Consider the following 115,573-nt stretch of genomic DNA (forward strand, 5'->3'; position numbering starts at 1 on the left):
ATTTGTTGTATCTCTAGCTTCACTCCTTGTATAAAGCATTTAAAGTTTTACAGCAAAACATAAAAGAAGTGATATGGAAAGTAATTGACAGAGTATAACTGCATAAGTCAAACAAAATTAGGCTCATCATGTAAAGATGGAAGATGGAAATGGATGGTTTTTTTCTTCCCATAATTTGGTTCCACAGAACATTTAACAATGATGAAGTTGAACCAGCAATGTAACTCACATGGACAGCTTCAGACTAATTAACTCACATGGCAAATACTGTGGAAAGAACAAGAGAGTTATTTGACCCATCAAAATCACTCAAATCAAATTTCATTGGCAGCCCAATAAAGACAAGGAGAAATCCATGCAAATACCATGTGTGAAAAGAACCATGAATGCACTGGTTTTGATCAATTTGGCTCATCTTGAAGAGGATCAAAACAAGAATAAGAAGAACAAAGGTAGAGGAACTATGAAACCTTAATATTGCAAAGGGTTTACACAAAGAAATGGCTCTAATAACTAAATGGTGAAAAGGGATTTGTGTGGCCAGCGCAAAGTAGTTGGGACAAAAGCCTTGTGAAATAGAGTTCATAGACACTGGAAATCAGTTCTTATTATAAGTATTCTTGTATATAAAATTGTAAACTACAGCACATCAATCTTCTTTTTGAAGCAAAACAAGATATAGGAGACTATGACTAGCCAATGCATTTGTTCTATATAATTAGGAGCATGTAAAATGTGCAAGTCACTAAGAACACTATGTAGATCATGGGACAAGGACATAGATAAGCATACATTTGATATGCCACCGGTGAAGAGTGCAAAGGAGATGTCTGATCTCTGCTTAATCAAGTGAAACTTCATTGACCCTTTTCCTGTTTTTGTGTAGTTAGGGATGGTGTAATTTGCATATTTATACTGCAAAATAAAAAAGTATAACATTAAATTTTTGCTCTTTTTTCACTTCATATAAAAGCATGCCATGAGCTACAAAGAAATAAACATTGCAAAGAAGTGTGACATGAACATTGCAAAGAAGTGTGACATGAACCTTGAGAGGTGCAGTACACAACAATGGAGGTAGCACATATGGGTTGCCTTTGGGGCATGTGGCAGCCCTGCAAATTGAGGAAAAAGAAATGTATTGGGATTTAGGTTTGTGTGGGCAAATTCCATGTGCCAAAACATGTGTTAACGAGGATTATAAGCATTGCAATTTAATTAGGTGAAGTTTTCAGAAAAGAGCTGCTTGAAGATCTCAAAGTTCAGAAAGCTAGCTTGAGCGAACTCAGGCCTCACTCAAGCAGATCATTAAAACCAAGAAGAGACTTCACTTGAGTGAGATAATAGATTTTGCAATCCTAATTCTACTTGAAGACTGATTTAACCTAAAATTTGAACTACCTATTAATACCCTTCGATGGACGACTTTCAAGGTTGAGGCTGATGTACCAAGAGCATTCTAAGAAAACCCTCTTTGCTTGAGCCTAAATAGAAAATATATGTCCTACATTTTTTTCACCTCGTACGCCTAAATTGATTTCCATCCAAACCACAGAAGTTGTTAATCCTTGTTAGTTAGTTCAATAATAAACCAAACTTCTGGATTGATGTGGATGAGTTTGTTCATGAAGGAAGTTCTATAGAAGGACTCCAGAGTTCTGGAACCACTGCAGTGGGAGGCCAATAGGTTGATTGCTAAGGTTAAGTAGAGTTTAGTCTAAAGGTTTTGTGAGCATCAACTATTTGTAACTGTTTCTTCTATAGTGGAAAGTTGTCTACTTCATCAGTAAAATCCTTGAATTCATTTTATTGTTTTTATTTTTGCTTTGGACTGCAGTGATGACTATTGTAATTGTGTTAACTGTAAACCTATTAATATTGAGCATACACGGTTATTAATCCATTAATTAGAATATTGGGATCAATCTTAGAATTTTCAAAATGCTTCCAACTTAATGATCAATGCCACTAATTTGAACAAATGAATGAAGAAAGATATCAAAAGAAAATCATTCTAGAGGTTCCTGATAGTATGCAAAAGCCATATATAAGTTCTGATATGATGAAGAAATTTATATTTACCTGAAATTGGCAGGAGAAAACACTGCAATCCAATCATCATTAGATGGGGTTGGAGAACTAAAGTCCACTGTCACCCAGACTGTAGTTTCCCCCTAAAATAGTGAAAATCTAGCATCAGTCCCAATTAAAACACAAACTTGAGGCTGTTTCGTCCCAATTTAAAACAAATTAGGATGATAGGTGTCAACAGGACATTCCATCTTTCAAAATATATAATAGAGAAACTTGTTCCCATCATAAGTTGATGCCTCGATGGTAAGGAATGAGAGAAAAGAGACTAAATTTTTTTTTAAAAAAAGTTATTATTGAAACTTATATACCTTTGCTCCAAGAACAGTAGGAGTGACATTAACATAGGCGCGGTCATCAAAAGCATATGTTGTCTTGTGAGTAGCAATTTTGGAGAGTGGGTGAACTCCATGTGACATTGCCTCTTGAAGGCTTGCAAGACCCAACAGAACAAATGCCAAGGTGCACATTTTCAATACTCTCTTCCCACCCATCTTCTGAAACAAAAATCAATATTTGATAAAATTCTATGCCAACCCAAGCAATTACTTGCAGGAAATGCTAAAGCTATTTCAACAACATAATGAATAAATGGATAAAACTTAGGTACAGTTCCATCTTAGATTCTCCAATTAAATTTAACCATGTGATTGCATTGACAAATAAATCACATGATTGAATTTTATTGTCATTTGAAATTCTTTTTACTGTATAGATCAATTCAATCATGTGGTTGATTTCAATTGAGGAACCTAAATTCCAGCATAGCACCTAATGAACTGTACATAAGTTTTGCCTTAAATAAATGCTTGAATTACTTTTTATTATTATTTATGATTGGTGTCCCATCAATTTATAAGACTTATCTGGCAAATTTCATACTACCCTTAGCATCACTCTCAGTTGCAACTCCAAAAGAGCAACTAAACCCCACTTACACACAAAAATGTCTACTTTTCTTCTTATACTAATTGATTATTTGGATCTTCTAAAAAAAGGGGTCACAGAAAATACTAAAACAAGCAACTGGGTATCCAATTCTAGCCCCAATTTTTTTTTTTTTTTGGAAAAAGCAAAAGAGAGCTAACTGGGTAATTAAAGGAACTGAAGGAAGTTTTGAAGAAAAGGGAATAGAGGGAAAAAAAGTGATCACCTGTAGAAGATGCTATAGTAGAGCTCTCACTTTCAGAACAAGATGGTGCTCATTATTTTGCAGCGAGCTAAGTAAAAGAACTGTACTGCATCTTCTACGGATGAACTGGAATGTGGATTTAATGTGATGGCCTAAGGAATAAAAACTGTTCTGCGTGGTGAAAAATGGTGGGCCATTCTAAATAACCCAGTTTCCTTTCTTTTTTCTTTTTTATTTATTTATTTTATTTTTTTGCAAAACAAAGGTCTGGCCTTTGTGTAATGACAAGTATTTTTCTAAAAAAAATGATAAGTGGCATGTTTGAGCCTGAAAATTAGCCTCTCAAAATAAATTTTTTAAAAAATGGAGTAAGGCTAACTTAAGGCAAAATTTAATTCCACTGTTTTAAGGCCCCAATTATAAAAACAAAAGGTGTTCAAAATCGTACAAAATTATCCCAAAAATTGTAATGATAATTGATTTTTTTTTAAGGTGAGTTTTATATTATTTCCCCCACCTCCAAGAAGTCCCTCAAAATATTGAGCCAATAGAAATTCAACTAAATTAAAAACATAAATAGTTTTGCTAAAAAAAATTGTTTTCAGTGCACTTAATAATCATTGACAATCAATTTTGATAACAACTTGAGGCTCTTTTTCTGATTTTTTTTTTTATAGATAAAACACATGAGATTTTAATTTTTGTAAATCAAATTACGCACCACACATGGTGTTCCGATCAAAAGTAAGTATATCAGCAGGGGATCTCACATGGGCTCCTACTTTTGGACCCCATTTTACAAAAGGCTCAGCTTCAGCAATTCCATATCCACTTATCCACGTTACAGTCATCTGAAGATCATGTGAACATCATACATTATTTCCTTGAGATGTTGTAAGCCACGCCCCACGCCCCACTCCCCACTCCCCACTAAAAAATATTAATTTAAAGACATAGTGTAACAGTTTGTGAACAAATGAATAGCTATGCAATAACTATGACATAACGAAAAATGTTTCTCAAAAAAAAAAAAAAAAAAAACTATGACATAACGAAAAATGTTCATAATGACTTAATGATTGAGCTCATCCATAAAAAATTTACGTCATTGACCATGTTATAACTTATAAGGGTGAGATAATTAGATAATTCAAGTTTGAAATCCATCATTCTTTCTCAAAAAAAAAAAAAGTTTGAAATCCATCACTCTAATCCTCTCAAGTCATTGTTTTGAATTCCTTAAAATTACACTGACAGACAATGTAACAAAAGGAATGTTGGGAACCATAAAAGTGATGTTGGGAACCATCTTAAGACACTAACCCACTTAAAAGTGATGTTATTTATAGCCATACGGCTATATTTTAAATGCGTCCACTGTCTTATCACTCATGTGAAGGTATCCAATGGACATTACTGCAATTTTGACAATCGAAGCCTCTTTGGAAAGAACGTTCATCAAAACTAAGTGTGCATTTGCGTAGCAAACGCGGCAGGCGTTTTGCGTTTTTTTCTGGGTCTCACGTACTATTTATAGGACCCACAAATACGAAAAATATAGCAAGAGTCAATAAATTTGGGTCTTATGGGCACTATTTATAGTTTAAAAATTATTTTGCTACAGTATTTTTAGTAATAAACAGTATTCAAATAGACCCTAAATCTTAATTTCTCACACCTGCTAATCTGCTATACACATTTCCCTTTCTAAAAATAATAATTTGCCAACAAATGGATTTTAATCCAAGAAAAGAATTCTAGAACTTTAATGAAGGATAGATATTAATATACCCAATCCATCAGATGCAAAAAATAAAATAAAAAAGGGTAAATTGCAAAACACACTTCTAAAGTTTAGTAGTGTTTGAATTTTACACCCTAACGTTTTAGAAATTGGATTTTACACCTTGAAATTACATTCCGTTTGCATTAACAACCCCTCCCATTAGTTTTTGCTGACATGTCTGATAAGTGCCACATAAACTTATGAAGTGTACTAATAATTCAATTGAAAGACAACACCTGGATTTAATTTTACATCTCAGATAAATAACCTAAAAAGCTTTAAATTATTTCTACCAAACTATTAAATAATTTAATTCTATCTTTTACCTCAAAAAATACAATAATTTAATTAATTTTTTTTTTTACCTAATAGGATGAACAGACAAAAAAAAAAAGGACGAACACTAGCGAACAACCCAGAAAAATAAAAAACGAAGAACACGATGAACAAACCAGAAAAATCAAACACAAAAATTCAAACCAGCAAAAAAACAAATTACCATTGAATTAAAATTGAAATAGATGTAATGAACAAGAATGTTGGGAAAAAAAAAAAACCAAACGAGCATTTTCCTTTTGATCTCAATTGATGAGATCTAAGAGCACTTCGCCGAATAACCCAATCCATAGCCATCAGGGCACAAAAACCCATTTAGCCACTAACTGTCGTGACCCATCAAAGCAAAGCCAAAATGCCCATCACCCACTCTTCTCTAGTGTTGGCCAAGCCACCGATGAGAGACCATGATTCCAGATATGGGCTCTCCAATCTCAATGTCAATCTCCTAGCCACCAATCTTTGAAATGACCACCCAATTGAGATGAGTAGCGATAGCGAGGCCGGAGAGAGCAAGGAAGAAGTTGAAGAACTTGGGGATGAAATGAAAGGCCTCTCTCTCTCTCTCTCGGCCTCACCGATTTGTGGAGCAATTGTGATTTTTGTTTTAGTTTAGTTCTTTTATTAGTTTGATAGTTTCTATCGCCTATGTGGGAATTAATTGAGATTGTACTGGGTTGGATTTGATGTTAGGAACTTTTGGGATGCCCAGGAAATGTTAAAGAAAAAATATTTGAATTATTTTATTTTTTGTTTTAAGTTTATGTGACTTTGAATTTTAAAGAATTTAATTTTAATTATTTAAAGTGTTTTTGGTTATTTATTTGAGATGGAATAATTAAAATAGGTAAGTCCATGTGTCATGTTTCAATTGGATCATCAGTACACATCATAATCTTATGTGGCACTTAATAGACATGTCAACAAAAACTAACAGGAGGGCCTGCTAATGCAAACATAATAAAACATTAGGGTGTAAAATCCATCATTTGAAACGTTGGGATGTAAAATCCAAACACCCCCCAAACTTTAGGGCTGTATTTTGCAATTTACCCAATAAAAAATAAAAAAAGGTTTCAGCACCATAAAAGGAATATTTTGTGCTATAGCCAATTAACCACACAACATGCCAAAATCGCATAACGATAATAAAACTCAATTCCACTTGTTAAAACAATGCATGCCATTGAGTTGAAAGTTACATTTTTAACAGGTAAACTAGGATCTCTTCAAAACCTCACTGTTTGGTGAGAACACGGTTGTGTTCTGTGTTGCTTCAGCAAACAAGTTTCTGTTCTACACCGACAAAAAAAATCTCTCCTCTTGGTGGCCACGCTCCATGCTAAAAATTGTATCTTCTCCTGAACTTGTTGAAGATGTAGCCCAAAAAGATTTTGTTCAAATGAGGAGGTCCGTGGTTGAATTTCTCAAGCCCGAAGCTCTTCAACATTTCATACCCATCATGGACTCCATGGCAAAGGAACATTTGGAGACAGAGTGGTCTCCTTACAGAAAAGTTAAAAGTTTTTCCACTCTCCATGAAGCAAATAATGACTCAATCATTAAGTCATTATTTTTTCGTTGAACTTTTCCTTGTGCTGGGCGTGGATAGACTGGAGCATTTGGATTTACGAAAGCTACTTTGTTTGACACTGCCACCAGCTTTGGCTGTTATGAAAAATTGATAAACAAATAATTAAATTGTTAATACAAGCAAATGCAGAGGTCTTGGATAAGGAAAATGCTAAAGTTACTACCAATTTTATTACAAAAGTCTTACAAAATGATGTGGCAATCAATGTGATTAATTCCACTTCAACAACATTATAAATAAATGTTTGAATTACTATTTGTGATTGGTGACTCATCTTGTAAGACTTATGTTGGAAAATTTGTTGTATCTCTAGTGTCACTCCTCATATAAAGCATTTAAAGTTTTATAGCAAAACATATAAGAAGTGATATGGAAAGTAATTGACATATTATAATTGCATAAGTCAAACAAAATTAGGCCTATCATGTAAACCATTTGAATTGTGAGCCATTTCAACTAGATCAAAGAGTTGCATTTATTTTAGAACCTGAGACCTAAGACCTCATATCTTATTTAAGAACCAAGGCTTATATTATAACCAACACACCTAAGATTTTTGGAACAACTATGAAGTATTATTATATTTATTTTTAGATTTACGTGATTTATAATTTTTCAATGTATCCTATTACCCCTCTCTCTCTCTCTCTCTCCCCCCATATACCCAAAACCCACAAACTGAACTGGCGAACACAAATCTCTAAAATCTTCTTAGGCAAAGCTATACCCAAATCCCATCTACCTAAACCAAAGCCACCAGATTTCCATATACCCAAAACCCACAAACAAACCCACTTGTTTTAACAAACCCAAAACCCAATCACAAAATCAAATCCACAAATAACTAAACAAACAAAGGAAACACACATTATTAGGTTTGGGCCAGGTCAACCCGACCCGTTTAGGAAGCCCAATCTGCTCTATTTGAATTTAGGCCTGATTTTCATCAGTTACTTAGGACCTACCAATCCAAAACACACTTCCGTAAGCCCAAGTCTCACTCATTATAGTAGGCGGCCCACACCTCACTAAGCCCATCAACTGCAGGCAAAGATTGACTCAAGAGAAAAAGTGTGCACCTTAGCGTTTTTAGGGGAGAAAATGCTGGTATTTTTCAGGAATCAACTGAGATTTAAGAGTAACTTTTGAAATGCAGACAGGACCCCTTCAACAATCAACTGAGATTTAAGAGTAATTTTTTATTGGTGTGTTTTGACGAGGCTGACTTTTATCTAATGCTAACAAATACAGGTTTAGTGTGGACATGTACGGGTTGCTTCATCACAGGGTTGTCAATTTGTCATTCTTTTATTGCAGGTTCATGCTACTTTACCTTATGTGTCATTTCTTGAAATGTAAAGCTTGTTGTGATCAGGACCTTCAATAGTGGAAGAAGTTCACTTCTGTTATTGGTGGTTGTAGGTAATATACTCGTAACGTAATTTTACCGTGGAGACATGCTTTGGTTGCTTTATTTTGGTACCACTTAATTACCGCTACAAGATAACCACATCACTTAATTACCGCTACAAGATAACCACATCACTTCATAAAGCAAGTGAAAGTAATTAAATCAATTAACAGTTTAACACCCACAATTTTCCTATTCTGCCATAAACAGAATCCACAACTCCTTTATTTATTTTTTATTTGTTTTTGTAAATACTCACAATTCCCACATTAACATATTCGGCATGTTAAGGCATTCTGATATTTTATTAGAGGTTCATGACACAATACTAATAGACATATGGACTACAAACACACTTTCTATTGTACTGGACCAAAAAAAAAATTAAAAAAAATAAAAAAAAATCCCTCTTCTGAAATTTAAAAGTTGAGGAAGTTTTCTAGCAGAATCAAACCTAGAGCTTGTTAACTACTTAAAACATTATTAATGTTCAAAAAAGGGGATATTTCAAGAACCAGGATTGAACTTGTTAAACGGTTAGAAAAAAGGAGCTTTCTCATGACATTTGACAATAAATATAGCATCTTGTGCTGTTTTTCTCGTTGAACACTTTATGTCTCATGCTGAACATTTGCTAATGTTTTTAGGTATATTTTGGATCATTTGGACTAGGACTTGCAAGAAAAACAAGGCTCATAATGTCAGAGGCCAGTTATCGCGCATAAACTTCTGGAAAAGTATATAATACAATGAAGGAATAGCAATAAATAGATCGATAACAAAAGGCTTAGACACAATCACCTTGCTAATCTTAAACAATATTTGCCCACACTCAAATGATACTAAAGGATTGCTGCAAATCTGTTCCCAAACACAACTAAGCTTAGAATTCTTCAAGTAGTATTACCGAGAGTATTCTTGTGAATTTTTATGAAAAATGATAAAAGAAGGTAGTTACAAAAAATGAATATAGATCACTATTTATAGCTGAAGGATTATGCCCCTTCAAAAACAGTCACTTTGATTGACTATAATATTCACAGAGTATTAGCCGTTTGACAAACCAGAAGATCCCCATCTAGAAAACTACAGAAAAACAGTTTTTACGATTGATCGAGTATTCCTTCGTCATCAAGCCAGGAATTGAACAAAGAACAGGGTTCTAATATTATACAGCCTTCGACTTATTGAGCCATATCTCGATTGATCAAAACGAGTTCAACCGATCAAATAGGAGTTGAGCTCTTCAAACCAAGGTTCAGCAGCACTTTCAATGGCATTTTGAAATCTCTCCTCTTTAATCTTAAATATATAACAACCTACATTGTATATAACTTTATATACAAAAGAACTCTGAACACTTCAATGCGAACATCAAAAATTAGTCCACTAAACCATGGGTTCAAATTCAATTATAGTTTGCTATTCTAGATACTTCTAATAAGCATGAAGGGTTCAGCCGAAACCTTGTGTCTTTTGTAAACTAGTTTAGTTCTTGGATTGTGTCATATGTTTTTAACTTCTTAAAGGAATGGAGCTCAGCAGGTGATGCATCTTTCTCTCTCCACTGTCCAGTGCAAATTTTTTAGTCCAGTTTATTGCCTAATGCAAACTTTTCACTCCACTTTTTTTTATTTAATTATTTATTTATTCAGGGACCTTGTTTATATTCTCAAATCTCAAGCATATCAGGATTGACAGTTCTATTTGTGTCAAAGCTAGTACCAAGAGACTAAGGGGCAAATACTTGAAGAAATGCAGACAGGTATGAACCCTTTTCCAGCAAGGTAAGCCAGGTTTCTTGCACACTAGTTCTATAGTAAAGCATTTGAATTTAGGCTTTCTTCTATGGTTTATTTGATTGCTGATTAATTGGGAATAATAAAGAGAGTCTGGAACATTAAAAGTATTTGGGACTAGTATTTCTTTTAAACTAATGGATATGATAGCATGTTTAAATAGAGGATTATTGAAGTTTGTAACTAAAAGATAGCATTAAGTAGATATGCTAGGATTTTTGTGTTCTCGTATTCAAATTGATTCACTCAACTTAAAGGCTCCACTTTTCTTGCTAACTGAAATTACAAGGAATAGAGTTAATTTTTCAGACAAATAAAAATCAGGAACATTGTCTAGGAATCATTAAAACCTGAAAAAATAAAATACCAGTTGAAATATAGCTCATGGACACAAAGTGTTAGACATGGAAACTTCAGAAATTTTATGGATAAATCTACAAAATTCCATTTAGGGGTCAACCAATTGCAAAATCTATCAAAATCCCTCTTTGTTTATTTTATTTTTTATTAAAAAAAAAAAAGTGTAGTTCCTATTTCATAAGTCTAAAAGTCAAAAAAGAAAAGAATGAAGGTCCTTTTTTGAATGCAGACCAACAAAACAGGGTGTGGTCAAGATTCTAAGAGGGGCATCTAAAGCACAAAATAAGCAAGTCAAGCAAGAGCATGGAAATTGTAATTCAACAACCATTAACGGATTCAATAGTCAAACTTTAAACCACACACTTCTTGTTTATTTTAAGTAATTTAGGGATTTTACCTTCTAATGAGCAATTTATATGAGCTACAAAAAGGTCTAGACCCATCAAACCATATTCTGTGCAAGTGCAAGTGGCATACCATGTTTCCTCTCTTTTCTACATTCTACAAACTATTTTCCAGAATTTAGGAAAGTTAGATACAAGTAATCTAATTAACTTCTTTAACAGTGACGCAAGAGAAATTGCAGAATTTGCCTACATATGCTTGTGGTGGGTTCAGGTTTATAGCGATTTGTGAATATAGGGTTTAGATTTGTAGAAGAAAGTTTTACAATGCAAAATTGGCTTTAGTTTGGTAAGTTTTTTATGCCTATTTGACAGAATAAGTATGTAAAGTTTAAGGGTTTCCAAAGATGAGGAAGGATTTGACTTTGGCTTGTAAGGATGAAGGGACGGAAATTTATAGAGTTCAATTAACACTATTTGTGAAAAGTACCTCGAGAAGTAGAGGAAAAAAAGAGATAAGAGAAATGGAGAAAAAAGAACAATAATGCCAACATGTTTCCATCTTTATTTTTATAGGTCATGTCTCAATCCCAAACACACCCAATATTTTTAGTAATCAATCTGTATACTCTTCAAGTACAATCTGTACAAACCTATCTAGGTGTAAGGAAAATGTCTACCCCAGGTATTGGAAGACAAAAGAAGACACACTCAGCAGGGTTTGATGCCCCTAAATGCAGATCTGCAGAATAGTTGCTTGCTTGTGGATTCTTTGGTGCAAGAAATATATGCAAAACCAAAGGACCTCAACAATACTTCACTGCAACCCAACCCAATAAGTTGTGATCATGTTTCAAAGAATTATCATGTCAGTTTGGATTCAAAATAATGATCCAACATGTTCAGGTTGGCTCATGGGTTAGAGAGGCACAGCTAATTCAAGAATTAGGGTTTTTTAAACTAGTTTCATAATTCTAAACCATTGGATGCTTCCAACGTTAATCTTACATTACTCAAGGTGATACATTCCATTTGAACTGAATTTTCCAGCCATTTTGGAGATTCAGGAATAATAATAAACCTATAAGCTGTGAAAGACATGGAATAGTTCCTGCAAATGAAATTAATTAAAATCTAATTGATAGAGCAATTATATTCAGTTTTATACAATAGGAAAAGTGAACTGAAGATATCTATCAGAGCCAAGGTGCGCCAGTTGACAACAGTTCCAACAAAATATGTAACTACTAACCCAAAAAGAAATCATGAACTGAACAATAATCAATAGTTATGCACATGAATCATAAAGATACTCAACGTACAATTTCTTAGTGGTCTTGCCATAACTGATGCACAGTAGTAGATCCTCCTCGAAGATTTTTGGGGGTTATTTATGCTATATATACAGGTACCTATTTTTTTTAAAGAAGAGATGTCTTTAGCTAACATAATTGAAGAAGAAGAACTGATGAGTTGAAGAAAATAATGCGCCTAAAATCTTTACATATACCTAGAGACATGTAAAGGGAATTAGCAAAACTTACTCCTCTGCGTCCTAGGATGTCTGCTATTCTTCCACTCAGCACTGCACCTAACATTGCTCCAATTGTCATAATTGACCCAAATACTGAGTACTGCAAATCAGGTCATACAAAAGAATATTGGAATTTAAAGCAAGAAATTGTTGATCATATTTGGAGTACTACTAATTGTGTTCTTGGAGGTAATCTATGTTCAAGGTGTTGCTTGGCACGACTTCTTGCCTTTAGATGCTCATCAGTATCCTTAGTTGTCACTACTCACTATAAATGGATGGCAGGGATTGATAATTATCTTTTCAAGTGTCACAGTATGACTCAATATGTACTTTGCAATCTCCATATCAACCCCACACCCAACAAAGCCAATTAATTCAACCACTTTCAGGCATTTATGTTGACTTCTAGACTTTTTTATCTCCATTTTATTTTTCGTATGCTTCTCCAAGTCATAGAACTGCACAAGAAAAAAGGTTAGCATCCCTAATTGCAGAACTAAACAAATCTTGTGTATACCTAATTGCAAAACTAAACCGATCAACAAAATTCAACTTATCAATCTTTAAACCTCTTAAGGATTTGGCTCAAACCAATGGTTAACATAAACTGGCGTATGATGATGGAATTATGACCTTCAAGACAGTATGCAAATGTTAAAGGCAATTGCACCATGAACATAGATTGGGAGCTGTAATGGATAGCTAAAATCAGTTATAAAAATGCACAAATTTATGCAAGAACCTACAAACTTGATAATGTTTCAGAAATATTCATTCCATGGAGGGAAATATGCCCATGCAATACACAGAATGATTAAAATTCTATAAATTGGGATGCCTACTTCCCACCTAATTATTATTGTTATATATTTCTCATCTTTTTTTGCTTTTGTTTTTGGTACTAAGCAGTGAAGAATAGCAAGAACCCAAAAAATAAAATAAAACAAGACAGTTCATTTACTTGCCCAATTGTTTACACAAGACCATAATAGGTTCATAGAACCATATGAAGCTAACTTTGCAAGTGCTTTTGTTTCTGATAGCAGGGTTCCTGGAACTGCTATAACACAAAAAGATAGTTCTTCTATTACTAGAGAGACCTGCCATGGAGGTATTGTTATTCCTTTCCATATGTCTTCCATCATGCTTCATACCAAAAATATCAAGCTTTTCAAATCTAGATCTTGGGCTTTCAAAAATACCAAAAATATAACTAGCAGGCAGCGTATATTGATTTCTTGAGTTTTTACTAGTGAAGCATGACAGGGCAGCATTTACAACAGCTTCTGTCTATGAAAAGTTGTTACATTTTATAGGATAGCTTAAAGAGAAGTATCATATGATAACAATGGTGCAAAGACTATAAAATAAGACTCAGAAGGTCAATTTGAAATGAGGATTAGCTGCCTACCTCAGGGGCTCCAAAACCCACGTGTTTTGCATGGTCATTGGTTGTATGCTGTGCAATCCCTAAAGCATCTTCCAGGCTGACAGAGTTGGGATCATCAGATCTCTTTCCAGCCAAATATTAAGTTGTCCTGCTGCATTCTTTTTACTAAAGAAAATTTGCTTCATTTATGTTTATAACCCAAATAAAAGATGACAATACTCCACCCTATTGATGATCAGAAAATGTCATCCTCTCTCTGCATGGAACACATTTTTGTGTTCCTTGCAGAATTTTTGGAATATAAAGTGGACAACTTTTGTGATCAAATAGCAAGAATATATAACCAGCACTTTCTAGGATGGCAACATGAGATGGTAGGTTGTTTGCATCTAGCAAATCAAGTGTAGAGGAATAGAGGAAATAGTTATTCCCTATCTATTCTTATTCAACATAAACACCAAGGCAGAGCGACACTGATGTCATACCAAATAATATCCACTTAGAACTCGGACATATTGCTTCAAGGCTAGCTGGGTGACTAGAGAAAAAGCCAGTCCAATAAGCATTTGCTCTATCTGCATACCTTCTAGCAAGCATTGGACAAGCATGAGCCTTGATTATTAATGGCAGTAAATTTCAATAAATTTTGCATAGCCAGCTAAAGGTAGAGGGAAAAACAGTAATACTTATGGGAAATAATCATCAGTTTTTAGTTGCTATGATTCCTTTGCTGCTTTTTTTCCTTAGTATAGATAGATGGTGTAGATTACAATGCATTAACTGGATCGTCTTGAGAAAATTAAACACATTTGTAAATGCATTACTAAAACTAAGTGAAACATATTGAATTGATGATAAAGAGAAAGGTAGAAAAACAAGAATGTCCTAAAGCTCCATTCCCATTTTGAAATTAGTTACATTACATACCAAGAAATGATAAATAACAATTTAACAATAAGAATAGAACTAAAGAAGCAAAAGAAGAAGCGAATACCTCTAAACAAGTACATTATATAGTGGCTAACTGAGAGTATCAAACAAAGAGTAAAAATAATCAAAACTAATTTAGAAGATGTACCACATTCAAAAGATATAGTCTACAGGGATTAGGATAGGAAATCATAATATCTAGTAATGGACCTGATATCAAGAGTCATTATTTGTAAATATAGTGCAATATTTGAGTTTTGAAAATTTGCTTTTAATGCTGCATTAAAGCTGGCCGCCTTCCTGTTGAAGCATGATATGTTAAAACATCCAACAAAGAGTTGTCTTCCTTCTGTAGACTATGCAACAAAAGCATGCCACTCCATTTGGTATCTCTCTTTCAAATTCCATCTGGGATTAAAATAATTTGTCAATCCTTGATGGGCCTGTCTTTTGTTATGAAGTCTGAGTTTATTCTATTAACTTGTTACTGCTGATCCTCTGCATAAGCTTGTTGATACAAGCAAACCAAAGCCTTAGACATTAGGAGAACATTATAGGCATTAGCACTTGATTTCTGTTAAGCCATATGACCCAGAGAGTGGTATACAGAGTTTGGGAAACAAAGTTAAAGGTTTCTTTGTCAAACCTGTTGGACGAGCCATTTTAAAAGTGCCCATTTTAGTGAATTAGGCTGAAACTCTGCTGTCTTTATCAATAAATCTGACCCAAACCAGATAGCTCTAGAAAAGGTGTAGAACACAAATAGGCGATCCATTATTTCAGTTTCTCTGAGACAAAGGTTACAAGCAACATCACAGCTAAGCTTTCTATCTAATAAGATTGCCTTAAGCTGATATCCACAGGAGATATTCCAACAACTACTAACGATAATTACAAATATGACGCATCTCAAGTAAATTACAAATGGAAACCTGTCCTTAAGCTGATATCCACTTATGGGATCTAAGAAATGGAAAATTCTGAAGAGTTTTGAAAGAATAAACCTTAGCTATATTTAACAAATCCTTTGTATTTCAATTCTATATTTTGTTCTTTCAGGCCAAACTTAGTTAACATTTTTTGTGTTCTTATTACACCAATTAAACACAAAATTCCTGACTAGTAAGCCCAACCATGTTCACATCTAATCTCTAAGCATACCTTCAGAAGTTCACTCAATGCATTGGTCCATTTTCATTAACACTTGTTCTTGTGATTCCTCTTTTCTCTCAAATGTAGAAGCAGCAAAACTGTCATGAATGAGCTGCATAAACTCATAAGCTTTATTTTTATGTGCTACCCACTTTCAACCAAACAATTCTAGACCATATAACATATCTCAAAATGAATTATCACACTGGTACTACTCACAGAAAAATGTTTCAAGCACTCATAGACAATAACATGTCTCGTTTTGGTTGTCTACTTGGTTGTCACAAGAATTTTCTGTTCTTATCAATATGCATCTACGGTCTTTCATATTCCAACAGGAAACTAGAGGAAACAATATCATTATGGGCAAAAAATAATAATAATAGTAATATCCAATGGTAACATAGTCACAATGAAAAAAACTAAAGGCTCAACCCAAATGAAAAATATACAAATAAAAATTAAAACAACATTGGTCTTTCTATAAACAATTATTGTGAATGTTGAAATTACACTAGGCACATTGATAGATCACTTTTAACATTGTCATTGGTCTTTATTTCTTCAATGAAAGTACATTGTGTGTGGGTCAAAGTCAAATTACTGTGTAGCACCTCCCAACAAGTGGCCATTATATGTGTTACTTGACATTTGGATTTTCCCCAAGAATACAGTCACGATGAGCAGGAAAGCTGCACTCTGCACAGTAGTAGAACCATTGCTTGGGATCTCATTCTTCTTCACAGATATCACAGTAATATTCACCGGAGCCATCTTCAGGAGTATAATGGAGGTTGAAGGGATGTTCATGTTGGCTGTACCATGTGGTTTGTGGTAGTGTAGCACATTTTAAGTCTAGAACAAATTCACAAGTGGAACAGCGAAATACACGATAGTTTTCATAATTACAACTACTACACTTTTGTTGAGAGTTTGTCCAGGAGAGGTAAAGACGATGCTCATGACAGGCAAGAGTGAGGGTGTTTGATAATAAAATACATTGAACATTGTAATTATACTTGCATTTTTTACAGTTGTATTTTAAGCCGTTGCACCACTGGGCACAGACATTACAGAAAAAAGAAGCTTGCTGATAACTGAGGGTGAGAGGGTGATTATGAATTGGGTATCGTTTTATTTTGGGTAATTTAGAACAAGATTTATGAAGAAAGAAGCTACACGGTGTACAACTGTAAAATGGAGAGAGAATGGATTGTACGCACCCGTTGCATAGACGAAGTTGTACTAACAAATCGAGTCTGTAATTACAAAGCATTGGAGGCGTAAGAGTGTATGATCTGTTTGTGGAAGCCCATGTACATGTGACTATCAAATGACGCCTTTTAACTCTCTTTTGAAAAGTGAAGTTTATCCAGCTATCAATATCACTTTTAAAATAATGACCATACACGGAAAACTCAAGGCTGAATTCATTTACATGTGAACCCTTATGTAAATTCAATACTTGATTGACCCAATCAACAAATCTCCTCCTTTTAACAAGAAATGGTGGGTATGTAGGTTCTAAGGGTGTACACATATCAAAGGGAGTGGGAGAGGGTGATCGACATTGAGAAAACAATAGATAGTTTACGCTAAGATCATCAAACTCTAAATGAGTAATGGAAATCCACAAATGCCGCCATCTATGGGCGACGACACTAGTTCTAATTGCTTGTTTCATAGGTAAGAGAGACAAAATGGAAACAAGTATTTCATCTGGCAATTTACTAATACCAATCCAATCCTCCAGGTCATTTTGAGTCTTGTGACACTAAAATTTTTTGAAGAAAAGACAATTTGACACATGTTAGCAACAAGCACATAAAAATAAAAATTGTGCAACCTTTGAAGATAATATTTTGAAGTAGCAATAGTATTATAGATTAAATGCATAGAAATTAGAAACAAAATGTGAAAGTGTCACCTTGAGCAGAGGAAACTCTGAATCAGGCTTCCTTATTTTCCTTCTCTTACTTGAGAACCCCGCCATGGTGTTGGAATTTTCTTTTCACTTTAGCTTCAAAATATTACACTCTACAAGGCAAACAGGCAAAAACCAAAATTTTGAGCACAAATTCAAATAAAAAATTAAAACAATCTGAAATTTTTTTAAAAAAAAAAAAAAACCCTTTTCCTCTTTTATCTCCGAGAATCAGATATTATAAGTGTGACAAACCTTTTTAATCTAATACATTGGATTTATTATACATGAGCTAGAAGATGTATCAAAACAACAACATTATACATACAGATGATGAAGGTTGGCAACAGAAACAGAAAACCGAAATTGGGTCCCCGGCGAAAGAGAGAGATAGAGAGAGAATACCTGGGCTGAATGAGGAGAGAGAGAGAACGCTGTTTAGACTTCTAGGCGTTTAAATAGTGTTAAGAGTTAAGACTTTTAGATGAGGTCTTGTCGATCTGAGCCTTTTCGGACTTTCGCCGGTGCACGGAATGAATAAATCAGAGGAGAAAAGAACAATACATTTTTTTTTTTTTTTAATTTGAAGAAATTAAGACTCCCCTTTTGTTTATATTAATATTGAATGATCTAAATTTTTTTAAGTATCTCTTTAAAAAATATTTAATCATTGTTAGTAAAAAAATAATTGATAAATTTAGAATAAAATATGAAATTTATCAATTACCAAAAAACACTTGCAACGGAAAATCTTTTCATAATCTGTAAAAACAAAAAAAAAAAAAAAGCAAAATTCGCAATTAATATTTTAAAATACACTTTAATTAAAAATTTAAAACAATAAATTTTAATCATGAATAAAGATAATTTTGGAAGCATACCTTTAGATAGCAAAGGGCAGGTTAATAAATTTTTTTTTTTAAATATTTCTAATTTTCTACAACAACAACAGCAACAAAATTTGATACCGTATTAATTTAACAAAGTTTGGTTAATTGGATGTTGGGGTTGGGGGGGGGGGGGGTTCATACAGGTTTGTGGTAAAGTGTCATTTTCTCAAAACTCAAAAGAGGGGGAGTGTAATTACCTTTTATATTATTAAAATTTTAATTGTCTAAGTAACTTGTAGTTTAATCGGCACTCACCAACTATCAAATAAAAAATAATAATTAATGTAAATTAGGAATATATATCTATATTATCTATAAAATGATTCCCTTATTTGAACTGGACTTTTATGTAGTTTAGAAATATCTTTAGACTTTAGGTTTAATCGGAAAAAACTTAAGGATAACCTGATAAAAATATATCTCTAACTCTACTTAAAATACTTACAAAATAAGATACTCTCCTACTAATTCATGTTTTCAAAACAAACTTATTTAAAAAAATGAAAATTATAACACTAGACAAAAAAAAAAAAAAAAAAAAAAAAAAAGTCTCATCATAAGCATAAAACTTGTGTGACGAGCCTAGTACTAATATAGTTTAGTTTAGATGAAGAAAAGAGTATTTGGGTTATTAGAGACTGTAGGGACTGAGTTCGAGCACTTCTCCTGTTGGATGAATGGTCTCAAACCCAACTAGCCCAATACAATAAATTTGTAGATAATGGATTTAAGAACTAGGTCTTAGTTTGGATTATAACAACTAGACACAGTTACAAACGAGCTGAGTAACAAGGATATGGATTAAAGCATGAAGTTTGGTTCTCAGGCGTTTCATCCGAGGAACTTAGTATCCTTCTTTTTCCTTCAGTACTAGGTTACAGGGGTTTCCAAGACCACGCAGGCTATTGCCGTCTCCTCCTTTTTCTCTCTTCCTCTCTTTTTTCCCGATCCCCCATTCTTGGAGGGTCTCTCACATTATATACTTCTTTCCAGTCGATCTTGACCCTCCACCTGTTGATCATGTAGGTCATTACTCAAGTGCTCGTCCCATCAGCCACCTTCCCAAACCCTCTGTGAGTTGTGGCAACCAAGGCCGCACTGTTCAGGGGTCATTTCCCTCATTAATGTGGCCAAAACGTTAGTTGGGTGCATTCAATGCGGAGGTGACAATTTCTCCTTGGATTGCTCCTGCATCATACGTCTATGGGTATCCTACTGTACTTGTCCTTCTCTTGGGGGTGCTTTAGGAGGCTGCCTTTTGCCAGCGTGCTGTTCTTTCCTCTTGAGATTTGGGATGTCGAGAGCAAGATCGTCCTCAGTAACGTTTCTAGGCCATTTGGGCTTTCTTTGTCCGTCCTTGGCAATTTCTCCCTTCTCGGCGCGGGTCTTAGGCCCAGTATAAAGTGGGTCATGGTTGTCAAATTCTTTAGCCCCACAGAGACTTTTTGTATCTTGTTATTTAGAAATTTTTAAATAAATGAATAAAGATAATAGTGAGGTGGCAAATTGTTGAGTTTTCAAAATTTATGTGGCTTATGAAGTCAATAAAATCTCTCTCTCTCTCTCTCTCTCTATATATATATATATATATATATTACTCCCGGCAACTCCACATAAATAAATAAGTAATAATTATCATATTATCATTATCCTTATTATTATAAACATTAGAATGATTATAGTTTACATTCCACTAATTACAACTTATTTTGTAATCTTTTCACTTTTTTTATTAAAAAAAAAAATTGAAGTTAAAAATAAAAAAGACATTCACAACCATAATTAGTAAAGCATTAAATAGAACACAAAAAATGGTACAAATTATTTGTATTAAAAGTATAATAACACATATCAGGCTAGCTCTTATACTTAATTGAAACATCTAGAGGCCATATCTACTAACTATATAAAAAGAGCCAATGGCTCTAACTACAGTGCTTTTGGTTTATTCAAACCTTTGTCTTTTGTAACAAGCCAAAATTGAGTTTGGGTGAGATAGAAAAATTTTTAATATTAAAAATGTTATATCCACAACATTTTCACAATAAATCTTAAGTGGCAAGTTATTATTGCTAATATTAGTGGGAAAAATAAATTTCAATAGTGGGTTCAAAAAAGACTGGTAATTGATATTCAGTTAAATTGAAACCAGCAGCCACACATCCTTAAGTGGGCAAATGTATAAATGAATAGTCCTTTACGCAATGTGACATTTGTAAATGTTAACAGAAGTAAAATATAGTTTTGAATTTTAGAGGTTAAGGAAGGGAGATTAAATAGTATGTCAGACAATTTCATTAATCTATTTACATGTCCCTACATACACAACAAAATGCTACACTTAATAACCACTGCAACAACGTGCATACATCAGATGGTATTGAAGTCCCTAGTCATTATAAATGGGGAAATGGGCTTTATTTATACGCACATCCAGTCTTCCAAGAGAGTTCACACCTTTCCGATTCTTAAAAAAAAAAGAAAAAGAAAAAGAGTTCACACCTTTCCCATGTCTCCAAATATGATCACATGTTGCAAAGAATTTTGACCAGGATAAGGAGACGCTCTAAATCGGTATTCTTGACTCCAAATACATGCACCATTAAACAACGTATGCCCCAGCTTGTATGTATACCTGAATAATCAATAAGAAGAATCGGAAGTTAAAGTAGCATGCAAATCAAACAGAAGAGGGCTAAAATTTTAGCACTTGCAAGTCCAATAATTCAAGGTTCATTCTATTACAATTGAATCCATGTAGTTAAAATTGTTAACATTTGGGATCAAAATACTTTGTAAGAGACCATATATAAAACTCATTGGGCTAATTCACAATGGAAAGATAGAAAGATACAAAGTTCAGTTCTTATTAGCCTATTAAAAATTTCACTTTATGGTTGTTTTTCCCGCCTCCTACCTTTCGCGGTGCTTCCAACAAAGTAACCAGAAACGACATAATATGAGCAAATAAATTATAACATACCCTTTGTTAGGCCACAACTCCTTCAAAAAACTAGTGTGTATGTATCCAGGGTCACGCCATCCTACTGTCCTTGCTGGTGCAGCTGAATGGATAAATGGCTAAGATAAATTCATTTTCCAAAAATAACCAGGAGGAAAACTCTGGGAGATTTTAACATATGAAAAAAAAAAAGAGTAATATTACAAGAGATCCATAACAGAAATTTCCTTGCAGGAATTAAATTTACTTCTACTTTAATTTTCCTTTCTTTCTTTTTATGACAAAATGTGTGATGTATCAGACTCCAGTGTACAATTCCATATCCACTTGTCCATGTTACAGTCATCTGAAGATCATGTGAACATCATACATTATTTCCTTGAGATGTTGTAAGCCACGCCCCACTCCCCACTAAAAAATATTAATATAAAGACATAGTGTAACAGTTTGTGAACAAATGAATAGCTATGCAATAGAAAGAAATACAGGTATAACAATAAAATTTTGCTGCGTTGTAGTTCCATACACAGACAAATGGAGGACCCTGTCATTCAGATTATAGAAAGTAAAAGCTTTGAGATAAAAATCAATACAGATATTGAACTACTTCATTCCAAACTTTTCCTTGTGCTAGGCGTGGATAGACTGGAGAATTTGGATTTACGAAAGCTACTTTGTTTGACACTGCCACTAGCTTTGGCTGTAATGAAAAATTGATAAACAAATAAATAAATTGTTAATACAATCAAATGCAGAGGAATTGGATAAGGAAAATGCTAAAGTTACTACCAATCAATCAATCAATATCAATATATTACTAAAAGTTGAAGCGTAGCATTTAATGTTACTACGCTCCCATTAATCCATGTTAGTAGCCATGTCATTATCAATTTTTTTCCAATTTTTTAATACAATTTTTTAACATTTAAAGTGAATTAAAAACTCTATTATATTACAATCAAAATATCATATTTAATTTATCTTATTTTTAATTATTCTTATTTATTATTAAATTTTCAATTCCATTTTAACTTTTCATATCTCCACTACTCTCTACCTTAACTTTCTTCAACCTTTCTCATTCCATTTCAACTTTTCATATCCCCACTACTCTCAATATTAATATTATCCTATCTTTTTATCTTCCTTTATTTTTTACTCTTCTTATTCTTATCCTCATGCTATAAAATTGTCATTCTCCCTGTTATTCCATGCATAATTTCTATTTTTCCACACACAAAAGCCCCTCTCTCTCTCTCTTTATATATATATATATATATATATATATATATTCCTTCAATTTTTGGTATATATATATATTTTTTAATTTTAGTGTAACAGGTTGACCATCAAAACATACTGATGCAGTATTGAAAGCTCCACCAAATGCATTGCAGAAATCAGTTTTAGACTACTAGAAGTCCGTTAGTTTGCTAAAATTGGAATTGACAGGTAATCGAGCTTGATACGATTTAGTTTTATATTTTATGTTGTTATCTTTTTTTATTCTCATTGGTTGTTAAATGTTATATTATTGCATTATAAAGATAGTATATAAAAATATAATATTATTTTATTACCTAGCATAACTAAAATAACATGGTGTTTATTGCTATACATTTCATTTTTATTATTTTATTCTCATCTTATTTTATTCAACATTTAAATTTAGCAACATCCTCCATATAATAATTATTTATATTTTGTCTCATTTTTTTTAAAAAAATAATATTTTATTCAATAAATAAAAATTGTTCTTATAAAGTCTTCCCATGAAATGTTAAAATGCATCAATGGAAAAATGAAATACAAAACAAATATCAATTTAGAAACACAATTTAAAAAAAAAAAAAAAAGAATAAACAATTTTCTTATAAAGTATTCCCATAAAACGTTACAATGCATTAATAGAAAAAGAGAATACAAAACACATGCTATTTTAGAAACACTAAATTTATAATAATAATATCAAACCAAACATATCATAAAATAATAAACTAATAGTTATGGATGTACTAACTTCATGGCAGCAAAATGGAGTAAAATAAAAATAAAAATAAACATTACAATATGCATATTTAGTACATTAGAATTATCGTCAAATTTGGGAAAAAAATAGGATGTTAACAAAGAGGGAGAGAAAGAGATTAGTAAAAGAAATCAAAGGTCAATTAAATAAATTAATTAGTAACCGTTAATTGGAAAACAAAGAGACCAATGGCTAAAGGAGTAAAAAATTAATTAAAGATGACCCTACGAATGTTATTATAAACTTTACAATGCAAATAAATAAATCGTTAAATTCACTTAATTAAATCATATAATCAACAATTAAATAAAATCATACAAAATTTAAACTTGAAACTAATCAAACTTTAATCTAGAAAATCATATTTATTATCAAAACTAAAAGGAAAACGTTCTTCAGTAATAATAGAAATATATAAGAAATAAAGATGATAATTTTCAAAATCATTTTTGTAAGGACACGATTCCTTTGCGGCCCATTGATGTTTTCGGGCTCGCACATGAAAGGCCCCTCACAATATGATTTGTAGAGAGTGGGCTTGAAAAGCTTGGGTTTGGTCGCGGGGCGATGTTCCGACCCAGATTTTAGATGAGTTCCTATAGAAAAAGGAGTTGGGTTTGGATGTTTAAGCCCTATGGCGTTGCGTCCACTGGGATTGGGCTCCTCGGAATTTGTTCGAGAACCATTGAGGTCTCGCCTCGTTCCCCAACGGCGGGTTTCTTTTATGACTTGCAAGTGCTATTAGGATGTTTCCACCCCTGGAGCTCTCTTTTTTCCCGGTGGGATCCGCCCCCCACTAGATTCACTTACTTCTTCTTTTATACTAGCCTGCATTCGCTATCCTTCGTCCACGTGTAGGGTCAATCTTTACAAGACTGACATTTATCCCATCAGTCCAATCCCGGAATTGTTGGGAATGGTTGGTAAAGCTGAAGAGTACGGCTCTGTCAGGGGTAGCGCATTGAACGGCAATGAGAGTAGCTTTTCCAGATATTCTTAGATTCTCTTTTAAGTTTGGCCCTATACCGGGTTTACCCTTCTTCTTTTGGTGAGGTTTTGGATCTGCCGAGGACTGAGTTGTCCTCGGCTGCATCACAAAAACTGTTTGGTGCTCTGCATTGTAGAGCTTGGGCCGTGGTTTTCCTCGGCTCGGACCTTTGAACTCTCTAAGGGCAAATGGGCCTGGTCCATGAATTATTGGGCCCCACAATTTTTTTTGACATTTCATTTAACATTATTTAAAAATAATAAAATATAAAAAAAAAGTCCTTAAATGCTTATATTCTTCACACACCATGACTTTTAAAATCTAATGAAAGGTTCGAAGAATTTAACTCTCATTTATTGCCTCTATTATGAAAATCAACAACCAATAAAATATGATAATAGTAAGAAACGTTATAAATGAGAGCATGAAAAAACTAATTAGCCACTATTATTATGGAATAGATGTCTTTTTTTTATGCATCTAAGAAAATGAAATGTATAAGGTTTACTTATTAAGGTATATGTAAAGATTCACATTAAAAAAATATGTAAAGGTTTTTTGAAAAAAAAAAAGTAGATGTAAGGTTTTTATTAACTTAAAAGACAATGAAAAACCAATTTTTAATTACTACAACTGTTGCTGCTCTATAAATCACACACAACACTATATTCAATATCCTAAATAACATAGTTAGACTCTTTTGGATATACACCACCATATTCAACCTATAAATTACAACCCAAATCAATCATACAATTACACAATCAAAGCATGAACATGTAACATGTATTACCTTCTGAATTATTGCTTGGAATTTTCACAATTATTGAAAGAGAATCTCCAAATTTAACTTTTAGAAAACATCAAGACAAGGTGAATTTTATTCTTTTTAACTTCTATAGAAAAAAATTATTACACACATTATTTCAACCCTTATGGAAAAGAAGGTTTACATGTAGCATGCAAAACGTGTTTAATTGACTTAGAGATGTAAAAATTAGTCAACCAACTATGGTAGAATTAAGGTTTCAAATTTTAAATAAAACAATTCTACAATAATAAAAAATTATTTTGTGATAAATATGATTATGAAATGCATTACTTTTCATTAAATTAGTTCAAATTACAAAATAATAATGATATCACCATAAAAAATAATCACGCGCACGCGGGTTTGTGACTAGTTTTATTACAAAAGTCTGACAAAATGATGTGGCAATCAATGTGATTAATTCCACGTCAACAATATTATAAATAAATGTTTGAATTACTATTTGTGATTGGTGACTCATTTTGTAAGAATTATGTGGTAAAATTTGTTGTATCTCTAGTATCACTTCTCGTATAAAGCATTTAAAGTTTTATAGCAAAACATATAAGAAGTGATATGGAAAGTAATTGATAGATTATAGTTGCATAAGTCAAACAAAATTAGGCTCACCATGTAAACCATTTGAATTGTGAGCCATTTCAACTAGGTCAAAGAGTTGCATTTATTTTAGAACCTGAGACCTAAGACCTCATATCTTATTTAAGAACCAAGGCTTGTATTATAACCAACTCACCACTTAGGTTCCTTCGAACATCTATTAAGTATTATTATATTTATTTTTAGATTTACGTGATTTATAATTTTTCAATGTATTCCATTACCCTCTCTCTCTCTCTCTCTCTCTCTCTCCAAAACCCACAAACTGGTGAACACAAATCTCCAAAATCTTCTTGGGCAAAGCTATACCCAAATCCCATCTACCAAAACTAAAGCCACCAGATTTCCATATACCCAAAACCCACAAACAAACCCACTTGTTTTAACAAACCCGAAACCCAATCACAAAATCAAATCCACAAATAACTAAACAAACAAAGGAAACACACGTTATTAGGTTTGGGCCAGGTTAACCCGACCAGTTTAGGAAGCCCAATCTGCTCTATTTGAATTTAGGCCTGATTTTCATCAGTTACTTAAGACCTACCAATCCGAAACACACTTCCGTAAGCCCAAGTCTTACTCGTTACAGTAGGCCCACACCTCACTAAGCCCATCAGCTGCAGGCAAAGATTGACTCAAGAGAAAGTGTGCACCTTAGCGTTTTTAGGGGAGAAGATGCTGATATTTTTCAGGAATCAACTGAGATTGAAGAGTAACTTTTGAAATGCAGACAGAACCCCTTCAACAATCAACTAAGATTTAAGAGTAATTTTTTATCAGTGTGTTTTGACGAGGCTGACTTTTATCTAATGCTAACAAATACAGGTTTAGTGTGGACATGTACGAGTTGCTTCATCACAGGGTTGTCAATTTGTCATTCTTATTGCAGGTTCATTCTAGAATATGTTCAGCCTCCATGCTTTTGAATACTGTTTGCTACTTTCCCTTATGTGTCATTTCCAGAAATGTAAAGCTTGTTGTGATCAGGACCTTCAATAGTGGAAGAAGTTCACTTCTGTTATTGGTGGTCGAAGGTAATATACTAGTAACGTAATTTTGCCGTGGGGACATGCTTTGGTTGCTTTATTTTGGTACCACTTAAGTACCGCTACAAGATAACCACATCACTTCATAAAGCAAGTGAAAGTAATTAAATCAATTAACAGTTTAACACCCACAATTTTCCTATTCTGCCATAAACAGAATCCACAACTCCTTTATTTTTTATTTTTTATTTTTTGTAAATACTCACAATTCCCACATTAACATATTCGGCATGTTAAGCCATTCTGATATTTTATTAGAGGTTCATGACACAATACTAATAGACATATGGACTATGAACGCACTTTCTATTGTACTGGACCAAAAAAAAAAAAAAAAAAAAACCTCCCTCTTCTGAAATTTAAAAGTTGAGGAAGTTTTCTGGCAGAATCAAACCTAGAGCTTGTTAACTACTTAAAACATTATTAATGTTCAGAAAAGGGGATATTTCAAGAACCAGGATTGAACTTATTATACGGTTAGAAAAAGGGAGCTTTCTCATGACATTTGACAATAAATATAGCATCTTGTGCTGTTTTTCTCGTTGAAAACTTTATGTCACATGCTGAACATTTGCAAATGTTTTTAGGTATATTTTGAATCATTTGGACTAGGACTCGCAGGAAAAACAAGGCTCATAATGTCAGAGGTCAGTTATCGCACAAAAACTTCTGGAAAAGTATATAATACAATGAAGGAATAGAAATAAATAGATAGATAACAAAAGGCTTAGACACAATCACCTTGCTAATCTCAAACAATATTTGCCCACACTCAAATGATACTAAAGGATTACTGCAAATTTGTTCCCAAACACAACTAAGCTTAGAATTCTTCAAGTAATATTACCGAGAGAATTCTTGTGAATTTTTATGAAAAATGGTAAAAGAAGGTAGTTACAAAAAATGAATATAGATCACTATTTATAGCTGATGGGTTATGCCCCTTCAAAAACAGTCACTTTGATTGACTATAATATTCACAGAGTATTAGCAGTTTGACAAACCAGAAAATCGCCATCTAGAAAACTACAGAAAAACAGTTTTTACGATCGATTGAGTATTCCTTCGTCATCAAGCCAGGAATTGAACAAAGAACAGGGTTCTAATATTATACAGCCTTCGACTTATTGAGCCATATCTCGATTGATCAAAACGAGTTCAACCGATCAAATAGGAGTTGAGCTCTTCAAACCAAGGTTCAGCAGCACTTTCAAAGGCATTTTGAAATCTCTCCTCTTTAATCTTAAATATATAACAACCTACATTGTATATAACTTTATATACTAAAGAACTCTGAACACTTCAATGCAAACATCAAAAATTAGTCCACTAAACCATGGGTTCAAATTCAATTATAGTTTGCTATTCTAGATATTTCTGATAAACATGAAGGGTTCAGCGGAAACCTTGTGTCTTTTGTAAACTAGTTTAGTTCTTGGATTGTGTCATATGTTTTTAATTTCTTAAAGGAATGGAGCTCAGCAGGTGATGCATCTTTCTCTCTCCACTGTCCAGTGCAAATTTTTTAGTCCAGTCTATTGCCTAATGCAAACTTTTCACTCCACTTTTTTTTATTTAATTATTTATTTATTCAGGGACCTTGTTTATATTCTCAAATCTCAAGCATATCAGGATTGACAGTTCTATTTGTATCAAAGCTAGTACCAAGAGACTAAGGGGCAAATACTTGAAGAAATGCAGACAGGTATGAACCCTTTTCCAGCAAGGTAAGCCAGGTTTCTTGCACACTAATCCTATAGTAAAGCATTTGAATTTAGGCTTTCTTCTACGGTTTATTTGATTGCTGATTAATTGGGAATAATAAAGAGAATCTGGAACATTAAAAGTATTTGGGACTAGTATTTCTTTTAAACTAATGGATATGATAGCATGTTTAAATAGACGATTATTGAAGTTTGTAACTAAAAGATAGCATTAAGTAGATATGCTAGGATTTTTGTGTTCTTGTATTCAAATTGATTCACTCAACTTAAAGGCTCCACCTTTCTTGCTAACTGAAATTACAAGGAATAGAGTTAATTTTTCAGACAAATAAAAATCAGGGACATTGTGTAGGAATCATTAAAACCTGAAAAAATAAAATACCAGTTGAAATATAGCTCATGGACACAAAGTGTTAGACATGGAAACTTCAGAAATTTTATGGATAAATCTACAAAATTCCATTCAGGGGTCAACCAATTGCAAAATCTATCAAAATCCCTCTTTGTTTATTTTATTTTTTATTAAAAAAAAAAAAAGTGTAGTTCCTATTTCATAAGTCTAAAAGTCAAAAAAGAAAAGCATGAAGGTCCTTTTTTGAATGCAGACCAACAAAACAGGGTGTGGTCAAGATTCTAAGAGGGGCATCTAAAGCACAAAATAAGCAAGTCCAGCAAGAGCATGGAAACTGTAATTCAACAACTATTAACGGATTCAATAGTCAAACTTTAAACCACACACTTCTTGTTTATTTTAAGTAATTTAGAGATTTTACCTTCTAATGAGCAATTTATACGAGCTATAAAAAGGTCTACACCCATCAAACCATATTCTGTGCAAGTGCAAGTGGCATACCATGTTTCCTCTCTTTTCTACATTCTATAAACTATTTTCCAGAATTTAGGAAAGTTAGATACAAGTAATCTAATTAACTTCTTTAACAGTGACGTAAGAGAAATTGCAGAATTTGCCTACATATGCTTGTGGTGGGTTCAGGTTTATAGCAATTTGTGAATATAGGGTTTAGATTTGTAGAAGAAAGTTTTACAATGCAAAATTGGCTTTAGTTTGGTAAGTTTTTTATGCCTATTTGATAGAATAAGTATGTAAAGTTTAAGGGTTTCCAAAGATGAGGAAGGATTTGACTTTGGCTTGTAAGGATGAAGGGACGGAAATTTATAGAGTTCTATTAACACTATCTGTGAAAAGTACCTCAAGAAGTAGAGGAAAAAAAGAGATAAGAGAAATGGAGAAAAAAGAACAATAATGCCAACATGTTTCCATCTTTATTTTTATAGGCCATGTCTCAATCCCAAACACACCCAATATTTTTAGTAATCAATCTGTATACTCTTCAAGTACAATCTGTACAAACCTATCTAGGTGTAAGGAAAATGTCTACCCCAGGTATTGGAAGACAAAAGAAGACACACTCAGCAGGGTTTGATGCCCCTCAATGCAGATCTGCAGAATAGTTGCTTGCTTGTGGATTCTTTGGTGCAAGAAATATATGCAAAACCAAAGGACCTCAACAATACTTCACTGCAACCCAACCCAATAAGTTGTGATCATGTTTCAGAGAATCATCATGTCAGTTTGGATTCAAAATAATGATCCAACATGTTCAGGTTGGGTCATGGGTTAGAGAGGCACAGCTAATTCAAGAATTAGGGTTTTTTAAACTAGTTTCATAATTCTAAACCATTGGATGCTTCAAACGTTAATCTTACATTACTCAAGGTGATACATTCCATTTGAACTGAATTTTCCAGCCATTTTGGAGATTCAGGAATAATAATAAACCTATAAGCTGTGCAAGACATGGAATAGTTCCTGCAAATGAAATTAATTAAAATCTAGTTGATAGAGCAATTATATTCAGTTTTATACAATAGGAAAAGTGAACTGAAGATACCTATCAGAGCCAAGGTGCGCCAGTTGACAACAGTTCCAACAAAATATGTAACTACTAACCCAAAAAGAAATCATGAACTGAACAATAATCAATAGTTATGCACAAGAATCATAAAGATACTCACTCAACTTACAATTTCTTAGTGGTCTTGCCATAACTGATGCACAGTAGTAGATCCTCCTCGAAGATTTTTGGGGGTTATTTATGCTATATATACAGGTACCTATTTTTTTTTAAAGAAGAGATGTCTTTAGCTAACATAATTGAAGAAGAAGAACTGATGAGTTGAAGAACATAATGCGCCTAAAATCTTTACATATACCTAGAGACATGTAAAGGGAATTAGCAAAACTTACTCCTCTGCGTCCTAGGATGTCTGCTATTCTTCCACTCAGCACTGCACCTAACATTGCTCCAATTGTCATAATTGACCCAAATACTGAGTACTGCAAATCAGGTCATACAAAAGAATATTGGAATTTAAAGCAAGAAATTGTTGATCATATTTAGAGTACTAATAATTGTGTTCCTGGAGGTAATCTATGTTCAAGGTGTTGCTTGGCACGACTTCTTGCCTTTAGATGTTCATCAGTATCCTTAGTTGTCACTACTCACTATAAATGGATGGCAGGGATTGATAATTATCTTTTCAAGTGTCACAGTATGACTCAATATGTACTTTGCAATCTCCATATCAACTCCACACCCAACAAAGCCAATTAATTCAACCACCTTGAGGCATTTATGTTGACTTTTAGACTTTTTTATCTCCATTTTATTTTTCGTATGCTTCTCCAAGTCATAGAACTGCACAAGAAAAAAGGTTAGCATCCCTAATTGCAGAACTAAACAAATCTTGTGTATATCTAATTGCAAAACTAAACCGATCAACAAAATTCAACTTATCAATCTTTAAACCTCTTAAGGATTTGGCTCAAACCAATGGTTAACATAAACTGGTGTATGATGATGGAATTATGACCTTCAAGACAGTATGCAAATGTTAAAGGCAATTGCACCATGAACATAGATTGGGAGCTGTAATGGATAGCTAAAATCAGTTATAAAAATGCACAAATTTATGCGAGAACCTACAAACTTGATAGTGTTTCAGAAATATTCATTCCATGGAGGGAAATATTTGTTCTTTCAAAGGGGAAATATGCCCATGCAATACACAGAATGATTAAAATTCTATAAATTGGGATGCCTACTTCCCACCTAATTATTATTGTTATATATTTCTCATCTTTTTTTGCTTTTGTTTTTGGTACTAAGCAGTGAAGAATAGCAAGAACCCAAAAAATAAAATAAAAGAAGACAGTTCATTTACTTGCCCAATTGTTTACACAAGACCATAATAGGTTCATAGAACCATATGAAGTTAACTTTGCAAGTGCTTTTGTTTCTGATAGCATGGTTCCTGGAACTGCTATAACACAAAAAGATAGTTCTTCTATTACTAGAGAGACCTGCCATGGAGGCATTGTTATTCCTTTCCATATGTCTTCCATCATGCTTCATACCAAAAATATCAAGCTTTTCAAATCTTAGATCTTGGGCTTTCAAAAATACCAAAAATATAACTAGCAGGCAGCGTATATTGATTTCTTGAGTTTTTAATAGTGAAGCATGACAGGGCAGCATTTACAACAGCTTCTGTCTATGAAAAGTTGTTACATTTTATAGGATAGCTTAAAGAGAAGTATCATATGATAACAATGGTGCAAAGACTATAAAATAAGACTCAGAAGGTCAATTTGAAATGAGGATTAGCTGCCTACCTCAGGGGCTCCAAAGCCCACGTGTTTTGCATAGTCATTGGTTGTATGCTGTGCAATCCCTAAAGCATCTTCCAGGCTGACAGAGTTGGGATCATCAGATCTCTTTCCAGCCAAATATTAAGTTGTCCTGCTGCATTCTTTTTACTAAAGAAAATTTGCTTCATTTATGTTTATAACCCAAATAAATGATGACAATACTCCACCCTATTGATGATCAGAAAATGTCACCCTCTCTCTGCATGGAACACATTTTTGTGTTCCTTGCAGAATTTTTGGAATATAAAGTGGACAACTTTTGTGATCAAATAGCAAGAATATATAACCAGCACTTTCTAGGATGGCAACATGAGATGGTAGGTTGTTTGCATCTTGCAAATCAAGTGTAGAGGAATAGAGGAAATAGTTATTCCCTATCTATTCTTATTCAACATAAACACCAAGGCAGAGCGACACTGATGTCATACCAAATAATATCCACTTAGAACTCAGACATAGTGCTTCAAGGCTAGCTGGGTGACTAGAGAAAAAGCCAGTCCAATAAGCATTTGCGCTATCTGCATACCTTCTAGCAAGCATTGGACAATCATGAGCCTTGATTATTAATGGCAGTAAATTTCAATAAATTTTGCATAGCCAACTAAAGGTAGAGGGAAAAACAGTAATACTTATGGGAAATAATCATCAGTTTTCAGTTGCTATGATTCCTTTGCTGCTTTTTTTCCTTAGTATAGATAGATGATGTAGATTACAATGCATTAACTATATCGTCTTGAGAAAATTAAACACATTTTTAAATGCATTACTAAAACTAAGTGAAACATATTGAATTGATGATAAAAGAGAAAGGTAGAAAAACAAGAATGTCCTAAAGCTCCATTCCCATTTTGAAATTAGTTACATTACATACCAAGAAATGAAAAATAACAATTTAACAATAAGAATAGAACTAAAGAAGCAAAAGAAGAAGCGAATACCTCTAAACAAGTACATTATATAGTGGCTAACTGAGAGTATCAAACAAAGAGTAAAAATAATCAAAACTAATTTAGAAGATGTACCACATTCAAAAGATACAGTCTACAGGGATTAGGATAGGAAATCATAATATCTAGTAATGGACCTGATATCAAGAGTCATTATTTGTAAATATAGTGCAATATTTGAGTTTTAAAAATTTGCTTTTCATGCTGCATTAAAGCTGGCCGCCTTCCTGTTGAAGCATGATATGTTAAAACATCCAACAAAGAGTTGTCTTCCTTCTGTAGACTATGCAGCAAAAGCATGCCACTCCATTTGGTATCTCTCTTTCAAATTCCATCTGGGATTAAAATAATTTGTCAATCCTTGATGGGCCTGCCTTTTTTTATGAAGTCTGAGTTTATTCTATTAACTTGTTCCTGCTGATCGTCTGCATAAGCTTGTTGATACAAGCAAACCAAAGCCTTAGACATTAGGAGAACATTATAGGCATTAGCACTTGATTTCTGTTAAGCCATATGACCCAGAGAGTGGTATACAGAGTTTGGGAAACAAAGTTAAAGGTTTCTATGTCAAACCTATTGGACGAGCCATTTTAAAAGTGCCCATTTTAGTGAATTAGGCTGAAACTCTGCTGTCTTTATCAATAAATCTGACCCAAACCAGATAGCTCTAGAAAAGGTGTAGAACACAAATAGGTGATCCATTATTTCAGTTTCTCTGAGACAAAGGTTACAAGCAACATCACAGCTAAGCTTTCTATCTAATAAGATTGCCTTAAGCTGATATCCACAGGAGATATACCAACAACTACTAACGATAATTACAAATATGACGCATCTCAAGTAAATTACAAATGGAAACCTGTCCTTAAGCTGATATCCACTTATGGGATCTAAGAAATGGAAAATTCCGAAGAGTTTTGAAAGAATAAACCTTAGCTATATTTAACAAATCCTTTGTATTTCAATTCTATATTTTGTTCTTTCAGGCCAAACTTAGTTAACATTTTTTGTGTTCTTATTACACCAATTAAACACAAAATTCCTGACTAGTAAGCCCAACCATGTTCACATCTAATCTCTAAGCATACCTTCAGAAGTTCACTCAATGCATTGGTCCATTTTCATTAACACTTGTTCTTGTGATTTCTCTTTTCTCTCAAATGTAGAAGCAGCAAAACTGTCATGAATGAGCTGCATAAACTCATAAGCTTTATTTTTACGTGCTACCCACTTTCAACCAAACAATTCTAGACCATATAACATATCTCAAAATGAATTATCACACTGGTACTACTCACTGAAAAATGTTTCAAGCACTCATAGACAATAACATGTCTCGTTTTGGTTGTCTACTTGGTTGTCACAAGAATTTTCTGTTCTTATCAATATGCATCTACGGTCTTTCATATTCCAACAACAAACTAGAGGAAACAATATCATTATGGGCAAAAAATTAATAATAATAGTAATATCCAATGGTAACATAGTCACAATAAAAAAAACTAAATGCTCAACCCAAATGAAAAATATACAAATAAAAATTAAAACAACATTGGTCTTTCTATAAACAATTATTTTGAATGTTGAAATTACACTAGGCACATTGATAGATCACTTTTAACATTGTCATTGGTCTTTATTTCTTCAATGAAAGTACATTGTGTGTGGGTCAAAGTCAAATTACTGTGTAGCACCTCCCAACTAGTGGCCATTATTTAATTCAAACATTTATTTATAATATTGTTGACGTGGAATTAATCACATTGATTGCCACATCACTTTGTCAGACTTTTGTAATAAAACTAGTCACAAACCCACGTGCGCGTGATTATTTTTTATGGTGATATCATTATTATTTTGTAATTTGAACTAATTTAATGAAAAGTAATGCATTTCATAATCATATTTGTCATTGGTCTTTATTTCTTCAATGAAAGTACATTGTGTGTGGGTCAAAGTCAAATTACTGTGTAGCACCTCCCAACTAGTGGCCATTATATGTGTTACTTGACATTTGGATTTTTCCCAAGAATACAGTCACGATGAGCAGGAAAGCTGCACTCTACACAGTAGTAGAACCATTGCTTGGGATCTCGTTCTTCTTCACAGATATCACAGTAATATTCACCGGAGTCATCTTCAGGAGTATAACGGAGGTTGAAGGGATGTTCATGTTGGTTGTACCATGTGGTTTGTGGTAATGTAGCACATTTTAAGTCTAGAGCAAATTCACAAGTGGAACAACGGAAGACACAATATTTTTCAAAATTACAACTACTACACTTTTGTAGAGAGTTTGTCCAGGAGAGGTAAAGACGATGCTCATGACAGGTAAGAGTGAGGGTGTCTGATAATAAAATACATTGAACATTGTAATTAAACTTGCATATTTGACAGTTGTAATTTAAGCCGTTGCACCTTTGCCAACAAGCATCACAGAAAAAAGAAGCTTGCTGATAACTGAGGGTGAGAGGGTGTCTATCAAGTGGGTGTTGTTTTATTTTGGGTAATTCAGCACAAGATTTATGAAGAAAGAAGCTACATGAGGTACAACTGTAAAATGGAGAGAGAATGGATTGTACGCACCCGTTGCATTTTGTGTTATTCGGAATCTCATCAGTAAGCTTCAAATCATGCTCGTGACTGAAGTGTTTGATTTCTGTGGCTATTTCAGTTCCGTCCTCCCCCACAGTGGTTTTTTTGACTTTGCAAATTTCTGAGTCAAAGGATTGATGGAGCTCTGGATCTTCAGATTTTGACTCGGTGGGCTGCTCCTCTTTAAGTTCCTGCAAATTTATGTACTCTCTGTTTTGGGGAAGCATAGCACAATAGAGGTGGGCAGCAAAATCGCATATTGAGCAATAGTAAAGGCAGAGTGTATCCACTTTTCGAACACAGAGTAGGCAAATTGGAGAGTCGGATTGATGGACTTCAAGAGAAGGGGTGAGGTGGAGAGGGTGGTTGTGACGGAAAACTTTCAGTCTGCGTGGGCAAGCAGCACAACGTGAATGTATACCGAAATCGCATTGGGCACAAAGGTAGGGCAGATTGCCTTCTTTGCCACAGAAGTCGCAAGTGAACTTCAACAGCTTCCAAGTGCGGGTCAATTGGTGGTCATGGACTTCAGTTTGGATGGTGAGTGGTAAAGAAGAACATCTGATGTGAATGTTGAAGTTGCAACGGTAACAACAATAACTGTATTCATCACTCTTTTCTCCGCAGACATCGCATTTGCTAAATCTGTCAAATTCTTCTTTGTTGTCATCAAGATATGTAAATGGATCGAAGAGAATAAGAGGATGATTTGGGTGTGAGGGATGGTGCAACCCAAGGGGTAGTTCAGCACATGATTTATGATGAACGAACCCTGCTCTGCATTCTTTACTGAGAACCGACAATTTATGATGAACGAACCAGGACCAAATACTGGTTCCCTGCACCCATAACAAGGATCTCCACTTCTCTCGTCTTCATTAAAGACCAACGGATGCTGCAAATGCCCCCAATGTTGAAGCTCCATCGTCTGGACAACATCAAATTTGGTTAGAAAATAATGACAGTGCAAAACAAACTGAGAAAGAGAGAGATGCACATGAGATGTTTGATTGAAGGCTGGTAGCATTTGTTTTCTGACTAATTATCATCAAGTCACATGGAACAATTAGTAAAGTTTTGTATAAAGAGTAAAGATCAATACCAAATAGACAATCTCGCACTTCTCCACTAAGCTTAGACGCTAATGCTCTCGCTGGCTGGGCTTGCTCAAATTTGATTTGGAAATCCAATTTTTAATGTCAGCTTGTGAGATTAGAGGTGAGGATTCTGGGATTTTAAGAAAGATAGGAGACATTTGGGCTCATTCGGAGGTGGACGCTCTCAGCATTTGGGTTCAAGTGAGTGTTGCACTTGCACGCACATAAGACGTTTGATTTGGGTCTTGTAAAAGTAAAAGTAAAGTGGTTGGTTTATAAAAAAAATTAATTACAAATAAAAGGCTGTTAATAAATATTAAATAAAGCTTGTGATTTAGTTTCCCTAAAGTAATGCTTACTGGTCTTTCTCAAAAAAAAAAAAAGTAATGCTTACTGGTTTTTTTTTTTTCAATGTAAAATGTGGAAAACAATGTTGAAAAGTTATAAATATTGAGATAGATAATAATTTTTTAAAATGAGTATTGAAAAAATATTATGAATTTTCAATGAATATTTGGTAGGCAGTAGGCAAAATGTATAAGTTGTTCTTTACGTTACAAATGGAATTAGATTTTATTAGTGTCCTTTTGTCAAATATTTGACTGTAAGAACATTCTTTTTTGAAGTTTTGGAGGCATGAGTCAAGTGAGTGTTGCACTCACACGTTATCTCCCAAAAATAATCATAATAGTTTATGACTCATCATTTTATACAGAAAATTATTTTTTTGGGACAAGTGGAACAGTTTTTTTAAAAATATATATATAAATAGAAAATAGAAGTTACCAACAAATAAAAATAAAATGCTTACTTACAATCTAAGGGTTTTTTTTTTTTTAATAATTAAAAGATAGAAAACTAAGGGTATTAGTATAAGTGTAAAACATGAATATTTCCATTAAAAAAAAATAAAAGTATAACATGAATATTTGATAGACATAATGGGTTTAAGTAACCCTTTACAAAAGAATTTGGATTTGATTTGGGTCTCCATCTAAAAGTGCTGAATCAAATATCCCCTAATTTTTTTGGTCTCACACTCCAATATAAAATTATGGAATTAAGGAAAAGGTGCCTAAAGGGTAGGGATAAATAATAAGACATTAAGTCTAAGAAAAAAAATAGAGAAATTATTCCTGCACAATACAAGTTCCAATCATGTCTTTAATTGATATCACAATTATTATTATTATGTTAGAGAAGTGGAATTTGTTTTAGTTTCTTTTGTTTATGTCAATAAATATTCATTATAATTAAAAAAAAGTTAGACTTTGTGTAATTTTACAAAAGTTGTTCTACTAAATAACTTTATTTTATGATAATAGTTTTCTAAGCCTAAGTAAATATAATAGAGGGTATTACTATTTAAATTCATGTTAGGAACCCACCATTTTTTAGGGAAATGATTATTGCTCCAAAAGTATTCAATATTTTTCATCAAATCTAATGTTAAAATAAATTTCTTTGCATAAGTTAGATGGGAGGCATTTGGAGGTGGATTCTCAGAATTCGGGCATGGTTGGAGTTTTGTAAAAATAAAGTTGTTGAGTTTGGAAGAAGTGATTAATTAAAAATAAAACTCATGATTTGTCAAATTGGGGGTGGACCAGGAGGGGGTGTATTTTCACTATTTTGTCATTTGTTAATAAATATTAAATAGAGCTAGTGATTTAGTTCCTAAAGTAAATATTTATTGTTTTTTTTTTAAATGTAAAATGTGGAAGACAATGTTGAAAAGTTTTAAATATTGAGATAGATAAAAGTTCTTTAAAATGAGTATTAAAAAAATTATGAATTTTCAACTAAGATTATTAATAAAAGATAAAATGAATATTTAATAGGCACTATGTACAAGTTATTCTTTACATTATAAAGGGAATGAGATTTTATTAGGGTTCTCATGTCAAATTCTTTACACTAAGCAGTGGATCGCAACTGATTGTTGCAAATTCTTGCATGTGATTAACCTATAATAGATATTTAATAAGAATGTGAATTCAAGAAAATAGTAATTTAAAAAAAGTAACTAATTGATGTAATTTTTATGAAAGCAAAGTCAAATGTAGCATGAACCAAAACCATTTAGCAATAATATATATCTCACAAAAATATAATGTTAATTCAAGTACTAAATAAGCCAAAAATTTTACTTTATTTTACATCTATACAACAAAATTTAAGCAATCAAATCATCTATACAACAAAATTTAAGCAATCAAATCAACATATTATTTATATAAAGTAATTAGAAAAACACACATGCATATAAATAAATTTGCAAAAGCAACCATCATTACTTACTATAAGAATAATCCAATATTGACTTCAAAATGCACCAAGGAAAGCTTCCAAGTTAGTCTCAATATCAATTTCATCAAATATGTGTTCATGTGGAGGTCATCCATACTTCTTCTATATATAGGCTTCTTATGCCTTTGGCACATAAAAACATTCACCAACACAAAAGAAAGAACATTAGAAGAAATTGGGCAAAGAATTTGATGCTTACTTGTTCAAATGTTTATACTTATCTTTCTCATTTTCTCTTAACATTCACCAACACAAAAAAAAGAACATGAGAAGAAATTGGGTAAGGAATTTGATGCTTTCTTGTTCAAATATTTATACTTATCTTTCTCATTTTCTCTTATTATTATTATTATTATTATTATTATTATTATATCTAGACTTCATACTAACATTTCCTCTCTTTTTTTTTCTTTTTTTTTGTAAACATGTCCATACAATCAATTTATTTCTCATTCATTTATTATATTTCTTTATACATCTCTATCTAGGTTATACACGCATGCATGAAACTCCATCTTTTTGTCCTTAGATATATTCTATGAAAACATCAAGATGTGCTAGTTGGGATGCACACCTTTTGGCGATAAAATAGTAATTTGATGATGATAGATCAATCCTAATTATGTAATGTATTCAACACCCAAAAGAAGCATCATATATTGTATTATATTTTATTAATTATATGTGTAACTATATTAAATCATAGATGATAATATATTAGTGGTTCTAATTTGAGCCATCAAAGATGTCATTTTTTTTACCAACTATTAACAATTTGCCACCTGTTGTGAATATATTGCGTCCCTAGCTTTATTCATACGACTTAACTAATTGAATTTATTTTGTTATCATTTATATTAACTAGCATGTAACTCCATACAAACGCATGGATGCATTTAAAATTAAACAAAATCTTTATTATAAAAATACAAAAATTAGTCAAATAAAATTAAAAAAAAAAAACATGTAACACATGCATTCTTGCATACGTATAGATACATTTAAAATTAAAAGCAATTTTTATCATAAAATATAGATAATTAGTCAAATTATTTTTTTAAAGTTAATATTATTAGTCACATATAAAAATTCTTACCTAAATTTAATATTACTTATGATCATTTTTTTTTTAATTTTTAATAAGATAGAATGTGTGGTGATTTTTATTTTACTTATTTTTTAAGAAACATGTGGTGATTTTTATTGAATATATGTAATTTTTTTAAAAAAAAATTTATAGTAAATTAATATTAGATTCTTAGTATTTTACACTCATTAACTCACTTGATACAAATATTTAAAAACTTAAGCAGACACATGGCACACGCTTAAGTGGATAATTATGGTATGATCTCCACATAAATTTAAACATGTGCAAAATTGGATTATAATTTCAAATTCTAATTCAACTTTCTCTAAGTTTTACCTATTAATATTAATATATATATATAGATGACTTATAAATTTGAATTTTTTTTAGTTATATGATTATGTTTTTTATGGTTTATTATATTGGACTCCTCACTTTTCTACACTAAATTAATTAATTTAACACAAAAATTTAAAAATTTAGATTAGATGAGACACGTAGGGAAAAATTAAATTCTAATTGAAATTCAATTTTTACACTAAATTAACTCACTTGACACAAAATTCTAAAATTTAGATTAGATGAGATACGTGACGCAAATTAGACTCTAATTGAATTTCAATTAGAAATTTAATTGGATTTTCTCTCTGTTTTACCTATTATTATATATATAGATTAATGTATAATTGATTTCTTTTAGATAAGTAGATTAGTAGCTGTAATAAATGTGTAACTTGGGTTCTAGTACATTTAACACTTTTGCTTCAAAAATTTAACAGATTGTTTTCCTTTTTGTGTGTGTGTTTCCTCTTTCCATTTTCTTTGTTTTTGAAAAACATAAACATTGAGGTCAAAAAAAGAAAAACACAAACATTAGTTTGACGTAAAAGTGAAAAGGAAAGAAGATTGAAAAAAGAAAAAGAAATTATGGTCTATAAGAATTCTTACCATCTCTTCATATATTCTTTCCTAATAAAGAAAATAAGAAAATATATAAAGACAAAGACACTTTAAAGCAATGAACTCCTTTATCTTTGCTTTGATTCTACTCAATCACTTTAAAAAATTAATTATTCGAAACTTGAATGATATATCTTGTGTAACTTTCACTTCTTTATCTTTGCAAAAATTCTACTCAATCTTTTTAAAAAATTGATGATTCCAAACTTGAATGTTATCTTTAGTGTGACTTAATCATGTCAAACGTTGCCATTAATATCTGGTACCTCTAATAAGCATAAAATATCAGTTAGTCCATTATATTCTAGTTTATCAACACCTAATATAACTCTAAACAATGTTATACAACTTAAGCTCCGTTTGAGATCCACTTATTTTGCTGATAGTACTGTAAATAAAGGTAAAAGTTAGTTGAAATAGTACAATAAGACCCAAGAATAATACCAAAAAATGTAGTAGGACCCATAAGTACTTAAATAAATTTGCAAAAACAACCATCATTACTTACTGTAAGAATAATCCAATATTGACTTCAAAATGCACCTAGGAAAGCTTCTAAGTTAGTCTCAATATCAATTTCGTCAAATATATGTTCATGTGGAGGTCATCCATAACTTCTTTTATATATAGGCTTCTTATGCCTTTGGCACATAAAAACATTCACCAACACAAAAGAAAGAACATGAGAAGAAATTGGACAAGGAATTTGATGCTTACTTGTTCAAATATTTATACTTATCTTTCTCATTTTCTCTTATCCTTTTATTATTATTATTATTATTATTATTATTATTATTATTATTATTATCATATATAGACTTCATACAAACATTTCCTTTTTTTCTTTTTTCTTTTTTGTAAACATGTCCATACAATCAATTTATTTCTCATTCATTTATTATATTTCTTTATGCATCTCTATCTAGGTTATACACGCAGGCATGAAACTCCATCTTTTTGTTCCTTAGATATATTCTTTAAAAACATCAAGATGTGCTAGTTGGGATGCACACCTTTTGATGATAAAATAGTAATTTGATGATGATAGATCAATCTTAATTATGTAATATATTAAACACCCAAAAGAAGCATCATATATTGTATTATATTTTATTAATTATATGTGTAACTATATTAAAACATAGATGATAATCTGTTAGTGGTTCTAATCTAAGCCATCAAAGATATCATTTTTTTTTTTACCAACTATTAACAGTTTACCACCTGTTTTGAATATATTGTGTTCCTAGCTTTATTCATACGGCTTAACTAATTGAATTTATTTTTTTTATCTTTTATATTAATGAATGTATAACTGATTTCTTTTAGATAAGTAGATTGGTAGCTGTAACTTGGGTTCTAGTACATTTAATGCTTTTGCTTCAAAAGGTTAACTGATTGTTTTCCTCTTTGTGTGTGTTTCCTCTTTCCATTTTCTTTGTTTTTGAAAAACATAAACATTGAGGTCAAAAAAAGAAAAACACAAACATTAGATTGAGTTAAAAGAGAAAAGGAAAGAAGATTGAAAAAAGAAAAATAAATTATGGTCTATAAGAATTCTTACCATCTCTTCATATATTCTTTCCTAATAATCAAGAAAATAAGAAAATATATAAAGATAAAAATACTTTAAGGAAATGAACTCTTTGATTCTACTCAATCATTTTAAAAAATTAATTATTCAAAACATGAATGCTATATCTTGCGTAACTTTCACTTCTTTACCTTTGCATAAATTCTACTCAATTATTTTAAAAAATTGATGATTCCAAACTTGAATGTTCTCTTTAGTGTGACTGAATCATATCAAACGTTGCCATTAATATCTAGTACCTCTAACAAGCATAAAATATCAGTTAGTCCATTATATTCTAGTTTCTCTCCAAGTGCAATGCAGAGTTTCAAGCTAAGGTTATCAATCCCATAACAGTTTTAAAAAATAATTCTTGGATGATAGCTTCAAAGATATCTTGACTTTTGAAAAAAACCTTGCTTATTGTGACAACCATTTACCAATTAGTCTAGCACTCAGTACCACAATTTTATGGAGCTGATGTTTTAGAATTTATTTTACTTATTTGAACACGGATTGGTGCTATCATACAGGCATGCGAAATTCATTTTTTTGCTAAAAATGGATTCAATGATGCTTGAATTTCTTTAAGTGTTCGCCCCTTGGTCTCTGGTACCAACTTTGCTACGAACAAAAGAGTCAAGCCACATATGCTTGAGAATGTGAAGAATGTTCCTGAAAAAAGGTAAACATAAATTAAAAACTAAAGTGATCATATTGTAGTTTGCATCCAATATAACATCAATATTCAAAGATAAGACTAGCTTAGCATTACTTGTTGAGCTCCAATCCATTCAAAAGTTAAAAGCATATGATACAATCCAAGAACCTAACCAACTAACCAATGTAACAAGGCTTCCAGCTGAGCCCTTCATGTTTATGGGAAATATCTGAGACAAATTCAACTCTATTTCAGCCAACAACAGGCCTTCATGGCAATTATTTTGATAATAAAAGATGGTGTTTCAAGTATGATAAGGAAAATCTACCTTTGACATTATAACCCAAGGAATTCCTCCCATGCCTAATGAGAAAGATCCTGTGTACACCTGATTGCAGAACCAAACAGACAAATTCAACTTAACCAATCTTTAAACCACTAAGAATCAGGCTCAAACCAACAGTTAACATCAACTGGTCTACAATGTTGGAATTGTGACCCTCCAGCCAGTTGCACCATGAATATAGATTGAGAGCTGTAATAGATGACTAAAATCAGATCATAAAAATCCACAACTTTATGCAAGACCTCCTGAAATACTCATGCTTTCAAAGCAACAAAAACTATTTCCAGATTGCTACTAATTGGTTAAATGCAACCAATGGTAATGGTATTAAACAACATTCATTTTATGAGCTTTTAAACTTAATAGCATTTCCACACTCAAAAGTACTCAAAGACCATGGATAAAATGACGAAAGTTGGAGATAAAAGCAAAATAACATTTGTCACAGGCTGTTCTTTCTTTGGATGTTTTATAAGAAAAACAAAACTGTCCTCGGGATAATTGCAATACCAGTACACCTACAAGTGCTAAAATTGGCGATGTCTTGATCCATGTTTGAAGATCTTGCATAATTGAATCTTTATTCTATTAAGAAATATTCAACAAAACCAATGAAACTAGTTTTCAAGAAAAATAGATTCTTCTGTAGAAAATACCTGCAAGAAGAATGACAACCCCACAAGCAAGCAACCTAAGCAAGTTCCTGCTGCAGAAACCTGTGAATATAGTGGGATTCAAAATTATTTTCATTCAACTCCATTACATAGTAGAGATTTCTTAACCTTCTTACCAATGGAAGTGGCCACCTTTCAGATTTAACCATCAAAATTACCCCTAATGCTATCATTGGAATCTTTACAAAATCAGTAAATCACTTAAAAAGCATTAAGAAGAAGCAAATGTTGGAATTTCGCAAAGAGAGTCAGGAACTTGAACAATGACCATTGCTATGGCCCCAATACTACCCGAAAGCCTTGTCATTGACAAAGTATTCCTCTATTCAACTTCAATTTCTTGTTAACTATAAGTAGTATTAAATAAGGGGAAAAGAAAAATAAGAAAAAGAAAAAAGACAATCCTTTTTCTACCATCTGATATGAATATAGCACTTGCATAAAATGCAATTCCATTGACTCCTCCAAATTGTTGTAGTACCATCATGCCAACTCCAACCTAACCCGCTTTTATGTTAGACAAAAAGATCAAACTTGTCTAAAAAATTTTAAAAAAATGTGCTACAAAGATTATGATACAAAAGCTTACAATAAGTGAGTAAGCATATTTCCATTGAAATAAGTCAAGAATACTAGCTTCAGAAAGTAGTTGAAGGGTTTCTGTGTACTCCTGTAAAATGATTCAAAAACCATGTCAATACTTGTTTCTAAGCAAAATTGTTGGAAAATATTTAAGATTGTGTCGAAGTATGTAATTTTTCTAGTTAAAGAGGAAACAAAGAGTTATTTTCTCACTGACATCTGAAGTCCAAAAGTTACTCTAATCTCAGTAGCTTCTGGAGTGATATTAGCATTCTGCCCCCTAAGGTGCTGTAGAGCAGCTTCACACTCTTCCTTTCGACCAATTTTTGCCTAAAAAAAAATCATATGAGCATGTCAATCAATGCTTGAATTTTTTTTTCCACTTTATAGCATTTAGATATCTTTGTCAAATCACATGTACTTGGCTAAAAAGAAGAATAATGGAAAAAGAAATGATTAGCAAAACTTTAACTCTTTGTTTTTTTTCTAGTTTTCCAATGCATTATCCAAAGAGCACCTTTTGTTAGAATATTTACATGTGAGTGGTGTGGTTAGTTGTAAGTTGTTTAGTTATAAGTAGTGAAGTCCCACATTGGATAATAATGACAAAAATGAGTAATTAAATATAACATAATTGAGCCGAAACCCATTGCCTCAAGCTTTTGGGTTAAGTGATGTTGCAATATGTTATATTAACTCCTCAATTGGAGTCTTCCCAATGTGTTATCTCCCCAAAACCGTCCAAAAAAATCTTCTAATAAAATTTTGAATAACTCACCAGCCATCTTGGAGATTCTGGAATGAAGAGTAGACCAAGAAGTTGTACTAGACATGGTATAGTTCCTGAATTAAAGAAAAAAAATAAGTCTTACTATGAAACTACCTCCAAATGACAAGAATACAGGACAAGAGCAGGGAAGCTTACCAATCAGAGCTAAAGTTCGCTAGTTCACAAAAGCTCCAGTTTGATATGTTAACGATATGCCACAACAAATCATTAACTGTACAAGTGGCATTTAGTAGGTGAACAGGGATGTCAGGGCAATGACTTACACGGTTTCCATATTCATGAGACTTTTGCCTTACCTGATGAACAGTTGTAAACCCTACCAGAAGATTCTTAGGTGTTATTTCTGCTAAAATATATAGGTACCTGATTGATATCGGGAACACAATTAATTTTACTGTTTACATGAAAGATAAATCATTGAAATTGCAATCTAACAACTTACCACATAGGAAAGGAGTCCCATCCCACAACCTACCAACAGTCTCCCAAGGTCCAGTCTCCCAAGGTCAAGCCACCAAGCACCCTTTCAACAAGCACCAACATGTGACATTATGAAGTAGCTAGGATAACATATCTACTTACTACCAATCAATTCCTGAAATAATTTTTTGACATGGTTGTTTCTGATTATGTATGATCATCTAAACTTTAGTTTTATGTAAGAGCAACTACAAAATTATGATGCTGCCTCAATGCTTTCCATTATCCTTATGTAAACATCTTTTCAGATAAAATGTAGGGGTTGTCATGCATGTGACATTAACATTGATGTTTGGAACTGCATAAAACAGAGAGATGGGGTTCAAAGCCTTTGAGAATGCTATGGCTAGCCACCCTGCCAGGCAGAATATCTCTGAAAAGCCCATTGTCTTCATTGCAAAACAACCAACAAATTGAAAAACTGGTGAGCTGTGGAGTTTGAACCTTAATAATACCACCAGCAATGATTCCAGGGTGAAGTACTTACACCCCTTCTGCCTATGTAATCTGCTATTTGGGCACTCACTATTGCACCTATCATTGCTCCAATTGTCAATATTGAACCAAAAAGTGAGTACGGCAGTATAACCAAAAGATGTTGAGAAAATCATATACAAAAACGTATAAGGCAAGCAAAAGATAGTTTACGAAGCAATGCAACAAAAATGAATTTTGCATAAAGCAATACGATACAACATTTCACTTCATTTTGAAAGCTGAAACAGTGACTTCTATATGAAGATCAGATTAGTATCTCCAACTCATATAGTCCTTACTACCAACTAAAATTATTCTCTGCATTCAAACTTTGAAATGTCATTAATCCTAAATGTTGTATGCCTTTTAATTGTATTTAATATTTCTCTAAATCATAGTTGAACTTTATTCAAATTCTCCGATCAGAAAAACACAAGCTAGGTGATGAATTGTGTCTGTGATCTTGCCATGCGGACATGATTTTCCAAACACAACCTTTCTTCGTTTTCCCTGTAGTAGAGCTCAAATATTGGTATCTTCACATGAAAATTTGTTGTCACAAATCACCATAATCCTAGAAAATAGAAGCATAAATACTGAAATTTACACAAAATTTCAATGAAATTAATATTGAAATGGAAAAATGGCTATAATAATACAAATGTTATATTCATAGCAGAAGATGTTTCCAGAGCAAGATAGTTCAAGTGCTTAAAAGTGTTCTAATGTGATAATATCATTTGCCAAAAGTAAAAATGCACTTTATAGTTTTACACCCACCTCTGCCACAGTAAGACCCAGGTCATCCATGATTCCAAACTGAGCAGGTGATGAATATCCCACCTACAAAATCAATTACACACCATTTTCAGTTCAGTAGTCAGCATATCAAACGTCTAGGCATCCCACATAGAGATACCCATCCCATTTATTGTCTTATTCAGTTATTCTCTCCAATGTTACAAAAACACTCCCTGCAATCCATTGACAAATCTATACCTCAATCATTTAGATGCATTTGTATGTAAAATCCCTACAAAAATTTGACGTTCAACTAATATATTTTCTATCATGGCCTAGTAGCATAGAAAACATTGTGACTCTTCAAACTATAGTGAAGATTCGGAAATTAATAATTTTTCATAGAATTTGAGTTCTCTACAGATTTGAAAATTTTGGCACTCATCATAAACACATCAAAATCTTTGCAGACAATATCCCTGGACCAAGGACCATGTGGACTAAAGAGAGTGTGGACCATTCTATGCTAAAGTAAAATTTCACTTACAGCTGTGCCAAAAACATAGGAACCAGAGACAGCAACCAAAGTGCTAAGCACGACCACACCTGTGGCTGAGGAAGATCCACTCTGACTATCACCACCATCATCACAACCAGAACTATTGGCACCACCAAGATGGTCACCACAGCCATATAGTTGATGGTAAAGAAATGGTATGTAAAATATGAATTAAAACTTCAATTTGTTTTTCAAACACAAAGAGAGGAAGAGACGAAGAAGTGTGGAATTTATGAGTTTGACGGATAGAGATATTGAGTTAGAGAGAGTGGAGATGAAGTGTTTAGAGGGGACCCATGTGGAGTTCATCATTGGACACTTTTGTCGGTATTTATTTAATTTTATTCTTGGATGTGATGCTATCTTTGTCCTTATCCTCCTTATTACAGATTTAGATAAAGTGCCCGTATTTTCATCATGTGTAGGTGCCTGAATAAAAAAAAAATTAAAAAATAAATTGAAGGATTATCTTTTTTTTTTTTAATTTATTTCTACAAACCTCTTGTCTGATTGGAAAGCCCATTGAATGCCCAATAAGGCCGTAAATGTACAAAATCGTTTATAAATAATTCGGGTTTAGTCCAATGAAAAGTTCGTTCATATTTATTTATTTATAAATAAATCAAACTTAAAACTTTAATTTTAGGCATAAATAAATAAAAAGTGATTAAATTCACTTTTTTTAATTACTTTTGACTTAGAGTTGCTTCATAAGATGTGGTTTCTAACCAATTGTTTTATCCCTTGAAGTTATCAACCTTTTAAAATTACAATTTTGAAATCAAGTTTTTGGGATAAATGATAATTTATGAAAAACTTATTACACTATTTCCAGTTTATAAATTCAATAAAAAGCCACCAAGTTATATTACAAAATTAGCAATTTGCTACACTATGGTGGTTTTTTGTGATATTCTTAGATTTTAGATGGTTAGCCTTTCTTCTAAGTGGTGTTCTGAAGCAAATAACTTTAGAATGGCAACTTAACTATTGTCAATGTGCTTGAAAAATTGTGTTCCCTGAATTATCAATTGCATCTTTTTTTCTTTTTAAAAATTCATAAGCTATAAAACCATTGAATTAGTTGGTGAAAATATATAATTTGATATCATGCATCATGAAAATAACATAAACAAAACTTGATGATAATAGGATGTTTACAATAACCTTGATAAAGGTCTGCATAAATTTCACAATACTTGATGAGGAAAAGATGATCTTCCCCACCAAATAAATAAGCTGATTTCTCCCAAAATGTTTCCAATAACATTTTTCTTTGCCATGAAAAATTGTTAAGTGGTTTATTGGGTAGAATAAGTAATTGGACTGAGGATCGTGATGCATGAGATAACCCCACAACTGAACATACTTAAACAGTATATATTCACAAGTGGAAGTTTGTTTTATAGGGTTTTTAGATTTCAGTTGAACTAAGATGAACAAATTTCCTTATGTCTTAAGGGTTTGAGTTTTTATGCTGAGGATTGGTAAATGATGCATGAATTTCTTCCAGTGTTTGCCCCTTGGTCTTTGGTACCAGCTTTACAATAAATACAACAGCTAAACCACAAATGACTGAGAATATGAAAAATGTTCTTGAAGTATCATAGCAAAAATAATCATGATTAGTTACCATAGAGAAACCATGAAATTGGAAAGTAAAAGTGAAGATGTGTGGTGGCTGGGGTGCTACTTATGAGTTACCTGCTAAACTCCATGCTATCATAAACTTGAAGACATATACAATAATCCAAGTGAAGGACCAGTGTGCCGAAGTCACTAGGCTTCCAGCTGTACCCTTGATGTCTATAGGATATATCTGAAATGAAATCATCCTTCAAAATCAAAGTTCAATCTTATCTATAATCTTGCTTGTCCTATGAAACTCTTACACTTCTATACTTATATACTATCATGAAAAGGGAATTACAAATTCCCCCCCCCCCCTCCCCCCACCCTTCTTTTGTGTCATCTTTCTAAATGGCCTTAAGTACCCAATTTATAGTTACATCTTGTGTGGTTTAGTACTACAAAAAAGAAAAAGGATAGAAGGAATCAAACTGTGATTGAGTTCTATAAGTTTATAATCCTTGCAAATTCTTTCTTACCTAACATGTTATTGAAGCATTGGATGACAATAAGAGTTGTGTTCATAATCCACTTCAAGGAATGTTGCTATTAGAGTGAGCCTAATGCTGTCACAAATAGTTAAAGCCAGTTTTCTCTTACAATATGTAGTGATCATTGAGAGCAACTTTGGATGTGCAGAAGGCTATTAAATTTTGAGTTTAGAGTTCAATAAGTTGCATACCTCTGACATTATAACCCAGCATAATCCTGCCATGCCTATTGCTTGAGACATACTAAATACCTGCACAAATTGTTAATTGGTCAAATAAATACATGTCATCTGATCTACCAGTACATGACAACTAGGCTAATAAATACAGGGCATTTGTAGCAGTGGAGCTAAATAGCTATAATGTTATTTTAGCTCCACCAAAATATCAAAAAGGGCTACACAGCAATGGAGGCATAGCAATAATTTTTAACTGAACTACTACAGTGCACATTTATCTATTGATGTGCACTGTAGCAATCATCTAAAAAAATAATAATTTTTTATTCAGCACTCTGATTAAAATAATACATTCATTTTTTTTTTTTTTTTATAAATGTGCACTGTAGGATTCATCTAAAAATAATAATTTTTTATTCAGCACCCACGATTAAAATAATACGTTTATTTTTTTTCATTCTTTTATTCTTCATCTCACCGTCCAATCTCTCATCACTCTCAAGCTCCCATCTCTCCATCTCACCTCCCTCAAACTATTCGGTTCACTCTCACCATCTCTCAAGCTGACCGACGCCGTCCTAGCCGAAGCTCGACCCACCGTCGCCTCATCCCTCAGCTCGCCGGCCAGCTAAAAAAATAGTAGCAAAGGAGTAATAAGAGCTAAAGTTCTGCTACTCATATTTGTATTTATCGAGATCGAGGGGAGGTTGTTTTTGGAAGATTTTGATGTCTCTGACTGAGGGACCAAAAATTTCATTGGAGGTTCGTTTGAGAGATTTTTGTTTCTCTTTTCTTTGTTTTTGAGTTCTTTGTCGTAAGATTACTTCTCCCTCTTTAGTTAGCTTTGATTTTTTATTGTGAAATCTTTTATGAAATTTTGGGTCTAGAGAGGTTAGAAGTGAATGGTTTTTTTTTTTTTTTTGAGAGTGTTCTTTGGCAAATTCTTTGATGCATTAATTGATATCTTTGGTTGAAATTTGCTGTGGGGCTGCAGGATTGATAAATTATGTACTCGGACCAATGCCTTCCTGAAATGGCATGTGTGACAGTGTGGGTCTCTCCGATATTTGGCTTTGTTGCCGAATCGTGTCTTTGTTGAAGACTTTTGATTCTTCTTCTTTATTTAGATTATGAATTCTGTGGTTCTTAAACTTTTGATTTTTTTTTCTTCTATGGGTTTGATGGCTGTGGTGGTGGCGATGGTGGTTGTTGTGGCTATGGTTTGGTGGTACGGTGTTTGATTTTTTTTTTTCCTGTGGGTTTGGTGGCTGTGGTGGTGGCGATGGTGGTTGTTGTGGTGGTTGTGGGTGTGGTTGTGGGTTTGGTTGTGCCTGGTGGTGGTGGTTGTGGGTGTGGTTGTGGCGGTGGCTGATGGTAGTGGTGGTTGTGAATGGTGCTGGGTTGTTTTTTTTAGGGTATTAGGATATATTATTTTATTATAGTAGATATATTATTTTATTGTGATGTTTATATTATTTTATTATGTTGATAGTTAAGATCTGTTGCAGTATGTGTGTAGGTATAATAGATAAAATAACTTTTTAGCTCCACTGCTGTGGATGCTCGATCAAGTGGAAAATAAACATAATAAATTGCTTATTTTCCTTTGCTAATAGGTGATAAGAGGGATTCAAGTCTTAGAAGACTATTCCTTGAATCCATTTTCATCCAATATAAGCTCAGAACTTAGAATATACTAAAGCATTTTAAATCCCCACATATATTCTAGTTGGCACTTGTAAGTAAATGAGAAAAGATGTAAGAAGTTCAACAGAGTTTTTTTCTGTTCTTTTCTTGATAAGGGGAACAATTGTCTTGCAGAATATTGTATTACCGATAAACCAATTAGCACCAAAATGGGAGTGAGCTCCTTCAACAGGCTAAGGTTATGAGTTAACTCAATTGAGAAAATATTATCACTTGTATACAAATATATATATATATATATATATATATATGTGTGTGTGTGTGTGTGTGTGTGTATGAATGTATGTATGTATGTATTTATTGGAAATGATAGAACATTTTTTTTTAGAGATAACTACAACTTTATATTTTTTTTTTGATAAGTGATAATTACAACTTTCTATTAACCCCGCAATTCGAACCCTTTCTCCCCTAAACTCCCAAGTACTTTGTGTATGGAAAGGTGCCAATATAGCTACAAGACCTTTGGCATGATAGAACATTTTTGATCTCACATCACAATGGCTGTGAGCTTGTGACAAGGTTGAGAAGATAGGTATCACATCCATCATACTATATAAGTTGATCGATTGGAATAAAAAACTTAACCTCAACTAATACAATTTGACATTTGTTAATCAAATCCTAAACAAATTTCATAATTTTTTCAATAACATTTGATGTGATAATTTGAAATTAGTAAAACATCATGTTTAGGCTTCCAAAATTATCTTATTTTATAATTAAAATTCATTATTTTAAATTTTTAATTAAAGTGTATTTTAAAATATTAATTGCAAATTTTGCTATTTTTTTGGGGATTATGAAGAGATTTTTCATTGCAAGTGTTTTTCGGTACTTGATAAATTTTGCATTTTATTCTAAATTTATCGGTTATTTTTTTACTAACAATGATTATTTTTTTTATAAAGTGATTCTTATAAAAATTTAGATAATTTCATTATTAATATAAACAAAAGGGAGGAGTCTTAATTTCTTCAAACTTCAAAGAAGAGAAGAGTTTTTCTTTTTCTGATTTGAGGTGGAGTGTCATTCCCACAAATTTTAAGGGAGAGAAGTGTAATTAGCCTGTAAATAATTCTAATCATTCCATGCATCGACATAAATCTGAATCCAAATTTATAACGTAAAAGGCTCGGACTGACCAAACATGAAGTCGAAAATATATAAAAGTGTTATAAATTTTACTATATAAATAATGTAACATTGAATATAATTTGACGAGGTTCAACCCCTTAGTAAATTAATAATTAGTAAACAAAAAGTCAAAAAGATATTAAAATATTATAAGTTTTATACCATATAAATAACGTGGTATTGAATATAATTTGACGTAGTACAACAATTTAATAAATTAATTAATAAATACTTAATTTATTTTTAAGACAACAATATAATAAAATAAGTAATTAAAAAAAAAAAAACCCATTGTTCATAAAGTAATCATTTCATCATTTCTCTCTTTCTCCTACTCTCTCTCTCTCTCTCAGCTTCCCAAAACCCGTGGCCACAGAGAGACCTCTGAGCTTTCACTCTCTCCGAGAACGACAAAAAGAACAGAATATCAGCAACAATGAAAGAACCCCACTCGGTAAAATAGCTATTCTACATTGTTTATACTCTCTCTCTCTCTCTCTCCTGCTTTTTTTTTGGTCCATGCCAGTTAAACTTCGGTACCTTCTTTATATTTATATAAAAAAAGTTTTTTTTTTTATATGTTTGTTGAATCTCTCCGTGTTCATTTATTATGCTATATATCTACAGTAAGTAATGTAACTGCTTGATCATGAATTTTTTGATGGTGCCCATGAAATCTTGATGTACTTGGTTGGTTTTGCTTTAATAATGTTCTGTAATATAATAATGTCTGGTTTTGTCTGATATACTTTTTGTGCTTTTATATTAATTGTTTATTAGATGTTGAGGTTGTCACGAGTTCCTGGTATTTCCAACGAAGACATCTTCTTTAACCTGGAGATATATATATATATATATATATATATATATTTTATATATAAGAAGTCTGTTTATTTATTTTGTTTGAGAAAAATTAGGATTTTTTTTCTTCTTTCCTTTTTTAACTGTTGTTGTGAAGTGTGAATGTTTGAGTTACTGAGTTAAATGAAAATGGGAGTGTATTGTAGCTCAGTAGTGTTGTCTAATTCATCTTGGGTGTAAATCTTCCTCATACTCATTGAATAATAAGGGGGGAAAATTATCAGCACTGGTATGGCTTCTTCTTTTTATTTTTCAAGAATGTTGAGAAAAAAGTATTAGATCTACCTCGATGACACTTCCCATGAGGAGAAAAAAAAGATTAAAAAAAAAATTATATGATATACTAAAAGGACCTTCCCCATCAGTTCAATTAGTGGTATCTTTGAACCTATCATGCATAAGATATGCGTATCATTCTTCAAATTGTGTAAACTTTACAATTGTGTAAAACTCACATGCTATGAGAGGGGATTTGCATATATATACAATGCACAAGATACTTTTGTCTTCTTGAAGGGGAAATTAGTAAGTGCATTTTGTGTACATCCTTCTCTTATATAAGCATGAGCCCCACAACCCACTTATCGGGTCTATGCACGTTGAAATATACCTTTATGTGAAAGAGAAGTATAGATGTATAATATATCGAATCCTTGATAATGCATGTGTTTTATAAATGTGTTTATATAGGGGAGAAAATACTACTAGTAAAATGTGTTTATAAATGAAAATTCTGTAGAGTAATTTTGTAATAATTGATCTAACAATATAAATATATTACCTTTGCAAGTAAATCATAATTTTTATTTAAATAATTATTGCGGCTGTTGGTGCCTGTCCTTTTGGACTGCAGGGGCAGTCTATAGTGGTCCAGATTTTCCTTAGCTGCTTTTGGGCCCAAATTTTAAATGCCCCACATAGGTTTGTGCCACCTGTCCCCATTTTTCCTCCTTAAATTTTTGTCACCTGGTTTCTTTCGAAAGTGGTTTCTGTGGATGTGCCAAAAGTCAGAAAAGCACTTAGACATCCCAATAATTCCCAACCAGGACCTATTTTGGTCAAAAAGGAACTAAATTATTTTCAATTAATAAATTCCAAAAGTTGACTAGAATATTTTGATTGAACTTAATTAAATTCCATTAATTTTTTGGTACTTGTATTTGGAATTTCATGTTCTACTCTTCCACCTTGCAGGATGAAATTTGTGACATATGTGGTGATGCTGGTTTTGACAATGCATTAGCTACTTGCTCCAGTTGCTGTAGTCATGAACATGGGTATGATAATATTTTATGAGTGATGTTAGGATATTAGAATTATTACTTCATAAACCGTATAAACTGTGTGTCAACTTTTAAACACAAAACAAAAGTTATTGATGCGACACTAATCATGCTTATTGTCATGTCAGTCAGGAACTTTTTTTTTCTGGTAATAAAAATGATAGTACTTTCAATGTTTTTCACTTCTTATTTGCCTCCAGCATCTTTGTGTGCATGTTCATCCATGCAATTAATTTCACTTTATTTTCCTAATTTAGTGCCCGATCAATGACTTCTAATTACTATCAGTACATGAAAAATGAAATGCATAGTTTTTATTTCCACCATTTTTTAAGTATACACAACTACTCTTGTTGTAGGAAGCAAGGAGACTTAATTCAGGTGGTGTTTTTTCCCATATAGGCTTTTATGTTGGTTCTTTTAGGACCCAACTGCAGTGTGTTTAGACCATAAGTTCAAGTTGGTTGGATGGATCTCTTGTTCTTGTACTTTTCAGCTCTTGAACTGAAATGATCATTCTATGTAGTACTCTTAAAGTTTTGTAAGGTCACTTGGATGAAATAGGTTGGATGTTTATGGTTCATTCTTTTGATTCGTTTCATGCCTTAACTCTTTAATTATATGCTTTTCAATTGATAAATATGGTGCAAAGATTGTCATTCTGATCTCTCCATTTTCAGTTATTGCATGCCGGTTGTTCTCCATGATATTCCAGAAGATTGGATTTGTAAATCACGTTTGTCAAGTGGGATGGTATTGCCAGAAGCTGGTGGGAAGGACATCACCCTGAGAACCATGACAATAGATTGCTCTGAAATGGCTACAGCAGGTCTCAGTTTTTTTTTTTTTTTGAATTAGATACTTTCATTAAACAATCAAGAAAGATGTTTAAATTAATCAGAAACAAAAGAAAGATACTTACATGAAAAATTAGAAACAATCAAATGACAAGCAGCAACAACAGCAGAACACAATACCAAACTGCTAGATAGTGATTCTATAATTAAGAAACATATATCCAAATAACTAGACAGTACCCTATTGTTCAATTTTTTTGAATCCATTGCATACTCCCATTCTAGCTCTAACCTCGTTCTTGATTAACCCATAATCTTCTCCTCTTCGTGAATCAGACCACTGTGAACTCTTGCAGTTCTTGAAAGCCAGACATGATAAATGAAAGAAGCCCAAGCTAGCTTGTATAAAGGGAGTGAATCCCCTAGTACCCATCCATTCAACAGCCTTTAAAACAAACTCAATTATAACACTTTCTGCCTCAGTCTTCTAGTAAAAGAGCATTAATAAGATAGAAAAAGAGTTGTACCTAGTGCACAAAGTCCCACTTTTGCAGGGGCTGATTCATGGACTTGAACCTGTAGCTTGTTGCTTTTGTGTTATTGAAATTGTGTTTATAATTGGGACTGTAGTAGGCAATATAACAATTTGGTAACCTAATTGCTCTTACTTATTGCTGTTTCTGTATTTTGTAGGTGGTAAGTCCCAAGCTGTTGCTGAACAAAAGAACTCTGATGTTGAAAAAAGCGAGTTGCTGAATATTTTACCTATATTCAAGATATACTGCGATTATCTCCCTACTTCACATGCTACTTGGAAGTCGGTAACCAATCTCTTCTTATTTTGTATATAATCTGTTCTTTCATGATGTTGGAACTCATTCAATCATAAAAAGAATGTTTAGAAGTAACATATTTTCTTTATTTTGTCTAATAGATTGTTTCTTAGGATGTACATGGCAAACATTTCCTTTTTTTTCTCTATTGGATTTGTGAGAAATGCAAGATTTTTCTTTCTTCAGGGGAGGATTTTTTGTTACTATTTCTACACCTAAAAACTTTCTTGGTGGGTTCAAGGCTCAACTTCCACCCTCCATCAGTCGTAGAGCCTCTGAGTTTTCAGGAAAAATGCCTCTAGTCCTTAGTGTTGAGTTGCTTCCTCAATCCCAAATTTTGGCAGATCTTTTTCAGAATGATTGTCCTGACTTTCGTGACATTGCTCTATACTTTTCCCCTGATGATAATATTGAGAGGTTTGTCTTGGCATCTGATTTTTGTGTGGCTATCTCTGCTCCAACTTTTAAGTCATCTTTTGGTTATGCAGTTTTTTATACGTCTTCTATTCACTTATAGTTCCAAAGAGCACGCTGCCTCCCTGTTTGAGCAGATGGAGGTCCAAAATTCAATGATGAGAAGCTGCTTTAATGGTGTGGAGTTGCTGATATTTACATCAAAACAGCTGCATGTGGACTCACAGAGTGAGTTATCTTTTTTCCACATCATTCAGTTTTCCTATTTCTTTTCACTGTAGCACAAGCTTTTCTGATTGATGAGCATAACAAGGTCAACCTTTTTAGGTTTTCTGATTATTTTTTTGATTGAGATTATCCTTATTGATACTGAAATAATTTGCATTGGAATCTAGGATTGTCTCCTGATATATTGGTCCTTATTTATACTTCCCTGACTTGGGCCTTGCCTTATTAGTTTTTTTTTTGTATGAACTACTTTATTTTCCTGGTTTAACATAATTGTGCACTTGTGGATTTGTAAGTTCATTTTTCTTGAATATTGATACCAAAAAACAAAATCAAAGAATCTAGTTGGTCCTCTAACAGATGTTAAATATTGTGGGCGTAGAAATTTATGAATACTATATGAGGGGGCTACTGTAAGTTTGAAATTTCAATATAAAAATGAATTCTTAGTTTTTCTAAACTCTAAACAGTATATCTTCTTCATGTATGAGGATCCTGATATGTGAACTTATGATGCACCAGCAGACTTCCAGATTGAAGATTCTGGCTACAGGGTTGATGTGGTGGTTGTTGGTGTTTTGTGTGTTTATTTACATTACAGCCAAGTGGTTCTTTGTACATGACTTTCCTTGCCTTGTTGAATATGACAAATAGTTTTGTGTTTATAGATGTTATTGCAAGGTTAGAAGCAGAATACCAGTTTTGGGGAGTCTTTCGCCCTGTAAAAGACAATCATACTCTTGACAAGGTAGATGCAGAACCCCCTCCAGTCATTTCTTCTGTGGAATATGCACACAATGACTGCGTGAGCATGGATGATAGTGAGGCAGTTGATATGGAAATTGATATGGTAGCTGGAGAGAATGTGGGGAGAGTTGATATGGTTGTTTCAAGATATGCATCCAAGAGACATTATGAACTCACTTCTAATTCTGGGAGTAACTTGCATAGGTTAGATAGAAAGACTTCAACTATTTCGAAGTATTTGATTTGTAGTAGTGAACAATTAATATTAGGGTATAAACAAGGGGTAAAAAGTAGAAGTGAGATTGCTTTTGAGCCCCACTTGCACAGCTCAAATAGGAAGTGTTTCAATACAGTGGACCCAGATGGCATTCCTCCGGGATTTGAGAAAGTTTTAAGACGAAACTGAGAGATAGTATACAATACTACAATCATAGAGGAAAATCCTGCAGTACCATCCAAGATAAAGTTCAGTTGATGGGGGAAGATATGGCAGCTGTAGCAGAGAAATATGAACTGGGGATGTATCATGCTGAGAAGGAATTTGAGTGAGCAGGGCTTCTTCCAAGCATGACCAAATGCCTCTACCCAGTTTGGCTTTGAAATTTGTCCTTATTGCATGGAAAGAACTTCACACGTATACTTGTAGGTGTTAGTTGAACTTGTTAGCATCATGGTAAATCTGTAAATGGCCGTAAGATTTCATGATATAGTCAAGTGAGTTGAGGCCTGGACTCTTGGACTGATTAAGGCACCTGCAAAGTTTTCATTATAACTTTGCATTTACCATGCCATTACAATGCGAATGTTGCATGCTTGCTGCAAATGACTAAGCCAAATTCCTAAGATTAAGATCAGTTGCTTATTATATCCCCCCGAAAAAAAAAAAAAAAACTTGGGAACGATTTTCATCCAAGGCATCAGTATATAAAGTCACACATGATGCTTATAAATAGCATTTTGTTATAGCAAAAAAAAACAAGAATTTGTATCACTCTGAAGTTGGCTATAACTTGGTTGCACAAATGATGCTCATCCATTGATAGATATAGCCAAAGAAAGGCACTTCACCCTATGGTGTGTGACGCTTGGCTCCTCTCCAATTGCAAGAATCTTTATATTCCTTGTTGAGACCTTTTTACTTGAATTTTGTTCAGTTGAATGAGTGATATTATTAGAACTCAGTACTCAAGACAGTTCTGTGAACAGGCAGAAGTCGGCAAGTACAACAGTAACACAACCAACCCTTGCTGGGGCAAAAAAAAGGGTGCAAAGCAAGTACACTACATTAAGTGCCTAAACACCGCAACTACAACTCAATTCTTGAAAACAGATTGATATATCCCCTAACTCATGCAAAGAACTCTGTTCTTGACATATTTCTTTATTCTGCGGCAGAATTCCATCTTGGATTTAATGTCCAACAAATAGAGAGGTGGATCCCTTCCTCACACTCAATCTGGACATTGTAAATCTTGGTGTTTCTTTGAAACTATATATTGTTGATAGACGCAGCTCAGACCAATCTGCATAGAGTGGATTTGAAACACTTCCTCCTCAATGAATTAACTCCCCGATTGAGCATATCATCCCACTTGCAGTAAGGTTCACTAATGAAGAAATAACTTGTTACTTTCATCCAAATTCTTTTTGTAATGAACACTTAAAAAGATATGATCTCAGATTTCAATACAATTTATGTAAAACATGCATAAGTATAATCTTCATAATCTCTTGGTATCAATCTATCCCTTTTTGAAAGCCAAATCCTCATTGGCCAACCAAATAATAAAAGAATGCCTGGAAATTGAAGGGACAGTTGGACAGACCAAAATAAATTGGATCCACACTACCGTGGGACGTTTAGTTCTAATCTCCTCCCAAGTGATTTTACAGGACAATTTATCTGTTCTAGAAGGTAAACAAGAGAGAGAATCCTCACCTCCCAACTTCATCTCACACAACTTGGATTAAATGGATACTAGATACTCATACCTGCCTGGTGGCCAATGCCAATGACCTTCATGAATATAAGAAAATAACTTGATATTTGCATCATTATACACTATCTTAAATATGTACTTAGGAAAAAAGAGGCCTATCTCGATGTCAAAAATCAAGCCAAGTGAATTTTTCTTCCATCTCCCACAATATGCTTGCATTGGTCTTGCAATATAATATTTCTTTTCCTTTCCAAATATAAATATAATGTCTATATTATTGAAACTTGAATTTTAAGGTGATTTTTTTTAATATTTATTATTTTTATTGCTTTTTTAGAGTCCATATCTCTAACGCCTTTTTTTTTTTTTGGGTATTTTTTAGCTCAAAACTAATGAGTTTGGCCCAAATAAAATAAAATATCATATTTTTCAACCCAAAAATTAAGAAGAAAAAACAATTTTGAGTCCAAAATTGAAAATGCAACCCAAGAATCAATTTAAAACCCAATTAGAACAAAATGGACTTGAATGGACCGAATGACCTAAGTGGACCAAAATGGACTCTATTAGACCGAATATGACCAAAGTGGACCAAAATAGATTGAATGGACCTAAGTGGACTAAAATGCTATGTTGATATACTTCAAACGAAGAGTAGAAATAATAAACACTACGCTTCAGTTTTTAGATATTATATAGATTTGTAAACTTATATGTAGTAAAATTTGTAATAACTAAGTATTACTAAAAAAAAATAATAGGAAATTTTTTATTATGTTGTTAATGTGAAACTAATCAATCATGTTACTTTGTAAATTTTTAGTTAGCAAACAGTATCATTTTAAATGTTCCATTCATATTAAAAATTTAAATGAAAACATTCATATGTGTATTATTTAAAAGATCTTATTGTTTGATTATATTAATTTAAAAAAATGTTTAAATGACTTCATGTACTAATAGATTTGGACAAAATAATTAAATTAACTCATTTAGATTTTTATTAATAGATCTTATAATTGGAATAGACTAAAGTGGACTGAAGCAACCAAGTTGAACCGAAGTGGACATAAATACTAAAGTGGATTGAAGTGGACAGACTAAACAAGAGCGTAGCAACAATAAATGCTATACTTCAGTTTTCAGATTATATAGATATAGATTAGAAATTGATAACAACTTTCATACATAATAAAAGGCTCAGTTTCTTAGACTTGATTAATCAGAATAATAAATATTAAAGCAGCAGAACATGATGAGGAACTGCTAGCACACACAACATTAATGAACACATCAACAAAAATTTCCCTTATATCTGTACCAAGATACTACTGTGCTAGTGTAACTTCTGGGCAACTATCAACAGTACAGGTCAAGATGTCCCTATAATCTCGATAGATTGTGAAAGAGTCATACACTTTTCCATCCCTGCTCTTCTTGTATTCAAACAAAAGGTGTGAATGATCAAATGCGGTAAGTTTGACGAATCCGTTATCATAGTCTTTATATATACTCCACGTGGTATTGATGGGAGCAAATTCATGAAGGCTTGCTCCTCCTCCTCCAGCAATCACATAAATCGTTCCCTTCAAGGGGCCTATATAGTTGTGTTTCTCTTGACTGGTGCAGATATTCTGCAGCATGAAGAAAAAAGATATAAATTACCACTGGTCCTAAAAGCTTAAGTTGATAGAAAAGAGTGAATTTAATTAATCGCTTAACTACTATTCTATGTTGTCCCTCATGAGGCTTAGACTACCCCTCAAAAAGTGAATCCAACATGTGGAATTTTTAACTTTTGAATGGGAGGTAAAGTGGAGGCATGGTTCAAACTTAAGATCACTTAATCTAATACCAAGATAAACTACCACTTATCCAAAAAGTTTTAACTGGTAGTAAATAGTGGATTTTATTACTTAACCATTATTTTAACAATTAAATTGTTGGTTAAGAAATTGCAATGTCTGTGGTGGTACCGAATCTATGCAGTGCAAAATCTAGGAAGAAATGACTATGGTACAGCTTTGTTATACATGATCATACCTCGTAGACCGGGCATGATCTTTCATAATTGTGCACATGGCCATAGAGGGCAATGTCAACCTTGTACTTCTGCCAAAGTTTTCCGAGGTCCTCCCTTCCCATTGGTTCCTCAAACGATCCTTCTTCCACATAAAAGTCCACAGAAGAATAACCTAGTACTCTATGCGCAAGAAAGATTAGCCATGGTTGTCTTTGTCTGTCAACTGATGCGAGGCAGTTCTCGATAAACTTGTATTGCTCTGATCCCTCTCTCCAATCAAGTTCAGTGTGAGCTACGCAGAATCGGAACATGCCATAGTCAGTGGAGTACCTGGAAACAATTAAGTGTTCATCAAGAATCCCACCCCTTCTCCCTTCTTGAACAAGTAAATTTTTTAAAATTTTTATGTGGAACCAATTTGGCAGCTGGTTCTTTACAGCCAAAAATTGGAGAAACCCACATTAATAGTGAATGTAAGACAATGGATTTGGGAGTAATTTCAGAATTTTTGAAGAGTGGTTTTGAGTTGTGAAGATGCATATGTTTTTTTTTTTTTTTTGGCACAATTAAAAGAATGTTTTAGAGAATTTCTAGCTGTGTTGGAAGATATTTCATGCAGTTGGGATCCTAACGATACTATCACACTACATAGAGGTCAAAGGTATGAACTAAATGAGCAGCACCTATGGCTAATAGTGAATATGACAGGTGAATAAAGCAAACAATTGCTACAAAGTTCTTTATATCTGAGCATTACTTCCATACCAGAAATTAGCCCTGTTCTCAGCGGGGACATAAAACATGTTCTCGGCTAACACACCACACTCTCCTCCTGAATCCATGTTCTGGTAGAAGGATCCAGTTCCTGGCCAGTCACGCTCATGGTTACCACTGCAAAGACATTAAATGATGGCACATAAGAAAAATCAGAAGATGTCTACATGCTTAATGAGCTATTTATGCATATTATGACAAACCTTCCAATCATGTAAGGCTTAGTTGATGCAATTGGCTCAATCTGTGCAGTGAACTGGTCCCACTGTGCAATATAACCCATAGCATAGACTATATCTCCAATATGGAAGACTATATCAATGTCATTTAAGTCTTCAATAAGCTGCTTAGTAGTGTTCAGAGATGCAGGCTGGAAATCTTCAAATTCAAAGGAACCATCAGCTTCACCCTAGAAGGTGGACGATTAAACAAAAATCTTGTGAGATTGCATCCAAGTACAATTTGGATATACAGTATGCTGAAAGATGAAAAGGGCCAAAAAGGACTGGTAATTGATATTCGTTAAATTGAAACCAGCAGCCGCACATCCTTAAGAGGGCAAATGAATAAATGAATAGTCCTTTACGCAATGTGACATTTGTAAATGTTAACAAAAGTAAAATATAGTTTTGAATTTTAGAGGTTAAGGAAGGGGGATTAAATAGTATGTCAGACAATTTCATTAATCTATTTACATGTCCTTACATACACAACAAAATGCTACACTTAATAACCACTGCAACAACATGCATACATCAGATGGTATTGAAGTACGTCCCTGGTCATTATAAATGGGGAAATGGGCTTTATTCATATGCACATACAGTCTTCCAAGAGAGTTCACACCTTTCTGATTCTCAAAAAAAAGAAAAAGAGTTCACACCTTTCCCATGTCTCCAAATATGATCACACGTTGCAAAGAATTTTGACCAGGATAAGGAGACGCTCTAAACCAGTATTCTTGACTCCAAATAAATGTACTATTAAACAACCTATGCCCCAGCTTGTATGTATACCTGAATAATCAATAAGAAGAATCGGAAGTTAAAGTAGCATGCAAATCAAACAGAAGAGGGCTAAAATTTTAGCACGTGCAAGTCCAATAATTCAAGGTTCATTCTATTACAATTGAATCCATGTGGTTAAAATTGTTAACATTTGGGATCAAAATACTTTGTAAGAGACCATATATAAAACTCATTGGGCTAATTCACAATGGAAAGACAGAAAGATACAAAGTTTAGTTCTAATTAGCCTATTAAAAATTTCACTTTATGGTTGTTTTTCCCACCTCCTAGCTTTTGCGGTGCTTCCAACAAAGTAACTAGAAACATATGACACAACCAGAAACAACATAATATGAGCAAATAAATTATAACATACCCTTTGTTGGGCCACAACTCCTTCAAAAAACTGGTGTGTATGTATCCAGGGTTACGCCATCCTACTGTCCTTGCTGGTGCAGCTGTATGGATAAATGGCTAAGATAAATTCATCTATTTTCCAAAAATAACCAGGAGGAAAAGTCTGGGAAATTTTAACATATGAAAAAAAAAAAAAGTAATAATATTACAAGAGATCCATAACAGAAATTTCCTTGCAGGAATTAAATTCACTTCTACCGTAATTTTTTTTTCTTTCTTTTTATGACTAAATCTGTGATGTATCAGACTCCAGTGTACATTGATGTCATTGAGTTCCTATTACAAATCAAGTTTCTGGAATTCCATTACCAAGATTACAGTGGTTTGCCTACCCAAGATTATTCTCTTTCAAAAAATCAACAGATCTATCTGAAAAGACAAAATTTAAAGGTAAAAATGAAATTGCATACCACACATGGTGTTCCGATCAAAAGTAAGTGTCCCAGCAGGGGATCTCACTTGGGCTCCTCCTTTTGGACCCCATTCTACAAAAGGCTCTGCTTCATCAATTCCATATCCACTTGTCCATGTTACAGTCATCTGAAGCTCAAGTGAACATTATACATTATTTCCTTGAGATGTTGTAAGCCACGCCCCACTCCCCACCAAAAAATATTGATATTAAGACCTAGTGTAACAGTTAGTGAACAAATGAATAGCTATGTAATGGAAAGAAATACAGGTATAGCAAGAAAAGTTTGCTGCGTTGTAGTTCCATACACAGACAAGTAGAGGACCTTGTCATTCAGCTTATAGAAAGTAAAAGCTTTGAGATAAAAATCAATACAGATATTGAACTTACTTCATTCCAAACTTTTCCTTGTGCTAGGCGTGGATAGACTGGAGCATTTGGATTTACAAAAGCTACCTTGTTTGACACTGCCACTAGCTTTGGCTGTTATGAAAAATTGATAAACAAATAAATAAATTGTTAATACAATCAAATGCAGAGGTCTTGGATAAAGAAAATGCTAAAGTTACTACCAATTTTATTATGAAACTCTTACAAAATGATGTGGCAATCAATGTGATTAATTCCACTTCAACAACATTATAAATAAATGTTTGAATTACTATTTGTGATTGGTGACTCATCTTGTAAGACTTATGTAGTAAAATTTGTTATATCTCTAGCTTCACTCCTTGCATAAAGCATTTAAAGTTTTACAGCAAAACATATAAGAAGTGATATAGAAAGTAATTGATAGAGTATAACTGCATAAGTCAAACAAAATTAGGCTCATCATGTAAAGATGGAAGATGGAAATGGATGGTTTTTTTCTTCCCATAATTTGGTTCCACAGAACATTTAACAATGATGAAGTTGAACCAGCAATGTAACTCACATGGACAGCTTCAGACTAATTAACTCACATGGCAAATGCTGTGGAAAGAACAAGAGAGTTATTTGACCCATCAAAATCACTCAAATCAAATTTCATTGGCAGCCCAATAAAGACAAGGAGAAATCAATGCAAATACCATGTGTGAAAAGAACCATGAATGCACTGGTTTTGATCAATTTGGCTCAACTTGAAGAGGATCAAAACAAGAAGAGGATAAATAAGAAGAACAAAGGTAGAGGAACTATGAAACCTTAATATTGCAAAGGGTTTACACAAAGAAATGGCTCTAATAACTAAAAGGTGAAAAGGGATTTGTGTGGCCAGCGCAAAGTAGTTGGGACAAAAGCCTTGTGAAATAGAGTTCATAGACACTGGAAATCAGTTCTTATTATAAGTATTCTCGTATATAAAATTGTAAACTACAGCACATCAATCTTCTTTTTGAAGCAAAACAAGATATAGGAGACTATGACTAGCCAATGCATTTGTTCTATATAATTAGGAGCATGTAAAATGTGCAAGTCACTAAGAACACTATGTAGATCATGGGACAAGGACATAGATAAGCATACATTTGATATGCCACCGGTGAAGAGTGCAAAGGAGATGTCTGATCTCTGCTTAATCAAGTGAAACTTCATTGACCCTTTTCCTGTTTTTGTGTAGTTAGGGCTGGTGTAATTTGCATATTTATACTGCAAAATAAAAAAGTATTTCATTAAATTTTTGCTCTTTTTTCACTTCATATAAAAGCATGCCATGAGCTACAAAGAAATAGACATTGCAAAGAAGTGTGACATGAACCTTGAGAGGTGCAGTACACAACAATGGAGGTAGCACATATGGGTTGTCTTTGGGGCATGTGGCAGCACTGCAAATTGAGGAAAAAGAAATGTATTGGGATTTAGGTTTGTGTGGGCAAATTCCATGTGCCAAAACATGTGTTAACGAGGATTATAAGCATTGCAATTTAATTAGGTGAAGTTTTCAGAAAAGAGCTGCTTGAAGATCTCAAAGTTCAGAAAGCTAGCTTGAGCGAACTCAGGCCTCACTCAAGCAGATCATTAAAACCAAGAAGAGACTTCACTTGAGTGAGATAATAGATTTTGCAATCCTAATTCTACCTGAAGACTGATTTAACCTAAACTTTGAACTACCTATTAATACCCTTTGATGGACGACTTTCAAGGTTGAGGCTGATGTACCAAGAGCATTCTAAGAAAACCCTCTTTGCTTGAGCCTAAATAGAAAATATATGTCCTACATTTTTTTCACCTCATGAGCCTAAATTGATTTCCATCCAAACCACAGAAGTTGTTAATCCTTGTTAGTTAGTTCACTAATAAACCAAACTTCTGGATTGATGTTGAAGAGTTTGTTCATGAAGGAAGTTCTATAGAAGGACTCCAGAGTTCTGGAACCACTGCAGTGGGAGGCCAATAGGTTGATTGCTAAGGTTAAGTAGAGTTTAGTCTAAAGGTTTTGTGAGTATCAACTATTTGTAACTGTTTCTTCTATAGTGGAAAGTTTTCTACTTCATCAGTAAAATCCTTGAATTCATTTTATTGTTTTTATTTTTGCTTTGGACTGCAGTGATTACTATTGTGATTGTGTTAACTGTAAACCTATTAATATTGAGCATACACGGTTATTAATCCATTAATTAGAATATTGGGATCAATCTTAGAATTTTCAAAATGCTTCCAACTTAATGATCAATGCCACTAATTTGAACAAATGAATGAAGAAAGATATCAGAAGAAAATCATTCTAGAGGTTCCTGATTGTATGCAAAAGCCATATATAAGTTCTGATATGAAGAAGAAATTTATATTTACCTGAAATTAGCAGGAGAAAACACTGCAATCCAATCATCATTAGATGGGGTTGGAGAACTAAAGTCCACTGTCACCCAGACTGTAGTTTCCCCCTAAAATAGTGAAAATCTAGCATCAGTCCTAATTAAAACACAAACTTGAGGCTGTTTCGTCCCAATTTAAAACAAATTAGGATGATAGGTGTCAACAGGACGTTCCATCTTTCAAAATATATGATAGAGAAACTTGTTCCCATCATAAGTTGATGCCTCGATGGTAAGGAATGAGAGAAAAGAGACTAAATTTTTTTAAAAAAAAAGTTATTATTGAAACTTATATACCTTTGCTCCAAGAACAGTAGGAGTGACATTAACATAGGCGCGGTCATCAAAAGCATATGTTGTCTTGTGAGTAGCAATTTTGGAGAGTGGGTGAACTCCATGTGACATTGCCTCTTGAAGGCTTGCAAGACCCAACAGAACAAATGCCAAGGTGCACATTTTCAATACTCTCTTCCCACCCATCTTCTGAAACAAAAATCAATATTTGATAAAATTCTATGCCAACCCAAGCAATTACTTGCAGGAAATGCTAAAGCTATTTCAACAACATAATGAATAAATGGATAAAACTTAGGTACAGTTCCATCTTAGATTCTCCAATTAAATTTAACCATGTGATTGCATTGACAAATAAATCACATGATTGAATTTTGTTGTCATTTGAAATTCTTTTTACCGTATAGATCAATTCAATCATGTGGTTGATTTCAATCGAGGAACCTAAATTACAGCATAGCACCTAATGAACTGTACATAAGTTTGAATTACTTTTTATGATTGGTGTCCCATCAATTTATAAGACTTATTTGGTAAATTTCACACTACCCTTAGCATCACTCTCACTTGCAACCCCAAAAGAGCAACTAAACACCACTTACACACAAAAATGTCTACTTTTCTTCTTATACTAATTGATTATTTGGATGTTCTAAAAAAAGGGGTCACAGAAAATACTAAAACAAGCAACTGGGTATCCAATTCTAGCACCAATTTTTTTTTTTTTTTTTTTTTTGAAAAAGCAAAAGAGAGCTAACTGGGTAATTAAAGGAATTGAAGGAAGTTTTGAAGAAAAGGGAATAGAGGGGAAAAAAATGATCACCTGTAGAAGATGCTATAGTAGAGCTCTCACTGTCAGAACAAGTTGGTGCTCATTATTTTGCAGCGAGCTAAGTAGAAGAACTGTACTGCCTCTTCTACGGGTGAACTGGAATTTGGATTAATGTGATGTGATGACCAAAGGAATAAGAACCGTTCTGCATGGTGAAAAATGGTGGGCCATTCTAAGGATTTGTTTGGTAAAAAATTTCTAGCAGCGTTATTGTTGTTTTGTCGGGGAGATGTATAGTTGAAAAAGTACATAAAAATATATAAAATATTATTTAAACATTGAAAATGATCGATTAAACTATAATAACAAACACTCCTAAATAATCCAGTTTTCTTTATTTTATTTTATTTTATAATTTTTTTAAGTAAAACAAATGTCAAGTCTTTGTGAGATGAAAAATATTTTCCACCCAAAAAAAACAATAACCGGCATGTTTGGGCCCGAAAATTAGCCTCTCAAAAAAAGAAAAAAAAAAGAAAAAAGAAAGGAGTAAGGCTAGCTTAAGGCAAAATTTAATTCCACTGTTTTAAGGCCCCCAGTTATAAAAACAAAAGGTGTTCAAAATCATACAAAAATGTCCCAAAATTTGTAATGATAATTGATTTTTTTTAAGGTGAGTTTTATATTATTTCCCCCACCTCTAAAAAATCCCTCAAAATATTGAGTCAATAGAAATTCAACTTAATTAAAAACATAAATAGCTTTGCTAAAAAAAATTGTTTTGAGTGCACTTAATAATCATTGACAATCAATTTTCTTAACAACTTGAGGCTCTTTTTCTGATTTTGTTTTTTTAGATAAAAACATGAGATTTTAATTTTTGTAAATCAGTCTCTCACATAGTAAATTATATTAAGTGCTTGGGGGTCTAAGAGAGAAAGGGTTCGAACTGCGGGGTTAGCAGCATGTTGTAATTATTTCTCAAAAAAAAAAAAATTATTAAGTGTAATTGCATTAATGTTTTTAATAAACTAGAGTCTATTGTGCTACACTTCAAAAGTTTTTTTTTTTTTGAAATATTATAATTTTAAGTGAATTAGCTATCAGTAATTGTTAAAGAAATGTTAATAAAACCTAATTACAAAAAATTAATTAGTATTGCATCTCTAATCTCTAATAACAAGACAGACGGTTTTCAAACCCCAAAAAATAAAAAAAATTATAATATATAAAGCTAAATAATTAATATTTAAATACTAAAGAAAAGTACACTTAAATTTATCATCTTTAAGCAATGTATTGACCCAATCCTGTCTTTATTTTAAAAAAACTATTTTTTTAAATTAAATTTAAAATAGTATTACTCTGCCATATCATTTTTAAAACGACATTGCTTATAAAAAAAATGGCGATAGAGAGAAAGTTGTAATATTTTTTTCGAAAAAATAAAGTTGTATATAATATATTATTATTATTATTGGTACGATTTTTGACATATTGTAAAAGAACCTTGGAATCTTTGGAAGGAAGATTCGACTGTGGTGCGATGACATACGTGGTGAGACACATCAGATTTTAATAATTGAGTGTTTATTTTAATTTTTAGGTGTATATGTATAAATGATTTTCTTTATAGAAAAAGTAAAGTTAAACAAATATGAAGAAAAAGACACACACAGAGCCATCTCGAGCAAGTGTAAGAAGGGGACAATTAGAGTAACTTCTCTAGTTGGATGTTACTACAGTATCATTTTACTCATTAGGCTCAGACTTGCAAGGAAGAAAATCGGGTAAGCCATAGTTGTTATTTTAACCTCACGAGGGCACTAGTGAGCAATGAGCATGAGGCATAGGGTTCTTTCCAAGTGCTTCCCTACTAATCTCGACTGAATGCAATTCTTCTGTCCCACCATCTCGAACTTATGTGCATGAATTGTGCATAATTAATAAATCAAGAGTTTTATTAACAGGTAAAATTTAGGTGTAGATATATAGATGTTGTATTTTAGATTCTCCAGTTGAATTAAAATACATAGTTATATTGAATTTAATTATTATTATTTTTTAAAAGAGAGAGAATTGTTTGTGTTGTATACTTGTATTGGTCAAGCATTCATTTATCTTAATTTAATTGGGAACATACAATACTTTATATTTAATACTCAGTTAAATAATTTTTTTCCTTATTAACGTGTGCTCTAAGGATATGAGTTAAGTTGTATTTAATACACATTAAATAATATTTTTTATACATGTTTTAGAAAATAAAATCAAACTTCAAACACATATTAAGAAAAAGACACAATCATGGTAAATCTATGCTTATAAACTAATGCATTATTGATAAGTATTTTTTTTTTCCCATCAAAGCATAGGCAAATTTAGCCCATAATTAAACATTTATTATTGCTTAATTTTTGCCCTTGTACCACTCCTTTACAAGACCCATTTCATTTCTAGAATTAAATACTTCAAATTGGTGTATCTACTATCTAATGTCACATCAATCAATATATATATATATATATATATATAAGGGCCAAGCTTAGGTCCAGTGTCCTGTAGTACTGGACCCGTTGAGATGATGACATATGTCTATTTTTGGACACGTGTCACCATTTGACTGAGTCCAGTACACTAGATACATTGAACTTAAACCAAATCCTATATATAAAAGCAGAGACCTTATTGTGTAAGGGTCTAATGTTTTGCCAAGTGGCACACTTTTTGAAAATGAGAAGTAAATTCTCACCATCTTCTCACAAAAAAAAAAAAAAAAAACTCTTCACTTTTCGGATGACTCTTCATTTTACTAAACTTCAAGTAATAGATAATTAATGATTCTTTCTTTTCCGAATTAACCACACTCTCCAAAGGTTTTAATTGACCATCATTTCTTTAGCATCTTTGTTTTTAAATTTTCATATGTTTAGTTTTCCAATTCCCAAAAAATACCACACCATCTTTTTTGTTTTAGGAACACACCATGCCTACTCCTCTTCATCTGTTACAATATGCATTTTGCTTTTGCTATGCTTATGTTGCTATTTGCTAAGATTATAATTATGTGTTGTATAGTTTGCTAAAATTACATGTTGTCTTATTGCGTTCCTAGGATATATTATCTTCATCTCAAGGAATTTGTGCTGGATCCAAGGGCAAAAGAATCTTCCATGGAAGCACATGTTCATTCACATGGGTTGGTAATCAACAATATTCCCCATCTTGCACATACCTACCCAGGGTCCCTCATGGTAATTTTCTTCTCTCTCTCCCTCCCTCTAGGTACCAAAATGTTCCTTTATTACACGTACTTGATTCGTATGGCCTTTTGGGGAAGCATAATATTAAATTATGCATTTTACTAATTATTTGTGTCTAACATTATGGTGCCACATCTTCCAATTTTTTTTTTTGGCAGATAGTTAATTTATATTTTGAATTCCTCAATGTCTTTCACAATCTGTAGAGAAAGAAACATCATTGCAACTTCAATGATATCAACGTAATTATTGTTTTTTTTTTTTTTTTCAAATTTGTGTCGTTGTTGAGTTGAGGTTTAGTATTGTTATATACAACTTGATTCATATATATTATTTTTCTTGATTGATTTGATACATCCAAAATGGAGACTTTCGCAAAGATAACATGTAAAAATGTTGTAATTTGCTTGATTTTCATTTAAGTTTTATGAAGTTTTACACCAAAAAAAAAAGGTTTTATGAAGTTTTAGCCACCACAAAAATTAACACTTGAAGACTTCGAAAAAAAAAAAAAAAAAAAAAAAAATCACTTTGACGATTGCAAAAAGATAAATGTCTAACGAAAAACCACACAATTTGAAAAATCATTTCTTTAACCTAACAAAAATACATGCACTTTAATAATTTTTATATTGTTATTAATAATTTTAATGTGTAATTTTTTGGTGGTAGAGATTAAGAACCATGACGTGTAGCTTGGTGGTGTTAGCACTTAGGAGAGCTCTTGAGCTAAGAAAGTTGTTTTTATCCAAAAGATTTTTTTTTTTTTTTTGGAGATAAAATCGAAGAGTTTTAATACAACCTTTATGCATTTGCATATATTTTTGTGTATGCACACACGTTTATATGTGTGAGTAGTTGTTAACTTGTTATTATGTGATACTATTGCTACTTTTTTATTAATCTTAATTCAAATATCGCAACATACTCCAATGGATTAAAAATATATTAATTAGAGTAATCATTACTATGCTCAGATTGTAACTTTCTATACTTGATTTATGTACAAATTCTATATATTTTCTAACAAAAATTTGCAATTGATTATAATTGTACAAAATTAGCTATTGCAATATTTCCAAGGCCATATAAGCTACAATTTCGTTCTTATAAAGATTTGAAAAAGGATGAAATGAGGTATGTTATACTAAATGATAAGTTAACTATCTTACTACACATCAGCTTGCTTGCATCTTCAAATAGGTATTTTGTTGTTCATTTTCTCACCAATTGGTTTAGTTCTATACTTCCTCATAAATTGTTTTTGTGCCCAAATCCTGTATATCACCATTAGAAACACTAGGAGATTCTTATTAATCTAAAAAGCTCTTAGTGATGTCTATGCACATCATAATGTATCCGCACATCATGTGGGCACATCGACTAGTTATTTAAAACTTTAGATGACATGATATCATATATACTTTTAAATACAAGAAATAAGATCCTACCCGTAAAATGAACTTTCTCAATTTTACTTGAAACATATGATCCTTATACTTACAAAACCTTAACCTATGGATCAGTCACAATATATTACAACTCATAATTACATTTAATAATAATGTTAAGAGTTACCATCCAATTATATTGAATCAAACGAAAGTGGCTCCTCTATGCATGCATAGGACTCACTTGGCGGGATTCATTTTGATCAACATTCATGTATTTCAGAAAATATAACACTGTAGAGAATATTTTTGATCTGCTAAATTGTAGAGAATATAATACTATTATAAATGTGAGGTTAAATAGCTCATATTTGCAAACTAAAGGAGCATATATGTCACCATTAGCAATACCAAATAAAGAAGAAGAGTCATGACAAATATAGAATAAACAAATAGAATGCATCTAAAGTTGACATCAAATAGTTACAGCAGCCACCCAAACCATATTATCTGTCTCAATCCTCTAATCTGATTTAGAAAACCATTTAGTCTGCAAAACTCCTAGACTCAAAATTGAGATCTTTGAGAACAACTTTTGAGAATTATAAATGAACCCTATAGGAATGACAATGTCACCACTTTCACCAAGAGTGTGAGAGAAGTGTTCCAAATAAGCCCTTCATTGGTAGTTTGTATCGCCCAGAGTTTTGAGGCATCCTATAAAAATAGCAACATCCAAGAGAGCCAGATTCCTAGCAAAAAAAAAGTAAAAAGAGAAAGCATCATGTGCATATTAACTTCTTATCATATCACCTGGTGTATATACAAGTTCATTTTTTCTTGGAAATTACATTTTAAAAATTTAAACCCTAGAACTTAGGGGTAGTTTTGAATTAATGTTGAGATTTTGGTTTCAAAACTATTAAAAAGAAAAAAGTGAGCATTCCAATTACAATATTATTTTTTTTGATAATCCAATAGTTGGGGGACGAGAGATTTGAACCCTAGATGTCTCTGTTGAAAATACCAAGAGGTGCTAGTTGAATTGCACGGCTCTTGGCCATTATGAATATAGTTGGATTATTAAAAAGAAAAAGGCAAAGCATTACCCTGCCTAAAAATTCTTCAGCAAACGAAGACTTTTGGTGGGAAAGGTAGTGAAACATAAAGTAGAAAAAAGATAAAGGCACTGCAATTTATGTACCTCCAAGAATCATCTTCAGTTGAATTTTTAGTCCCCATGTCCCACTCCAAGCATACCCTAATCATATCAAACCACATATCAAATTTCATATTCAGACATATTAAGTTACAAACAAAATCCAACATAACTTGGCCAAAGTCCATGTCATTACCAACAGACATAATTTTTTCCAATCTGTAATGTAGAAATTCTAATAATCATCTACTTGTGTTTTAAACACATAATAAGTTGGAGGAGATCCCTGATTTGAAAGAAAACTGTCATTAACAAAATAAGCATGGTTATGAACTAACCTCGTCCAAGGCAGTTGTTGCTGCTGTTTGCCCCATTCTTACAAACACAAGCAAATGACTGGTCCAAACCAGCAAAACCGCACAAGCCACCACTTGCTTCACAGTCCTTGCACGTCTCGGTGTCATATGAATCATTATACTGCAAAGAGATTCCGAATTTCCATTTCATCGGATCCCCCTCATCATCCCCAAACCCGTAGATTGATGTATATGATGAGCATTGGAGCTTAGGAAGGTCCAATGCATAACCTGAGCCAAGGCCAAGTGGTGAGTCATAGACACAACATGTAGAAACAGGTGCATTTTGTGGCAAACCAATGCCTGTCACTCCCTTGCAAGAATACAGCCCTCTACAAATGCGAGAGCCTGATCCGGTATCACATAGTTCTTCATCAGCATCAAACACAGGAGACGTTGTTGAGCATCCGAGCAGAACGAAAATATCATCAGATGTTATAGTGAAGGGGCTGGTCCTATCTAAGATGAAGCTTCCTGAGTTTTGCATTGAAGAACAGGTTGACATGAGGGGATCTGTGAGAACTATGGTGTTGCTCGGGTAGTCGATTGAGGAGATAGTGTAAATGCCGGTGCCAGTAGAGAATTGGAGTGTCCCGGAACTGCATTTTATGTATCTGGCAAAGACAGGATGGCCACATCCAAATCCAGTGCCGAAGGGGTACTTTATGGGGATGGTGCCACATGTGTCATCACATGTACCATTTATTGGGGTGTTGTGTGCTGTGGCTAAGACAGTGTGAAGTAAGGGGAGCAAGAGCAGGATGTTGATGAAGAGCCATGCAGTAGGGGTGAGTGACATTGGTGAAGGTTTTGGTAACAGTTTGGAGCTTCATAAACATGAAATATGAAGCAAAGTAAAAGAAGTGGTACACTTGTGTGTTACATTTTTGAAGAGACAAGGGAGGGGCTGGAAGACTGTTCTTTTTCGGTGGAGGTGATCATTTTCAACGTTGTCCTTTTTCCTTTTTTTCTTCCTAAAAAGATGTGCCCATCTGTTATGGATTCTAGCTATAAAGCAACATGCATTTACATCAACAGTAAGGACTAAAGATAAAATTCGGCCAAAAATGGTGGGCTCGAGGGTGATACAAACACATTCACATTTACACCTTTCTACCTAGTGGTGTCTACGCGCAGATTGTGGATAGTCTTTAAACCCACTTGCACACAAAAACTGAAAAAGGGCTTTAGAAATGGAGAAAGGGTTTGCTTTTAGGAGCACCCAAAGAATAGAAGAACATCACTTACTTTTTAACAATTCAAGTGCCAACACATCCAGATGCATAGTAAACTTACAACTTAACTATTACAGGTTAAATAAGCCCTTCATTGATCTCAGTTCAATAATCAAAACAAGAATGAAAACTATACTGCCCATTCAACTGCTTACAATCACAATACAAGGGTTTTAATTTATGCTGGTGTGGGGGAAAATCACTTAAAGTTCCAGACTACATTCCAATTTGGAGAAATAAAATATCAAACAGCAAGTTTTCCTATTGCAGCTTTCGGCAAAAAAAAAAAAAAAATTAGAGTTGCCCTGCATTCCCAGTGAAGCTGAGCAGCTTGAGAGAAGCCCCATTATTGAGTATACTCTTTAACTGATTCCCTCCATTAACACATAAATTTCCACACATTCTGCCAAATAGAGTTATTAAATTCTAATCCACATAAAAAACCTGGTTAAACTGCCTCAGCCACATTATTGAATTTATTATGAAATTATGAAATTCAACACTAGTAACCGATACAATTTCAAAACTTCCCTCCAGTGTGGGTGGGGCAGCCTCTGAGCTTTGTATCACTAGCAGAAGCCTTGGTGAACTTAGAAAAGCAATAAGGTCTTTCATTTTCCTTGAGTTCTCGTTCATTTACATTTGAAAATGCCAAGCAAACACTTCTCTGCATTGTCAGCAAACGCCTTGCTCAACAACGTCAAGTATCAGGTGCTTCTGCAGTTCCTGCTTCAAACCAGCTCAACTTTTGGGAATGCTCTTATAGACCATATATCTCGACATCCTCGTTGGATTCTCACACACTATTTACCATGATTTAAACTGTGATTGTGAGCCCAAACGAATGGAAAATAAAGCTACTTTTGATGTACATGCATCCAAATGAGCCCAGTTTTAAAAAAAAGTGAGCCAATTATCAAGTACCTTTGCCTAAAAATTCCATTAAAGGTGGTTGTTAATCAGCCAGAGATGTCAGCAGAAGCTTGAATGGATAACATGGATGCTGGGAACTGTTGAAGTTCATGCATTTAGACCAGCCCAATTCTTGAAAGCAACAAGTGATTCCATTTTTCTAAAGTTCCTCTTTCTCAATTTTGCCACTTTGAGCTTTTTATGGGTCTCCATAAATGCTTGCTTGTACCTCCACTTATCTACAAAGATCTTCATCTCCTGAGTTTTCTCCACAACTTGCATCACTGCATCAAAGAAACCTCCCTTAACCAGAGCATAAAGGAATGCATCCACCAGGGTGTGATCAAATTTGACCCCCTTCTGTCCATCACTGGAGACTTTTCGTTTAACCTCATTCCAAAGCATCAAAACACTGAAATATTTCTCCACAGTCACATACCCATTAATTAGGGACAAATATGTCTGGTCATTTGGTTCAAACTGGAGGAATATCATCCTTCTCAAAGTCCTCCTCGCATCTTCTAACCGCCCAGATTTACAAAATGCATGAATAATTGAATTCCAGTCATGGGTTCCCACTTCAATTCGAGAATCCTCAACAACCTCATCTAAGAAGGCTGCCATCAGCTCAGGCCGATGATTCTCCATTAAGCCAGTCATTATAGTTAAGTAACTCCCCTTAAGTTCAGGTATTCTAGCTTCCCTCATGTCCCTAAACAAAGAAAAAGCTGATGGAAAATCTTGGCTTGACATGGATGCTTCTATCAGAGCATCATAGATTTCTACGTCCAACTGAAGACCCAAATTACTAATTTCCATGACCAATTGAGTAGCTTCAGCTGTTCGATGCTCTTTGCAGTAAGCCTTCAAGATTGGCACATAGACCCCAAGCCCCACAGAACCTCCCTGAACATCCATTTCCTCAAGAATACTGTGTGCCTTATCGCATAATCCAAGTTTAACACAGGCATTAACAATACCATACCCAACAGAGCTATCAACCACAACATCTGAAGCCTCTAACTTTTGAGCTTCGATGATCAAAGTTGCTAAACCCTTGATACCTCCATTGTTTAGAAATCCCTTAACCACTTCACAATAAGTTTCTTCCCCAAAAATTGTACCTTCTCCCTCTACCTTCAAGCTATGCAGAATAGTTTTCGAAACAAATTCTAAATTGCCCAACTTAACATACCCACTAATCAAATTGCTAAAAAAGACCCTTTTATTCGAAAAACCAAACCCACCCATCAAACTTTCCAACTCAATTATCTTTTCCTCAAGCCCCTTAAGTGCATACAAATATGCAAGATAGCCAAAACTCGATTCATCGGGCCTAATTCCCAAAACCGACATAGTTTCAACCACATTCTCTGCATCACTCAAGGATTCAAGCTCACAACAACACCCCTCCAATGCCGCATTACAAGCCGGCAAGTCGGGTTTCATAAAATCCAGCTTCTCATCCCTAGCAATTCTACAACATTCATCGAAAACCCGCAAAAAGGCAGCAAAGTTTTTATTTTTCCTAGTGATTTCAACTACCACATTGCCCCACAACCCAAATGGCACAAAATACCTATTCTTAAACATACATCTAATCAAAGCAAAAGCAGGTGCAGCAGTGTTGGCAGTTTTCATAGAATCCAAAACTTTCACCAAAGTTTCAAACTTTAACTCATCTGGGTTTTTCTCAATGATGTAAATTACAGAAGCAAAAGCCCTCTTGAGGCTGTGAATGTCACTGAGCGAGGACAAGTGGGTGATGAGAGAGTTTGTGAGAGACTTACTTGGGAAAACAGAGTTTGCAGTGAGAGTCTTGAAGGACTTCCAGGCCTCATCAGTGTTGCTTGTGACAAGGGCTTGGTGGAGATTGGTTTCTAAAGTGGCTATGTGGTTTTGGGTCAAAGGTTGTGGCTTTGTGTCTTGTGAAGGTGTTTTGGGAGATGGGGTTGTTGTTTTGTTGAGAGAAAAAATGGAGGGTTGGAGAAAGGAATAGAGAGTTGGGTTTGGGGTCTCAGGTGTGAAGGAAGAGAATGGTCTGTGGGAGAGAAAGGAGAGAGTTTTTGCTTTTCTCCACATTCTCTATTGTTCTGCACTGCACCTTGCCTTGGAACTGAGAGTCTTCGGGTTAATTCGAACATTGGCAAAAAATGTCTGTTTCAAGGTTCCATCGGTAGGTAATTCAGCAAAAAAAAAAAGGTTCCATCGGTAGGTAGATTCAAGGTTGGGACTTGAAGATTTTGAAAAGTTAAAATTGTTTTGGGTGTTAACAACAGCTGGAATAGCTCAGTTGGTTAGAGCGTGTGGCTGTTAACCACAAGGTCGGAGGTTCAAGCCCTCCTTCTAGCGTGATTTTTGTTCATTTTGGATATTCTTCTGATTTTTGGGTAAGAAGAATTTTTCAAAAAGGGGCCTCACAAAAATTTGTCAAAAATTTTGTAGCTAAATAGTATTATGATATCTTAATGTTTCTAACAAAAACATGTTTATATATTGTTATAATTCTTTCATCTTCTTCTTTTTTTTATTTTTGAATTTTTTTTCTCAATCATTATAATTTTTTTTTTATTTAAAAAAACCTGACTTGTGAATTTGTTAGAAAAATATCTTATGTATGGATTGCATGTACTTGGAAGTCTCACATTAGTGGGATCACACAATCGTAGAATAGACCCCACATATTGTGAAAAAAAAAAGACATTGATGGCATACAACCGTTGCTAGTTGTACTCAGTTTTACAATTGGCCAAAACTCAAAACAGCCAAAGAAAAGAACAAAGGCTGCTCAACTGTGGATCCGACTGAGCCAAAGCTTATTTAGCTCTGTACTTTTAAACGCACTTCCAGTTTTCCATGGAAACTTCATCACCATCTTATTCAGAGATCATATTGGAAGAATGGAATGGCTCCTCTTCCACCAAGCTCTCAAAAACTGCCACCATCACCGCCTCTCCTTCTCTTTTCATCCAAAGGTTTCTCCTTTCTCTATTTTTAACTCTTTTTTTTTTCTTTCTTTATTTGATTAGCAATTTTGTTATATAAAAAAAATGATATACAGGTCTGGTGGTCGATTCAACCATGTTTGGAGAAGGGTTCTCCAAGCATTTGTACCAGAGGCAAGTAATTCTTTCTCTCTGGTCAATGGGCTAAAAAGCACTTTTGGTCCTTGAAATCTGGTCTAAATTTGATTTTCCTTGCTAAAGTTTAAAAAAGTTGTAATTTTGTGTTATCAATTTTATCCTTCACTCCTTATTAGATAAATCATCAAGTCTTATAACCCAAATATTCTCACAACCTGTAGTAATGTAATACAAATTTGATGTTACACCAGTTACAGCTTGACACCTTAACAAATTGTGAAAAATTTTGTGACAAAAGAAAGGATGATACTATAGCTCCTACACATTTTGCTGCATAAAATTTTACAAACTGATGTGTCTATGTTTTAAACACAAAAAAAATATAATTCAAAAATTTATTTATTTATGTTGTTAATATGGCACAAATCATATTCGTTGCCATGGCAGCTTGTTACTATTTTGTATTAATATTGGTATTAGCTTTAGCGTTTTCCTACTATTTATGTTCTTAGCATTGTTCTAGATAAATGAGTGATGCTATAGCTGCTACAAATTTTATTACACAGGCATTACAAACTAATGTGTCAACTTTTAAGACACAAAACAAAAAATTAATTAAGAAATTTATTTATTATATTGTTGATTTAGCACCAATCACATTCATTACCGCATCAATTTGTAAACTTTTGTAGTAAAATTTATAGTAGCTCTAGCATTTTCCATTGATAATTTATATACATGGCGAATAGAATGTTGATGCGGCACTTAAAAAACGGACTAGAAATTTATCTGGAAATTGACGATTTCAAGGATGGAATTGCAACTTTTTTAAATTTTAAGGATGAAAATTGAATTGGTGTCAAATTTTGGGATCCTTCATTTAATATCAAAAATCAAATCCAATCTGTGTTTTCTTAATCTCTGGGAGAAAAAACATGCAGGGTTTTCCTAGTAGTGTGACTCCAGATTATGTTCCTTTTCAAGTCTGGGATTTACTGCAGGTAAATATCAACACACTAATATTTTCATAAGTACCATAAAATTTTGGGAAATTGTTGCTAACTATAGGTTCATGGCTTAATATTTCCTTTAGGGCCTTTCCACATATATTCGGATGATGCTTTCTACACAAGTAAGCTCTATGTTTCTCATTTATAACTTTTCAATTCATTTTTAGAAGCCCACTGATGATTACTCGGAGTAGAATTTATTACTAAAATGTGGTGCTCAAATCACTATTAGGCTCTTCTTAGTGCAATTGGGGTTGGTGAGAAATCAGCTACTGTAATTGGCGCCACATTTCAGGTAAGCACAGACTTGTTTTTGCATGTGCTAGTTTTACATTAATGTAGTTTGTATTTGCAATACTGTGTTAAGAACAGCTGACTCCAAACTGATTCAAACTTGGGAGTTGGCTTGTGAGTTGTTGAGTTTGCAATAAGTTGACAATTTTTTTTGAACATTAAAATTATTGCAGTGGTTTCTGAGGGACCTAACTGGAATGCTTGGAGGTATCTTATTCACATTCTACCAGGTGTGTTGTTCTATTCTTCCATCCTCATTATTACATATAAGATTTAGAGCATACTCTTATTCATAAACATAGCATGCATTGTTTAGATGGAAGAGTAAGACCTTAGGAAATACTTGAATCCACATAATTTGACGAAAGAAAGAACATTTGGTAATAGTAGTTCAGAATGGTTTGTTGGTAACTTGATAAAGGGCTTCTGTTTATTCTTTGAGTAAAGATGGTGGAATAATGTTGAGTCCATTTCTAAAATTCTGTCTTCATATTCCCTCAGAAAACTATGCTTCTGTCTGACCCTCTATTCTTCAGGGCTCAAACCTGGATAGCAATGCCAAAATGTGGCGTTTGGTAGCAGATCTTATGAATGATCTTGGTATGGTCTCATCATTTTGGTTTCTTTACAGTTTTGGAATTGGATCCTCTAACATCCCCTATAAAATTCCATGTATGTGTATTTTTCTTTTCTTTTTGATAAACCCATGTGTATGTGTACGTATGCTTGAGAGAAAGGGCTAGGAGACACATACTCCCCTTTGATCTGTGTGCTGACAGATCTCTTGCTAGCTTCAGTTTGTTTTTTAGATCTGAAATGCTTGATATTTTTAACTTCCAATGGAGTCCCAAAATGTTGGTGTCCATTGATTTATTAATTCTAAATTATAAAAGGAAGAACATAAAAGTCCTTTGTGGAATTTGTGTGTATGCATGACACTCTGATAGGATTTCTTTGATCTCTTGCTTACAATGAGTTGGTGTGGAGGGATTTGAACCCAGACTCTCCCCATGGACAGAATTACCCAATGTCACTCAACCAGAAGGCTCTTGGCCTTTCCTTAATCTCTTTTAACTATTGTGTATGTGAACAAGCTGAGGTAAATAGTGTATCTGTACATGCAATCTTAATGTTTTATGCATAATTATGTGTTAATTTTTTTTTATATGTAATAATATATGTGCTATACTGATTTTTTTTGATAGGTAAAACATTTAGAACACTCTACCATTTGAGCTACAATATATGTGCTATACTGATAATGCTATCTATAAACTAACAATTACTAAGTGTCTATATTTACATACCAATCGGCTGTAGTAACTAATTTTATTATTTCACTGATGTTAACAGTAACGTGTAATGTCGTATTACTCATATTAAATGTCTAAAATTTTCACTGGTTTTGTAGTTCTTTTATACGGCATTACCAGACTTCCTTTGCAGGTTTTCCTACAAATAGTGTTTCCTTTGTTTAACCGTGTTATAATTTTTTAAAGTGTTGTTTCTAAATGATATTGCTTTTGGCCGCTAATAGCTGGTTGACCCTGTTACCACTAATGTTGTGGAGAGTGGCTTCTAAATTCTGAAGAGCTTCATATTTATATTAGGTGAATGTTGTCGCATATTCTTCCTCAAATAATTCAAGCCCTTGTACTGTATAACAAATTCATAAGAGGATCACAAGACTGATATTTCCCTTTCAGTCAAATGCTAGTACCAGTTATATCTGATTGTTATATAGTTTGTTGTGGTTTTGTTAGCTTTTGATTTTGTCTTCAAAGTTGAATTGACCAGAAAGGCTTTTTTTACTGTTTTCAGGAATGTTGATGGACCTTCTTTCCCCTTTGTTTCCTTCAGCTTTTGTGTTTATAGTTTGCTTGGGGAGCCTATCACGATCCTTCAGTAAGTACCTGTTTTCCTTAAATCATACAATCTGAAGACCTAGTAGATCCACTGAAAGCTGCTAGTTGATTGTTTATTTTTGTTTCTCCGGCTGTGGAATATAAAAATTACATTTTTTATTGCTGTATATGTATCACTGAAGATTATTTGATTGTTGATTTTAATGTAAACATCCTTTAAACTATTCAATATGCCAAAAGAGTTACAGCTTTTTTGAATTATGGGAATGCTTCTTAATGATTGTAATAATATCTATACCTTTGCATCCTCTTTAAAATTTTATATAAAATAACTAAAAGGAAAAAGACGCGGCAAGAGAGAAGTAGTCAGAATTACTGTTTTTTTATTATTTTTTATTGGGGGGGTGGGGGGGCTAAATTCCATGTTTTTTATTTAATTTTTTTTTTATTGTGTTCCCAATTAGCTGGTGTTGCAAGTGGAGCAACCAGGGCTGCTTTGACACAGCATTTTGCCCTTCAGAATAATGCAGCAGATATATCTGCGAAGGTACTACTACTGCCTACTAAATAACTGTGAAGACCTTTGATAAGCTGGTAAGACTGTTGGCATGTTTTTGTATGATGCTTTTAGGAAGGAAGTCAAGAGACAGTGGCAACAATGATTGGCATGGCTTTGGGCATGCTTCTTGCTCGCGTCACAACGGGGCATGCACTATCTATTTGGTTTTGTTTTCTGTCTCTCACCATGTTCCATATGTATGGTAAGTTCCACTTAATTGCTGCATGGAATCTTCTTTTTAACTGTGGCACCTAGCATGTGCCTTCCTCAAGCTCTTCTGATATTGGAATCTGTGGGTCACAGCTGTGAGGAGTTAATTATAAGATTTTGAGATGTTTCATCACTTCCTTTCTTCATTCCATCTTATATTTATTAACTTACTTTTGTGAATTTTAATCTGATTTGTGGGTTTTATATTTAGCCTTATTCAGCAGTACCTTTCTTTTTTTGCAGCAAACTACAGGGCTGTCCGGTGCCTTGCCTTGACTACATTAAATCCTGAGAGGAGCTCAATTGTTTTTCAGTATTTCATGAAGACTGGCCAAGGTAGGACCTTAGGTGGTTGTTTCCATAGGGCTGACCAAGCTTTTTGTATCTCCTGCCATTGCAACTTATTGTTAATTGGGTTCCTAAACAAATGTTATGAAGAACCAGCAATTATTAGACTGCTGTAACCTGGTCAGAATTCTAGCCACTTTGTGTTTTTGTAGGGCCAGAATTTCAACTGGTACCATTAACAGAGTCAAAGCTGGGGTTTTCCAATCCCACACACCTTGCTCTTCAATATTGATACACCTTGTTATTATGTTGATTTTATTTTCCCTTTTTACGGTCTTGTTTGTTAACAAATCCATTGTTAACAAATCCATGCCCTATATCACAAGAGTACTGGTGCACCATCATTGCTTTTAATTTAATGCAAACTCATAAATCAACAGGTTCAAAGCTGGGCTTTACAAGCCTACTCAAGTTGCTCTTGAATATTATAAATTCACTGTGTTATTATGGTGGTTTTTATTTTTCCGTTTTGTGTTGACAAATCCATGTGCTATGTCACAAGAGTGCAAGTGCAATATCATTTCTTTTAGTTTTAATACAAGCTCTAAATCTTTTTTTTTTTTTTTCCTTGTCCTGATGCTTGATTTAAATTTCTTAAGGTCTTCATTTTCCAACCCATAGTTTTGGGATTGAGGCTTTGTTATTGTAAGGCCTTCATCTTCTGTTTCAATGGGATTTTAACACCGACATCTGAATTCTTTTTCCAGTTCTCTCACCCGAAACAGTCTCTAAAATGGAACATGTGTTGCCCATATGGACCACTTCATCGAGCTCAAGGAGTGTTAAATCAATGCACATGCAAGTACGTTTAGGTGCGAGGGTATCTTCACTTAATCACCTGGAACTGTAAGTTTTAAAATTTGTAAGTCTATGAAATTCACATTGAGGCTCCTTTAGACTCTCGGGTTCCTTTTCCATCTAGAACTATTTGTTGTATAAAGAGCAGTGATGCTCTGATGGCAGTTGTGCAACAACTTGTTTGGGAAGGCACCTCAATCATAAAATTACTGCTTTGCATATCTCAAAGCATTCCCCATTCAGGAAGACCATGGCTTTACTCAATATATATAATAAAAAAGCTATGAGCTAGCTCCTATAATCATTGCTCTCATAATTTCATAATGTCATACAAAATTGACAAGTTGGGTAATATTTTTTAATAGGATGGACGTGTTGCATTCTGCAGGATCTCATTACAAGAAAGGTTGAGCTCTAATCAATACTTGTCCTATTTAACAAATTAATTTTTTATTATAATCTCTAGCTCATTATTTGTTCTTTGGTATTTACAGCAAAGTACTTGCTAGTGGAGAAGAAGGGAATCGTCAGTTCTATTCTGCACAAAGATTCGACATCTAAAGATGTCTTACAATCATTTTTTCACGCACTAGTTATGGCAAATCTTACAGATAAAAATAAGTCTGTGCACTTGGAAAGCCAATCATGGATGGATAAACAGTATGAAGTTTTTATTCGAAAGGTACGTCTTTGATGTTTTTCCTTTCCTTGTGATAAGTTGCATATTTGCATTTTCACTGATCTGATAACATGATGTGTTATGCCCATTTGGATGAAGAGCAAATACATCATGATATGGGGAGGCAACTGGAGTACTTAAAATACCGTCCTTTTCTATAAAAATAGAAATCCATCTCCACTGATGGCTGGGATATCCAATACACTACTAATCTTTCCAGGTCTGTTGGATCCCACCCATTGTGTTGATGCATAAGATCAAGGGTTATAGTGTATTCTCCAAATGCTGGAGAGCATGCATGCTATTTTTCATTTAATGGAAACACTAAAGAAATTAAAAAGGAGCTGAACTCATGAAAATAATTTTACTGAGAATTCAGAAGCACAAAAAATGTTATATTATATTCACTTCCCTTTATTTTTTGTCTCCCAAATGACATACAAGTTTATTCTTTCTTTCATTATTTTGCAGCTAAGGTTTTCAGGTTGGAAAACGGAACGTCTTCTATCGCCTTCTATTATGTGGAAGGCAAATTGGATCTGTGGACCTTTGGATGCAAAGATTGACTAGGTAATTTCTAGTCTATCGCATGAAAAAATAGTGATAAGAGGTGAAACTGGTACAACTTGCTATGACACGAGGCCATTGATTGGATCTTGGTGAATTAGTATAGAGAGAACAGTTAGCTGACAGAATCTTAACAGACGAACATAACTACCAATGAAGGGTCTAGTGAGGTTCTGGCAGGCTAAGGATCTACCCCAAGCCTTTAGGCAAAAAGGGACCTTTTTTTTTTTTTTTTTTGCCATCACATTATATTTCTCAAGAAGTTGCATACAACATAGATCTTACTTACCATTTTTTTAGACGAAGGTTTCAACACCTCTATTACATAAAGCTTTACTCAAAACTTTTGACTTTATATATAATTATAAATTATAGGTTATATCTCTCTCAAAAAAAAAAAAAAAAAGGATTAGAGAGTATAAATGGATCATGAATTATGAATAAATATTAAGTTAAAAAAGGAATTTTTTTAATCTTAATCTTTATATTTCCTTATCTTTATTTTAACAAGTTAAGAGCATTCACATTTATTATTGTATAAGAGATTTGGGGTTAATCATTAGTAAAGTACTATTAGTATTCACAGTTCATTGTTGAAATTTGATGATACCACTTTATACATGAAAAAGAACTAATAAAGTACTAGTAGTATTCACAGTTAGCTCAACTGGTAAAGTCTCTGATGGTTAAATCTCTGTTTATATCAAAAACAGATTGGTGTCTTGGTTTGATAATAAAGAGACTATATATTATCAGGAGCGAATGCCATATGTTGAACTCTCTCTCAAAACAATGTATCCACAAACATAGAGTTCTCATGTGCATGGTTATGTGATGTATTTCTATCAACATAATGAAAATTGATAATGTGACAAAGGACAAAATCAAACATGACCATTCTACCGGATGACAAACCATAATCAGTTATGCCAAATAAGACAAAGAAGCAATGATAGAACAATTATTGGACTAGAGAAAATGTTAGGAGCCTTCTACTTTGACTGGTTGGCATTTTTTAGTGTCCGTAACATCCAAGATTCAAATCCATTTCTTATTCTAACTATCATTTAAAAAAAAAAAAAAAAAAATGCTAAGAGCCTTATTTGCATACTTCCCCTATTTTGTGGAAAACAATCAAAACATGATCAATTGCAATTATTTTATTTTATTTTATTCTGAATCTAATATCTTATCTAATATTAGTGGAATTTTATTCAGGGGCAATAGTAATAGGGCTATGAATGGATTGAATATTTAGCTCCATTTAACACGCTCTACTAACTCTCTCTTTTTTCTTTTTTCTTTTTTTTATTTTTATTTAATTTTTTTTTAATTTTTTTGGTAAAACTCTGCTAACTCTTTTTTGTACAAACTTCAATTTTTTCATAGCGGATTTATTTTTACCTTAAAGATAACTAGATTAAATCCTTCTCAGGTTTTTACCGGTTTGGTTTTCCTAGGTCATCAGATCTGTGTGTTCTTTACTTTCCACATTATATTTGTTTTACACATAATGGTTTAACCTAGATTTAATTAACAAACTTGTTAATCAACTTGGCTTAATATTAGGTTAAACATGTTGTGTTAAGGGGTCTAAAACCTTACATCAAGAAAAAATGAGAATTACGAGAAACTAGGTTAAGAAAATATGAATGTCAAAAAAAAATTCAAGAAATTGTGAGACTATAGCTTTAGAAAATAATTGCGATAAATAATATTAGGGGAAAGTGTGTGTCAAGAGTGAGCAAAAAAGAATTCAAGAAAATGAGAAAAAACTTAGGCTGTAGTTTTGGTTTAGATTTATATATGGTGGGAAAGATGGTTGTCTTTACTAAAGACGCTTCTTACTTTCTAAGAGCCATTAAATTCATTCTTAGGGTTTATGCCAGACTTTATTACCCTTTTTATAATGTGAGTTACCATCCCCTAGTTCTAGTTGATATCGTCTACCTTCTATTAGAATCCTTAATCATAGGAATAGTTAATTATTATCCTTATCAAGACTGTATAGCAATCTTTGTCTATAATCTTCCATTAGAATCTTGAAAGGAATAGACAATTATCCTTATATAGTCTACAGTTTTAAATATAGAATAAATAAAGAAATAAATAATATAAAACTTTTTTTTTATAACAACCTCTTTTTTTTTTTTTTTTTTTTTGTGTTTTTGTGTTTTTGGTGCATTTTAGCACTTTTAATATGAATGCTTTAAAGGTATTACATGTTTTACTACATAAAACTTACAAATTAATATGGTAATGAATGTGGTTGGTGGCTTCAACCATCACATAAATAAATATTTAGATTGTCTCTTTATAATTGCTAAGACATTAATTTGTAAATTCACAATAATAAAACTTGTAATACCCATAGCATTACTCTTCAACAGCGATCAATTGTTTGACAAAAAATGGAGCTTGGCCCTTTAGATTGCACATCAAAACTTCTAAGTATGTTACTGAAGAGCAAAAACAATATCACATTTTAAGACACAACAAAGGAATTTGATGGTCTTAATAAGTTTTCAATGGTTGAGCCTCTTTTTAATGAAATCAGTTGTAGTTCACGAAATGCCTATTGTAGTCAGGCTCATGTTCAAATATGTCTTTTGAGCATTGTGGGCTCTAGTCACATCCACACATCGGCAATATAAGTAGGCCCTTGCTCACAAATAGACCTGTCCATTTTGCTAGCCTGCCTGGGTTTTAAAGGCAGGTATCAACCTAAATTCAAGCTCCATCGTGAAGGCCTGCACCTGGCCCAATAAATAGGACCAAATGTTGAAACCTAGGCCTTGTCCTAGCTACTCAATGGAGCCCAGCCTAAGCCTCTTGTTATTCTTTCAAGGCTTATTGCATTACATGACTCTCAATTTGGAAGATGCAGTTTTCATAGTTTCATTTATAGAGAGAGAAAGAGAGAGAACTTCAAGTTTGCAACCTTGACTTAATCATTAGGGAAGCAACTTGAAATCGTTGGTTGAGCCCACATTTTCAATTGAAAAACACTTCTGTGTAAATATATACGCGTGTAATAAGTATTAGCCTAATAATTAAGTACCAATAAGCTAATAAGTATTAGCCTAATAATTAAGTACCAATAAGCTAACGCTTTATCGTAATAAACCTTTAACCACGATCCAAAAATAATGGGAAACTAATACTTCTCATATACCATGAGCATAACAAAAAATCTATACAAACTAAATTAAAATTTTCTCATTTTTTTCAACCAAACACAAGGAAAGTTATTTTTTCTTCAACTTTTTTCTTCTATATCCTATCACTTTTTAATCATTAAAATTCTTTCTATCCTTCCTAGGTTTTTATCCTCCCACTTTTTTATTATCTAGCTCATTAAGCAACTTTGCTATTCTCTCTCTGGTAATGGAGCTGGTGTTAATTGAACTAGATCCACCTCCTCATCATTGCTAATCCAGCCATGGTAAGGTCGGCATCGCCTTTGGGTAGGAAGACTATCTAGTAGTGGGGATTGGATCACATGTGGAGGTAATTGGGCAAGACTGTTCCTAAGAGTTTCAGCACCACCAGAACTAGTAGATCTTGGGAGATAATACCCACCATCTGCAAAATAAGGGCATCCATAACATGATTAAAGTTGCAATATGTGCTCATACCATTTATTTATGGATTAACAACACATATAAACCTTTTGGTTTAATGTGCTTGAATTTATATGTTGATTTTTGAAAAATGAAAAGCAACTGAGGAAATATTATTTCATAAGCTGTAAATGAATAAAAGTTGATTACGAGATTCATGTGCTGGTAGTGGGGATTGGATCACATGTGGAAGTGACTGATAACGAGATTCAGAACTTGCTGCTGGTGGGAGACAATACCTACTATCTGCAAAATAAGATCATACATAATGTCATTAAAGTAGCAAAGATGTTCTCATGCAATTTATTAATGGATTAACCACACAAAAACCTTTTGGTTAAATGTGCTTGAATTTATAATTTTATTGTTAAAAAAAAAATAGAAATCGAGGAAAATATTATTTCATTAGCTATAAATAAATAAAAGTTGATTACGAGATTCATGTGCTGGCAGTGGGGATTGGATCACATGTAGAGGTGATGGGGCAAGACTGTTCCCAAGAGGTTCAGTACCAACAGAGCTGACTGCCAGTGGAAGATAATACATACCATCTGCAAATAAGAGCGTACATAACATGATTGAAGTAGCAGAGATCTTCTAATGCAAGTTATCTATGGATTACCCACACATATTTTGGTTAAATGTGCTTGAAATTATATGTTGATTGTTGAAAGAAAAAAAGAGATTGAGGAAAATATTATTTCATAAGCTGTAAACGAATTAAAGTTGATTACGAGATTCATGTTCGGTGTCTGGAGCCTCATTAGGCTGTGAGGCAATATCCAAAGACGGGTTAGTTTGAAACATAGCTTCTGTGGCTCCTGAGTTGGAGCAAGTAGGTATGGACAGCCCAGTAGCAGCATCTTCTCTATAATCTGTATCTCCCACTTCATGTTGAGAAGAATTGTCCTTCAAGAATAAGTGGGAAATAACATTAATAGTATTTTTATAAATTTAATTAGTAATAATGTGAAGGTTTCCAGACAGCTTCATGAATACACTTTGTACAATTAATTGCTCCATTGCAAGGTATAAACCAGCAAGAACCAAATTGTGGCTAATCTTAAGATAACTTCCTTTTAGAAGTGCCAGCAAGCTATAGCTCAAACTACCCTTCCTCTTTCCACAATATTGAGATGGCAGGTGAGATTTTGGGTTAAAGACACACTGAGAGCGTATATATATCACCAACCAATAAATTATTATCACAGAAGCACAACTAATAAACCACAATGCTGTGGCAGGATAGGGATATCATTCCATTAGACAATAGATTGCCAGAGTATCAAGAGCAAAATTGAACATCAGTCTTCATTATGAAGCCTAACCACAACATCAGTCAATCTCCATGCTAAAATTTGCAGGAACTGAGGGGTGAATCATGTTATATCTTAAATTATGACAACTTTTTCATAACAGACTCACCAGCAACACTTAAAAATGTGTAGCTGTAATTTATTTGGGAAACAATTGAGTAGGTGTTCCTATATTTTGATAGAATATAAGGAACAATGAACATGGCTTGCCCAAGACATGGTGATGTAGTCCTAACTCCTCATTGAAGATTTATTGTTATACTCTTGCATATATTGTTTCAAAAGGATAAATTCATTTCCCAAATGCATAGGCACATCTCACAGAATTGCAACCGCCTTTGGAATAAGAGTCAACAACAAAATTACTGTACGTTTCTTTACTTACAAGTGAAATCATGGAATATAACGAACTAATATTGATTAACGGATTTCAGGACTCTAGAAATGCAATTGCTAAAAATCTTTTGGGGTAATTCAAATACTAACTGGCTTGATGGTCCACTCAATTAAATCACAAATGTGTCTTATGACTTTCTGCATTCCAGCAATCGTGCATTTTCCCTCTAAAGCAAAGGAAAAGAAAATAAAGTCAATTTTCCTCAATTAAGCATATACGTCTCGTCTCAATTAAAGGTGAATAACATTCATTCCCAAGCAAATTATGTCTCATTTAGTTCTCTGCTTTTCTTTGAACACATCAAGAATAAGTATATAATTTTGTTAGTATAATGAAAATAGTAACGATAAAACAAATAACATTTGTAAATGTCCTCTAATTTAAATTGCATGTAACAACAAAAGAAAGTAAAGCATATAAAGTTTATCAAAAAAAAAAAAAAAAAAGCATATAAAAGGTTTTTTAAAAAATGAATAGTTATATAGCATAGCATAAAAATTCAATTTTTACCTCCCCTTTGGGACCAGTTGTCTTTTCAAGGAGTGTTTCAAGGAGGAGAGAGTAAGAAGCGTCTTTAATAAAGACCCATCCTTCATTCCCACCATGTTTGAACAATTAGGTACCATGGTGGGCATGGTGGTGCAATCACTATTGGTGAAGCACTTGAAGCCACTGCCAGGACAGCCAGGGTAGAAGCCCATGGACTGGAGTTGCGACTGAAGCCTAGTCAGCCGCATGTTCAAATGTCATAGCAACAAGCAATGAGAAAAAGACAAAACTTGTTGATATTCTAGTGGTAATATATTTTAAGGTGAAAATATTAATTCACGCTTATTTATATCTACTATTTTACACACATGTTCATAATTAATATAGAAACATTCACATTTTAATGCAAAAATATTTATATTTTAATGCAAATAAGTAACTAGATTTGAAATAGTGATTGTGTAAAAATCAAAATCCTTTATTTTCAAGTGTGAGAATTGAAACCCTTAATTAGTGAAAGATTAATTATCATGCTCAACTTTGGTATTTTATGAAAACTTTTGGATACTCTTCTAATTGGTGGTTTTTTTTTTTTTTTTTTTTAAAATGGTATTAATAAATGACAAATTTGGGAGAGAAAATTAAAATTAATATCTTTTGGAGAATAAAAAACTGTGGGCAAGTATGTGTGTGTGGGTTTATATATATAGACGAAACTTACTTGCAATATAACCTATGAAGCTCCTTATTTTACACACGTACAAATCGTTATTTAATTGTCATCACTGTATACTACATACTATTTTACAACAAAGGAATTTGATGCTCTAGTAAGTTCACAGTGGCAATTTAAGGTGTTTCCTTTTCCTCCACAGGCCCTTGGATGAGCGCCTTTGCAATGAAATTAGTTGCAGTCCACCAAACGCCAATTGCGGTCAAGCTCAAATTTAAATTTGTCTTTTGATGAGCACTGTGGGCTCCAGTCACATCCACACATCTGCAATATAAATAAGCCATTGCTCGCAAATAGACCTGTTCATTTAGCTAGTCTGCCTGGGTTAAGGGCTGGTCTCAATCGTGTAAGGCCTGCTTCTGGCCCAGTAGATAGGACCAAGTGTTGAAACCTAGGCCCTGTCCTTATAGCGTAATCAATGGAGCTCAGCCTAATAAGCCTCTTGCTATTTTTTTTTTCAAGGCTTATGGACAAATCCAGGACTGGTATAACTCTTTGAAGTTCAAATCTCGCCTGGACATTGGGCCATGGAATTGAACGGGCAAATGGCCCATTAGCAGTAATTTTTGAAATATTTAGGCCCAAAACACTGTTTGGGAAATATATAGGAAAGTACCACTTTTTGTGGTACTCGAGCTTGGTGAGCTCGAGTACCCCATTTTTCTGTTCCAGCGTGGCACCTGACGTTGGCATCTGAATTTAAGGTCTCTCTTCGCCCTCACCCTTACCAGAACACAGTCTCACTCTCACTCTCACTTACACCTAAACGTTCAAACTAGGGCTGTCCATCTCACCCGCCGACCCGCCCGTACCCGACCCGTTACAATCCGATCCGACAGCTCCGGTGGTCGGACGCGGGTCCCGAGCTTCAAAACCCGACGCCGGCGGTTCGGTTTCAGTTCCCTTCCTTCAAAACCCGTTTAACCCAACCCGCCCGAAGAGAGAACGACGAGCTGCGATTTCAAGCTTTCCGGCGATTTTTCCAGCACGATTTAGGGGAAAAAGCATTAGATTTGGCGAGATCTCTGCCAAATCCGGCTAGATCGCACCGGATCTTGGACGGATCGAGAGAGATCTCGTCGATTTTCTACGTTTTTCGTCCTCTCCGGCGGGTTTCGGCCTCACCCGAAACCGCCGCTCACCCGATGGGAAACCGACCCGTAAAACCTGACCCTAATACGGGTCGGTTGCGGGTCCGGCACTTCCCTACCCGATCTCTAATGGGTCGGTTGCGGGTTGGGCACAAACCCGACCCGCCCGACCCATGGACAGCCTTAGTTCAAACCTTTACACCCTCACACCATCGGCGGCAGAAATTAAAAACGTCGTTGTGATCGCTTTCGCGTATCGATGATGGCCGGGGGAGTGGAATCGTGGTCTCTGTCACCGTCGCGCCTGAGGGAATAGGAGAAGGGAAAGTGGTGGTTGTTGGAGGAGTGATGGTAATGGACTTTCCATTGGATGACAGTGGTGCGACGTCGTCTTCGTCCTCATTTTCTTCTTCGCCCTTTCTTCTCCCTGTCTCCGACCAATTAGGGTTTTCAATTTCATTTCACAGAGTCGCCACGCGGACCATTTCCCCTTCAATGGCGCTTTGTAAGCTCTCTCTCTCCGAAAAATTTGAGTTCTTTTTCTCTTAATTTTCACTAATCCAACTGGTTTTGGCGCTGCAATTCCATGTCTTGGTTTTTGTTTTAAATTTTCAAGAAATTTCGTACTTTTTTGAATTTTGGTGCATAATGTGTTGTGAAGAACTTAGCATGTTGATTTTTTTGAAAAAAGTTCTAATTTTTTTTATCTAGGTTTTAGTTTTTGGTGAATAATGTGTTGTGAAGAACTTAGCTAGTTTGATTGTGTGGGTGCTGTGAGGTTGTGTTGGTGATTTTGGAACTTAGTGTGTTTGAATGAAAAATTGGAAGCACTGAAGGCTGAAGGTATAAATCTTGGACTTTTATAGCTATTTTTTTTTTTTACAGAAGTGATAGAAGACTTTTATAGCTTTAAATTGCACTAATAATGTAAACTTACGTTATAGACAAACAAATCCACATTATTAAACCCCCAGCATTCATTGTAAATGAAAAGAGATACTACTACAAATCTATCATTTAACAAAATGGCGATTTCCACTAAAAAAAAAGAAAGAAAGAAGGGGGGTATTGTTAGTACGGACCAAATTAAGATAAGATGGATCACATAATTGTGTTTATGTGGACCAAGTTAAATGTTAAATTACTGTGAATTATGGTCTTATGCATTGTCTTTGGGGTGACACAAGAATTGTGTTTCCTGCATGTGCTTCATGATTCTCTTAATGTATAAATTCAGTTTAGGATTCTATTATTGAAAAGGAGATCATTACTAGAATAAGTACACCTCATAGGAAAAAAAAGGTTAGTCCATAATTAAGGTTGTGGGGTGTGTATTCTCTGGGAAAAAGAAAAAGGTTTTGAGGGTGCGCATCCCTTGCCCATCTCACCCTAAAATCCATATTTTTCATGTTTCCTGTCTTTTTATGTAAGCTCCCTAATAAGTGGGCTGCCATCTCTTTCAAGCTTAAAACACACTAACATCCCCCATCATGTGTAATCCCATCCAACAACCTTGATATTAGTGTAGACCTTAGTGCCGTAAGCATGCGGAATAGATGAAATTACCAGAACGGGGGTTTCCTAAGATTCAAACATAAGACTGAAGATATGCAAAAGCTACCATGTTTTGGAATTGAAAAAAAAAAAGAGAAAATATGGAATTGAGGATTGCTTTTCCAACCACCAACTTCTCAAAAATCCCTCTTGAAATATTTTTTCAAATAAAGAGGGCCTGCCACAGAGTTTCTGGCTTCTCGATATAAATCATAAACAGAGTCTACCACAGTTTCAAGTGCGTGTGCATGTGGTGGATCGCACCCTCGCTTCTTTTAGCAGTCCTGGCCATTGATTGCAAACCAGTTCCATTGACCAAAACAGGAAAAGAGTGTCTCTAACAAATTTGAGTTTTTTCTCTTTTGGCCTGTGACTTAGTAGTAACATACGGAATCAAGTAGATTAATATATCAAATTTTCACAGAATTTTTAAACTAATCAAGTTAATCATAACAATTAAAGTAAGTAGTAATCAATTTCAAAAGGGCTTAGAATGCTTTATATGTGAATAAGTGTGTGAATAATGGTGCCTGATAGTCGTCAACAAATGGGATACCATACCAAATAAAAATCAGCAGATTGCGACATACTATGAGCAAGATGTTAGGGAGAAAGTTCGTGTTCTTAATTGGGCACCTATTGTTTATTCAACTGCAATAGCTGGTCATAATGTTGATAAGTATGTTCAATTGAACCATAAAAGAATATCTTTTGTTTCATAACTACAGCCCAGTTGCATTCTTTACCAAATTCTATCCTTCCTCTGCACTTCTAATTGTCTCTAAGAAAATTCTTTAGGATTAATTTTACTTCCCCACCTAGCTACTCTAGGTTGGGGGGTAGGTCCTGGTGGGGAAGTTATAGATACCTTTCCATACACTGTATATGATACCTGAGCATCTTAGCATAGTGAATCCTAGGCTATACAGTAATCGCATTTATGCTAAGTGCAGGATCATTGTTGCTGCTAGTATAGTTGAAAAGGAGAGGTCAAGAAGGCTTAGCACTTCCATATTAAATCAAGTCGTACAGGAATCACTAGCTTTCAAATCACCTCCAAGGACCCGAGGTCGCAAGAGAGGACGTGTTTTTTACTGCACTCAGGTAATACAATATATATATATATATATATATACATATTGGTGGTAGTCTGTGTATCATGGGTGTTTTGATGCATTTTGTCAGTGATGCATTATCATAGTTTTTGAGAAAAGATTCAATTTAGAACAAATTCATTATGTTATTATGTTAGATAGAGCTGCAGTATTTATAACATACAATACTGGCCAAAAGTATGCGGTTTTAGTTCGAGTTTTGCTGGATCTAAAGATGTTGAAATTTTAGGGACCCACTCCCTCTTTGAATATGTCCATGAAAGGAGTAGTAACAATGAGGATGTTAAGTTGGATTTGTGGCAACACTAGGATTGTGAGAAAGCAGTGGCGGAGACACATATTTTTGAGGGGGTCGAATTGCACCCACTGAATTATTATTATTATTTTGTGGGGTCAATTGTGAGAACCTCTGGAAAAAGATTAGATCCTATTGCAATTCTAAAAGTGGTCCTAAAAGATAAAACTCATTTAAGTATTGGCAGGTTTAGTTACATTTTTTATTAGTTTAGTGCAAAGTTTATGTTGGGTTGTTAATTTAAAAAATTGAAATTAAATTCTTAAAAGTGTTGAAGTTGCTATTTTTGAATTATTTATGGATAAATTTGTCAAGAGAAAACCAATATCAAAACAAATGCTACTTGCCCAAGAAAGTAGTAGTCACATTAACTGAACGAAATTGTTCAAAGTAAAACCATCCATCTTAAAGTTGACTTGGAAAATCTTCTTGTATATCTTGGGCTATAGGCTAAAATTTTAGAATGCCATCCAAATTATTGTGATGAAGTTAAAAGGGCATATCTACAAAAGGGTCCTTATTAACCTCATGACTTCAACTTTCCACGAAGGAAAATTGGATTTTTTTTTCATTGATATTCAATAGTGCTTGGTTTGATGAGTATGGAAATTGGTTGTAGTATAGTTAACAAACACCTTTTTGTTTTTCTTTTAAGCTGAATATTATCAAATCCATGTATTTATTTACTTATTTTATTTAAGACCCATGTGAAAAAATTCCTAGCTGCAGCTATGTGAGAATGTGAGGGTGGCATTGATGCGGGAGATGAAAGAGAATTATTATTTAATATTATTTATGTTTGCAAGTCAATTGTATTTTTATGTTTTAGGTCCTAGTAGTTTATTGGGCTTTTAGTATTTTAATTTAGAAGTAAGGTTATTTTTGTAATAAGGCAATTAGGGTTTCCTAGCTAGCAAGGGTATTTTTGTAATAAGGCAATTAGGGTTTCCTAGCCAATTAGAACTAGGGTTTAGTAATCCTTTGTAAGCAACCTATTGTACTCCTTGAGGAGATAGTTGATATTTTGATGAATGAAAACAATGGTCGTTTGGTCTTTCTTTGGTCTGGTTTTCTGCTAGGTCTGACTAGAAGGATCCAGAGGTTTTATTTTTGCAGGTGCCTTTTCTGGATCAGCAGTTTCAACGTGTGCTTCTAGATCTTCTCCATACTTAGGGCAGTTCTTGTTTGTCCTCATATGTCCAAGCTGACCACATGCCCCACAAACAAAACTCTCTCTTGCAGATTTCTTCTCCTTAAAAACCTTCACTTTATCTCCCGATATTTTGATTTTCTTACTGACTAGACCAACACTTGTGATATCATTCTTTTTCGTTAAAGCTTTCACCTTTCCATACTTGCCTTTTTTCGCAATAACATTTTCTACCTCCTTCATGTCTTTATTAAATATCTCTTTGGAAGAATAGGACCCATCAGGTTGGGCAGTACTGACAATTTGCTTGATCCGATTTGTGTTCTCAAAACCAAAACTTGGTTGCAAGCCCAAAGCCAGCCCTGTTTCCTCCCTCACAACTTTAGTCTTTTTCTTCTTCCTCCTCTCAGCCTCATCATCTTCCATGAGTAACCTGCATAATTCGGCAGCTTCAACGGCTTCATCTTCATTTTCCTCTTCTGCCCGAGCTATGGATGGGCGCCTTCTCATTTTGAGCCCCTTAACACCATCTGCTTTGTCATGCTTTGACTCATAGTTACCTACTTCTTCCTCACATTCCTCTGCATCAAGAAGATTCTCTAAATCCCCAGCAAATGAATCAAGATCACTATTTCCTTCAGAGTCACTCTCATTTTCACGATCTAAGGCAGAAAGACTCTGAACTTGTCATTCCCAAATCTCCTGACACTTCTCCCTTGTCTGCTGTTGCAGTTGAAGAAATGACATCCGCTGGCCACGCGCATACTTGCTGATAGTTGTGGGATCAATCTGTATCCCTGATGTAGCTTGCTCACTTGAAAGTTTGCGTATCATAGCAATACGGTGCCACCTAGTCAGTTTCGCAATCTCCTCCTCACAAACATCAAACTTCAGAAGAACCTCTCGTGCTTTGCAGTATTTGATAATTCAACTATTCTCTTAGTCTTCCAGAACTCAAAACTAGGACTTCCATCCTGACTGACCTGGTCCAGGTCAATAATTTCTTTGGGCTGTTTGATTATGATTTTCTTCTGAGGTTGTTCTCTATCTATTTCTGTAGGTGGCTGTATCACGATAGAGCGTTTATGAGATTCCAGCTGATCTCTTATTGTATTTGCTGGTGGTCGTATTTTGATAGAGGGTTTAGGGGTCTCTGCATCTTTAGGTTTCATCTTGTTGGGAATTATTATTTTATTAACCTTAACAGCTGACTTCCCAGTTTCAGGATTGGGAGTGACTGGTTCGTCTGAACTTAGTGCTGCTTCAACAACAAGATTATCAGAAAACTTATCGATGGAACCACACTTGAACTTCACTGGAAGAACTTTTGCCTTCAAACTAGATTTTTCAGCCTCAGGAGTTTCCCCGCTTGGTGCTGACTCCAAGCAAGGCCTAGGTGCTGACTCCTAGGTCATATCTTTTATTTTTCCGTTATTTCAATTTTGTTCTGGTTGTCCTGCGTCAGGCATCAGTTGAAGATAGAATATGGAGGAGAATTGTCTGAGATGGTTAGATATGTGCAATGAAGGTGTAGGAATGAACTAATACAAGTGTATAATATTAATCTAGAAAAAGACAAGGAGAAAATGAAGGTAAAAAAAAAATAAAAAATTAATGACAATTAAAGAGGTAACTGACAACATGGTCGTACATAGAATTAGAAGGCATAAAAGGATTTATGTAGCCAATCTCAATTCCTTGGGATTACAGCTTAGTTTTCGAAGAATTGGAATTTGGAAATGATGTGGATGATAAGGGCAGGCAGGGCAGGATAAAACTGTTTTCTTTTCTTGCATGAGGGTCAATGATAATGGAATGGGTTAGAATTCATTGAATTTGTGGTTCTTGTAAGTTTTTTATTTGGGTTTTAGTTTTTGGTGAATAATGTGTTGTGAAGAACTTAACTAGTTTGATTGTGTGGGTGCTGTGACTTGTGAGGTTGTGTTGGTGATTTTGGAACTTAGTGTAGCTAAGTTTAATTGAAGTTTCTCTATCTTGGACTGGGAAAAAAAAATCCTATTGCTTTTAGTCATGAAATTTACTTGTTCTAAGGCATTTTGAACTAGTTTATATTATACAATATGATTTGAACATAGTTTTATTGTACTGATACTATGTTTTAAATACATGGTTTTTGTAGTTGTGGCCATTAGCAATGTGGCTGAGAGTGTTTGCTTTTATTGCATGAGGGTCAATGATAATGGGAATGGGTTAGAATTTGTTGAATTTGTAGTTCACGTAAACTTTTTTATTTTGTTGGGTAGTCGGTATTGAGTTTTATTGTGTTGATTACATGTTCTGAGGCATTTCAAACAAGTTTATTCTATATGTTATGATTCTAACATGGTTTTACTTTATTGTACTTATTGTATGTTGTAAATACATGGTTTTTATAGCTGTGGCCATTTAGTAATGTGACTGAGACTATGATTTCTTGCATGAGGGTAAATGATAACGAGAATGGTTTAGAATTTTTTGAATTTGTAGTTCTCATAAGCTATGTTTATTTTGTTGATGGTTGTCAAGGTGGTGGTATTGGGTTTTTTTTGTGTGGAATGCAAATATTTAATTGTTTTATCTTGTTTTCCTGGTAGGGTATATATCCCCATTACTACTGGAAAGATCCCAGAGCATATGAAATGTCCCGAGTGTCCACGAGTCATGGAGGCCTATATTAGTTTCAAGTGTTGCCACATTGACGGTGCTATGAATGGACCGCATTACATCCCTACCTCTCTTTCTTCTAGCTTGTATTGCTACTAAATAATATTATTATGTTTAAGACTTGTCTTTTTATGCTAATATAGTGTTTAAGATTTTTTTGGTTAGTAACCAGTGCCACTAGGTGGGTGTGTCTTTGAGACTTGAGTAATGCTTCGAAAAAAAACATCTTTATTAATTTGGTTACTGATGCCCACATTTGTGGGGTGCATCTTTATATAACGTCAAATATTGACATTGCAATAATGAAGGCATCTTTATTTATGACTGCTTGCTAGCAATTTTTTTTTAATAATCTTTTTTTAGGTTAAAAGATGAACTTTGTAGAGATAATTCAGAACAGACATTCTGAAAAAAGTAGGCAGATTAGTACCAAGCTCGGGGTACCAATCTGCCTATTTTGAAAATTGGCAGGTTGGTACCCGAGCTTGGTGGACTCGGGTACCACCCGAGTCCACCAAGCTCGGGTACCAATCTTCAAAATTGTCAAGATTGGTACCGAGTTTGGTGGACTCGGGTACTTCACAAGGTACCCGAGACTCGGGTACCAATCTGCCTAATTTTGAAAACTCTCAGATTTTGTACTCTGGGGCTCCACAGATAGGTCCCTTTCCTGCCAAGGATTTCTTCACAAATAGCTGAGAATTTCAATCGAGCAAGAGTATGCCCTGAACTACGCTCTAGATGTACATCTTTAACTTCTTTGGTGAATATAGTAGCCATATTAAAAATCAATGGATTGCATTGTTTCTTTGCAATGGTTATTGTGTGAACAGGCAACTGTTCAGAAATGGATTTTATTTGTTATTACGAATGTGACCGTAATTATTATCATCATCACAGCTTGATTCAATAAGCGATAAAAATAGAGAAATATATCAAATACAAATCTACCACAATATTAGTCTTGAAGAGCAATCATATTATTTTTTGTATCAAACTTGAGATCCTGGCTTAGTTTGACATTACGCAACATTGTACAGCAGCATAAAATCATGTCTTTGTTTTGGTAGTACTAAAAAGGATATAAATCCAATCACCCATTAAAATGCTTTCAAGCCATTCAAGATTAGAGTAGTATGATAAGAAAAAGGACATCAAAGGCAAGGCCCACTAATAATGATAGCCATGCCGTAAAAGGAAACTATAACAATATCAGTAGTTAGATGACCAGTTGGCAGCACTTCCAACTCTTGGCATGCCGATAGCTTCCCTCTTAGACTCTTCATCCACGGTGAAAGTTACACCACACACCTGACCAGAACTGTCCACCCTTGGCACAGGCTTCACCTCATTGAGGGGGTGTTCATAACTCCTCAAGCCTCCAGATGATGTGAATAAGCATCCTTTGGAAAACAACAGAAACAGATAAATCAGCAAGGTAGTAGTCATGCTCATGAAGTAATATCTAACAAATAGGAAATGCTAGGAAATGCACTTATGAATAATGTAAGCTACAGATAGAACTAGATTATCAAAGACAGAATGATCTCATCATAGGGGTAAAGCAAAAATGATATGGCTGTGAACATATTCTAGCACATGGAAACTATTGTTGGTTGCAATTGCAATATAATTTCAGTAGGTTGAGAAATAAGCAAAAAAGAACCTTTTCCAAAAAAAATAAAAAGTAGCAGAGTATCCAGATTTATGTTGCATTTTGCGGTAATGTCAAGAATAAGAAGAAGAAAGTAAGTTGATGCCTGAATCTGAAAAGATCCATACCTCAGGAGCCATCCAACGGTATGTTCCAGTTTCAGCTGTCATCACTCCAGATTGAGTCTGCACTCTGGCAACCCCAAAATCAGCAACCTTAACGATCTGTTCAGAAAGGTCTAGGATTTTAGGACAAATAAACCGAGCATATTGCTACAATTTATCATTCTACGATTTGAAAGAAAACCCAGGAATACAGATGGCATTTACTAGAATGACAAAATATCACAAAGGATAAAGGGAGAGGTGGGGGGGCAATAATGGAGTATCACAACCAAATAAGATATGCTTCAAAAGTAGATTCTATAAACACAAAAGAATAAAAAATGTTAATTGACAGACAAAATCAACCATGTGCAGATTTATAAAATACTCTTACTTCGTTTTCATCCATCAGAAGATTGGCAGTCTTGAGGTCCCTGTGGATTATATTTTTTTGGTGCAAATTTCTCATTCCCTTGGAAACATCAATTGCTACTTTGAGCAGAGATGGAAGCTTAAATACACCCCTATGTTTATGCAGAAAGTCGTATACACTCCCTCTAGAAATGAATTCTGATAAAACACAAACATTAAGAATAAAAAATTGAAATCAGTAAGCCAAGTCATCTTACAAATATTAATAAGAAATACTTGATACATTTTATAGAAGAAGAGGAGGTTTTGTGTGTCAATTTCATCAAGAAAAAGAGATCACCTATTAACACTGTCAATCATGAGCTCTAGAAGATAAAAAATGAGAGCCTTGATTATACATTCATAGATCTTAAAGATTCTCGTGGATTTACTAGTCACAATGCACAGGTTTGGAGGCTGTGTACATGCACCTATGAATTGCACGACATTCTTGTGATGGACTTTCCTGCAAACTAAGATATGTCATTACAAGAAAAGGAGGAAACTTCCAAAAGAAAGATGCAAGCAGAGACCAGAAACTACCTCAAAAATAGAAAGACAAGTCAAATACCATCCACTGAGACAATCTTCTACTTTTATCACTTCCTCAGGCTAAGCTCTCCCACACCTCCAAACTAGATTAAGGATTTTCTGTTCTTTTTATTTAAAAAACAAAAATTGTTTTAGCCCCAAGGGGGAAAGTAGAAATTTCAAATCAGGCTTTAGTAACCCTTCATATATATAGCCTACTAAAGGACTACAAGAGAACAGTTGATACAAAATCTTACAGTGCAATTGCTACAAAAGAATATGGTACAATACAAAAACATATAATAATAATAATAATAAATTGAATGTGTAGCACTCGCAAAACATAGGATACAAGGGAATATTTATTGATGCCTATAAACTTCATAGAATTGATAGGTCAGTCTTGCACACATAGAATTGATAGGTCTGGTCCTGAACGGTTCAATGATGGGATCAGCCAAAGGGATTGGCTTAAACCTGGGCATAGTAAACTAAACAAAGCTGAAAGTGTGCTTATATTCATGTAGTACACTCATGTAGAACACTGAAAGTCTATCCCTTAATAGAAAATAAAAAACCTAAAAGACAAGCACAACCAGACCAACATTCTAGTAATCACCGAAAAATATATATTAACTAACTAACTAAATTGATCAAAACCCAGAATCAAATTATGCATAAAAATCACAAATTTACAAACAAAAATACCCACAAGCTGAACATGCAAGCTGAGCGAGACATACCTTGTGAGAGGGAGACCGAGAGCATGAGCAACAGCGCGAGAGGGAGACCGAGAGCGAGACGGCGACGGAGAATGAGGCAGATTGCAAGATTGAGAGGGAGAATGAGAGTATTTGCGAGATTGAGAGGAAGAATGAGAGTATTTGTGTGGAAATAGCTTTAGATTGAGAGAAGGAGATAGCGAGATTGAGAGGTTTTGTGTTTGTGGGTATGTTTTGTTCTGTTTTGGGTTGGGTATTGTGGGTAACAGATGGTTTCAATGTGGGGTAATAGGAGATATGACTGAGCAGTACTCAAGCTTCATGAGCTCGGGTACCAAGTTTATTTTTTAAATTCAGATGCCAACGTCAGGTGCCACGCTGGGACAGAAAAATGGGGTACTCAAGCTCACCAAGCTTGAGTACCACAAAAAGTGGTACTTTCCTATATATTTCCCAAACAGTGTTTCGGGCCTAAATATTTCAAAAATTAATGCTAATGGGCCATTTTGGCCGAATTGAACTCCTCAACACTATGTTTCATCTTATGTAGATTCCAATTTGGAAAGGCATGCGATTTCTATTCCATACCTCGTAAAGCCTTCTGGGTGAAGTAGCTTCTTGTGCTCCGATTGGCATTAAAATCAAACTGCTTTTGACGAAGATAAGGGGACTTATTAGGTGTTTCCTAACTATTGAAATGGAAAGGGACAATCAAAAGCATCATAGCAGAGAGAAGAGTAATGATCAAACACAAGTGGCAGAGTCAATCTGGGCTAGCAAGGAGTTGTTGGAAGTGATTGAATCGGTGCCATATTGTGAACAGTTCATCCATTGCTTTGAAGAGATGATGCCACGTGGCTTAGGAGGCAGTTAGTGATTGAGATACACGTGTAATGCTTAGATAGGATCCTTCTTGTAACTGATTTTCCCTCCAAAATAGGGAGTTAGTTTTTCTGTTTTTCTTTTGCTTGCTTAGACAGTGTATATATAGAATTAGGTGCTATGTATTACTTAGTTGCTTGTATTCATTTTTCTCAAAATCAGTAATATCTGAGAGTTGTATTTAGAGAAACTTCTACTAGAAGTTTTACATGGTATCAGAGCATAGAAGCTTGAAAAGCTCAACAATGGCATCTCCTGAAGCAAGCAACCATTCTGATCCTTCTAATAATCAGTCTGCACAATCAGGCTTGAATTCTAACACTGAGTCTATCCCCTCCAATCCTTTCTTCCTCAGTTCTAGTGAGAATCCAGGCAACATTTTGGTTACTCAACCACTACTTGGAATGCAGAACTATCATTCTTCGTCTAGAGCAATGGTTTTAGCTCTCACTGCCAAGAAAAAATTGGATTTGTGAATGGCAAAATTTCAATGCCAGATCTTCATTCACCTCTATATGAGGATTGGCAAACTGCAACACCGTGGTTCTATCTTGGTTGATCAACTCAATGCACATAGATGTCTCCAGCAGCATTATGTACTGCAAAACAACGAGAGATGTTGATTGAATTGAAGAACCTTTTCTCTCAGGGCAATGGTCCCAAGATCTACAATCTGCAGAGGGAGATCTCTCATATCTCTCAAAATTAGATGTCTGTCACATTTTATTTCACTAGATTCAAGAGGCTTTGGGATCAATTGCTCAATTATGAGCCTCTTCCAGAGTGTTCTTATGGAGCTATAAAGACTCTAAGTGCTTCACATGACAAAGCTTATGTCATGAGGTTCGTAATGGGACTCAATGAGAACTTTGAGACTATTCGAAGTCAGATTCTCATGTTTGAGCCTCTCCCTTCAATTAGAAAGGTGTATGCTTTGGTCCTTCAAGAGGAATCACACAAGAATCTTGGACATGGAAGTTCTTTTTCACCACAACCTGATTCAGTTGCCATGTATGCTAATTCTAAAGGCAATTATGTGAACAAAGAAAGCAACAAGAAGGAGAGACCCTTGTGCACTCATTGCAACACGCTTGGGCACACCATAGATAAGTGCTATAAATTGCATGGGTATCCACCTGGATACAAGCCCAAAGGAAGGTCAAATGCCAATGCAAATCAAGTTTCTTCTCAATTTTCTTCCAACCAAGGCAATGTTGTTGAGAATTCTTCAACTATATCTACTCAATATCCTATTTCTAAGGCTCAATGTGAGCATTTACTAGCTTTTCTTAGCACTGGCATAGGTCTTGGTGATGGTCATCATGCTGCCAATGTAAGCTTAGGTGATGGAGTTCCTGGTATGGTTTCTGGGGGATCTGGTATCATTGCTACTGCTGGTATGGGCACATCTTGGGCACACCATAGATAAGTGCTATTGCCCCTATCATTAGTGCCTTTTCCACAATCACACATATTTTGTGTTTTGGTCGATATGAAAAGACGAGTGTTACGTCCACAACATTTTCAGAATAAATCATAGATGTTAAGTTGTTATTAGTTCAAATTTGAATTTACAACTTAAATTACTTTTTTGCCCACCTTTAACAATCAATAACAACCTACCACTTAGAATTTGTTGTGAAAGTGTTATGAAAATATTGTAAACATAGCATTTCTTATATGAAAAGGGTGGTTAGAAAATAGAGAGGAAAATGTGATTATTTACTGCTAGGTAAAAGTCCTTAAATTTTATCAATATTTTTTTTTTTTTGGGGTCCTTAAACTTTAAAAAGTTCTTTTTTCATTCTAAAATTTTGTAAATAATTTTTTCAATAGTTTATAAACCAAAATAGGGATTGAAAAAATAATTTTTTTTAATAATTTAGGGATGAAAAACAACTTTCGGTAAATATTTTTCAAAATATGTTGGAGACAAAGTTCAATACAGTAGTACACTATTATTATTAAGAAAAACAAATCAAAAGGGGAAAGATGCCTTACTTTAGAATAATCAACCATTAATCAAAAGGAAAAGGTAAAATATTGTTCTCAAAAGGAAAAAGGGAGAAGACCGTACCTGAGAAGTGGAAGAATCTAGCTCAAAGGAAGAAAAATGCATAAAAAGAAGAGTAGAATGGGAAAGAAGAAGAAGAAGAAGTTTGAAAAGCTTCCTCGAAAAACCAAAACCGCAGGAAGCTCAAGAGTTTTCTCGAAAAAAGTGCCACTACTAACCAATCAGAATGTGATACGTGGCCACGACATGCACAGCTTCATCATGTCGCAATAAATGCAAAGAAAAAGGAATGTCAAAAGCCACGATTGACAAAATATGACCCTTCATATTCCTATGATTGTCATCACACATAATTATGATCACGGAATAAGGGGGTCGCTGATGAACCAAGTAATTCCTTTCGTCTAGACAACCCACACTAGACAAAGAAAAGCACCATTAAACGGACATTTAATTGGAAGCCGTTACACACCAATAAATTCAGGAGATATGGCTATTGGAGGAGACATCGGGTTGCCTCATTAAGTCACCAGAAGGCATTAAGAGAGGGCATTCAAGCCACCATTGAATACCACCAACAACTAGAAGGGAAAAACCCTGTATAAACAAACACTAGACTCCTACAAAAGGTACACACACATATATTCTATTCTGATACAAAGAAAGGCTTGCATACCATCATTATCTTTGCTCATTTTTACTCTATCTTCATCTGATTTTATCAGGGCCGGTCCAAGATAATTTGAAGCCTAAGGGGAAAATTTTAAAGAGGTTTTTTTATATCTAAATATCACTTAAATGATATTTATTTTATTTTTATAATATAATTTATTTTATTTCAAATCTATTTTTAATTCTTACTAATTAATAAGACTAATTCATCCAAAGTGAGCTAGTGATACTTATTATGTAGGTTTCACAAACTGACGAGTCATCAATAAATAAAAGTTATTCAAAACATTCATTTATTATATTGTTTGATCAGTTTGTAAGTTTTTTGTCCTAAAATTTGTATTAGCTATAAATATTACTATAAAAAGCTTACAAACTTATGTGACATTTTAAGAAAAGAATAAATGAATATTGAATTATTTATTGTGATTGGATATATCAATTTATAAGACCTATATGACAAAAAAAATGTGCAAGTTGCACACTCTTTTTTTTATTAAAAAAAAAAAAAAACCTTACTAGCCCCATTCTAATTTGGGGGCCTTTCTATGTTAGGGGCCTTAGGCCATGGCCTAGGCATAGGGCGTGCCCTGGACTTTATCATTGGAGGTTAGGTGGCTGGCACTACATCAGTGACCAATCGAGTAGAGTCCCATCTCCTGATCTTGTGCAGGGTTTCCTGAACTAACAACAACGCACTCCGTCTAGACGAATATAAGTAGCAGACGATTTTGGCATCATCAATAATCTTATTTTATTTTGCCCTAATAGAGGTATAGTAGAACTACCCTTGCGTATAACTTCTTATGTTACTTACATACTAATCATGCAATACAACAAGTTTGTCATTTGCGCAATTAGTGTGTCCTCTAATGCACGACCAAAGTCGGTGCTTTACTTTTTATACGTGAAAAGATGCCTTTAATTAAGGCACCGGAAGTTAAGTCAAGTCTCCTTCCTTTCCCCAAATGCACGGTCAGTTTAGTTGTCCTTCTCCACTAAAATACATTAGATGACCAAGAAAATCCTCCCCCAAAATACACGGCCAATTTGTCAAGAAAACAATTGAGAGCACACCAAACATCATAAAATAACTTCTTATTGACAAATGACAAGTAGAGGGACGAATTAAGGCAATGGAAATGACCCATGAGTGCCAATCATGCTTGAGAAGGTGCCAGTTAGTCCTTCTCCACTAATATACATTACGAGTGCGTTTGGATTGGGCGTTTTCTGCCCAATCCTGCGTTTGCGTTTTTCAGGTTTTTTTTTTTTTTTTTTTTTTTTTTTTTTTTTTTTTTTTTTCACGCGTTTTGGGTGTTGCGGCTACTGTTCATGCACTGTTCAATGAACAGTAGCCTCAAACTTTGACTTTTTAAATTTTTTTTGGACCAATCACAGCACATCGTGTACTGTTCACGGACCCACAAATTTAACTTTTCAGCAACTTTTTCATTAAAAATGGGTCCCACGATACTATTCACACATTTAAAAATTATTTCGCTATAGTGTTTTTCAGTTTTCAGTTTCAGTTTTCAGTTTTCAGCTGTATCCAAACGGACCCTACATGACCAAGAAAGTCCTCCCCAAAATACACGGCCAATTAGGCATATGCCCCTAAAGGCCAATTTGTCAAGAAAACAAAGTCTACTCTAGCCAATCAAGCTAGAGAAAATAAAATCAAAAGCATACAACAGATTAGTGCCTTTTCCACAATCACACGTATTTTGTGTTTTGGTCAGTATGAAAAGACGAGTGTTACGTCCATAACATTTTCATAACAAATCATAGGTGGTAATTTTTTATTGGTTCTAATTTAAATCTATAACTTAAATTACTTTTTTGCTCACCTATAATAAATAATAACAATTTATCACTTAAGATTTGTTGTGAAAGTGTTATGAAAATATTGTAAACCTAGCATTTCTCGTATGAAAAGGGTGGTTTGAAAATATATAGAGAGGAAAATGTGATTATTTACTTCTGGGTAAAAGTCCCTAAATTTTATTAAAATTTCTTTTTTGGTCCTTAAACTTTAAAAAGTTCTTTTTTCATTCTAAAATTTTGTAAATAATTTTTTCAATAGTTTATAAACCAAAATAGGGATGAAAAAAATAATTTTTTTAATAATTTAGAAATGAAAAAAGGCTCCGTTTGGGAGTTCATAAGGGAATGGAATGGAATGGAATTGAATAATCATAAGGGAATGGAAAGGAATAGAATGGAATAGAATGTATTTAAGTAAGGGAAAGGAATGGAAAAGAATGGAATGGAATGGAATTAAGTAACCTTGATTGGATGTTTTAAAATAAAGGAATGGAAAGGAATGGAATGTAAGTAATCTTGTTTGGAAGTAACATGGAGGGAATGGAATGAAATCATTTTATGACAATATTACTATTAGACCCCTATTTTAAAATAAAGAATTGAATATGTAGGGGTAATTTGGGAGTTTTAACAAAAAAGTTATTAAATTTAATTCCATTCCCTCCCATTCCTCCCAATTTCGGGGGGAATGAAAATTTGAGGTTTTAAGGGAATAGAGAGGAATGAGTGTTCCCTCCTACACATTCCATTCCCTCCTATTTAAACTCCCAAACAAGGGAATGGACTTTCCATTCCCTCCATTAAAACTCCCAAACAAGGGAATGGAAGAATATTCTAAAATGATTCTTTTCATTCCTTTCCATTCCATTCCATTCCCTCCTCCCAAACGAGGCCTTAGTAAATATTTTTCAGTATATGTTGGAGAAAAAGTTCAATACAGTAATACATTATTATTATTATATTATTATTATTATTTAAAGAATGATCTAACTATCTTTTACTTACAAAATCATTACTCAACTCTCTCAAAAAATGCTTCCAAATGTAGTTGATAAAGAGAGAGACTCATGTAAATGATGACGAACTTAAGGTGTATACATCAATCGTAATTAATCCGTGTCCCGTATGTGTATTCTACTAGTACTAGTTGTCTCCTTCTCCCCTCTGTGTGTATGTTAAAATAATTAGTATTTTTTTTAAAAAAAATAGTTGGTTAATCCCACATTAAAAAATGAGTATGAGTTAAAGAGGTTTAAAGTTTGTACTATGTATCCAAGAGTAAGACCCTTTTGGATATACACCATAGTCAGTTTTTTTAAAACTTTTTTCCTTCTCCCCATGTATGTGAAAATACTTAGTATTCTAAAATAAAAAATAAAAAAAAATAAAAAACTAGTACTAGTTGTCTAGTATCCACAAACATAGAGTTCTCACGTGCATGGTTATGTCATGTATTTCTATCAACAAAATGAATGTTGATAATGCTAAGGCCTTATTCGCATACTTCCCTTATTTTGTGGAAAACAATCAAAACATGATTAATTGCAATTATTTTATTTTATATAGAATCTAATATCTTATCTAATATTAGTGGAATTTTGTGCAGGGGCTATAGCAATAAGGCTATGAATGGATTGAATATTCAACTCCATTTAACACGCTCCATTGGCTCTTTCTTACACTTCAACTAACTCCTCAATTGTCTATGGAGAATTTGTAGTCTTATCTTATTACTTTAACTAACTCCTCAATTAAGTTACGGAGAATTTGCAGTCTCATCTTATTTTCATGGTTCAACAATTATAATCAATCATCCAATTAATGTTGACCTTAGTCCTGAATATTCAATTTTACACTACGTTTATTTTGATGTAAATATTTCTTGAATGTATTTTCACTATTTTCAGGTATAATAATAATAATAATAATAATAATGAATTTTCAGTTAGCTATATATATATTATATTTTGTGAAATTCATAGTAGATTTTGGTATTGCGGATTTGTTGTACTATGGATTTGAGTTATTAATGTTAAATTTTGTGAGATTATTGTTTGTAAAATGTTGGAATGGTGATTTTTTTTTCATGGATTTTTTTTTTTTTTTAATTTCAACATGAAAATATGATTTTTTAAAAAAGTTTCATATAAACAAAATATTTGAAAATATTTTTCAAGGCATTTTCAAATATGTAATTAAATCACTAGAAAAAAAAAATTGTTTCCTTGAAAATATATATATTTTTCAAAAATTTTACTTTGAAATAAATTTCAATCTCAATAACAAATTATGATGCTTGAACAAGTCAGTCCTTCTCATTTCCCACTAATGCAGCATGACCCACTTAGTCATTCCCCATAACACACGGCCAGTTACTTGCACCCTAATGGTTAGTTAGACAACAGAACAATTGAAAGCAAATCAACATAAATAATTAAGAAAGTAAAAAGGTAGAACAATTAAGTCAATTTTGCCTAGCCTTGCACTTCTTTTACTCTTCTCTCTTTCTTCACCTCTTCTATTTAGTTTCTTTTTCTCTAAATTTTAAAGTGGCCGAGGAAAAAGTGCAAAAAGAAGCAAAGAACACCTTTTGGATTTGGATTAGTTTTAAGCAGATCTCTTGTTATATTAATTTTCTATTATTGATCCATGAGATTTAAGAATTGTACAATTTGACCCCTATATCTCAATTCCATTAACTACAATTGACAGAAAATAATCATGTGTTGTGTAAATAGCTATCAGGGGAAGAACCAACTCGCCGTGTATTTGAGGGAAGGACTGACTTGGTCATACATTAGTGGGGAAGGACTAAATTGGCCGTGTATTTGGGTAAAGGAGACTTGACTCAGACTTGGTCATGCATTAGAGAGGACTAAATTGGCAGTGGCCTAAGAAATGGAAAGCAAGAATTATGCGCTACATCATCATTATGAGCTCTTTATTGAACTAACTGGCCGTGTCCTAATGTTCTAAAGTCATTTTCTAAAAATGTTAGACAAGAGAGTCATGATTATTAAACTCTTGGAGGGTCTATATTGTAATCATTGTACTCTAACTTATTCACCGATGGATTGATTCGGCTTAAAGGGCCGTGGAGATATTTTTTCGCTGAGCTCTTCTGTTTTTTCTTCGATAACACATCGCAGTGTTATCTTGTATTTGCATCTCTTCCCTTACTCCTTGTGTTTTATACTTAATTGTTAGTTATGTATGCCGATGCACTAGGTAATTGTCCCGGTTAATTGCACACTAACATACTCCTATCCTGCATCTAGTTGAGTAGACTAAAAGCAATTAAGCCATAATTTTAGAATTGGGGGTCTAAACTTGCTCTAGTATTTTTACTAACAAGCTTTCACACATTATACATTAATGACAAAAATAAGTGATTAAGTGGTTAACAAATACAAAACTAGAGCTCATAAAGTAATCTTTCTTTAATTTATTTTTTATTTTTTATTTTCTTATTTTTTTTCACTATTTCATTCTCCTCCTCTTTAACTGAGCTCAAACCCTCCTAAAAAAAATCGCTCACTTAGTTCTCTTATCTTCTTTCCATATAGCCCTTAAAGTTGGATAAAGGATATTTTGTATCCCACATACGTAATCGCCTTCTCATAGAGGGGTAAACCCAATAAGAGTGATATCCACTCCTATAAGATACATTTCATACTCTCTCCTTAAGTAGGGTCAAAACCCATATTTTCATCAACAACAGAAATTTGGTCGGAAGAATGAGTGTCCTAGAGCATTGATTAAGGTTGAATTTTATAATGTAATCGATTGATTTTTTATAAAGAGTTTAGCCATTTTGGTTTTAGTTTCAAGGACAAAGTGATGAGCAAGGAAAGAGTCCGTATAGGTTTTTTTTTTTTTTTTGTGGGGGGAGGGGGTGGGGGGTGTTAGATTTTAGTATTTTACCATCAAGAGTGTTACATTTGCTTTGTTAAAAGGTTGGAAGTCTTGAATATTAGAATTTAAATATTTAGCACATTTTTTTCTTTTAAAAGAAATGAGCTCATAAAATTTTGGGGGCCAAAGCTTATAATATAAAAATTTTAATTATTTTTCTTTTGAAAAAAATTCAACTTATAAAATTTTCGTGGGCCACCTTCAGAACAAAAGTAGGAAGATGTCTTTGGCAAGAAAAACCAAGAACTAAAATGTTTTATCATTCAAGAAAGAAATATACTAAAATTAAAAACTAAATTAATAAATGAAAAATAAAGATAATATCTATTCAGTATTAACAAAATATAAAAATAAATAGATAAAAATATAAATAATCGTATCTTAATACATTTCAATTCAATCGTTCATGATATATTAAAAGGAACTCAAAATACTTTTTAATTATGATAATATTCTATGATAAATTTTTACCAAATTTTTACCAAATCAGGTTTTTGGGCACACCTATATTTTTGAATATGCTTTTAATCACATGACTTTAAGTTAATTTGAAGGTTCTCAATAGTCTTGCAATTCAACTAGTCTTTCTCGGTTTCAAAAAAAAAAAAACTAGTCTTTCTCAAAAGTCTTTTAATCATGGGCTCACGAATTGGGGTCAAGTGAGTATCCTCCAAAAGGATTTAACCAAAATTTTATCCAATTAAATATTCTATTCCCTTCTATAAAAATGGATGAAATGATAAAAAAAGTCTCCTTCACCCAAAAATGAGAATTCAACAATCTCATAAGACTTCTTTCTCACATATCCTATAGACCAAGTTAGTCTTTCAATTGAGTGGATTGAGGTGCAATTTATATAAAGTATTTACTTATTTTTCTTTACCTGATAGTTATCTTTCTAAGTAATAGGTGCACTTGAGAAGGTTGATAACTTGATATGATCCACATCATCTAGTTCTATTTTCTTTTTCTTTTCCTTTTTCGTTATTTTGTGGTGATGACAAGATTTGTGAGCTTTGGATTGTGTAAACCTAAAAATATATGTAAAATTTTACTTTTATTTTTGAGTATTTTGTTTCTTTATCATCTTATTTGTAATAAATGAAAATAAAGACTTTGTTATTATTATGTGAAAATACAATTCAACCAGTAATCAAAATTAACCCAACTCAAACCAATCAACTCAACCCGTTTACCAAGTCTACCACTTCACACGTGAGTCATTAAAAAAAATCAAATGCATATTGTAATGGACCCACATGTGAGATGGTAAGCTATTTTTTTAAAGTACTATGAATTTTCAGTGTGTCCCTAACTTAATCCGCATAATTATTGTGTTGTTTCTTTGCAAAATCTAGTTGAGAGAGAGAGAGAGAGAGAGAGAGTAATGTAAAATTGTAAATGATTGCCCCACTTTTAGTACGGTGATTATGGAAAAATAACAGAATCGTAACAAAAAAAATTCCAATATAC

At 33.6% G+C, this 115,573-nt stretch overlaps 6 protein-coding genes, 1 long non-coding RNA gene, 1 other non-coding gene and 2 pseudogenes across 14 annotated transcripts; 3 read left to right on the plus strand and 7 right to left on the minus strand.

The window, feature by feature from the left end:
• The window catches only part of LOC115969829, a 7,515-nt pseudogene extending 4,130 nt beyond the window's left edge, over positions 1-3,385 (minus strand).
• Positions 3,386-13,838: 10,453 nt separating this feature from the next.
• Positions 13,839-37,159, minus strand: LOC115970535. The gene is made up of 6 exons (XM_031090155.1): positions 37,110-37,159; positions 36,124-37,005; positions 31,127-33,119; positions 30,904-30,993; positions 17,790-17,899; positions 13,839-15,974 (listed from the first exon to the last, which is right to left on the minus strand). Exons 1-3 carry the CDS (start codon positions 37,157-37,159, stop codon positions 32,975-32,977), a joined length of 1,077 nt encoding a protein of 358 aa, XP_030946015.1. The 3' UTR covers positions 13,839-15,974; positions 17,790-17,899; positions 30,904-30,993; positions 31,127-32,974.
• Positions 37,160-43,502: 6,343 nt separating this feature from the next.
• Positions 43,503-48,793, minus strand: LOC115969832 (annotated as a pseudogene).
• Positions 48,794-51,477: 2,684 nt separating this feature from the next.
• Positions 51,478-60,081, plus strand: LOC115969830. Of its 5 annotated transcripts, none has more exons than XM_031089447.1 (8): positions 51,478-51,533; positions 53,969-54,069; positions 55,671-55,753; positions 56,440-56,588; positions 57,250-57,373; positions 57,576-57,806; positions 57,907-58,031; positions 58,700-60,079. In XM_031089447.1, exons 2-8 carry the CDS (start codon positions 54,052-54,054, stop codon positions 59,182-59,184), a joined length of 1,215 nt encoding a protein of 404 aa, XP_030945307.1. In that variant the 5' UTR covers positions 51,478-51,533; positions 53,969-54,051; the 3' UTR covers positions 59,185-60,079. The 5 variants fall into 5 exon arrangements, with proteins under 5 accessions (XP_030945307.1, XP_030945311.1, XP_030945310.1 ...); XM_031089450.1 differs by lacking the exons at positions 51,478-51,533; positions 53,969-54,069 and adding exons at positions 54,990-55,111; positions 56,119-56,140 and having other exon boundaries at positions 58,700-60,081; XM_031089451.1 differs by lacking the exon at positions 51,478-51,533 and having other exon boundaries at positions 54,037-54,069; positions 58,700-60,080.
• A 1,826-nt stretch (positions 60,082-61,907) lies between these two features.
• LOC115969828 (probable inactive purple acid phosphatase 1) lies at positions 61,908-69,382 on the minus strand. 2 transcript variants are annotated; one of them, XM_031089446.1, is made up of 13 exons: positions 69,264-69,382; positions 68,444-68,626; positions 68,124-68,215; positions 67,090-67,156; positions 66,858-66,980; positions 65,742-65,834; positions 65,350-65,479; positions 64,899-64,980; positions 64,399-64,531; positions 63,719-63,924; positions 63,507-63,632; positions 62,762-63,071; positions 61,908-62,352 (listed from the first exon to the last, which is right to left on the minus strand). In XM_031089446.1, the coding sequence occupies exons 2-13, from the start codon at positions 68,624-68,626 to the stop codon at positions 62,047-62,049; spliced, it is 1,851 nt and encodes a 616-aa protein (XP_030945306.1). In that variant the 5' UTR covers positions 69,264-69,382; the 3' UTR covers positions 61,908-62,046. The 2 variants fall into 2 exon arrangements, with proteins under 2 accessions (XP_030945306.1, XP_030945305.1); XM_031089445.1 differs by having other exon boundaries at positions 68,444-68,629.
• Positions 69,383-74,304: 4,922 nt separating this feature from the next.
• LOC115969827 (pentatricopeptide repeat-containing protein At1g69290-like) lies at positions 74,305-79,696 on the minus strand. The gene is made up of 3 exons (XM_031089444.1): positions 75,364-79,696; positions 75,071-75,127; positions 74,305-74,618 (listed from the first exon to the last, which is right to left on the minus strand). The coding sequence occupies exon 1, from the start codon at positions 79,608-79,610 to the stop codon at positions 77,637-77,639; it is 1,974 nt and encodes a 657-aa protein (XP_030945304.1). The 5' UTR covers positions 79,611-79,696; the 3' UTR covers positions 74,305-74,618; positions 75,071-75,127; positions 75,364-77,636.
• LOC115970536 (wall-associated receptor kinase-like 22) lies at positions 74,546-76,180 on the minus strand. Its single transcript, XM_031090156.1, has 3 exons — positions 75,364-76,180; positions 75,071-75,127; positions 74,546-74,583 (listed from the first exon to the last, which is right to left on the minus strand). Exons 1-3 carry the CDS (start codon positions 76,178-76,180, stop codon positions 74,546-74,548), a joined length of 912 nt encoding a protein of 303 aa, XP_030946016.1.
• Positions 79,697-79,806: 110 nt separating the features above from the next.
• TRNAN-GUU lies at positions 79,807-79,880 on the plus strand. Its single transcript has one exon. It is a non-coding gene; the product is annotated as a tRNA-Asn (tRNA).
• A 372-nt stretch (positions 79,881-80,252) lies between these two features.
• On the plus strand, positions 80,253-87,257 carry LOC115969760 (protein root UVB sensitive 3). 2 transcript variants are annotated; one of them, XR_004087068.1, is made up of 16 exons: positions 80,253-80,503; positions 80,590-80,647; positions 81,553-81,612; positions 81,705-81,743; positions 81,854-81,916; positions 82,089-82,145; positions 82,452-82,515; positions 83,737-83,820; positions 84,245-84,327; positions 84,412-84,541; positions 84,793-84,885; positions 85,605-85,743; positions 86,061-86,101; positions 86,190-86,377; positions 86,474-86,594; positions 86,846-86,932. XR_004087068.1 is itself a non-coding variant. In XM_031089371.1 (15 exons), the coding sequence occupies exons 1-15, from the start codon at positions 80,385-80,387 to the stop codon at positions 86,942-86,944; spliced, it is 1,317 nt and encodes a 438-aa protein (XP_030945231.1). In that variant the 5' UTR covers positions 80,254-80,384; the 3' UTR covers positions 86,945-87,257. The 2 variants fall into 2 exon arrangements, 1 of the variants encoding a protein (XP_030945231.1); XM_031089371.1 differs by lacking the exon at positions 86,474-86,594 and having other exon boundaries at positions 80,254-80,503; positions 86,846-87,257.
• Positions 87,258-102,373: 15,116 nt separating this feature from the next.
• Positions 102,374-104,193, minus strand: LOC115972337. Its single transcript, XR_004087464.1, has 5 exons — positions 104,081-104,193; positions 103,839-104,003; positions 103,521-103,696; positions 103,151-103,246; positions 102,374-102,771 (listed from the first exon to the last, which is right to left on the minus strand). It is a non-coding gene; the product is annotated as an uncharacterized LOC115972337 (long non-coding RNA).
• Between the last annotated feature and the right edge of the window lie 11,380 nt (positions 104,194-115,573).

Source organism: Quercus lobata, chromosome 12 (assembly GCF_001633185.2).
Source record: "Quercus lobata isolate SW786 chromosome 12, ValleyOak3.0 Primary Assembly, whole genome shotgun sequence".
In the NCBI taxonomy this organism is placed as follows: domain Eukaryota; kingdom Viridiplantae; phylum Streptophyta; class Magnoliopsida; order Fagales; family Fagaceae; genus Quercus; species Quercus lobata.

What these genes read in the sequence shown, in the direction of transcription:
- LOC115969827 (XM_031089444.1), bottom strand. Translation starts at nt 79,610, where the DNA reads ATGTGGAGAAAAGCAAAAACTCTCTCCTTTCTCTCCCACAGACCATTC.
- LOC115969830 (XM_031089447.1), top strand. An exon ending in TGCTGTAGTCATGAACATGG is followed by an intron (nt 55,754 to 56,439) that starts GTATGATAATAT and finishes CTCCATTTTCAG; the next exon opens with TTATTGCATGCCGGTTGTTC. An exon ending in ACTTCACATGCTACTTGGAA is followed by an intron (nt 57,374 to 57,575) that starts GTCGGTAACCAA and finishes TTCTTTCTTCAG; the next exon opens with GGGAGGATTTTTTGTTACTA.
- LOC115969760 (XM_031089371.1), top strand. Translation starts at nt 80,385, where the DNA reads ATGGAAACTTCATCACCATCTTATTCAGAGATCATATTGGAAGAATGG. An exon ending in TCCAAGCATTTGTACCAGAG is followed by an intron (nt 80,648 to 81,552) that starts GCAAGTAATTCT and finishes AAAAACATGCAG; the next exon opens with GGTTTTCCTAGTAGTGTGAC. An exon ending in ATGAAGTTTTTATTCGAAAG is followed by an intron (nt 86,378 to 86,845) that starts GTACGTCTTTGA and finishes ATTATTTTGCAG; the next exon opens with CTAAGGTTTTCAGGTTGGAA.
- LOC115969828 (XM_031089446.1), bottom strand. Translation starts at nt 68,626, where the DNA reads ATGGGTGGGAAGAGAGTATTGAAAATGTGCACCTTGGCATTTGTTCTG. An exon ending in TCACCGGTGGCATATCAAAT is followed by an intron (nt 65,835 to 66,857) that starts GTATGCTTATCT and finishes TTTTCATAACAG; the next exon opens with CCAAAGCTAGTGGCAGTGTC. An exon ending in TGATCGGAACACCATGTGTG is followed by an intron (nt 64,981 to 65,349) that starts GTATGCAATTTC and finishes TTATCCATACAG; the next exon opens with CTGCACCAGCAAGGACAGTA.
- LOC115970536 (XM_031090156.1), bottom strand. Translation starts at nt 76,180, where the DNA reads ATGTCACTCACCCCTACTGCATGGCTCTTCATCAACATCCTGCTCTTG. An exon ending in CAACAACTGCCTTGGACGAG is followed by an intron (nt 75,128 to 75,363) that starts GTTAGTTCATAA and finishes TGATATGATTAG; the next exon opens with GGTATGCTTGGAGTGGGACA. An exon ending in ACTGAAGATGATTCTTGGAG is followed by an intron (nt 74,584 to 75,070) that starts GTACATAAATTG and finishes CTATTTTTATAG; the next exon opens with GATGCCTCAAAACTCTGGGC.
- LOC115970535 (XM_031090155.1), bottom strand. Translation starts at nt 37,159, where the DNA reads ATGCTACCAGCCTTCAATCAAACATCTCATGTGCATCTCTCTCTTTCT. An exon ending in GTGCATCTCTCTCTTTCTCA is followed by an intron (nt 37,006 to 37,109) that starts GTTTGTTTTGCA and finishes TCTTTAATGAAG; the next exon opens with ACGAGAGAAGTGGAGATCCT. An exon ending in AATAACACAAAATGCAACGG is followed by an intron (nt 33,120 to 36,123) that starts GTGCGTACAATC and finishes AATGCTTGCTAG; the next exon opens with AAGGTATGCAGATAGCGCAA.